The sequence below is a fragment of the Haliotis rufescens genome, unplaced genomic scaffold (assembly GCF_023055435.1).
Source record: "Haliotis rufescens isolate VD_foot unplaced genomic scaffold, xgHalRufe1.0.p SCAF_1, whole genome shotgun sequence".
In the NCBI taxonomy this organism is placed as follows: domain Eukaryota; kingdom Metazoa; phylum Mollusca; class Gastropoda; order Lepetellida; family Haliotidae; genus Haliotis; species Haliotis rufescens.
In genome coordinates this window covers 53,733,699-53,877,877 of record NW_025963779.1, presented here as the reverse complement: position 1 = coordinate 53,877,877, position 144,179 = coordinate 53,733,699, and the positions used below count along the sequence as shown (strand labels likewise).

Genomic DNA, 144,179 nt, shown 5'->3' with positions numbered 1-144,179 from the left:
AGGAAAATTGAAAAAAAACTTAGCTAAAGAAAACTGTAATTTCAAAATTAAAAAAAATCAATGCATATTTCTTCTGTTGTAAATTGATTCCAATTCTATTTGAAAAAGCAGCTTTATTCTATTCCAAATATATAATCTTATTGAAAATGTACCTGTGACGTTTTCACATTAAAAGTTCCAAACAGTAATTACAACAGATCTCTATCGGGATGAAAAGTAAAAACACAGTGTGCAAGATATGTACTTGTACACGACATTTTATGTGTTATCAATTACCAGTGCCTTAAAAATGTTGTTTTCGACATTGAGGTTCAAAAGAGCTACATATATTATTCAACACCTGCGAGGGATGTTCTGCGGACCTCATTAAGAAGAGTACTTCCTTCACTGTTTCTGTGTGATCCCCCAGGAAACAATGACGAGGAACAGTAGCCTGTTTGTCCAGAGTGAGTGAGTGATGTAGGGTTGAACACTAATAGTATTTCACTCACATCATGGCAGGTCAGCTTTTTGTGTGAGAAAAGCCCCGCTTTGAGATGACACGAGTGAGTGAGTGAGTGAGTGAGTGAGTGAGTGAGTGAGTGAGTGAGTGCATAGGCAGGCAGAGGGGGTATTAGGTGAGTGAAGGGGTAATGGCTTGCTTAGAGCTGAGTGAGTTTGACGGGATACCTGTGATATTAAAGAATAAAACTATATCTCTGTTGAGAATATTCTTAATCTGCAGCAAGATAAATGAACGCTTCACCCACTAGCCTACCCTAAATGCCCCTGACCACATGGTATTTACATCCCAACACATCATCATAGCCTCTTCGAAAAACTGTACCTGCTCTCAAAACTCATCTTAACAATTGTATTATTTCTCAATATCCACCACCTTTAAAAAACCCACAAACAACCAACCACAATTCATTGCAGTTTTATAAAGATGACATACAGGTGTCTAATGACACTCCTCATCAAAAGTGAACTTCAACGAATACATTAACATGTGAACGTCCTGTTACCTTGTACTTGATCCTGAGTGTGTCGTGCAGCGCCCCCTGGTTGCAACCACTTGGATAAGGGTGCACGTTCAATGTGCTCGGTACACACGACATATTAAACTCACAACACAGCACATGAAGGTATGCACGTTGAGCAGATTACACATTCCCATGCAGGTAAAGACACAGGTGTACTGCAAGGTAGACACTTTGTGACTATCATCTTTATATTCAGTGCATGTTTTGGAAGTGGAAATGACAACAAGCTCATACAGAGTGCCGTCATCATTTGACCACGTGTTTACTTACATAAACATGGGAATGTTTATTATGTAAACATTGTCATATTTCGGTGACAAAGGTACAAGAGGAACAAAACATTTATTTATTGTCCAGAGACAAAGCTGATGGATATATAGGTCTTGGGCAATAATAATTAGGACACAATTCATTATTAGATTTTCAAACAAAATTTGTAAAATGTGAAGTGGGAGGCATTAAATTTTGCTTTTTTTAAAACATATGTATACATGAACTGTCAATGGATGTGATTCATGACAAGCATGATGGAATGTTTGCTAGGACTACACAAATGCATTTCATCAAATAAGGGAGAGAAAGAATGCAACACCCATATCAATTTTCTTTGTCAGTGGGCACTTGGGACAAAAAACCATGTGAGGCAGGGTGTTGGTAGTGAGGCGTGCAGGAATGAAAATGGCATGGTAAATTGAGTGAGTAAGTGTTATTTTATGCCACAGTCAGCAATTTTCAGCTACAAAAGGCATGTAAATAATCAAGTCTGGGCCAGGCACAACAGTGGTTGATAACATAAGCAGTGATCCAGGCCATCGGGCTATAACAACACAATACCAGACAGGTCACACATGAGCCCACCTAATCCTCATTTTAATCATGTCTTATGACAGGCATGAGGCTCTGGGAATATATCCGACCCGGAATCCCAACAGAGCTGAGCAGTGAAAGAGGTGTTGACAGGCCAAGAATCACACTCTTTGATCTAAACTGCGGATCCTTGCATCTAAGGGAAACTACTCTCCGGTGTCCTCGACTACTAAGTTTCAAATGTCCTCATACCAGCATAAACCATTATTACCACCAGTACCAGATATTGTCAGTTCAAAAATAATAAGCATAAGGAAAAAAATAATTAGGGTGATTTATGAAAGTAGATTATTCAAAATTTGATCTGAAAAAATATAAATGAGATTACATATAATTACACAAAAAAATAAAATATAGAGACCTGTGATTTGACAAAAAAACAACATTAGAAAACTGTTTATTTAAGTGATTCAAACACGTCTGCAATGTCATTCTTTCAAAAATAAAATTGCCATATTTTTTCAACATATTTTGGACAATTAATAAAGATAACAATCATAACTATCTAATGTTTGGGGTGTTTCAACTAATATTTTTTTACACACATGCCCACCCTAATGTTATTCACCAGATATGATTAAAAAAATATTTTTCAAACATATCTTGAATTCATTTTCACCCTCAGCAAACAGCTATCATTTTCACAACCTTTTCATAAAAATACCTCATATTTTTTTTAAGCCAACAGTATTGACTAACTGTAAACATGGAAACAGTTTGGACACCAATGCACTATCTTTGACAGTGATGTAAGTGTTGAGTTAACCAGTGCAATTGAGAACTGCATATCTACAAGGTTAAAGGTAAACTGTGAGTGGTTTAGCCTTTGTGTCCCTCTTTCACCAACTTTGTGTGTTTATATATAGACTGCTATGTACATGCACTCAAAATACTCTTGGTCCTTTCATAACAGTGCTATTTGTATGTACTCAATATAGGCCTTGACTATTCATGATACCTCTATGACGGCATAAATGCCGAAAAATAGCTGACATTATATTCTTTCAAAGGGATTCCTATTACCCGTTGAATGTTGTAAATCTTTATTGGATTAGAAGGCAATATGAGTTAACTCTATCCAATGAATTCATAAATGAGTGAGTTGGCTTAACAGGGCTTTTATCAGTCTTTTAGTTTTTCACTGCATGTCAGATGAATACGAAAGAAAAGGTGACAAAGGTTGTTGTATGTTTACCTCTTTGGTGATCCACAAATAAAGGATATTGTGCTGACAAACCAAGTTTCATAATCAGGGATAATCCTGGATTTGAACTCATGACCGGTAGATCCTGGTACAGGAAAGGGGAGCAACTATGAACTGTGAATTTTGACACCGAGGTCAGTTGACTCCAATTGCTTCTACAGTGCCTTGGACCAAAAGTGATAAATACCCTTTGTCAGTCACAATGTCTAAAAGACAAACAAATATGAAATAGCGTACCTTTCTTGAATATCGCCTTCACGGTAAAATATCAAAGAAAGTATCCAAGGGTTTTTCTCCATCACTGCAGAATATCAAACTGAGTCAACAACGGGAGTTTTCTGTCAAATGAATATTGACCCAGGCAGCTGTCACACACTAATGTTTTGTCTGTGTCAGTCTTGGCTAAATCTTTTTCTTTCTATGTCAGCATGTGACAGAATATTGATGAAATATTCCAGACTAACTGCTGGGTTTATCGATGTGAGGTGTGGTTGTATCAAAAGTGACAGGTATAGACAGTAATCTTCACGGCTGTCAATCTGCTATCTCAAAGACATGTATCATTCACTTAAAACACAATAAAATGTCAATAACAAAATCCCAGTAACAATTTCAATGGGTGAGGGGCACAACAGGGGTGGACACGCGATCAATGCTTTTGTCCCTGAAGGGAATGCAAGTGTGAAGCATATAAGGTAACTACTTCTTGAGTTGTAGTGACATGCTGACTTGAATAATATTTCAGTTAAAGTGAGCTTGGGTTTAATGCAACTTTGAACTGTGATGTAGAACTTAGACATTTACCAATTGGGTATGGTACATGATTAAGGGAGCCAACACTTGAAAGTGACTGAAACATGAGTGAGTCCGTTGCAACAAGTAGTCATAACAAAGACTAGGACACCAAATGATATCACAATAAGTGTACATGTCAGCTACACCCTGAACCTTACTACACCCCTACCCAGGCCCCAATTCTCTACACCCTGAACACTACTACAACCTTACCCAGGCCCCAAGTCTCTACACCCTGAACCCTACTACACCCCTACCCAGGCCCCAAGTCTCTACACCCTGAACCCTACTACACCCCTACCCAGGCCCCAAGTCTCTACACCCTGAACACTACTACAACCCTACCCAGGCCCCAAGTTTCTACACCCTGAACACAACTACACCCCTACCCAGGCCCCAAGTTTCTACACCCTGAACACTACTACAACCTTACCCAGGCCCCAAGTTTCTACACCCTGAACACAACTACACCCCTACCCAGGCCCCAAGTCTCTACACCCTGAACACTACTACAACCCTATCCAGGCCCCAAGTCTCTACACCCTGAACACTACTACAACCCTACCCAGGCCCCAAGTTTCTACACCCTGAACACAACTACACCCCTACCCAGGCCCCAAGTTTCTACACCCTGAACACTACTACAACCCTACCCAGGCCCCAAGTCTCTACACCCTGAACAATACTACACCCCTACCCAGATCCCAAGTCTCTACACCCTGAACAATACTACACCCCTACCCAGGCCCCAAGTCTCTACACCCTGAACACAACTACACCCCTACACAGGTCCCAAGTCTCTACACCCTGAACCCTACTACACCCCTACCCAGATCCCAAGTCTCTACACCCTGAACAATACTACACCCCTACCCAGGCCCCAAGTCTCTACACCCTGAACCCTACTACACCCCTACCCAGATCCCAAGTCTCTACACCCTGAACAATACTACACCCCTACCCAGGCCCCAAGTCTCTACACCCTGAACACAACTACACCCCTACACAGGTCCCAAGTCTCTATACCCTGAACAATACTACACCCCTACCCAGGCCCCAAGTCTCTACACCCTGAACACTACTACACCCCTACCCAGATCCCAAGTCTCTACACCCTGAACAATACTACACCCCTACCCAGGCCCCAAGTCTCTACACCCTGAACCCTACTACACCCCTACCCAGATCCCAAGTCTCTACACCCTGAACAGTACTACACCCCTACCCAGGCCCCAAGTCTCTACACCCTGAACAATACTACACCCCTACCCAGGCCCCAAGTCTCTACACCCTGAAACCTACTACACCCCTACCCAGGCCCCAAGTCTCTACACCCTGAACACAACTACACCCCTACCCACGCCCCAAGTCTCTACACCCTGAAACCTACTATACCCCTTCCCAGGCCCCAAGTCTCACTGCCCCAAGTCTCTACAACTGACCTCAAATAATTTAACTGTCCTCCATCCTACCCCCCACCCCTATTGCACCCGTACCTCTACAAGAAACAGTATCACCCCCACCCCACCAGCCACTGTACAAACGCCCACTCCTCTCCTGCTGCCATACAAACTGATCCGCCTATGTAGGTTCACCATACGGACCCTCCAGTCTTGAATATTTACCTTTCTGTTGTCATATGTCACGTCAATATTACACCAGTGATACAAATTTCTTCAATGTTGCATATATGTAAAGCCAGAAACCAGAATTTAATTTCCATTCAGCCGAGTTTGATGAGTGTAGCTGATACAGTAAGTGGCTGCATGGCTGAAGGGTTGTGTAAAGAAGGACTGAAGGTGGCCCATTACACTGTATCAAAGGTTGCAGTTACACATAGAAATGTCAAGATTTGCTTGTATTTAGACTGGAATGTGCCACAGAAATGTTATCTGTCACAGCGTAATTTCACAGTTTGGACATTCTAAAAATGATTCAGTAAGGCCGGCAACCTTAAATTCTTTTATTATGAACAAGTCTATTTCAGATTTTGCATACGTTTACCATAAAAAAATAAGAAAATGATAATTAGATATCTTTTTTAAACATCTTATTGTTTGTGTTTTTGTATATCTTATTTTTCTTAGTATATTGTCAAATCAACATGACACAATATATTTATATCGTTGGGCAGACCAATTTAACTACTTTAACAGATTTTTTAAGCCCAAAATACCAGTTGGTAGAATAAAAAAAGAAAAAAAAAAGAATTTACCACTGCCTATATAATGCTTTCCCTTACAGGTAAAGTCTTCAAGATTACTTAACAAGATTTTTTTCCATTATAAATTTGTTTGTTTTTGAAAATGGCTAAAAAGTTACAGTCTGTAAACATGTTATTAAATTGATGTTTGTATATTTGCCCCTGGGATTTTAACCAAGTAAATCTGTGCAAGAAGAAAACAAAATGGTCTTGCCCAAGGTAGCCAATAAATCACTTCAAGGAATGTCATTCACGTGAAAATATCTGTGGCTTTGAGTAAGTGTACGTTGATGTTATCATGAACCTGCAGAGGAAGCCACCATATCAAGATGATCAACAATATCATGAAAAATGAAATAAACATTATATGGTGTCAAGTTAAAGATCCTAAAGCTGTTTTGCAATTAAATGAGAAGGAGAACCATGTTGTTGACAGTTGTCGTGTGATTATAGTGCATATCTAAACTCTTTTACATCATCGCGGTATGACGATAAAATATGAAAAATTGGTTTTAAAAATGAAACATTATGTAAAACATACATGATCTCATTCAAACAAAGACAACTTCAAAGTTATTTAAATCAAGTGGAAAGGGATAAGGTTTTGAAACATGTTAATGTCGTAAATATGTGAGGCACGGAATAGTTGGCACACATCGTTACATCATGAACCGAGGATGTGAATATGATGCAGATGACAAAATGGGTTAAAAAGAATCATTATTGGGTGAAAAAATGCTTCCCCTCCTGGGAAAGAACAAGTGTGGAGAACACTTACCCCAGAAACCTTTGCAATGTAAAGACGAAGTTCGCTGTGAACAGTGGCAAACAAACATCCAGGTTCATTCATCATTGCTGGGTCTCCACATAAACTCAGTTATCTCATACAGTGCAACCTCCCCCTGTGGTTTCCACATCGTTACCTTAAACCCTTGAGTAAGCGCTGGAGTGTATGTATTCCAAATGGTCCATAGACCCAGTGCTTTTTCGAATCTGGTGTCTGTTTTTCGACTGAGGTGTTTGTGGTTTTCTTTCCTTTTCGTTCAATTGTTTCAAAGTTGCACATGTTTGAAGGGAAAAGATCAAAAGTTCAATTGCAGGATAAAAAAAGAGTTCCTTTCATTCATATATTCCCCTCTCCTCTTTACAACTTAATAGAGGAACTATTGTCGTCTCTTTCAAATGATACCTTTGACATACTCACAGTCTAACACTGTTGTGTCTAACTTTGATCAGTCAAACTTACAGTTATCTCGAAGTAAAGGTGGTGAGGTGAAATGGGGTTGAACGTCGCGCTAAAAATGATTGAAATCTATACATATGCACGCGCGTGCGTCTGCTTGTACTATTCTGGACTAATGCCGATTTTTTTATGGTGCTGGCCCACTCTGAGCTGACCAGTCCTTGTTTTAGACCCTTAATGCTGAGCGCCAGGCAGGGTTACAACAAGTACCATCTTTTAACATCCTTTGGTATGACCCGGCCAGGGGTTGTACTCTGAACCTGACACTCTACCTCTAGATCAGAGGTGGTCTCTCGAAGTAAAAGCTTCATCCCTGCGTATTCCTTCTTCAGTCATTATTTTTGGTTTTGTCGAACCTCGCATAACTCGAAGTATTTACGTAGTCCTCTTCAACATTGACACAACAGCGTTTGTATTTCTTTAGCCCTCTTTAAAGATTTGATAAATAACAATAAGCAACATAAGAAGAATTGTTTTTCTGAGAAACAAACTTCATATTTTCCAGTTTCATAAAAGAATTCTGATGACAAAAGTTTTCCGAATTCATAGCCCCACCCCTTCCCCTCCAAACCCCATCCAGACTTAAGGGAGTGTTATGTTGCCTTTTTGCCTCCATCTAAACACTTGACCAAGCTCTTATTTAAATCAGCTTTTCATTCCTTTCTATGCATTGTTGACCAACTTTTATTGAAGGCAGTATTTATTCAAGGATTAACGGTATATCTGTGTCTTCAGGTGAATGTTTTAGGTAATGGTTACACCATCACAATCTTGACTGGATGACCTGAGTTTTATCTCGTGGCATAAACCTTTTATCACATACCCTTGGCCATGTACAGGCTTTAATCCCCCAGTATATCCTTGGTTAAGTTTTTTATCAACAGCAATGTGGTTTTCATGGGGCAGAGCACACACTACTGAAGTACAGTGTAGAGGATACACAGGCAGACATAAACACAAGAGAGGCAGACATACACACAAGAGAGGCAGACATACACACAGGAAAGGCAGACATATACACAGGAAAGGCAGACATATACACAGGGGAAGAAGTCATACACACAAGAGAGGCAGTCATACACACATGAAAGGCAGACATACACACAGGAGAAGCAGACATATACACAGGAAAGGCAGACATACACACAAGAGAGGCAGACATACACACAGGAAAGGCAGACATACACACAAGAGAGGCAGACATACACACAGGAAAGGCAGACATACACACAGGGGAAGAAGACATACACACAAGAGAGGCAGACATACACACAAGAGAGGCAGACATACACACAAGAGAGGCAGTCATACACACAAGAGAGGCAGACATACACACAAGAGAGGCAGACATACACACAAGAGAGGCAGTCATACACACATGAAAGGCAGACATACACACAGGAGAAGCAGACATATACACAGGAAAGGCAGACATACACACAAGAGAGGCAGACATACACACAGGAGAAGCAGACATACACACAAGAGAGGCAGTCATACACACAAGAGAGGCAGACATACACACAAGAGAGGCAGACATACACACAAGAGAGGCAGACATACACACAAGAGAGGCAGTCATACACACATGAAAGGCAGACATACACACAGGAGAAGCAGACATATACACAGGAAAGGCAGACATACACACAAGAGAGGCAGACATACACACAGGAGAAGCAGACATACACACAGGAAATGCAGACATACACACAAGAGAGGCAGACATACACACAGGGGAAGAAGACATACACACATGAAAGGCAGACATACACACAGGAAAGGCAGACATACACACAGGAGAGGCAGACATACACACAGGAAAGGCAGATATACACACAGGGGAAGAAGACATACACACAAGAGAGGCAGACATACACACATGAAAGGCAGACATACACACAGGAGAAGCAGACATATACACAGGAAAGGCAGACATACACACAAGAGAGGCAGACATACACACAGGAAAGGCAGACATACACACAAGAGAGGCAGACATACACACAGGAAAGGCAGACATACACACAGGGGAAGAAGACATACACACAAGAGAGGCAGACATACACACAAGAGAGGCACACATACACACAGGAGAGGCAGACATACACACTAGAGAGGCACACATACACACAGGAGAAGCAGACATATACACAGGGGAAGAAGACATACACACAAGAGAGGCAGACATACACACAAGAGAGGCAGATATACACACACAAGAGGCAGACATACACACAGGAGGAGAAGACATACACACAAGAGAGGCACACACACACAGGAGAGGCAGATATACACACACGAGAGGCAGACATACACACATGATAAGCATACACACACGAGGCAGACATACACACATGAGAGACAACCTGTCTTGGTCTGGCTGTATTTGTGTCTAATCACACTCCATTGATTGATATTCATCATTATAGGTTGTGAAACGCATTTATTTGATTGGCTAATTTTCATCTTGTTGGTGTTTGTCGTTTAATGCCACACTCTGCAATATTCAAGCTGCATTATGGCGGTCTGTAAATAATTAAGTTTGGATCATACAATCCAGTGATTGACATTAAGAGCATCGGTTTGCAGTTGAGATACGATGAAATGCATCAGTAACATCAGCGAGTCTGACCATGAATGAATGAAGACCAGTTCTAACCAGGATCTTCATGGGGTAGTTATCATCTTGTTATGAATCTTGTTATTTGATTGGCTAGTTCTCATCTTTGAGAAACACCTTCACATCTAACACCAGTCTATACAGCCATATTGATGTCATAACCATTGAAGCAATATCATTTCTCACCTCTCAGTGCTACAAGACACTTTTCTTACTTCTGAAAATAGCACACAAACAATTACTTCATTACACACAACAAATTATTTTCATAACATCCAACACGTCCAACAGACTTTTTGTGAGACTTTTTCAGCATTTGCAGGAACATTTATTTTTTTCTCAAATCAATACCACATCCTCCGCCAGAATATCAAACATTAGAACCCATTATACAAAAAGTATTTCCTCAAGACAATCATCAAATCCAACTCACTCACTAAATATTCAGAATGTTTGATGTTGCGTTAACAAAGCAGGCGGAAATGGCAGGGTAAGCAAACTTTTGTAAAAAATGTAAAACTCACTCACTCAAAAGTGATTGAACAACAATTGGACAACCTCAGAAACTCAAATACTTTATCTGAATGCACCAATTGAAACAGTACAATATGAAAGCTACAAAGGTAAGTATTCCATATATTCCTGCCCTTTGTATTTGTCCCTAAGCATTATGCTGAAACTTGACAAAAATATTCCTCTAAATCCCTAAATTGTCAAACTAGTGAAGTCAAGAGGCCGTATATCTGTTGTATGTCCGATTCAGTTTGTGTGGGGAAGATTATATCTTGGACCAGGATTCAAGTGAGAATCTCACCTGTCCACAATAATTTGTAGCCCTTCAGGACAATTGTTTACCCAAGACTTGCTGGGGATCATCGTATCACAGTGTAAACATTGTTGTATAAGCACTGAAAAGATACAAAATTAGCTGTGGAAACATTTGTGGGACCTGATCCCTTGTCGTATGGGTCAGGACTTTGAACATGGGACAGAGATTGCTCCTCCAGGGATCCTCTCCCTTTGAAACTCATACAGGGGTCTGACCCTTATTGGCTACAACAAAGGGATCAGGAGTAAGGTGTGAAACAGAGAAAGGGAAAATCTGGTTTGGTATTTCGTCAATTAGGATTGTCGATTATCTACAGGTACCGCACATGTTGACAATTCAGACATGCACTTAACATTGTTTGAAGATGTGACAGGCACAATGTCCAGACAGATTTTGTCGTGGACCAGATGTTGTATTTTTGTTTGATGGGGATTGTTTTCAGAGATTTGCTTCAAAGTTTGCTCAGATGATGGGATCAGACATGCATGTATGTCTGACACAGATGTGAGAAAGTAACACCTTTGCATTGTCATGCTGAGATACCTCTGCCTGAGATGTTAAGTGGGTAGGTGAGTGAGTGGGTGGGTGAAAGAATAGGGTATTCAGTGGTCAATCCAGAGGGTTCAGGGGGTTCCCCCACCTCACTTTTGAAACTCTCACCTGGACAATGATATGAACCCAAAAATATCACCTTTGTAGTTTTGAAATACAGAAAAATTCATCACCTTGGAATTTTGTCTGATTTGACCCCACCCACTGAAGCTAAAAATATAAAAGGTGAACACACCGCACACACGCACGCACGCATGCAATTGTAGTATTGTACATAAGAGTGAGTGAGTGAGTTGGGTTTAACGCCGCTTTTAACAGTATTCCAGTTATATCACAGCGTGTCAGCTTAATGTTGGAGGAAAGCCCAAAGTGATGCAGGTCTCAGACGTTTACCACTTTGGTGAAACCCACAAGCACGGGTATGGTGCGGACAAACCTAGAAACATAATCGTGGCGAACCGGATTCGAACCCACAATCATAGGTTTCTGGCGTGTCCAAGGGACACAACTCTGCACAGCGAATCACGGCGCTTTAGACGACTGGGCCACCCGTGCCCCCTATTGTACATAAGAACCTGAATCACACCCCCTGTTCCAACCCCAACACCAAGTTAAGATGTAAAAATTTTACGTAACCCCCACCCTCGACTTTACAGAATCTTGCATCCACCTCTGGTTTTGCTTTGACACAACTACAGCAATATCGCAGTGGGTAAGGGGTGCTCGGGTAGCTCATGGTCAAAGCAACTCCTCCTCATGCCACATGCCTAGGTTCCATTCCCCACATAGATACAGATCCATTCTAGGCATCCCCAATTATCATACTGTCGACTGATAAACAAGATGACATGGATACCACTTGTTTATTGTTGTGCAAAACATTCACAGCTACTTAGTTTTTTGTTATTTGTTAACCAGCATTTTGGCCAAAATAAATGCATCCTCATTGATGACAAGCATGTAGATGACTGCCCAGAGTAACAGCTACCAGTCAATGTAATGAAGCCGCCTGTGAAATAGACTGGTTCTTGTCAGTCTTTGCACTGAGTCACCATTGTGTTAAGTTTCTGCTGAAGCTATGTCAGACAGGCAACCAAGCAATAAAATTTCCTTTTGTATAGATCATAATCAATTAACCTTTAGAATTCCATCCCTGCCAAACTCACAACTATATAGTCACCCTCTCAAACATTCATGTGAATCACAAGGTTCAACAAAGATGCCTTGAACAATTTGAATGAAATAAATAAAATATGAAAGATAAAATTCCTCCCGCATCACACATGCTTAAAAAATTTGGATGAAAATGTGATGATTAATAATTTATTGTGGCCTTGAGACTAAAAATGTTTGCACAGTGCAGTGTCATATTTTGATGTTTTTGTTCCAGGTAAATTACAACTCTCATTTTAAGAATTGTTGGCTTACTCGTACTTCAAAATCCGATTTTGCACTTTTAACCAAGGGCTATCCAATGGGGGAAAAAAGCACAAAGTAGGTCCACTAGCTAGATGGTTACATGGATACGAATACAGAAAACCTTAAACCTGATTAATGTTAGGATACATATAGCTTTGACCCAACTATGAAGGATGTACAATACACCTTTAACAGTTTCCATGTATTAAGTACAATACGTTCCTTGTTTACAGGCAGCATTTGAACCAAATACACAACCAGGCAGCATATTTCTGCAGTATCAAAGGACAAGGTATTCTCTGTTGATGAAAATGGACACAACTAGATAAAGCTGTCATCAAGTATCTCCAACTGAAAGTGTTAACTCTAACACCATCCATGCAGACATGGTGTCAACTTGAAGGAAAATGCTCCTTCCTTTGCCACTGTTAAAGTGTGTGAGTTAGTATGGTTTTACACCACTTTTAGCAATATTCCAGCGGGGGACACCAGAAATGGGCTTCACACATTGTACCCATGCTGGGAATCGAACCCGGGTCTTCGGCGTGGCGAGTGAACGCTTTAACCACTAGGCTACCCGACCGCCCCTACACTGTTAAAAGTTGGACAGCAGAGTTCAAGAGGGGAATAGAGAGACAACTGCATGAGAATATCAAAGCTAAACCTTGTTGAAAACTCACTAAATGTGTGTTCCAGGCACTTCAGCATCATTGGCAGAAGTGGGGGGGCCTCAGAGGGGATTATATTGACAATGACAACTAATTAGCAACCAACTCCATCAATGCTGTCCATCAGTTAGGCTCACAACTTTTCATCCACCCTTCGAATTTCATATTTCTGGTGGCCCACTTTCAGCAATAACCACAACAGTCACTTCTGACATGATAGATGACAGAGGCAAAACATGATATACCTTTTAGCAAACCTTTTCGCCAAATGCAGGATATTGATATAAATGTTTCAGCATCCTCAACACTTCTCCAACGTTTCCTTCCAGTCAAGACACAAATATGTACTATATCCATGAATGGAGCACGGCTGCACATGTACCCAGAAAACATGAACCTGCCATCACTTTATATCTCTACTAAAGGCTAAATGTAACAGAAAAGTTTTTTATGGCCACCACAATCTATGAATATTTGGATTTGTTAAAGTTGGTGTCTCGTCAATCAGAATGTCTCGCCAGTTAGCCAGTTACGCTGCTGGGAAAATCCCCTTTAACACACAGTAAGAACGTTTCAGTTCCTTGTCAATGTGGCCTTTCATTCATGGCTCTTATCTAGGTCATCAAAGACATTGCTTAACCATGTTCAACCCAAATCTAGAGCTATCTGTACAAAACGGCAGGTCTTACACCAGTAAGTACTTCCACCACACACCACACACCACACACCACACACCGCACACCACACAGGAGAGAACTTGGTCCTCCCAGTCAGAAGGATTTCTGGTCTACCTACCATAGTTATTCTAAAAAAACTGGCAAAATAGTTATTTTTGTTGTTGATACATTAGGTATCAATGAGTGAGTGAGTTAAAGTTAACGTCGGTGGATGTGTATTTCAGTATTTCAGTATTTCAGCCATAGAGTGACAATTAGGTATTATGAACAGAGCTGAGGTGAAATTGGGTTGAAAGTTGTGTCCAAGATTAAAGCACTTATATAGTGACGTGCATGCACGTACGTGTGTGTGCGTGCGTGTTGCTGCTTGTACTAGTCCGGACTGATGCCGAATTACAGTGCTAGCTCACTGAGATACCATGCCGCAGTTTAACATGCATACCCCACTCAGACACAGTATACTGACTCCGAGCCGACAAGTCCTTGTTTTAGCCCCTAAAAGCCGAGCGCCAGACAAGGTAGCAACAAGTACCATCTTTTAACGTCTTTTGGTATGACGCGGCCGGGGATTGAACCCCGGACCTTCTGCTCTCCAGGCGGCCGCTCTACCACTAGACCACGGAGACGGTCCATTATGAACAGAGTGGAGCCACTGTGGAGATTCCAGGACAGAGTGTCCCCAGTACCTCATGCTTGTTATAAAAGCTGGATCAAAAATGGAATGGGTGGCTTGTGTTTTGCTGCTTTGTGTGTCATTGTACCATGATGGGAGGTGTTTGTTGCTGATGTTGTCAACCACTTGTTTGCCTGATACAGACATAACGGACAACTTAGTTGGGTGGGGGGGGGTGTCATGCTGTGGAGGTCAGGTGAGCTACTGGGGACCTATTCTGCCTAGAATCCCTATAGGGAGACAAGCATGAGGCACTGTGGACCTATTCTGCCTAGAATCCCTATAGGGAGACAAGCATGAGGTACTGTGGACCTATACTGCCTAGAATCCCTATAGGGAGACAAGCATGAGGCACTGTGGACCTATACTGCCTAGAATCCCTATAGGGAGACAAGCATGAGCTACTGGGGACCTATTCTGCCTAGAATCCCTATAGGGAGACAAGCATGAGGTACTGGGGATGTAATCTCACCTAGAATCCCTATAGGGAGACAAGTATGAGGCACTGTGGACCTATACTGCCTAGAATCCCTATAGGGAGACAAGCATGAGCTACTGGGGACCTATACTGCCTAGAATCCCTATAGGGAGACAAGCATGAGCTACTGGGGACCTATTCTGCCTAGAATCCCTATAGGGAGACAAGCATGAGCTACTGGGGACCTATACTGCCTAGAATCCCTATAGGGAGACAAGCATGAGCTACTGTGGACCTATACTGCCTAGAATCCCTATAGGGAGACAAGCATGAGGCACTGTGGACCTATACTGCCTAGAATCCCTATAGGGAGACAAGCATGAGGTACTGGGGATGTAATCTCACCTAGAATCCCTATAGGGAGACAAGCATGAGGCACTGTGGACCTATACTGCCTAGAATCCCTATAGGGAGACAAGCATGAGCTACTGGGGACCTATACTGCCTAGAATCCCTATAGGGAGACAAGCATGAGCTACTGGGGACCTATTCTGCCTAGAATCCCTATAGGGAGACAAGCATGAGCTACTGGGGACCTATACTGCCTAGAATCCCTATAGGGAGACAAGCATGAGCTACTGTGGACCTATACTGCCTAGAATCCCTATAGGGAGACAAGCATGAGCTACTGGGGACCTATACTGCCTAGAATCCCTATAGGGAGACAAGCATGAGCTACTGGGGACCTATTCTGCCTAGAATCCCTATAGGGAGACAAGCATGAGGTACTGGGGATGTAATCTCACCTAGAATCCCTATAGGGAGACAAGCATGAGGTACTGGGGACCTATACTGCCTAGAATCCCTATAGGGAGACAAGTATGAGGTACTGGGGACCTATACTGCCTAGAATCCCTATAGGGAGACAAGCATGAGGCACTGGGGACCTATACTGCCTAGAATCCCTATAGGGAGACAAGCATGAGGCACTGGGGACCTATACTGCCTAGAATCCCTATAGGGAGACAAGCATGAGCTACTGGGGACCTATTCTGCCTAGAATACCTATAGGGAGACAAGCATGAGGTACTCGGGGCTACTCTCACCTGGAATCCCATGGGGAGACAAGCATGAGGTACTCGGGGCTACTCTCACCTGGAATCCCATGGGGAGACAAGCATGAGGTACTGGGGATGTAATCTCACCTGGAACCCCCACATTTTAACACTGAGTTAAACATGTAGGATGGAACATTGAATGGCAATGACACATCAAGGCCAGTGTTAACAAAATATGGATACCCCATATAAACCCCAAATAAATAACACAAAGTCTATTTTAAAAACATAAAACACTATGCCATACAATAATCCAATGTGTTGTGTGCTCTTTAATACAAATTAACTGAAAGGAAACAAAATATATTCTAAATTTTTTTAATGTGAATGTTGCAGTGTTTATGATTTAAGTGTTCACAGCATTAGAATACTTACAGCATACAACCCAGCACCAGTGAAGCATAGCACTAAGAGACGGCCTCCTTGATGATGGAGCAAGTCTTTCACACTTGAGAACCACTTCACATAAGTAGGTATAACACTCAGTGTGGTTTCATCATCCTTAACCATGACCCACACTATTTGAGGCATGGGGACAGACAGATGTTGGTACTTCATTCAGAGACCCTGGAGTCCTGCCAGGCTATTTCATGATCTCACTGAGGTCACTGAGAGACTAATCTTCACTGAAAACAAACATGATATGGATCTATGAGAGAAGGCTTGCAGAGAGTGTTTTTAGCACTATGAACACAAATTAGAGTGGGTGATTGAGAAGTACAATATTACAGATATCAAGTAGAGTCGGTGAGTTGTGTTCTTGAGCCGTTTGCACAATATTCCAGCAATATCACCAAGGAAACACCATAAGTGGGCTTCACACATTGTACCCATTTGAGGAATTAAACCCAGGCCTTAGGTGTGACAAGCAAATGCTTTAACCACTAGGCTACCCCACCACCGCCATAATAGTCAAGGGAGACAGTGCTGGTGTGGAGAATTCACCCTGAGACAATGTCTTTAACCTACAGGCGACCTGACAGGCGACCTGACAAGCATCTTCAATGTTATAACACCATTATGGTTATAGTATACCCTATCTTTGAACAGTCAAATTAATGGTACCGGGTATTCCATACCCTGGGAGTACAGGAGTACAATTAGCGGCACCCCATCCATTGCAACCACTGTTCCCATTTCAGTCAATGCTTACATGTATAGCTGGGCTTCTAGCCTGTACTGAAAGAACTTTGATGACAAGAGAATTTTTCCTTGTTTATAATATTTCTTTTGTTTATAGACAACAGAATTTGCCCTTGATATCATTTACAGCTTAATAAACAAGTGACAGACTTTCACTGTAAACATACTTTGTGAACACAACAAAACAGTATCTATATATACTACTCAAAACAAGTTAAAGAACACCTGATTCTTCATATTACTATAGTTAATCTCTCAAGATACAAGATACCTACTTTTATGTACACAGGAGTATGTGTGGATTATTTTGGGATCATGAGAATATGCTAATAGACAGCTATGTTACTGTGATGGCTGAGGGAGCTCCAGATCTTCAGGTTTACTGAGGAAGAAAGTTTCCCCAAAGTTCAAACAGCTACCTCTACCTCTGCTTGAGTTCAATGACCACAGATGGCAAGAGGTCAATTTGAAGCTGAAGAATAAATGGCCTGTATGTATCCAAGCATCACCTCTGACACAAAAAGCTCTATTTTGGACACCAGATTCTAAGAGCCAGTCAGTAATGTCCACTCAGACAGTGAGATGGGAGAGTTAGTCTGTCACAATGAGTCCAAAATACTTCAGCCTCTCTGTGGAGGTCCTTGAGGTGGTCCTTCAGATGGTCCTTGAGATGCTTCTTGACATCTTAGCAATCTATCCTTTGATGTTGATCAACTTTGTCAGGGCTGGGACAAATGGTGGTGCTATTACATCCATTTCCATTAAGGAAGATGAAATGGTTTACTGCCAAGTTAATGGACATCTTACTACTTTGTTGTTTAAAACTCCGGGCGGGCAAATGTATAGCAGGACTGACATTATAACCAGCGAATTGAAGGGGCCATGAAATGTGAATCTGTGTCACATTTTAGGATACACTTCACACATGCTATTTTCAGAATACTTTTACTTATTTTATTTATCTTCAGAATTAAATACACTTACCAGTTTCAAGGAATGGTCACCATTTTATTCAAAGGAGTGGAGTTCTGTCGTGAAAACTTCCAACATATTTTATCTTTATGTGATTCTTGAATTTCTAAATCTGATAACTGAGAAAATTATTCAAAACTTGCTCACAAACTAAAAAGGGAGACACTGATGAGATAAGACATTAATGTTACAACAACATATCTACATAGTAATTAAGATATCATTATCAGCATTGATAAAAGAATCACAGAAAAGTCAAGGGGATAAATTGCTATATCTTACTAATAGTGAATACTGTAGACTTCATGATAAGTGGATGATAACATTCCATCTCTCCGTATCAATAGAACGTTGTGGCACAAAGACTGGACAAGTAATGGATGAAGATGTATATGCCAAAAGCCAAGGCCATAGAAACATCAAACTTTACCAATTTGAATGAGTCAAAATTTCATGTCAGATTAGCAGTATCTCTGCCATGAAGTGACGAGAACAAGTTCACACAAGTCTGTAAAGTGGAACAGCACAGTAAACATCTCAGATTCAATACAAAATAAGCTGGAGAGACAAAAAAGTCAAATGTATCAGACGAAATAACTAAAATATTGAATGAGTGAGTTAATGTTGTATTGCTGGGCCAGGCAGACCAGTGGTTGATAGCATGAACACCGATCCATACAACCAGGATGCACGACACACAATCAGCTCGATCAGCCTTGTACCCACCAAATCCTCATTAGTTCATCATACAACAAGCATACAAGCATGAACACTGATCCACACTACCAGGATGCATGACACACAATCAGCTCGATCAGCCTTGTACCCAACCAGTCCTCATTAGTTCATCATACAACAAGCATACAAGCATGAACACTGATCCACACTACCAGGATGCATGACACACAATCAGCTCGATCAGCCTTGTACCCAACCAGTCCTCATTAGTTCATCATACAACAAGCATACAAGCATGAACACTGATCCACACTACCAGGATGCATGACACTCAATCAGCTCGATCAGCCTTGTACCCACCAAATCCTCATTAGTTCATCATACAACAAGCATACAAGCATGAACACTGATCCACACTACCAGGATGCATGACACACAATCAGCTCGATCAGCCTTGTACCCACCAAATCCTCATTAGTTCATCATACAACAAGCATACAAGCATGAACACTGATCCACACTACCAGGATGCATGACACACAATCAGCTCGATCAGCCTTGTACCCAACCAGTCCTCATTAGTTCATCATACAACAAGCATACAAGCATGAACACTGATCCACACTACCAGGATGCATGACACACAATCAGCTCGATCAGCCTTGTACCCACCAAATCCTCATTAGTTCATCATACAACAAGCATACAAGCATGAACACTGATCCACACTACCAGGATGCATGACACACAATCAGCTCGATCAGCCTTGTACCCACCAAATCCTCATTAGTTCATCATACAACAAGCATACAAGCATGAACACTGATCCACACTACCAGGGTACAAATCAGCCTTACAACAAGCATGAACACTGATCCACACTACCAGGGTACAAATCAGCCTTACAACAAGCATGGGATACAGCGGACCTATCCTGAATCACCATGGGGGACTTCTACAAATATGAGGAGTTGAAACTAAATGCCAGCATGCACAACTGTATGTCTGTAACACCTGGTGTTTCATCCAAGAATATTTTTTCACTGTCAGCATGATGGTGACACTATATTTCAAGTGTTTACTCCAACTGCAGCACATTAATCAAAATAGTACCTTCTCTCTCACACAAGTGTAAATTGCTCAACAGTGCCTCCAATCACATTAAAGTATACTAGATACTGTAAATATTCTAAAATGATATGAAAATTTACACGAAAACAAACTTTGACAGTAATAACTTTCCCACCTAAAACTGTGATCAGAGTATTTTGAATAGACTTAACTATCATAGCATTCTTTTGCAAAAAGATAAAATTATTGATACCATAATTCTTTTTATTAGAAACAAGATTATAAAAAAATGCTTCTGATAGATCATGTTCATAAGTTACCGGTACTTTGTCTATGAACAATCTACAGGTTTCAGAGTGTTGATGATCTATATATAACTTAACTTCAAAGTCTTTCTTGGTCAGTAAAACCCAAACCTGTTGAAAATATTTTCAAACAAAAATACAAAGAAAATGATATAAAAAAACAGCACATTTTCAATTTAAGAAAATGTTTGATCATTTTTGTGTTAACAAAAGTAAGATACACCTAACACTAATCTGCAATAACAACAGCTGACAATGATCTTCTTTCTACAGCTTTAATTGGCTTGCAAGCCTTTATGGTACCTAAATCTCAAAGCTTCAGCTGCAAATTAAAATACTGCTCACAGCAAGATAACTACTGTCTGTTGGTCTCTCTAAACAAAAGTTAAATCCAACTGAAATCGATTGCTGTCCAAACAGAGAACTCCAATAAACAAACATTCCAAAGCATGTGTTCACCTAGAAAAACATACTTTACCTAGGGTAGACATTTACCCTTCCTAGGAAACCATGGGTATTGTTCCGGGCAAACAAACAACACAATCAAGGCAAATCTCTGAAATCAACTTCTAACCTTACGATCCAGGCAGAAAGGGACACAACTTTGCTCATGTGAGTGAGTTGCGTAAGACATAGCTTTTAAAAGCATAACAGTTATATCAAAGTGTGTTAGCTAGGTGCAACGCCCCAAGTGATGCAGGTCTCAGACTTTTACCACTTTGGTGAAACCCACGAGCATATAGGTATAGTGCTGACAAACCAAGAAACATAATCGAGGTTAACCGGGGCTCAAAGAATTACTGTGCCTTAGATAACTGGAGCATCTGTGACTTGTGGAGTGATAGATGGCATGGGTAGAGTGGATGGATGGTTGGGCATGACGAATGGATGGTTGGGCATGATGGATGGTTGGGCATGACGGGTGGATGCATGGTTGGGCATGACGAATGGATGGTTGTGCATGATGGATGGTTGGGCATGACGGTTGGATGGATGGTTGGGCATGACGGGTTGATGGATGGTTTGGCATGACGGGTGGATGGATGGTTTGGCATGACGGGTGGATGGATGGTTGGGCATGACGGGTTGATGGATGGTTTGGCATGACGGATGGATGGATGGTTGGGCGGGCATGATGGATGGATGGTTGGTTGGGCATGACGGGTTGATGGATGGTTGGGCATGACGGGTAGATGGATCAGCTAGCAGAGAGGGTACGTGGATGGTTGGGCATGACGGGTGGATGGATGGTTGGGCATGACAGGTGGATGCATGGTTGGGCATGACGGGTTGATGGATGGTTGGGCATGACGGGTAGACGGATCAGCTAGCCGAGAGGGTGGGTGGATAGATGGTGTCTGGTAGGATGGATGTCTGGGAGGGTGGGTGAGTGCTCTGTTCCGTTATTGGAGTTTGTGGATGGATGGTTGTGCATGACCGGTGGATGGATGGTTGGGCATGACGGGTGGATGGATGGTTGGGCATGACCGGTGAATGGATGGTTGGGCATGATGGATGGTTGGGCATGATGGGTGGATGGATGGTTGGGCATGATGGGTGGATGGATGGTTGGGCATGATGGGTGAATGGATGGTTGGGCATGACGGGTGGATGGATGGTTGGGCATGACGGGTGGATGCATGGTTGGGCATGACGGGTTGATGGATGGTTGGGCATGATGGATGGTTGGGCATGACTGGTGAATGGATGGTTGGGCATGACGGGTGGATGCATGGTTGGGCATGACGGGTGGATGCAGGGTTGGGCATGACGGGTGGATGGATGGTTGGGCATGACGGGTGGATGCATGGTTGGGCATGATGGATGGTTGGGCATGACGGGTGGATGCTTGGTTGGGCATGACGAATGGATGGTTGGGCATGACGGGTTGATGGATGGTTTGGCATGACCGGTGGATGGATGGTTTGGCATGACGGGTGGATGGATGGTTGGGCATGACGGGTGGATGGATGGTTGGGCATGACGGGTGGATGGATGGTTGGGCATGACCGGTGAATGCATGGTTGGGCATGACAGGTGGATGGATGGTGGGGCATGACGGGTGGATGGATGGATGGTTGGGCATGACGGGTGGATGGATGGATGGTTGGGCATGACGGGTGGATGGATGGTTGGGCATGACAGGTGGATAGATGGTTGGGCATGACCGGTGAATGGATGGTTGGGCATGACGGGTGGATGGATGGTTGGGCATGACGGGTGGATGGATGGTTGGGCATGACCGGTGGATGGATGGATGGCTGGGCATGACGGGTGGATGGATGGTTGGGCATGATGGGTGAATGGATGGTTGGGGATGAAGGGTGGATGGATGGTTGGGCATGACGGGTGGATGGATGGTTGGGCATGACCGGTGAATGGATGGTTGGGCATGACGGGTGGATGGATGGTTGTGCATGACCGGTGGATGGATGGTTGGGCATGACCGGTGGATGGATGGTTGGGCATGACGGGTGGATGGATGGTTGGGCATGACCGGTGAATGGATGGTTGGGCATGACGGGTGGATGGTTGGGCATGACGGGTGGATGGATGGTTGGGCATGACGGGTGGATGCATGGTTGGGCATGACGGGTGGATGCATGGTTGGGCATGATGGATGGTTGGGCATGACGGGTGAATGGATGGTTGGGCATGACGGGTGAATGGATGGTTGGGCATGACGAGTGGATGGATGGTTGGGCGGGCATGACGGATGGATGGTTGGTTGGGCATGACGGGTTGATCGATGGTTGGGCATGACGGGTGGATGGTTGGGCATGACGGGTGGATGGATGGTTGGGCATGACGGGTGGATGGATGGTTGGGCATGACGGGTGAATGGATGGTTGGGCATGACGGGTTGATGGATGGTTGGGCATGACGGGTGGATGGATGGATGGTTGGGCATGACGGGTGGATGGATGGTGGGGCATGACGGGTGGATGGATGGTTGGGCATGACGGGTTGATGGATGGTTGGGCATGACGGGTGGATGGATGGTTGGGCATGACGGGTGGATGGATGGTGGGGCATGACGGGTGGATGGATGGTTGGGTGGGCATGATGGATGGATGGTTGGTTGGGCATGACGGGTTGATGGATGGTTGGGCATGACGGGTAGATGGATCAGCTAGCAGAGAGGGTACGTTGATGGTTGGGCATGACGGGTGGATGGATGGTTGGGCATGACAGGTGGATGCATGGTTGGGCATGACGGGTTGATGGATGGTTGGGCATGACGGGTAGACGGATCAGCTAGCCGAGAGGGTGGGTGGATAGATGGTGTCTGGTAGGATGGATGTCTGGGAGGGTGGGTGAGTGCTCTGTTCCGTTATTGGAGTTTGTGTTTGAAACTGCTTCAACAGTATTTCAGTTATATCACATCAGCTTAAAGGGGCACTGATCTAACGCAATTCCACGGGACTGGTTGTTGCCTTTGTTATTGTTTTTCCCCAGTGAGTACCCGGATGTATAGCAGAAATATAGACTAGTTCGCGACCTCTGCTGCGCAATTCGTAAGCGCCTCAGTCACTTTTATGGGTAGTAATAAGGGCGTATGGTCACATTGATCAACAAAATGAAATACAGTTTTCGAGATAATAGGGAAATGTAGGTATCTTTGTGGGTAGCATCGGTAATGGTGACGAAGTTTTGATAAGTCACTTGCTTGGTAATTTTGCGATTTTCGTTTACACTATTTTGACTTGCAACACAAAGTAAATATTTCACCTGAGCATTGCTTTTTTTATAGTGTGTATATTTTTTTACTGTCAAAATGTGTAACATTTTCAAATTAATTTTAAAGTCTAAATATTGAGTTATTTTACAAAGTGACTGAAAAACATTTCCATCTGTATTATTATGATAACGAATTCCAAACATTTTGATGTTTAATGTCATCACCAAGAGACTGAAAATGTTACGTTGAAAAGTACATGTCTATGTTGTGTGGCTTCTAATCCTACATAATAATCTGTTGTGATGTTTGTAGGCCCTTTTGATCATCTTACACAATCTGGACAGATTGTTTAGTCAAAATGACTGAAATATTTACACATTTTATAGATTGCCTGAGAGAATCACATTTTACAAATTGACGGTAATATATACACGCTTAAAAAGGAAAAGACCTGTGAAAACAACGTCTATCGCGCATTGAAGAATTTCCCAACCAAGACGTAGAGAAACAAGACCGAATCGGTTCAAATGAAGGAAAACAAAATGCAGATACCGTAATTGCAACCTACCAAATTTATGTGTATAAATTTTAGGAGCTTCCTTGTTCGAGGAATGCATCCGTGAATATCAACACAAATGAAAAATATCCCACTTGTCTGCAGCTGTACAAAGAAACTTATTTGATGTCACGTGTCTCTGTAACAATCAAATATTTTAAAAGATATATATCGTTTCGGGATATTATAACACGTGTTCGTTTCTCAACTGATCACTCGGATTGTTTCAGGTGTTTCACATAGGTGTCAAGTCTCAAGGGTCGGCTGAGAAAGCCTACGAGACAACTATTTTCATAACGCCCACGCTTCCTAAAAATCCATTGAGTGATAGATAACAATGAGCAATCACTCAACGAATTATCAGTTAACCCTTTGAACAAAGTATGTTGTTTTTACATCGGCACTTCACGCCATGATATGAGTGTATTCCCTTTGTTTTAGTAAATCTAGACATGTAAACACTCACTTTTGACATATCCACTGTGCAAGATAACAGTGATTAATCAATCAACGTATTTTCTGTTAATCCTTTGATGACTAGGAACGATCTGTTGATTTACAACAAAAAGGAAAAAACTGATCATTCACCTCTTGCTGGTCTGCAACGTGCATATTACATAACACACATTTCACCTCACTTCAAACCTGGATTTAGATTGAATAATTACCCCAAGCACAATAAATGCCAAATGGGAACCTTTGTCAGGTAATCTAAGTGGTGCTACCAATAATTGTACCTGTAATAAATTCATTAACTGAGCATCAAGTGAATGACGACAAATACACAAGTGTAGGGTTATACGAGAAAACGTGGATGACAACAAGGGATTGGTAATCGTATTATCGACGCAATCCGACTATAACTATAACTATAACCATCTGGGGTATTTCCAAATGAGGACATCCGATGAGCTCCGCCGTTCTTTTTGTCTGTTTAGGGTGAAGAAATTAATTAACATGCGCCCTTTGTCGAAATCTTTATAGATCACAGTTAACCAATCAGTGTTTATGCAAAAATTCGTAAAACAAATATTGCCTCAAACCTCCAAGTTTATTTAGCTGTCCTTGCAGACGGTAGCCCAGTCTCCGGTCACGCTCTGTTGCGTTGCGTATCATCCGGGTACTCACTGGGAACAAACAATAACAAAGGCAACAACCAGTCCCGGGGAATTGCGTTAGATCAGTGCCCCTTTAATGTCAGCATCGATTCCAGAATTCAAGCCTATGAGCAGTGGCTGATACAAGCTGACTACCTGTATGTCTGTGAGTGGCGGTGCTGGATATCAAAAGCCAGGCTACCTGTATCACCAACATTTGGGATGGTTACACTGAAAATTCTGATGAATCCATGTGCATTGAATAACCCAAGTGAGTCTGGTTGAATTTTCACAAAGTCTTTCAAACACTATACAAGAGCAGGATGAGGGCATCCTGCTGTCACAATAGTTATGTTCATAGCTCACAGTTTGAAAGGCACACTTAAGATGTTTAATGAGTAAAATGAGCTCCCAACACGTCAGATGTGGTAATCCTGTGAAATCCTTATGTCAGACCTTCACTGTTACTTCCTGGTTTACTAAAATCCTTAAGTTTTTGAATGGCATTTAGAAGTGATACACAAAATCCCATTCACTGGGCAGATAGGTTCCCTGGTCACGGTTCATGACTGGCTGGGGTCTCCTGATGTCAATGGTTTCTTGTAGTTTTCTTTGTCACCAGCTATTTTTGTTTTTGGTAGACTGGACTTTGGTGGCTTCCCACATGATGTTATGGTTTGGTTCTTGAGGATGTGTTCGGAAATAGTGGATTTCAGGTCTAGTTTGTTGACAGGGGTCTGATGTTCTTTGAGTCTCCTGCAGGTATTGCCGCCAGCCATGAACCGGGACCAGGGAACCTATCTGCCTAGTGCTTGGGTCTTATTGCTTTGGTGATTGTCTGTGCTAATTATCCAGCTGGCTTCCATCTGCTCATTGCCATTTCCATGCATTTCCATTGCTATTACATGTAATAACCCACTGCCTCCCTTTTCCCATTGTCCATTTCCTAATACCAATCAGTGATAATTTAAGTCCTGGCTTCCAGTTGTCCATTGTTATCACCTATCAGCGCTATTTAACTGTTAGCTTCCCTTGTTACGTTTCCACCTTTGTTATCTTGTCACTTTTGTTGTTCTTACAGGTACATATATATGTTCTCTGCTTCATAGCATATTTAATTAATTTTTTTAAAAAGATTACAAAATTCCAAATTTCCGATAAAATTAATTAAGCGACTGTAAGGCCCTCCAGGTTGCCTTACCTTTCTGACATACCCTTCTCGACCACATCACTAAATGGCCTTGCGGGCCTGTGCACGAAATATGTATATGTCGGAAAGCGCACGTTAAAACCCAAACTAAGTAAGAAAGTAAGTATAGCATTATGCACCTGATGAAGTAGGAAGTATATATACCGGTACTCCAAAATGTTTTGTTCCTCATAAAAAAAGTTGACATCCAGACATTCTCTTCCTTAAAATCCTTATGATTATGCCATGTTAATAAACACAGTAATATATCAAACACACATGCTTAAGAAGATTAAGCTGGATATGTGTCAAGTTTTTGGCTAAATTGGTGATTTTATCAAGGCTGTAATTACCATTACACTCTTTGAACAGGCAGAGTGGGATGAAAACCCAGATAATAATCAGTATGACTTCCAATCTATAGATTAATGAACACTGACAGCTTCTCTTCTTATGGTTCTGAGGCTCATTCAATATGACCACTCTATTTATATGGCTGTTGTCTCGACCAGGGAGTTGGCCTTATATATATGCATGCACAAAACTCTGCTGTTAAAAGGATAGATTGTTGAAACCGAAGGCAAAAATATGTCCATTTTTCACCTCTGATCATGGTTCACACAACATATTATTTTTATAAAACATCATTTGCAATATACAATTGTATGACTGTTAAAGTTTTCAGAAAATGTTATCAACAAGTTGTGTTTTTTGTGTACATATATTCCAAACTGAGCTAGCCGATAAAGGTGAGGGTGACAAGCAGAAAGAAAACAAATCAGGCCCTGATAATTCTAGTCATTTACGCTTCCTGTAGCAGCCTGTAGCAGACATAATGACAACATTCAGTATCAATATTTAATCTACCAGATAGAAGTTTAGCGGAGAGAAATTATCATAAACTGGATACTGTTTTGCAATAATGAAAATAGAGTCAGTGGTGTTTGTACAATGCTGTAGCTCACCTGAAATTTGAAATTGAGATTCTCATGACATATCATGACCATGTCAAATGAGGATCCTAAATCACAATTTCCAAAATTAAGCCTTAAATATAATACACATAGCAAATATATTACTCGTTGATACATGAATAAGTTCTGAGCAGGGAGGGGAAATAATGTTTATTTGACTTTTAAACATTTCAATGACACACTGTGTTGTCAACTATGTAGTATCACTAGATTCAAGGGCATACAGAAGGTAATATCAGGTCAGAATAAAATAACAAAAATCACATAATAATTAGATGAAAAATATGTTTTACACTATAGATAATATTTAGGAACTAAACGACAAGTGGGAGTTGTTTATGATACAATAAACTCTGCAGGGAGAATAAACTATCAGGGGTGCAGCCCTGAATGGTTTATGTAAAATATTAGGTTTTGTTTGATAAATTCTGATGGTAAACAGAAGTCGTTCATGTAATGTTATCAGTGGTTCGGAAAACGTTGTTACGTAACGCACGTGCAATGCGTGCTCGGGCTTGGCTACCGATTGTCACTTGTTGTCTGATGAATAAACGAAGTGGGAAGTTGGTAGGTTGTCTCTTGGTTATTGAAAGAACACTACAATTTATTCTCCTTGCAGTCTTTTATTGTATCATAAACAACATTATGCATGGCATCTTTAAGGATGCTGAAAAAATGTACAAGCTTCAAAATAACTACCCATATTTTAATAATGATGACTCCCTGGATAGAATCCAACCTCTGCAATGTCGAACAAGTCCAATGTCAACGTGTGGGTTAAGTTTGTTATTTCCCGCATATTCTCACAATCCTCGCTTCGATTGTCTGAACCTTTTCTCCAAATACAATAAACTACGATTATAACAAACTCAAAGGGACTACTAATTTAGTTCATTATATCAGTCCATCGTTATACGCATTTCGACCGTCATACATCTTATATCAAGTCATGTGACATCAAGTGTGCACTGTACATGTACAGAATATATCCACTTCAATCACTGTGTTACTATTGTTAATTGAGGGTGTAATTTGAGGATAAGGTGTCAGTGCTTAAGAGTAAATCAATTGCCTCCAGTTGTTTCGACGCTTTGAACAATCGTGCTTGGCCGCGGATGTTTTGACAGGCAGATTGGTGACACGTGAGGAGCTCAAATCAGGGATTAACAGTTAGTTATACAGTTAAACATTATCGTTGACAGAGTACACACTTGACCACAAGGTGAGTTCACTATGTCCGTTATTTTGTTATGAGCGTGTTTGTTATATCCATCAACTTTATATGATAAAATATATGGCAAATGGCCGGGACCAAAAGACCAGTTCGTCATATCCGTCAGTTCGTTATAAGCGTGTACGTTATAAACGTAGTCTATAATACCAATTGTCATATCTCTCTGACTTTTGGATGCGATCGTTGGGCTACTGTCTTTATCTGTGTAGCCTAGCTATCATCTGTGGGGAACAGGTCACTTCTTTATTGTTCTTTGCGATATATCTCGTAGCTATCTTATATATACCGATAGTGTATTGAATTACACACTGACGTGTGAACAAAAGGTTCAATAAAGGGCAGCTATGACATATTCAATATGGCTGCCATGGTGGCCATGATAACAATTAGTTAAAATTCTACAAGTATTTTTGAGTGACACATAACATTTCAGTTTAATAAATTCAGGGGTGAACAGATAATAAATCACATCACAAATTCAGATTTCTGTCAGAGCATTTTAATGATGCCATTGCTGTAAACACATATAATAACATTCAAATACAATAATGCAGAAATGCAGAAATCTACCATTGCTAGGGTTAACCATAAAGTTTTAGCCATCTTAGGCCATTTGGACATCCTTTCAGGTGAGCTAAACATTACAAACTATGATTGAATTGAAGCCATTCATCACTGTATTTTCTGTTCATCATCATCATCATCATCATCATCATCCCATATACCAGGGATCCATTTTGTTTTTCTTAAAGTTAAATTATGTACAATTGCAGAAATGGCTCAGTGAGAGGATTTAATGGTGTTTAAGTGACGGAATAGTTCATATGTCACACTTTTAGAAACACCCTTGCTACGATTATCTATGTTCAATACCAGGCGATGCGATGCAAGGCAATGTGACGCGAGGCGAGGCGAAACATCTCGTTCAAGACTACTGCATTGATATAGCAGCATATACATATGTGGGTGGCTGCTTGTACTCGTCCTCGCACTTTGACCAATAACTTTGACTCTGAGACGACCAGTGCTTGTTTTATCCCCCCAATGCCATGCACCAAGCAGGGTAACAACTAGCACCATCTTCTAAAGTCTTTTGGAATGATACGGCCAGGGGATTGAATGACAGACCTTCCCCTATCAGGGCATATGCTCTACCCACGACACCACAGAGGTGGCTGTGCTTTAAGAGATGTCAAAAATATATAAGCTTACAATGACAGAAGCTGTCTTGAAACTTTGTTCAAGTTTAGGCTGTCCAGCCATAACAAATTCTGAAAAGATGTTGCATGAGAACCAATTGGTTTTATTTGTTGAGTTTAAGATTCAATGAATAAATCAAATTATCAATCTGCTGATACGAGATGCTTCCTGTTATGGCCGCCAATATAGGGAAATTGGCAGTGTAATATTCAAAATGGCTATGAATATTCTTTATTATCATTTTCTCTTCATTTCCTGCATAAACTGATAATTAATGGCTAAATATCAATCTTGGAAGCAGCATGCAACTAAATTTCAATCTTCTTATTTTATCTGCATCATAAGGTGCAATATTATATAACTGTGAAGTCATACACAGGTGGCTTCAGCTCTCCAGACCTTGGATTTTCTCACAAAAGAGTCCAGAAAAATAACTAGTTTTTTAAAAGCAATTTTTAACACCAAGGTTTAGTTTTTATGGGCCTTTTTGCTTCTGAGCAAATGTCTTTTTGTCTTCTGAAATGATTTTTATCAATTCCAATAATATTCCCTATCTTCTAAAAGTGATAAATTCCATGTAAAGTTTCTAATTCTAATTTCATGCATATTCAGAAATAGCAAAAAATGTTGTGAACATAGTGTTTCAGAATTGTTCACTGGCCACTATAGCAAGTACACAAATCAAATCACACCACATATACTTACAGCATATCAAAATTGACAAAGAAATGAGGAAATGGCTGATGAATTAGCAAAATGTCATTTTAAATATGGCTGCCCCAGCAACCATGTTTGAAATCAGATGGGAATACCTTGTGTAGATTCTGGCATCATCTTTGCAAAGTTTTACTTTCAGATGTCTAGTGGTTTCAGAGATGCTCAAAATGAAATAGCCTACGACTGACAGACTACTGGTATTTGATAGACAGGCTGTGACAAGCTTACAGGTAAAACGAAAATGCCGAACTTTCAGTTTTGAAATCAAACAATGCAATATTTAGAGAGGATAATGATATGACCCTGGGGAGTTGATACTGTGACATAACATTCATAAACATGCAGAAGCTGACATGGTGAACTAAAATTCAAGAATCACAAGACATCACATGAACATAAAATATCAAAATGATCTATAAAACTTGCCGAGAATGACTGCGTATATGCATAGCTGTTGACCATTAGGTTACTATTAATTACTGCAAATGGACACATAAACCATTAAATGTAACCAAACTGTCTATAACATGCCATCAGAATATCATAACAATGTCGGAAGTATCTAAATCGTTAAATCTAAGTATGATCAGGACATTCTTTGGCACGAAAGGTTGATAACCGTCATCATGTTATGAATACGTCTGTATCATAAAGTGAAACACCTTCACACAGAGTCTACAATCTGAGCCTCTTTCAGCAGCGTGAAGCACTCAAGCAAATAAACACAGAAACATGTCGATAGGACTCCCTAACTCAGATCAAAGAGATTAACTTCTATACCTACAACAACATAACTGAAACTTTCTTCAGAATACTACTTGCTAACTGTACCTGAAATCGTGTCGTCTTCAATATATATGGTATAATCCTGATCTCATATCCAGTAATACATGCTGCTTAGGCCAAATAGCCAAGATTAATAAGATCCTCTTTGTACCTGTCACCTGTTAAGTGCTCTCCAGCAGTGAGTTTGTATGTGGTGTGGGGAGTTTGACTAAGTACACAAAACACGTTTTCTAAGCCTTCTCTTCACATATCATGTCACTGCGAACCTACCTACATGCCATATGTCAGTATATAAAGCAAAAATCAGAATACACAGCTATGTCTGGTATTTTGTGTATCCTAATTTATTCCCAAACATAAGCAAGTCTTACAAAAGCTGACATTTCAAGTTTCAGGTTTATCCCATTTACTGCTGTGTCATCTGAAATCATTTTCATAACAACTGCAATTTGTGACAGCTAAATCTTTCAAGATTAATGATGATAAGAATAATTATGCTTCCACATCTATAGAATAATACATTGGTATTCATAAAGTAATCTATGCCTCCACATCTATAGAATAATACATTGGTACATGTATTCATAAAATAATCTATGCCTCCACATCTATAGAATAATACATTGGTATTCATAAAATAATTGAAACTTGAAGGTTGAACTTGAACAGAAACTATATGATAGCCAACCCATCCTCACATGCCTCTTCGTCATTAAACACCTACCAGGCCATAATATATTACTTATTAGATTTTCAATCTGCCAACCTATTACCCCTCCTTTCATGTTGTTGTCCAAAGAACCTACAGATAAACATAACACATCAATGCCCGAGATAATAAGTCTTGATTATCCGATGAAACAGATTCCATTGAGCATAAAAGGCAAAATAGTTGTGAAAATTATATGAAAGGATCACTGAAAATCAGTGATGACACCAGGTGTTGCCTAAAAGGGAAGTGCTTCCTGCCTTACCAGAAAATAACTTCATGAGCTGCCTTTTTTTCTTTACTTGACATTTACATAATTTGACAGGACATTACCAAGTTTGAAAATTTGCTTTGGGACACTCTGGATGACAGTCAGACCAGTGTCCTGGGTAAGGCACTGATCTGAAACTATTGAATTCTGAACAAACATTCATGGTCCATTGACAGTTAATGTCCACAATGGTATGAAGCAAGTCATGAGTCTGACCATCTGATTCATTTACGGTAGTCACTTTGTAGGACAAGCAGAAGTCTCTGGGCACCAATTCTAACCAGAATCCCAAAGGGGTGTTTTGTGTGTTATGAATGTTTGGTTAAGCCCTGTCCAACTGTATACAAAACATGTATAGGGTTGAGTCATGTAGGAGAAGAAAGGAACCTAGATGCCAGAGATATGGACACACCCAATTCCTAGTCAGTATTACTTATGCCTTTCAAGGAATGGGCAAGTGTTATTCTGTTCACACACCACTCTCACAAATATACACTTCCTCTGTCCCGTTCACCAACCACAGCATTCATCTTGTGTTAGAGAAACAGTGGACAACAGGCAGCTCAATATAGAGTGTAATTATGACCACAAACATAATCTGTCCAGCGAATGTGTGAACACTGTCTATACAAGATGTATGTGGCAAACAATCCCCCGTCCTGGGCCATATACACAGGCAATAACACACGTGTCAATGTCCAACAGAGCTAATACACGCACTGGACGTTCAGTCATCATCCACACAATAGCAACAGTCTGGCAGGCTGGTATTAGCTTCTGAGGATGATATATATCATACACTGACCCTGTTTACCTAGTTTTCCAACAGTATTCTCTGTGTATCATCATTTGAAAGTCTGAAAGATCGGGTGAGGTGAGGTGAAACGGGGTTTAACATCACGTCCAAGATTATTGCACTTATATAGCGATATGTCTATTTTAGAGAGCAAGCCCACTGAGATACCATGAATACCCCACTCAGACACTGTATTCTGACACTGAGCTGTCCAGTACTTGTTTAAGCCCCTTAAAACCGAGTGCCAGGCAGAGTAGCAACAAGTACCATCATTTAACGTCTTTGGGTATGACATGGCTAGGGATAGAGCCCCTGACCTCCCGCTCTCCAGACGAACACTCAACCACTAGACCACGGAGACGGTCTCTGTTTGATCGGGACACTATGTCCATGGTAAAGGCAAGGCATGGAGGTGATCTGTTACCATCTTAAAGCAGCCTTCAGAATTTATGCTAGTCTGCTGGCCTGAGACAACTAAATTGTGCTGAGGACAAGTAAAAAACAAATGATGGTAATCCTCACTGACAAGTGGCATTTAAGGGCCATAATTCTGAAGCAGTTGTCAATGCTTTGATTTTGAAACAAATTGGAGATTTGAATGTAAACATTAGAGGAAATGTAAACATTTTTTTCATGTTCAAGCAGGACTACCTACAAACTCTTGGGTCTAGTGCAATAGGGCTCTAACTAGTCTTCTAAAACTTATCTTTAAAAATATAATTTCTAAGGCTGTTAATGCTTGCCAAACTCAACCCATCTTTCCGAGGCAATCATCAAAACCTTAGTTTCTACACTTGCCATTGCAAACCTTCTTCTCTTGGTACCACCCCCATTTAGAACACGAGTTGTGTCCCTTGTAATGAAAACGCCATATCCAATCAGATCACTGTTCTTATTTCGAATGGCTTTACAAAGAAGACGACCATAATCAGATAACCAACACAATTGACAATTCATCCCTAACAGACAAAACAAACGAGATTACCACAGTAAAGATATTTATTATTACAATAATAGAGGCACACAGACTACACAGTATCATGTAACACTTCACATCGCAGTACCAGGAAATACTCAGCCTAAAAGTAGCAGTTACTGAGGTTTGCACTCAATAAAGTACCTGGGAGAGTTGATTGAAACTGGAACTAATTAGAAAATATTTGTCTTTGCTGAAATATTTTTGCAAACACCAGGTATCATCAGTATTTGATAGTCCTTCATATATACACATGCTCATGATATAGTTTCGGAATCATACAATCAATTCTTTAAGATTCTGGAAAGGGATTGGCTGCTTTTATTTAATAAATTGACTGCAAATGCAACAGGCGATGGCTGTGGCCATAGCAGCGACCACAATTTCGTAAAACGATAATTTTGTAAAACGTTGTCTGATTGGACAAATGATCGATATGTGAGAGAGTACCTCTCATATTTTAACACAGAAAAAGAGGCTTGAAATGGCTAGAGTGGAAACTAGGCTTTGATACAGGCTAGTGGACACTCATGACTTGGGAAAATGGACTCAATCAAAACTTGTTGGATCTCAGTGATGAATGCTTAAATTTGGTAACAGAGAGTGAGTTTGGTCTAAATGGCAAAGTGAGTGAGTGAGTGAGTGAGTGAGTGAGTGAGTGAGTGAGCGAGCGCGTGGGTGAGTGAGTGAGTGAGTGAGTGAGTGAGTGAGTGAGTGAGTGAGTGAGTGAGTGAGTGAGTGAGTGGATATGGTGCTGACAAACCTAGAAACATAATTAGGGAAACCGAGATTTGAACCCATGATCACAGGTTTCCAGCGTGCCCAAGAGACATAAGAGACTGCAAATTCAGTGCCTTCAGAAACTATTTGAAGATATACTAAGAATCACAATAGGTTTCTCATAGCAAATTTTGCAAATTTCCTGCACATTTGTGGCCATAGCCTTGCATCCAAGAGCAGATGTCAAATAGATGCAACTCTTATCTTCACATTCTCAAATGAGTTGTCTGAAGTAAACTGATTGTCACGCCATGAGAAATATGAACACAGTAAAACACCCAATTACAGTGAATGAGGGAATGTTTCTATGCACCTCAACAGCAATTTTCCAGCTACATCGATGCCTCATAATTATCAGATCTGGCAAACCAGGAGATGATAACATTAGAAAAAATACACACAATAAGGGCATGATGACAGCCGATCCTCATTATTTGGCTGTTTCAACTTGCAAGAGATACTGGAGACCGACTCTACCCCTGAATCAGCATGGGCACACAATTAACAGAGGATGTTAAATATGGTAGATATGTATTTAATGACCCCATAAAACTAAATCCCCAAATTCCTAATATTAACAAAGTAGGATTCAGAGACAGAGCTAAATTAGCAGGCAAAGAAACCGCCATGGAAAACAAGTTTTTCCCCACAAGATTGCAAGATTGACGACAAATCGTTTACATGTTGAAGAGCAGGAAGTGCTGACATTGTGAGCCAAGCATGAACAAATACCTATCAATCTCGTGGAACAGCACTACACCTGAACAAAGACTTCCACCTCTGAAATCACATTTTCTTCCAACCCACATTGTTTTGTACTGTAACAATGCTGGCTGAAAAGGTGTCACCTCAGATTTATCAACATGCTTTTAAGCCTGGGACTACTGAACTAAATGTGTTTTAGCTCACAAAAGCTGGTTATTTATTTCCGTGAACACAACTAATACAATCTATTAACAGCTGATCACATTGTCTATTTCAGGGCAAATTGGCGGTTGAATGTCGTAAATAACTATGTGGTGGTCACTTGTTTTGCAGAACACGTCTGTTTTGGTTAAACCAGTTTTAATTCCTGAAGTGATTTATACACCAGCCTTTAAATGTATTGGGGAATGTGTCAGTAGTTTAGGTGTAAGGCAAGAAGGAGATGTATAGTCTTGTCACATTAAAGCACACATTATGACAGTTATGGTGTCAGTTTTATAATGTATGATGCATGAGGGGTAACTTGGAGGACATCTATCAATCCCATAATTGAAGCACATCTTTGTTTCTTTAGATTTGGGTTACATCCCTAGATTGTTAGTTGTCATGGTGGATGTAAGTGCTCAGTAGTGCCACCGGACCAATGGGTTCCTCACTCACTCACAAATGAACGAACCAATGAACAAACGAGTGAATTGGGTTTAATGCTGCCTTGAACAGTATTCCAGTTACAGCTTAATGTTGGAAGAAGTCCTGAAGTGATGAGGCTGCAGACGTTTACCACCTTGGTGGAACCCATGTGTCTGGTGGCATGGCGTGTCAGCTGGATATAGGAGAAAATTCTGAAAGTCATAAACCCTTACCTACAAGGAGGAGTATGGTGCTGACAAATCAAGAATCTTCTTGAGGGCGACCCGAACCCTGATTATAGGATTGTGGCACACCTAAGGGGACACTCCACAGCACGCTTCAGTGCTTTAGATGACTGGCAACATGGCAAGACATTAGAAATTAAAGAGAGATGTAAGGTGTTATGGTAAAGTTAACTGTGACTGAGTAAGAGAATGTTGTTGCTGAACTCAGCAATATTTCATCCACAGCAATTTCTACATGCCGATTTTATAGTGCTTGCCCAATAAAGTACCATGCCTCAGACTAACATGAATACCTTACTCAGACTAAGTATACGGACTCATTGGTCTAGTGGTAGAGCGTCCACCCAGGGAGCGGAAGGTTGGGGGTTTGATCCCTAGCCACATCATACAAAAACATGTCAAATGGCAATTAACAAATTCAGGCAAACCAGTGGTTGACAGCTTGAGAAACAATCCACAGGGTGTCATGGTGCCCAATCAACCAGATAAAATATTGTATCTGTCCAATTCTCATAATCCAGACAGCACAACAAGCATGGGGTTGTTGGCACCAATCTAGTCCTGGAATCCCTATGGTGAACAAAACACAAGACACTACATGATAGGAACATGGGTACAGCCAGGGCTACACGGGAACAGAGCACAATTAGTTTGTTGCAGGGGTTAAGGTGAAGCACACATGAACATAGAACTGAAAGACTGAACTTTCCAATGTCAGGTCTATCTTCAAAATCATGCATTTTCCTGGAAACCTGAAGAAACATAATCTCATTAGAATGGGATATTTTCCTCCGAAGCGATACCTTTCTGCGTTAAGATGTGACTTAGGGGGTGAGTCAGGTGAGCCCTGAGCTGACTTTGACTGCACAACCTAAATGAAGGAAGCCAGTCAGATGCCAGCTATCTAAAATGATTGTTCTTCATTTCTTTACCAGTGTGATTTGTAAAATTAGACTTATACTAAAGAAAACGCAGACTGAACTCAAATAGTCCTTTGAAAGTGCTCAGCTTTGGGTTTAGATGCCGTAGCATTCAGAAACACCGGGTGCATAAAATATCCACAACAATATAAGGGCACTTGATTATCTACGTGTTGAGCTGGTTTTTTAATCCATTTTCACAATACAGAAATCAAGTTTGCTGGTAGGAATACTTTCCTCACGCATACCGACAATTTAGAAGCCTCATAGCGGATTAGAAAGTTCACCTGACACAGCCTTCAATGGAGGGGTCCTCAGATGTGGAGGGATATTGTATCAGAGTAAAGATCTCATTTTAATGAGATTGAAAGAAATATAACATTTTCAACACAAAATAATAGGAAGTTGAAGACCTGATGAAAGGGCAAGATGTAAAATGTAATTAAAATCAGACTTTTTACTCTGATTTGATGCATCTCTGTCAAGATAAGGGCAAGATGTCAGCAACCATAAGCTCCCTCCCCTGTAGAATGAGGGAATCTTGTTGCATTCTGATCCTAGCAATATACCACCTGTACCATTGTCTAAATATATTTGTTGGTCTCAAATTCATTTCTGTTAGGTATGAAAAAGATTTAAACTATTATTACTGAGAACACTAAAATATACTTTCATGTAAGGGTTTGATAGAAACCACAATACCAAAAGGTCTGAAAATATTGTAAAAATTGTGATTTTTTTTCAGATATACACACGCTCACACAAATTATTCAGCCTGTGCTTATTGTTAAATCCTTTAAGACATATGTACATTTCATCGTCAAGTAGTTATTTCAAGAATTTGATGACAACTTAAGCGTGAATGATATTTTCTCTCCCTAGGGAAGGTTCCGCCATGCATGACCACCCCCCACAGAGAGTTGCTCTAACATTTTATACACTGTGCAAACAAGTTTTCCTACTGAATGAAGTTTTTCATAATCACTTATTTCCCATTTAAAAGGCATATTCTCCAATTTATATAATACAATATTGTTCACAAGTGGGTGATTCCCAAGAATCTTTTCTCTGCAACAAATCCTAACAACCATCCAGGGTCCTTTGGGCTGTGCAAATAGTCCAAAAAAACTTTGTATAGAAAAGATATTATGATGGACTTTGTTGTCACTGAGACCGACATTTTATCGTTTAGTTGTCATCGTGTAAGATTCATGGCGATCTTACACCTTACAGCAACCGTGTCACGTCACACGGAACATCGCCTATACTTCTAGTCAGAGACAGTTGTAGACATTCAATGAATAATTCAACAGCGTGTCCTTGGTTTCACAATAATACAAAGTTAAGCCGGTATCTGTAAGATGACAATACCTATCTCAGCCATGGAGGTAGTAAGCTGAGCCTGTCTTATAAAACATTTAGTGGTACAAACAGCACATAAGCATATAAATGACACACAACCTAAAGAGCCCTCCTGTCTGTAGAACAAGCCTTCATCTTCTGAAGATTATGGGTAATGTAGGTCTCAGAAACATAATTCGCCAGGCATATCTCTAGGTTTATGTAGACAAGTATAGTATTAAGGTCTCAGATCTGGCTCCATAATACATAAGAACTACTTTTGTAGTCTTAACAGTAAACTTTGGTAACTTTTTATTCATGTTGAGTTCTTTGTGACTGAGAAAATCCAGCATTAGAATGAGATACAGGAAAGATGGGTCTGGTGTCAGTTTTACCAGTGTGGCTAGATTAAACTCTAACATCACCATTCTAGTGTAGTTGGTGTTGCATGCAACCATGTATCAACACTCTGTACCAGTACCATCATTCCCCTTATTACAGGACCCGTGAACATCTGAGCTAGAATAGGTCTTCAGCAACCCATGCGTGCCATAAACGTTGACTATGCTTGTCGTAAAAGGTGACTAATGGGACCGGGTGGTCAGACTCGCTGACTTGGTTGATGCATATCATTGATCCCAATTGCATACATCGATGCTCATGATATTAATCACTGGATTGTCTGGTCCAGACTCGATTATTTACAGACCACCGTCATATAGCTGGAATATTGCTGAGTGCGGCGTTAAACAACCAGCCAACTCTTATGATAGGGAGTCGAGTGGATCAATTCAACACCACAGCTTCATTTTGAGGCCAATTTGAAATGTGCGACACTACAAATACCCATCCAATCAAATGACACACCTGAACAAGTACAATCTGTGCAAAGTTACAGACTGGAGCAATGAAGATGGTGACGACTGTATGGCAGTGAAAAATGAGTGAGTATGTATGGTTTTACGCAGCTTTTAGCAATATTCCAGCAATATCACGGCGGGGGACACCAGAAATGGGCTTCACACAATGTGCCCATTTCGGGAATCGAACGCGGGTCTTCGGCGTGAAGAGCGAACGCTTTAACCACTAGGCTACCCGACCGCCCCTGCAGTGAAAGGGTCCATGACAGAGTTTGTTTGTTGTTTAACACAGTCTCAGCAGTATTCCAGCTGTGTGATGAGGGCCTGTAAATAATCAAATGAGGACTTGACCATCCAGTGATTGATAGTGTGAGCAATGATCCATGCTGTCGGGGTACAATGACACGCTGTCAACCAAGTCACTGAGGCAGACGACCCGATGCATCAAACCACCTCATACGACCAGCATCAGTTGCTGGGGACCTGGTCTAACCCGAAATCCCCATAGGGATGGGGAGCATGACAGTGTAGGGGTTCATCACAGGGTAATGTATAGAACTGCAGACAAGCCAATATCATAGTTACCGGGTAAGCCGTGGTAGGTTATTTGGATGAAGACCAGACTAAGAAATGTTCTTGTTTCAGAGGTTTTCTTGGTCAAGATGCCATTAGGCCGTGGACTGAATAAAATTAAAATGCTGTCAACTGTTGGCAGTAGGTCATTTGAAATTTAGAGTTTAAAGGAACAAGGACAATTGCTCAATTTTCCATCAAAGAAATCTTAATTCTTTTTTGTTTTGCAGGTAATTTGGTCTGACATTTTATACAACAAACTGTACATAAACAATCTAACCAAAAAACAAAAATCATTGAATCTTGATCTCTGACATCATTTTAAACCCTAATTTCTCAATCAATGACTGCTATTGTGTAACAGTTATCAGAACCAAACTCATACAAAACAAAGAATCAAGCCATTTTTATACGATACTGAAACAATAGCACTTTGGTCTGTTTTTACTCCAAAATGTTCAGCATGTTCAGTGTGTGCATGGTTGCTTGTACTAGTCCAGACTAATGCCGGTTTTAGAGTGCTAGCCCACTGAGATACCATACCACAGTTTTTGAGCACCAAGCAGGGTAACAACAAGTACCATCTTTTGGTATTACGTGGGCGGGTATCAAACCACAGACCTTCCATTCTCCGGGCAGATGCCCTATCCACATGACCAGGGAGGGGGTTTCGAGGAACTATAGGTTAAACACAAGCTCTGGATGTCTTCAACTTTAAATATTTTTATTCAATTCATCCTTCCTTTGGGTTATCAAGTTTCCATTCTTTTCACTAAAAGTCTATGTCAGTTCAATAGCCGACCAACTTGACATGGCGGACTCTTTGCAACACCACACACTAGCCAAAGTAAGGAGTTCCACATGAGAAGGAAACCTGCCTATTACAGTCCCTCGTCCATCACAAGCTTACAGGTAAAAACCCCTACACCACTTCAGGTAATCCAAACACCAGACATAGAACCCCAAACCCCTGACAGGATAATTACTACTTGAGACTTTTTATGCTTCCAAACCTCGTCAGCTGATACAGAAGGTGGGGGTTCATTTTCATGATGGAAATTTAATCGTCAAAGTTCAAAAGAAGGGGACGTATGGGTATATCTGCCAGTAAACTACAGCTAATGGTCCTCAGGGTCCAAGGATAAAAGGACTGTTGGCATAAATGTATATTTGAGGGGACAGGATTTTATGAGGATCATGGGTGACCATTACACTGTCATGGTTTCTCTCATTACCAGCTAATATGTCTTTGTCACGAGCCTCTGACCACTGCCTTGCTGGGAGGACATTGGTCAAGCAGGACGTCCTATTGTGATGGTCATTGTGATATATTTGATGACAGGGTATTGGATGAAACATATTTCATTCTGGGAATTTTCATTTTGATAATGGTGTGTGGTCTGAAACATATGTCTCTGCTTGAGTGCACAAAAAGCATATTTTCATCACTTTGTTTTATGGTCCCCCCACTTTTGATCATTTAAACAATTCATCAGTTTATAGTTGAGAACACATCAACAGGATGGGGAAACACAGTAACTTACACATATATCAAAGAGATTTAAAGTGCTCATTTTATTGTACTTTAAAGATTACTCTCATAAAACTGTTTACAGCATTGTTTGCATTGATGTAGGTTCCTGATACAATACAGCTTGCTTTCATGCTTCTACTGACAACTATTAATTTCATCACGACAATTCATGTTCTTATGCCCCGTTCTACTTCAGGGAGAGAATGAAAGATCATAATCGTCCATCTGTGCGCCTTGCTATATTTCCTAGACAAATAGTGACACTAAAATGCTTTGGTAGAATTCCATCTCATATCAATAGTACAGTTGGTGCCACTGTCCATGAAGTCTGTCGCCAGATTTCTGTATGAATGAAACTGGAGGCCAAGAAGTGACCAAACCACTGACCCTTAGGCATCAGCACTCTCTTAATTCATTTCTCAAACAACCCAACTCAAGCATTGTCTTCAGTTCATCCGTATTCAACATTTTAATGACTTAGCCCCTCTTAACCATTGACAAGCAATGAGGCACAGTGTAATTCATCTTGACCAGGAGGAACACAGGAGACCCCTGGCATTGTCCATTGTTAAGAGGTCCTAAAGATGGAAATCTGTACATTCCGTGAATAAACTCCGTGCTTGTTATCACTCTTTATTGAATGACATAATACTTCAATAGCTGGAAAGAACCCTCAAGGCATTGAGGTCATCAATAATAATGCCCATTCTTCTTGACCATCAGAGAATTGTGGGTGTCCCTTTTGTCCACAATTCATGACCTCTTAATAATTTGATTTCTTTGATTAATCAAGCTATCTTAATCCATTTAAGTCAGCTGCTTGTGAGCTTTGATGAGGTTTTGTGATAGTCTACCAAGGGAATTGGATGCAAGCCGGCCGAGTGGGAACAAGGATATGTTCGCTCAAAGGAGAATCATGTGCAGGATTTAGGATTAAGAAACATTAAGATCACTGTAAGACCCGAGAAGATCATTCTTCTGTTCTTGCATAATTCCATTTTTTGCTGATTTAAAGGCAAATCCCAACGATTCAAACACATTTTTTTTTTAAATCTTTATATGATAAATATTTTTTTAACAAATTTGATCATACTGAAAGTTAAAAACATACTTTAATAAACAAGATTATAGATCAATTCATTGGATAATCCTTATACTTTCCAGCAATATGGACAAGCTTAAATGGGCAATTTCCTCACATTTTCTCTCTTTCAGCACTTAGATCCTGTCCCCATAAATCGTGAGAATGAACATCCCACAGCACATAACAATCGCCATGTTTTTGTGTTGGGGGATAATGGCTGATTGAGACACATCTTGCAACCCGAGTAGCATAATTACTCCATAAAACACCAACAATACAACCACAATAAGCACATCCAAATCACCCTTATCAATCATCTTGGATCAACTTCATACACCTCAGTCCCACAATGCCTGTTTCCTGCTGACCAAGCATGCACAAAAACACCCTGAGCACTTTTTTCAGGTTGGTGGTTCTCCTGTTGTTATTGATGGCTAGCTGACAAGCTTATCAGTCATGGTCAGTCTGCACACTGGACACAGACTATTGGCCAGATGGAGTGGACAGCTGTTCAGGGTGTCCATTCAAGTATCATCTCAAGTCCTTCCTCCTGATGTCAATGGTGAAAAGAGACTATATTAAGTCAAACCTATGAAAAGGAATTAAAGAAAGTTTTTGCTTCATCAAGTCAATAGAAAGATCAATATTTTTGTATTTGGGGCAAACATGGCTGTTAATCAAAGGCTGAGAAGGACTACATGCCAATAGAAATATGGGAAACCAAGGACAGCAACAAGGGTGTGTTGACATAGGTAGATTCTTGCTGGCCTTTGTAAAACCCATCTTTGATATGTTAATTATTAATTTATCTTATTTTTAAACGATAATTCACTTAGAAATAAATCACAAATGGTATGTGCGTAACCCGAATACCAGTGTTCTGAATACCAGTGTTCCGAATACCAGTGTTCCGAATACCAGTGTTCCAAATACCAGTGTTCTGAATACCAGTGTTCCGAATACCAGTGTTCTGAATACCAGTGTTCTGAATACCAGTGGTACTTTTGAATGAGTTTGGTTCAACACTGTTTTCAACAGCTCTTCAGTTATATCACAGCATGTCTGCTTTATTTGGGACAAAAGCTCAAAGTGAGACAAGACTAAGATACTTACCACTTTGGCGAAACTCACCAGCAGGGTAAAGGGTAGTGTTTGGAATAATATATGATGTTAACTAAGAGCTAGGTTGCACCTGATTTATTATCTGCTATATGATCAAGCTAACAGATCCATCTATAGAGAGAGAGAGCTGTAGTTCATTTATCGTGTTGCATAACGTTATGATACCAGACTGCAATGTGATTACTCCTTGTATACTTATACAAATACTGTAAATCTCATTATGCATATATCACTGATGTAGACTGAGACTTGAAAACATAATTATGCCAATTAGATGGCATTTATAGGCTTCAGAGAATAATTTTAAGTAATAATCTTATGATCGTAATCATGATATGTTAGCATTCTCCATAATGTAATCATAATATTTGCAAAATGGTTTTTCATCTAAAGTACGTACAGAGGCATTTTCCACCATGTGTACTAATTATTTGGAACATTATTTGACTTGTTTAATTTCTGTGACTGTAGGTGCATAGCCATAGAGGCTTTACACTGACTGTTTTGCACCATTCTGATACAATAGATGCTCCCTTGAGTATTTGTTTTACTGCGAGCGAGCGAGTGACCCGCGATGGTCAGAGAGTTTGATATGTGCGGAAATTCAACTGTTGAGATGTGTTACATGGCCGAGATCCACTCTTCAGGTACAGAAAACATGAATATGAGAAAATATTAAGATTTATGGGCATTTCATAAGCTGTTGTCAGTCAATTTCTCACATTTAATGGAAAGTTGACATATTTAGCCACGTGCGACAGTGTATCCTATTTTCGTTGTAGAGGTGCACGCTATTGCAGGAAAATCTTCATATATACCAAGTTTTATGTCATAAAACCAGTGTTATTGGGATTATTAATTGTTTTAGAAACAACATACTGCCCACATGGTCAGTGTTAATGCTTTATTTTCATATTTTTGTGTAAACATGACATTTTCAAAGTTGCACGTAGCAAGGGAGCAGTATTACAGTGTAAGGTATCATGCTATTGCGGTGTTGCAATTATATTATAAAAGAGTACTTCAGCATGTTTAATTACATGTATTGTCATGACAGTGAATGATTGATACATTCAATTACATTGTATCATTCTGTAATTTTCAGAACCCTTGAAAAGTAAATTCCGTGTTAGAAGAAATCTCGGCTTTGTGATCTCTGTATGATTCTTTCTAATAATTCCTACCAGGTAGTCTGTGTCCCAGACCCTTGAGAACAAATTAAATGATGATGATGTTTGTTGTTTAATGCCGGACTCAGCAATATTCCAGCTATATGACAGTGGTCTGAAAATAATCAAGTCTGGACCAGACAATCCAGTGATTGACATCATGAGCATCGGTCCACACAATTGGGATACGATGACATGCATCAACCAAGTCAGCGAGCCTGACCACCCAATCCCGTAAGTCGCCTCTTACGACAAGCATAGTCACCTTTTACAGCAAGCATGGGTTGCTGAAGAACTTTTCTAACCCTGATCTTCATGGGTCAAGAACAAATTAAAACTGAATCCAACTTAAGTCTAGAATGATTTGGCAAGTCTAGATTGCCTCAGCTGTAGGAAATTTATCATTGTTCGGGGCTCCACTTGGATTTTACTTTTTATTTCGTAGATGCATATTTTCATATAACATAACGATATTTCTGGGACTGAATGCTAGACCAGGCATGGTGTTGGCAACATAGAAACATAATCAGGGCGAACCTTCATGCAAACCCACTATCACAGGTTTCTGGGCATGCCTTGTACTTTTGTGAAGGTGACATTTATGTTCCAGCAATTTCAGTTTGAAAGAAATAACTCAGACAATTGCGTGGTTTTATTGTCAATCCTTGAATCAGAGATTTTCAATGACACATCATAATATGGTTGAACTACTGACGACAAGACTTTAATTTTTGACTCGCTCACTCACTCTCACTCTAAATAATATCTGTACAGCATAGCAGTAATAAATAGGTTTATTTCAAGCAGCCATGCCACAATGATGACTATTTTAAAATCACAATATAGTCCTCAAAAAATGAAAAAGAAAAACTTGATTTTTGGATCAATAATTGACTTTGCTTGATACCCATGATGTGAACATGTTTTGCCAACCCTAAATAACTTCAATTATGACTGTGTCTTCCTGGGTTGAACAAAAAATCAAAATCATGTGAAATATGGCTGCCAAAGAGTCCTGCTGAACACTCAAACCTAATTTTCCCCCTGTTATTTATCATACAGAAAAAAGTATACATTGCTTAGAAAAATTATGAAAGCCATGGTAATGTACAGTGTTCTTTTGAAAAAATCAGAAAATTCAACTTCCGATCATGAAGTCAGAGTTAAAATGGTATTTTCAGACGTATAAATCAGACAAGTCTGTATTTTGTGACATGAATGGCAAAAAAGCACTCACGTTCATGGAGGGTAAAATAAACTGAGTGTGTTAAAACACGAGAGAAAAGTCATTTGCCTCAAACAAAAAAGCCAGGGCCCACTCTGAAAATGAAATGGTTGGTGCCTTGTGCAATCCAGTTGATGCCAATAAAAAAATCACTTATCTTTTTAACTCCAATTTCAGATTCTTCAAAATACAGAACATCAAAACCAAATTGGACATCACTTGATGTTGTCATAATTAAAACTTGAACTATGTTTGCATAATTCTCATTAACTGTGGAAATACAAGGAATTCTGGTCAAGGAATTGACCTTTTGTAGCCTAGGGTGTATTCAAGGGAGATAATTTGACAAGGGTAAATGTAGTTGGAGGCTAGTTGTCAGTCCATGTTACAGATCCATCGTCAGACGAAGAGTTGATTACTGTCGTTATCACAATGACTCAGGACGCCCATCTTTAGATTGTGTTAGAATGGTTCAATTGTGTAATACTACAGGCAAAGAAGGAGAGACTTATTGATTGGAAACACTATGCAGGTTACCTTACTTCGCCATTTCACAGTTTTCAAATTTCTCATGGAAGCAAAAAAAAGTTGAATTTTATGTATTTATTTTGGAAAGGATTGCAGATATCATATTCAGAATTTGACTTACATGACTTTATATGATTACAATGATGTTTTAATGTTCAGAGATATAGAAATATCATATTCAGAATTTTTGAAACTTCAAATGATTTATGATTTTTTAATGTTGAGAAATATACAGTATATCATATTCAGAATTATACTTACATAGCTTCAAATGATCATTTTTAATGCGAAGAGATACATAATACATCATTCAAAATGTTACTCATGAGACTTAAAAAATATTAAAATATATGAATAAATTACCCCACCATATATATTGACACTCTCTGAAAATCCATATTCGAATTTTTGTCATTTTTGGCAAAATGGCCACAAAAATCAAATGAGGTTGTTCTGTGTATTTGGGCATGAGCTAATCAAACATTACAATGTTGCATCCAGGTTCGAATCTCATTCGATGCATGTCAAGATGGTCTTGAGCACAAAAACACATCATGTCTGATGCATGTTAAAATGTTAGGGTAGATTGTGTGTTTTCCATGTGTCAGTATAGTTGAATATGACATATCATTATGAAAATCTGTCTTAATTAATATTTCTTCATGAATAATTCTGCCACTTGACTTCCGATTCATCAAGCCTCTCAACGGCTATTCTGGCCACACCATTCATACCGAAGATAACAAATGGACCAATCCACTCCACATGAAGATGTTAATACACAGTGGTTGGCCAGGAGTCCCGGAGTTAATTTCCCCATCTAATATCAACCCTGCAGCTCTCCAGTCTCCTTGACGTTCCTGGAATATCCTCTGTCAAGTGGATCTGTCTTTTGACCACTTGAAACAGTCCTTTGGGACTTCATTTGAAACACAGTTGAGAACGGGTCAACAATTGTGACCACTGAATTGGCAAGGTCATGGAGGCCAGACAACGCCCTGTAGGGGGCAGATAACACGGCTATGACACCTTGAAGGTTAAAACTTGCAAAGTAAAGTGAAACATTGTCAACTCCTTTAACTTGAAATACTGCTTAGGATTATGAAACATAATGGTCCTGGCAGAATCCTAATTGACACTTTGGTCTAATATTGACATTTGTGTTCTGCTTGTCTCTAACTACCAGTACAGAAAAGGGGCCTACAATTTGAATTTTGAGGAGTGGGGAATTATTTTTTATTTAATCCAGAAATTATTGAAAGGTTTTTCAAAATAAAAAAAATACTGGATATTGTTATCATGCTGATAAATAGTATTGATTAGTTCCTCATGTCAAAGAAGCAGTATCCCAAAAGACATTTTGTCTTACAAACATCGCAGGCCTCCAGTGAATATTCTCCAGAGAATAGTAAAAGGTTGGACCCTATCTCAATACAGTTCAAATGGCTTTGATCCTTTCAGAAAACAATTATGTATACTAGTGTTTATTTATGACTTGTCATGAAACTGAAAATGCATCAGTTCCTTGGCATTATCAAATACTATGGGACAATAGATCATTTTCACCCACCTGGACACAGAATATGCCTAGAAAAACAGAGCAGCATATCTTTAAAATATGACAACAGGAGAGAGAGTGAGTGAATATTGTTGTTCATTAGTTCACTGGTTACCATGGTGGCTTTCACACTATTTTTACTGCCCACGTAAAAGTTACCCGAGTTTCTTCAAAGGTATCAACTAACTGCTAGAATAGATATCCAAAGACATGCATGCAGTCTAAAGGTAGTCAGCCTATTGGTTTTGCCTTTCTCCCAGCATTGATGATGGACATTATCAGCAACCCATTAGCATCCAACTGTAGGTTTAAAAATACTACACAGACTATTCAATACAGATCAGTTGGGCCAGTGACTACGCTGAATCCGAGACACAGTGAAACATTATAATCAACCTTGACTGGCCTAAAGCCAAGTCTAATGACTAAGCCAACAGAATTTCTGAATCCTCTTCTACAAAAATGCAAAATCAGAAAAAAACATACATTAGGCCTAAAGCAGATTACCATTTAGATTGATGTGGTATTAAAGTAAAGTTTAATGATTTATTATAATCAATTGTTAAAAGGAAAATCTCCATTTTGTCAGAAAGTGCTCAAAGGGCAACACTGGGATCTCTTAAGGGTTTCGTTTCATGTTCTCCGCTTGACCCCAGATACCAAACAGGGCCCCTAAAGGAGCACAGCTGGGTTTCAATATTAGAAGTGTCCACTTGAAAAGAGACCATATTTATTCAGAGAGACCCAGCTTTGACTTTCATGTGCTCTTTGATGGAGAACAGGACAATGAGGACATGCATGCGCATGCCGTCACACAAAGTGACAATCAGGAGCTGGATTTCACCATGCTCCAAAAGCAACAATTAACATGTGCTTCGGCACTTGTGCGCGTTCTGCAGATTAGTGACACGCTCATATTGGGCCCTTTTCATAATTATTGTCATCAAGATCTTGTGAAATTATAGCCTGCTCGTATCAGTTCATATTTGTTGCAATGACAGATAATTTGGTCCCCGAAGCTATCATCAAAATTATTGCATATTTTCACGAGATAGGGAATTAATCCAAATTGAAAGGTGAGGGCTTGTTGCATTATGGCCATCTAGTGTGATTCATACGCAAATTGAATTTGCCAACATTCCAATTTCTAAAAATCCTGACAATCAAGTTTGGAGACTGATGGAAATGCAAAATGCTACTTAGCATTCTTCAGCCGAATCTAAATGACACCAATCATAATATTTTGCCCAAATCCTTTTGGAAAAAAGCCTTTTGGGAGAAATCCAACATTAAAGAAATGATTATTTATTTTTAATTCTTACCTGAAAAGCCTTAATCCTCCCTTCTTTTTTGACAGCATGCACATGAACTGGAAAAGAAAGAGGATCAACTCACTTTTCCATTAGACAACAGCCTTTCTCTATTTCACCTTTCTTCCATGCAGGAGAAAGTATTCTCCCTGTAAAGTAAGTCTATATGCAGAGGTGTACTCATTGTATAATGACACCCTTAATACTTGTGTTCACATTTTCCATACAACATACAGTTATTTGAACTGTGCCCTGTAATATACTGCCTAGCATGGTTGAGACTGGGTCCAAAGAAGTAAATCATATAACTCATGCAACACTTGATTCTCCATGACAAGCCTCCCTTCAAAGCATGCAGATCCAAAATATTTCAAAAACATTTTAAAAAGCAAATTTGTCATCCGTAACATCAAGGGCAGCAGCTGCTGAATGATCCAAGTTTGTCCTGCTGTTTAGAAAATTACGAAAAAATACCTGCCTTTTGTAAGCAGTCGTAAAACTTATTTTCTTCATACATGACTGCTTTTTGCTGATAACCAAATTCATAAAGATTTAGAGCTTGAATTTCCATCAAAATCGCTTTATTCAATCAGGTTATACACTAGTATGGAAAAATCTACAAGATTATCATTGGCATTCAAACTGGTTCAGTTGTTTTCTTATGTCTGGCATACTGGGAGGAAGTAGACTGTGGAAGGTGTTTTGTTGTTACTCATACCTGTAGCTTAATCCAGCCGTAAAAGTCATGAACAGATTATAACGATAAATGGCTCTCAAAGCATTGATAGAAGGCTCCATTAAATATGTGTTTATCAGTTAGTAATGGCCCAATTATCTTAAGTGAGTGAGTGAGTGAGTATGGTCTTACGTCGCTTTTGGCAATATTCCAGCAATATCACGTCGGGGAACACCAGAAAAGGGTTTCACACATTGTACCCATGTGGGGATTGAACCCGGGTCTTCTGCGTGACGAGCCCACGCTTTAACCACTAGGCAATCCCACCGCCCCATTATCTTTAGCTTTTAGTATGAATATGATTTTGTTTGTATCTTGTATAATGCCATACTCGGCAACATTCTAGCAATATGACAGCAGTCTGTAATTAATAGTCTGGACCAGATAATCCAGTGACTGACATCCTGAGCATCGATCAGTTGAGATATGACGACATGCAATCAACCAAGTCACAGAGTCTGACCGCCTGATCCATTTCGTCGCCTCAAAGATCAGGATAGATTGCTTTGGACCTATATTCTTACCTGGATTCCCCATGGGGTACATGAAAAAGACAGGTGAGTAAGTAAGTGAATGTTTGTTGCCAGGAAAATAATGGAGCCTGGATGTGTTTGATAGCATCAGAAAGTACCATGTGGGTAGGATGTCAGTAGGTCACACACCCAATAATTCTTTTAGATGGCTCTTAAGACAAGCATGAAGTCCAGAGCGCTCAGATAGAGCAGATAACTGTCCTGTAGTCGTGGTGTTTGGATGCAGCGTATATTTGAACAGTATTTCAGTTATAGAACTGATGTCAGCTTATTGTGGAGGAAAGCCAAAATTAGTACAAGCTGGATCAGGTAAACCAGAGATTGGTAGCTTGAGCAGCACCACTTACTAGAGGTACAGGATGGCACATCAGACAGGCATCGGTCACCACAAAATACTCACTGGGACCAGCTTCAGTACTGATGACCTATTCTGCCTCTGAAACCCATGGGTGTACAACATACTGGGATGAATACCTTTGGAGACAATGCCTTTAATCCTTGAGTCTTAAATCCGATAAAGGTGGAAGACTTGAAAAATAGAAGACTTTCCCACTTTAAAGTAAATGTGCCATGGACCAAGAGGCAAGGAAATTTTGAGTTGATGTCTTTACCATCTACTGACATTAATGTGAGTACTGCTATTGTTGTCGTAAGTAGAGTCATTAACATATCTACTTTTGCACTAATGGAGAGATGACAAGCAGATGAGATGATGCTATCTTATGTTTATCAGGAAATCTACACCTTCTCAAACCTCTTCCAGGAGGATGTCGGTGTGTGCAGACTCCACACTACTCCCATACAAGACCTCTGTGTGCAAGTGGGCCATCTTGTTTAACCAAGGTTGAAAACTTCCATTTATAAATTGTCTTCACCTAGATCTTGATTATCTAGGTCAATAACAATAGGAGTGAGTGAGTGAGTGAGTGAGTGGGTGAGTGAGTGAGTGAGTGAGTGAGCGAATGTGAGCAACTATCCACAATGTCGGCGTGCAAAGACACAATCGAGTTGGCACTCACAAAAGATATGGGATGCCTATTTTGACCCTGAATTCACACAGGGTCAAGAAGTATGGGTGTTTATTCTGGCCCAAAATCCTCACAGGGTCAGGAAGTAGGGGTGCATATTCTGGCCCAGAATCCCCACAGGGTCAGGATGTAGGGGTGCATATTCTGGCCTAGAATCCCCACAGGGTCAGGAAGTAGGGGTGCATATTCTGGCCCAGAATCCCCACAGGGTCAGGAAGTAGGGGTGCATATTCTGGCCTAGAATCCCCACAGGGTCAGGAAGTAGGGGTGCATATTCTGGCCCAGAATCCCCACAGGGTCAGGAAGTAGGGGTGCATATTCTGGCCCAGAATCCCCATAGGGTCAGGAAGTAGGGGTGCATATTCTGTCTCAGAGTGAGTGAGTGTTAGCAACTATCCACAATGTTGGAGTGCAAAGACACAATCGAGTCGGCTCTCACAAAAAATATGGGATGCCTATTTTGACCCAGAATTCACACAGGGTCAGGAAGTAGGAGTGCATATTCTGGCCCAGAATCCCCATAGGGTCAGGAAGTAGGGGTGTTTAATTCTGCCCCATAATCTATCTATCATAATCATAAGTCTATCTACACTTTGAGTTAACATATTTTGTATGATGAGCAACGGGAAATAAGATGAATATCCCACACAAGTAATTCACCTGCAATACATCCATGCTGAGAATAATGACAAATATGTTACGTGTTTCCAGCAGGGTATACTCGATCTTGAGCTGGACACACACCTCTTAGTCTTGACCCTTCGTCCCCAATGGGAACACCTGGATAGAAGGTATTACTAAAATTGAGAGTTTTGCTGCATTTCACAGACTGTTGCAGAAATCTGAATGGTTGAATAAACCTCATTGACAGGACTTAAATAATAACATTCCCTTGGTTCTGATGTCCAGCCATTGTGACGTCACATCACTGATGCCTGAAAGCGTCAAATATCAAGGAGTATTATCAGAATCAAGTCCTGCAAACAATATTGCTCTAGCCCTATCATAAGCCTTGTTAAGGCATGGAACATCCATCCCTGGAGTGTTGGTTGCATAGTAGCCCAGGGTTTGCTAACCATCCATTGCTGGAGTGTTGGTTGTATAGTAGCCCAGGGTTTGCTAACCATCCATTGCTGGAGTGTTGGTTGCATAGTAGCCCAGGGTTTGCTAACCATCCATTGCTGGAGTGTTGGTTGCATAGTAGCCCAGGGTTTGCTAACCATCCATTGCTGGAGTGTTGGTTGCATAGTAGCCCCGGGTTTGCTAACCATCCATTGCTGGAGTTTTGGTTGCATAGTAGCCCAGGGTTTGCTAACCATCCATTGCTGGAGTGTTGGTTGCATAGTAGCCCAGGGTTTGCTAACCATCCATTGCTGGAGTGTTGGTTGCATAGTAGCCCAGGGTTTGCTAACCATCCATCGCTGGAGTGTTGGTTGCATAGTAGCCCAGGGTTTGCTAACCATCCATTGCTGGAGTGTTGGTTGCATAGTAGCCCAGGGTTTGCTAACCATCCATTGCTGGAGTGTTGGTTGCATAGTAGCCCCGGGTTTGCTAACCATCCATTGCTGGAGTGTTGGTTGCATAGTAGCCCAGGGTTTGCTAACCATCCATTGCTGGAGTGTTGGTTGCATAGTAGCCCCGGGTTTGCTAACCATCCATTGCTGGAGTTTTGGTTGCATAGTAGCCCAGGGTTTGCTAACCATCTATCGCTGGAGTGTTGGTTGCATAGTAGCCCAGGGTTTGCTAACCATCCATTGCTGGAGTGTTGGTTGCATAGTAGCCCAGGGTTTGCTAACCATCCATTGCTGGAGTGTTGGATGCATAGTAGCCCAGGGTTTGCTAACCATCCATTGCTGGAGTGTTGGTTGCATAGTAGCCCAGGGTTTGCTAACCATCCATTGCTGGAGTGTTGGTTGCATAGTAGCCCCGGGTTTGCTAACCATCCATTGCTGGAGTTTTGGTTGCATAGTAGCCCAGGGTTTGCTAACCATCCATTGCTGAAAAGTTGGTTGCATAGTAGCCCAGGGTTTGCTAACCATCCATTGCGAGCTTAAAGGTCTTGTACACCCCAAGACTGAAGATCACCTCTTAAACTCCAGAACACATTACTAAATGACAAATGAATGAAATTCACAATGACTTATATATATGTTCAATGAAATATTGAGTGAGAAGTATCTTTTGGCCCCACAGGAGAAAGTACATCAGAGTTGGACCAGGGCTATTGCAGCATGGTAAATAGTGAGAGAGTTTAAGGTGGGAGGCTAACCTAAAGTGATGCAGGTCTTAGATGTTCACCACTTTGCTGAAACCAACATGTATAGGTTTAGTGCATACAGAGCAGATCCAATTAGGCCAAATCAGGGATCAAACCCAGGATCAGAGGATACTGCAATGGCTGAGTGACCCATCTCTGCTCAGACAATGCTGGCAGCTTGGGGCCTGAAAGTTTCTAGGGTGAGCAAGTGAGTTAGGTAAAAGGCCGCTTTAACAGTATTCAAGTTATATCAGGGAGTGTCAGTTTCATGTGGGAGGAAAGCCTGAAGTGATGCAGATCTCAGACTTTTACCAGTTTGGTGGAAACACACAAGCACGGGTATGTGCTGACAAACCTAAAGGCATATTCAGGGAAAACCGGGATTCGAACCCGGAACAGCAAATTGCAGTGCCTATGACGACTGTGCCACCCATGCCCTGACAAGTTTCTAGAGCTTCGGTCCTACCCACACTGAACCTCAAATGGTGTCTCCTTGCATAAGTAACTTTGTTCGAATTGTGCCATTGTTCACCCAGCAGTGAATGGGTTACCAGTAGGATGAGATGGCAATGTGACTGCTAACCTAATGCCTCACAGGCAGCTTGGGTTGTATACTCCTGAGGGAGCCGAGCATGAAAAATCAGGTGAACACTGATCCACTGACCGGGGTAATAATAATTCAGCCATTTGAGCATACACTGCACATGAAGATATGCACTTTACATATAAGCAGACTTATTATTATCATTTTTTAAGAATGTGGTTTCAAGGTCAATACAACTGGTTGTTCAACAGTAATTCTTATTTTAGAAAAAATAAAATGCACATATAAGACAAAACTACTTTTAAACTCAGTCTTGATAACCTTCAAAACCAACCCAAAACTTGTCTGTCATAGAGACCCTGAAACAAATACATCCATTTTAGCCCATCCAAGTCTATAATATTTGGCAAGTCTAGATTACTGTAGTTTCTGAAAATAAATAAATAAAGTTTAATGGCTCCTTTTCTATAATATATTTTATAACTATAATTTAACAACTGTTTTTCCTGTGGAATAGTTTATTTCAGAGACTAGATGTCAGTTATTTAGTTAAAATTTAACATCGCATCGGCATTATTTCAGCCATAAAGGCGTTAGTCTAACCACGAACCTCTCCACTTTGAAAAAGGCAGTCTCACTGTGGAAGAGTTTCATCCTGGCAGACACATATTAATTGAAAGCATCAAGGAGAAGAGGAGAGGGATATTAGAGTGTCAAGAACACAAAACAGGGCAGCTGAATCTTCCTTCTTAAAAACCAAGAGCAAATCAACGAGATCAAATTCTTGTCTGAAGAAAACCGTGAAGGTTAAATGTCATACCCCATAGTGGGCTAAACAATGTGGCATAACAAAGGTGAATGCCGTCTTAAATCATGTTTTAAGGTGCTCCCTACAATACAGAGACTACTCCATGTGAACACTGTCTCTCCACACAAAGCATGGAGTCAAGGGGAAGCAGTTCTTCGGGCTTCATTAAATCTTCCAAATACATATGAAAATATCTTTATGGTGCTGTCGGAATAAATTGTCCTATGTAATGGTTGAGTCTCACACTGAATTACGGTTGTCGTGGCCTTGAATAATACAGTGATCTAATGGTAGCCGTTTCACAAATAATGTTACTGAAATTTGCACTGGTGTAAATTAGGTTATTAGAAAAGTTTCCAAGTCGGTGAATGATTTGAGTTCTTCTGGCAGTGGGATGTCAACACCTTATTGAATTTGTCTGGGTCTGAAGTACTTGCAATTGACGATTGATCAGGTACAAAACTGCTGGAAAGAATGTTAAGGTCAATGCATACAGTGTTGTACAAAATTAACATGACAACACCATCCACCTTACTACAGGCTAGATATTGTAAATGCAGAATTGTGTCCATGCATGTCTCATGAAGTTACAATTCTAAAGGTTTACAAGAACCAGAACATTCAAAAACAAAGACATAAAAACACCTGTTTCCTAACAACTCAAACCATAGTGTTACACCTGTAAATGATCTACCAACATCAATAGTTTTTCTGTTTATAGTTTTAAGCATGTGGTCCTGTGGATCTGTTAAGACAAGCATATGGTCCTGCGGATCTGTCAGGAAAGCAAGTGGTCCTGTGGATCCGTTAAGACAAGCAGGTGGTACTGGATCTGTTAAGACAAGCATGTGGTCCTGCAGATCTGTCAGGAAAGCAAGTGGTCCTGTGGATCCGTTAAGACAAGCATGTGGTCCTGCAGATCTGTCAGGAAAGCAAGTGGTCCTGTGGATCCGTTATAACAAGCAGGTGGTACTGGATCTGTTAAGACAAGCATGTGATCCTGCGGATCTGTCAGGAAAGCAAGTGGTACTGGATCTGTTAAGACAAGCAAATGGTCCTGTGGATCTGTTAAGACAAGCATGTGGTCCTGTGGATCTGTCAGGAAAGCAAGTGGTACTGGATCTGTTAAGACAAGCAAATGGTCCTGTGGATCTGTCAGGACAAACATGTGTTCCCCCCTGTGGATCTGTTAAGACAAGCATGTGGTACTGTGGATCTGTTAAGACAAGCAGGTGGTACTGTGGATCTGTTAAGACAAGCATGTGGTCCTGTGGATCTGAGGACAAGCATGTGGTACTGTGGATCTGTTAAGACAAGCATGTGGTCCTGTGGATCTGAGGACAAGCAAGTGGTACTGTGGATCTGTTAAGATAAGCAGGTGGTCCTGTTGATCTGTCAGGACAAGTAGGTGGTCCTGTGGATCTGTTAGAAAAAGCATGTGGTCCCCCATGGATCTGTCAGGACAAGCATGTGGTCTTTTGGATCTGTCAGGACAAGCATGTGGTACTGTGGATCTGAGGACAAGCATGTGGTCCCTTAGGAACTGCTAAGACAAGCAAATGGTCTTGTGGATCTGTCAGAACAAGCAGGTGATCCTACGGATCGGTCAGAACAAGCATGTAGTCCTGTGGATCTGTCAGGACAAGCAGGTGGTCCCTTGTGGATCTGAGGACAAGCAAGTGGTCCTGTGGATTTGTTAAACAAGCAGGTGATCCTGTGGATCTGTTAGAACAAGTATGTGGTCCCCCATGGATCTGTTAGAACAAGCATGTGGTCCCCCGTGGATCCGTCAGGAGAAGCATGTGGTCATGTTGATCTGTTAGAACAAGCATGTGGTACTGTGGATCTGAGGACAAGCAGCTGGTCCTATGGATCTGTTAAGACAAGCATGTGGTCCTGTGGATCTGTCTGGACAAGCATGTGGTTCTGTGGATTCTCAAATAGAAGGATATAAGTCAAAGAGAAGAAAATGAAATTCCTTCAGTCGATTACCCACTCTGGGTCAGGTGATAGATATTGAAAAAAGAGAAATACAAAAATGTAGCCTTCTTTGCAAAAATGAAATATATAGAATGAAGTGGAGCAATTACCAGTTCAAGTCGTGCATGGAATTTCCTGAAGAATACCACTTGTAAATCAACATACCATTCCTCTAAAGCAGCATTTGATTACACAGGATTACGTACATCATGTCAAAAATATGTTAAAAATACACACACACACACACACACACACACACACACACACACACATACATACACACACACACACACACACACACACACACACACACACACACACACACACACACACACACACACATATTGTCATGTTTATTTTCACATTTATTTCAACTTGTACCCAGTGATAAATTGGTAAAAATCCACAAGGCATAAAATCAAACCTCTGTGGCCTCTGTACCACCAATAAAACCACTGAAATACTTTCATGTCAGCCACTGACACAATCTAACTTTGCACAACTCAAATCAGCTGCCCAGAAAATGAATATGTTGACATATTTTGTGTTTTATGGTGGATTCCAGTTTGAGGAATCCCAGAACTTTGTTTTCTAAACTTATATTTAGGACTGTCTGCCTTTCAGACCAGCAATATAACAATTAAACCTCAGCCACTCATTCTGTCTCAAGTGTTTGATTTGGAAACTGTATCAATCAAGGAAAAATTGCCACTTCAAAATCATTTTATGTTCGATGACAATCTATTGAACATTTCTCACTTTATTCATAACTTATCTATTTGGCCATGTAATAGTTCTTGGGCACCAAGTCGCCATCAATTCAACCCTCCTGTAGCCTACGGTGATTTCAGTCGCGGTTTTATGCCCTAGCTAAAAAGGAAATCTACCAAGTCTGATCATTGTTGATTTAGCCTGTTGATGAATTTTCCTTCTTGAATAAGTGTTCAATGCTACATTTAGTGTCAAGTTAAGGTCTGGGACTTGGTTTGGGGTAGTTTGTTAACAAATATCGCCTGTCCTTCCTCTCAAAACACATTTCTATGTCGACATTACACATCATGATCACGATTTATCTGCAGGAGGAATATAACAGATTTTGACTTCTATTAAAGCGGTCTGCGTCTGGGAACTGGATAGAACAGAAAATATTAGTAGGTAGGGAGAAAAACCTACACAACCTTCTGCTACACCACTGCATCATCCTCAATTATCCAGGGTATTATCTGCATGTACCGTTCAAAAGAAGTTAAAGAACACATGCTTCTTCCATATCTCTATAGGTAATCTGTCATGTTTGTTTGTTTGTTTGTTGATTAACGCCACACTCAGCAATATTCCAGCTATATGAAGGCGGTCTGTAAATAAATATAAGTCTGGACCAGACAATCCAGTGATTGATAGCATGAGCATCGATCCATGCAATTGGGATCGATGACATGCTTCAACCAAGACCACCCGATCCCATTAGTCCCCTACAATCAAAGTCGCCTTTTACGGCAAGCATGGGTTGCTGAAGAGCAATCTGTCATGGCATCACATGGTAATCACGACTCACAAAAGATCGTAGGGACAATGAGCATGCTGAAGATCCAAGTTTGTTTTAAGTGGTTCAATGTGTGATGCCAAGCTTGTATGTCCCCGAGATGTTTAGTTCTGGAATATTAGAAAAGAATCATACTCTCATGGGTGAATGGTGTTCACATCATAGTCAACCTCAATTGAAGTCCACCTTATTACAGGTACATCATGACAGTATGTGATCAGGTCTGGACAAGACAAACCATGGGTTGATAATGTGAGCATCAAGCTGCTGGACTCACTTAGTTCCAGCTGGGGTGGTGGCTACATCACCTTTACGTGTGACAGATATTGAGCATTCTGTCAGTGAACCTCTTGGAGGCTGTTTGGATCTCATTTACTTTACCCAAACATTCCATTTCAATGATAAAGTGATTGTAAAGATGATATTAATGTGGGCGAACAGCCATGGCACTACAGTTTGTGAAACAGGGTTTTGTTAATGTTCTGGATGTCTTTCAGTGTCTCTGCCAAACAGCCATATTAAATGTCACAACTTAATCTTGCAAAACAAACAAGTTTTTAACCATTTAATTTTAACTTAAAATCATTCAAATATTTTGGCATGAACTTAGTTAAGAACAAACATTCACTCATTTACTCATCAATGCTGTCACTATGTTTATCTTCTATAGGCCATGCTGTCACAAAATCAAACTCTGGCAACTGTCTAAATTGACAAGCTCAACAGAGACTCGAAAGTAATTGTGAGTGACAAAAACATCCTCTTCAGCTTCATATGTCAAGCCATTTCAGAAATATAAAATGAAATATTCTGTATGGCCTTCACAGAGTCTAAGCAGTATTTTTTCAGTTGTTTTTTTCTTCAAATCGACAATGTTATTATCAATATGGCCACCAAGCTGCTACATTGCTAATCTACAGCAAGGTAACCGGTGTGAAATGAAGGCAGTGCCTCCAGTTTCCATAGTTTTTCAGAATGCAGATGTCAAAAATGTTTTCCAACACTAAGACATTTATGTCAAACACATCTTATTTCTTTTGGAGTTTTAGAAGAAGCTAAACTATTACCTTCAAAATAACTACATCATTTACATGATGGATGTTTTCCATTTATCAGAGGCCTGCCCTGTGAAGTAACGAGCATGGTCTCTGGCAGTCTGGATACAAATACAAATACAATGCATGATTTGGAGGTGATCTGAAATAGGGATTAACACTGCGACCAAGTTTACTGCACTAATATAGCAGTGTGCATGCACATGCATGTGTGTCTGCTTGTACTAGTCCAGACTAATGCCTATTTTATAGTAAGATTCCATGTCACAGTTTAACATGAATACCCCCCTCACACAGTATACTGAAGCTGAGTCGACCAGTCCTTGTTTAGCCCCTTAACGACGAGTGCCAGGCAGGGTAACAACAAGTACCATATATTACCGTCTTTTGGTATGACAAAGCCAGGATTGAACCCCTGGGACCCCCACTTTTTAACATTGGCTCCTACAGAAGAAGGCTTTGAGTCTCTGGGACACTCACTTTTTAACATTAGCTCCTACAGAAGAAGGCTTTGAGTCCCTGGGACCCCCACTTTTTAACATTGGCTCCTACAGAAGAAGGCTTCGAGTCCCTGGGACCCCCACTTTTTAACATTGGCTCCTACAGAAGAAGGCTTCGAGTCCCTGGGACCCCCACTTTTTAACATTGGCTCCTACAGAAGAAGGCTGGGACCCCCACTTTTTAACATTGGCCCCAACAGTTGAAGGCTTCGATTCCCTGGGACCCATACTTTTTAACATTAGCTCCTACAGTTGAAGGCTTCGATTCCCCGGGACCCCTACTTTTTAACATTAGCTCCTACAGTTGAAGGCTTCGATTCCCTGGGACCCCTACTTTTTAACATTGGCCCCAACAGTTGAAGGCTTCAAGTCCCTGGGACCCACACTTTTTAACATTGGCTCCTACAGAAGAAGGCTGGGACCCCACTTTTTAACATTAGCTCCTACAGTTGAAGGCTTCGATTCCCTGGGACCCATACTTTTTAACATTGGCCCCAACAGTTGAAGGCTTTGATTCTCTGGGACCCCCACTTTTTAACATTGGCTCCTACAGTTGAAGGCTTCAAGTCCCTGGGACCCCAAAAATGAATAACCCAGGTAAAACCCTTGCCGTACATGAGTGGACCAGTGAAGATTAGCTCCTACAGTTGAAGGCTTCGATTCCCTGGGACCCATACTTTTTAACATTGGCCCCAACAGTTGAAGGCTTTGATTCTCTGGGACCCCCACTTTTTAACATTGGCTCCTACAGTTGAAGGCTTCAAGTCCCTGGGACCCCAAAAATTAATAACCCAGGTAAAACCCTTGCCGTACATGAGTGGACCGGTGAAGATAGGCAACTATGCTTGTCATAAGAGGCGACTTACGGGATCGGGTGGTCAGGCTTGCTGACTTGGTTGAAGCATGTCATCGATCCCAATTGCGTGGATCAATGCTCATGATGTCAATCACTGGATTGTTTGGTCCAGACTCGATTATTTACAGACCGCCGTCATATAGCTGGACTATTGCTGAGTGCGACGTAAAACAACCAACCAACCAACCGTACATGAGTGTAATGTTATTGGATGTCTGTTTCTGGTGTTGAACCAGAAGCTGGGGAGTGAATGAGTATTCACCATAACAGAATTGAGATATAATACTCAGCAAAATCAAGCATGAAGCAGTCTGCACATGGTGAACCAGTCCAGTTGAGGTTGACTATCAAATCATATATCCAAAACCTATGAGGAATTTTATGCTTTCCTAGTACAGCTTTACCTGCAATTTCAAACAGAACTACTATGTATTACTTCCCACTAAACCGACAGGCCCAACTTTATACCAAATAAAATAGAAACAAATATATGAGACAAACTAAAAGTGTGGCTTTACTTCTTACTAGAGTAATGGCACTGAAATGAAGTTGACAATGGATGGATAGAAGATGACGGTCATCATTTGGGATGAATCACTTATTCAGGCAAGCTACAAAGTATTCTGGTGGCCAAGCATCTTAGCACATAATCAAAATGAAACAGTTGTCTTTATCATGACCATTTCAGCCCAACAAGGAAAGGTTGTCACCGAGTGTTACAAGAGTTATCTACCTTGACATCAGGAAATGATTTTACATGCACTTCTAATAATGAAGAACGTCTGAAACAGTACCATTGCACTAAACAATAACATACTCAAACCAAAGTAAATTATTACTTGTTAGGTTATACTTGAAACAATTTCTATGTCACCAAATTTATGTGACTGTCTTATTTTCCCCCAAGAATATTTTGATTTTGAATAGGATCAGGTGTCAGGCCTGATATCATATACACAATCATACAGCTTCATCAACCAAGAGGTTTATGAGGACATGTCCTTAACATTTGTGAAAAATCAAAGCAGAATTGCTTAACTTTTTGTAGTAAAAAAAACCACAAACATACATTTCATTTGGTATTCTACATACCACATACTAACTGCATATGAAATTTTAGAGGTTGATGAAAATGACCTAAAACTAGAAAAACAGTTTGGGCTATGAAAAGGTCAATGGTTGAAGCTGTATCCAATCTCACAATGTGCAACAAAGCAAACTTACTGCATATGACAAATCATAATACATGAAGAAACGGCAGAGAATGGACTAACACTAGATTTCCAATATGGCTGCCATTTTTAAGATCCGATCACATTTCTGTGATACAATTAGTACCATCATCCAAACAAGCCTTCAGCTTCACATTGGCCTTGTGATTGCAGAGATGGTAAAACATTACAGCCAACAACTACCAGATATATGGAAGGATAAAGGACTAAGTGCCATGCCGAAAGAGTACAGTTCAGGTGAGCCTAAAGGCTATTCAGTAAAGAAATGTTCGGACATTAGGAGTGGAAAAGTGTTTTATTAATCTTTGTGGGTAAAACAGCAGTTTGGTGGTTGTTAAGGTTTTGTCATAGTTTCCATGGGGGATGGAATGGAAAGAATCAGAGGAACCATGTCTACAATCAGCCATAATACACAACAGGTGAAGGTGAAAGTCATGTAGAAAACGGACAGCAATAGTAAGAATATTGGTAACATTTTTGGTTTTATTAATAAATATGCCAACTGTATCATGTCTATTATGACTGTTCTTGTCTGTAATTACTACTAGTTTCATTTTTAAAGGTGCTTGTCATAAGAGGCGACTATCGGGATCATGAGGTCAGAATTGCTGACTTGGTTGATCAATGCATGTCATCGTATCCAACTGCGAGGATCGATGCTCATGATGTCAATCACTTGTCAATTGTTAAAATGTTTTTGTTTGTTGTTTAACTCCGCACTCAGCAATGTTCCAGCTATATGACGGCGGTCTGTAAATAATCAAGTCTGGACCAGACAATCCAGTGATTGACATCATGAGCATCGATCCACACAATTGGGATTGATGACATGCATCAACCAAGTCAGCTAGTCTGATCACTCGATCCTGTAAGTCGCCTTTTACGACAAGTATAGTCACTTTTTAAGGCAAGTATGGGTTGCTGAAGACGTATTCTACTCGGATGTTTACAGGTCACCCAGGTATTAAATTTGTACCAATCCCAGCCCTAGTGTGTTATCTTCTTTCAACTTATTTTTCATGATTGAAAAAAACCATATGCCCATTTCAGTCCTACCAATTAAAAAGGCATGCTTCATGTGAATCACATCTGTCTGAGAGTTTTATAAAAACAAAATACCTCATGCCTCACATTTAAAAAAAAAAATGATTAAATTTAAAATCTAATAATTAATTTGTGGCCTTAATGAATTTGAATTATTACTGGTATTAAAATGATGTTAATTTTAAATTACAAAACTAAAGTTTTAAACTGATATTGCTCCAATACAAAATAATCCCCATTTGTCACTATGATTATCTCTGCAGCAGAAAATCAATAAGCTGGTTCTCACAAATCACTGGCCAACTTACACTCATTTCCTTATCATGAATGCAATTTGCTTACGTTGTCAGGCACCTCAGCAAAATCGTTAATCTATACTAATATACAGCTCTATCAAATGCAATACACGATCTGAGCGCCACGCGGCGGTACAATACAAAAGTACAGCCGATAGTACCAGTAACCAGTTGTAATTGAGACATGACTAGCGCTTGCGAATTTCTACTTCTCACTCCTCCTGGTCGCAGCAATCTCTGACCGAGCAGGTGCGTGTCGGACCTTCTCACGACCCTGCAACTACTCGAAGAAATATAGTCCCATTGGAAGTCACACTGCGTCGCGTTACGATTTTAGTACAAGGTGTATTCTTTTATGGAATGCATTAAATGTGTTTCAAATGAACGTTTTGTGTACATGTCAAGGCTTTTGCAGATCGGTAACTATTTCCTACGCGACGTTGCTATTTGTATATTCATCCGCTAAAATAGAAGGAAGGACTAATACCATCAGTCTATCCATCGTAAAAATGTAAGTCTCGGTCATTTGGTGTGGGTTTTCTGGTCAAATGTAGAACTCAAATACTGTTGTCGACGTATGTGAAGCAAATAATTCTACAATAGGTGTTGTTATTTCATAAGTAGCGCAGAACGCGACAAAATATGTTTTCTTCCTTGAGTACTGCTCAACGCATATCTAGGCCACATCGTTTCCCTGTCTCGATTTCCACCTCGTATAATGCTTGGCAATCTCCCTTCACAACGCCCCATGTACGAGCGAGTTGTGAATGTTTGGACCCCCTGTCGCGTTTATTGTACAACGTCGTGATATTGATACGTGTTCGACCGAAGTGAAACTATAACCATTCGTCCTTTAGCATTGTTTCTTCTTTCCATCCGCCATGTTTTCTTATTGCTCTGAAGGGGGCGTGGCAAGTTGTGCATTGTATTAATAGCAGATCTATTTTTATTAATTTGTCAGTATAAAATGCAACATATACATGATATATAAGCATAAACAAAGTTAGTTTCAATTAATGTTAAAAATAATGTGTTAGATATGTCAAGCATATGCCCATTGATCACAAAAGAAGAAGGCGACTATGCTTGTCGTAAAAGGCGACTAACGGGATCGTTGGGTCAGGCTTACTGATTTGGTTGATGCATGTCATCGTTTCCCAATTGCATGGATCAATGCTCATGATGTCAATCTCTGGATTGTCTGGTCCAGACTCAATTATTTACAGACCGCCATCATATAGCTGAATATTGCTGAGTGCGGCGTTAAACAAAAAACAAAAGAAAATCATAAATTTACAATTGTTTGACAATGAGTCTAAGGAGTTCAACATTTGGAAAAAAATTAGATAGATAGAAAGATAGATAGATAGATAGATAGATAGATAGATAGATAAAATTTATACTTTTATACTGAAGTCAAAGTGAACTCTAACATAGTATGATGTTGTAGTGCAATCTAAGAGGGTCCTGATGGGTTTTAATGCTTAACGTAAAACACCCTTCAAACACTATCGTAAACGTAAAATTCATCTTTTTTTATCGTAAATGCTTATCGTAAAATACCCAAAAATAACTGCTTAACGTAAATAAATAATTTACTGCTTATCGTAAAATTATTAAAATGGTCAAAAACAGTCTGTCTTCAAGACCCAAATGCTTCGCCACAGAAAGCAGGCTGCACAACTGACGCAGGGGACTAGTCTAGAATGTTTAGTGATTTGAGATTTTACCCGGTATTAAAAATATGAATTGTCAGGATGAAACCAAAAGCAGAATTAACAGTCCCATGTCCGGCCATGGCTGATTTAGGAATTTTTCCCGACGATTTTATTGAAAAAGAAGAAAAATTACTGCTTAATGAAAAAGTACCTTAAATTTTACTGCTTACTGCTTATGGGACCCATCCATCAGGACCCTCATCTCACATTGTGACGTCACAGTAAGACGCATAACATTGTGTGGGGCAGGCATACAACACAAATAGAAATACAGGAATAAGTATTGTAATGGCAGGAAAATGTGCAATAATTGTATAAAATATCTCAATTATTTGAGGCCATTTAGTTTTGGTTTGAAAGTATGAATAAAATAACTTCCTTAGATTAAATTAAGAAATTAAATTATTAGACTGTGAGATTGCTAAAGCTGGTGTTACAGTCTTGAATTAATATTGAAATGATACTTTTTGAAAAGAAAATTAGGCAGACAATTATTCCTTTTGCTAAAAATGAGGGCAAAGTTAATTTATATAGTCGTTTCTAGTGCTAATTATGCAAGTTTAAGGACAATGTAAACATTTCCAGGTATTTGTACTTTTCAGAATATGATGTTTGTTTCTAATACCTGTTTAGGAATTTTGTAAATATTGTCAGCACTGCTTCAATAAATAGGTTTTTTTTAAATGAGGTGTTGTAGATGTAGAAAGATAAACAGGAAAAATCAAAACACACACAATATATAATCATGATAATAATATACAATACCAATTACATTTATCAGTAATAGAATCTCTCTATTTCTATTCTCGTTTTTGTTTAATGGGAAGCCTTTTGGGAATGTTAAACCACTCAAATATATTGGAATTTCGGGATGTTGATCATGTTTGTGAGGCTGCAATTTTGACCATGTTGACAAAGTGACCCGTTTTATATAATCATACTCCAGAGTAAACCCACACAAAATATATTGTGTAGAAATGTATAGTATCAGTTATAAGTAATTTCCTACCAAAAATATCAAACAAAAACTTGAAAACTTTAAAGTGTAGAGAGTTTAGGATCAAGTTTCCAGCTAACATTAATCAGTAACTTGAATGGTAAAATTAAGAAGTGTAGGCATTTCCAATCTCATTAAAACCAAAATCGTAGTTCCTGCTACAAAGCGGTAGTTGTGTATATATATCACAAAGAAAAGTGGATTGAGTGAAAATTAATCAACAGGTGTGGTGAGTTTTAAAGTAAATGTGGAACAAATTGGCAATCAGTACTTGAATAAAAAAATGTATATTCTTCACCTGTAGTTGGAATCTGGTAGGAAATGAAATCATGCTGTAGCCATAGATTCAACGACAACAACATTTGAACTTACATGACATATTGAAAATTCTGACCTTTCTTGTGAAATATGGTAGCCTTTAGTTTATTTCAGTATATGTCTTTGTAAAGCTGACTCATATATGTGATAACCTCATATAAATTATAAATTGCTTTAATAATTGAAATAAGTTTGTTTTTATGCAGGATCAAAATGGATGCACCCTAGCAATGGAAAATATACCTTCTGCTTTCTCCTATGGGTCTGAAGAAGTAGGCAGCATGGAATTCCCCAACTCCCAGCCAGTCAGTGTGGATCCATCGGTCCATGGGACCCCAAACCTGATTGCTGGTGTGCAGTACACATCCATGGGACCTGGAGTCCAGAGGGATACTATATGCGCCACACAAGGAAATATGGCATTACAGAGGGCAAATGCATTTGATCTGCCCCATTTGCAGCTTCAATACCACCAAGCAATGTCCATGCCAGCTTTCCCCAACTTCCCAGGAGGAACATTTAACCAGATAGTTTCTCCAAGACCTCAAATGACTCCCACCAATCTCCCAGCAATGGCTGGCTTTACAGATCCAGCCCAATTCATTCCACAAGCAGTTCTTACACAACAGCGGTCAGGGCCCCTGCCAGATAAGATGGACACACTTCCAAGCTTTAGTTCAATAGTGTCCTCAGCAGCCACCAGTCTGTCCACCATGAACATGCACCCACAGCTGATGAGCAGCAACAAAGAAGCACCTCTGACTGCTGCTCACATGTTTGCTGCTCAAAGCAAGATGCCTGTTACCACATCTCATTCCTCCCAACCCTTGTCAGATCCAGCAGATTCTCAGGTACAACAAGTATTCTTTACATGTCCACAACCAAATACTCAGCTTTCACTCAATCAGCAGCAACGGCAGCAGAAACCTGCAGAGTTTCTGCCCCGAGGTCAATCACCAGCTGTACAGCATGATATAAGCTCCTCCACATCTGCACAGTCGGCGGGTTCCCAGTATCGGCCAACACAAGCTTGTTTCGATGCATCTCCTGATACTGATGCAGCGAACACTGGCTTCTTTATCCAGTCTGAATCTGCAGCAGGGCAAGTTCACAGTGTTCCCCCCAAACCAGCAGTCTCATCCTTGCCAAATAGTAGAGGGACCCTGTCCTTCACAGCTGCTGGACTGGTTCCTGTTAATCGGTCTGCTTTTGAACAAGCAGCCAACTCGGAGCATTCAAACGCTAGTTCTGTTCTCCAAGACACCAGTTGCAGCAATGGCCATGATAGATCACCTTTGCCAACTGATGATGAAACTGATGGAGAGAAGTATTCAGAAACAGCCATGTTTACGGAGTCATTGACTCCCCATTCCTCAAATGATACTCAAGGTAAAATTCATATATCCAAACCCTCACTCAAACATACCATTAAAAAGTGTCCCTCCAGAGTCTCACGGGAGAGAGCAGCTGTTTGTAAACCTAAATCCATTCCTGATACCCCTTCGCCCCATACAGTTCGATTCTTTTTGCTAGGCAGATTTGGTGATCAGTCACCATGGGCACATCAGACAGAATGCAATGTGTATGATACCAGTGACAATATTGACTTTGATGATTGTTTAAATTTTGGTAACATGACTGAGCTTCAAGATGACAACCGCAATACTACAGGTGAAGCCAAAGAAACATTACAGTGTGATGGAAGACAACATTCTGGCTTGACTGAGGATACGGAAGCAAGGCAGGAGACACCACCTTACAGGAACAGAGTGTCTCAGAACAAAGTTGGCATTCCATCAACGTCTGAAACGATCTCTGCTAGCCAGGAAGGCAGCCTTCTCTCACCAACTGGTAGCTCTGGTTCTGATGGCATGCCAGATGAAGACGCTCCCTCAGCTGATGTGTCTGCAGGTGAAAGTGCTGACAGAGGAAAACCACAGGAGTCCGAGACTGATGAGGAGGATAATGGCCCTGTGTTTCCGGGGATGGAGAAGTGTTCATCAGGTGCCATCAATCCAAGAGCGTTCTTTCAGGTTCAGCCCGACCTTGAAGACATTCCATACTTCGATTATGTTGACAAGGAAGCAGAAATGAAGCGTAAAATGTGGCAAGCCAAGAAAGAGCAACTTGAAATGGAAAGGATGGATGTGCATGTGAAGATTGACGACTCCCAGTGTATCACTGTTGGTGATCAAAAACGGTGGCAGTGTCACAAATGTCCCAAGAACTATACGACCAAACATAATCTTGTTACTCATATCCTTGATCACAGGGGTATTAAACCCCATCTGTGCATGGTGTGTGGCAAATATTTCAAACAGCTGAGCCACCTCAATACTCACATGTTGACTCATGACAACATCAAACCTCACGTGTGCTCACTCTGTGGCAAGGGCTTCACCCAGGTGAGCCATCTGAAGAGACATCAAGCTGTCCACTTGGACAACAAACCCTACATCTGTGATATCTGCAATCGCGGCTTCGCTTACCCCAGTGAGCTGCGGGTCCATAAGGAGAAGCACATCCCGGGGAGGGACAAGTGTGTGGACTGTGGGGAGGACTTCTCCAGCCCCAAGCTGCTCAAGCAGCACCAGGCCACCCACGAGCAGAGGGAAGAACTCACTTGTTCACAGTGCAATCGGATGTTTCGCTATCCTAGTCAGCTGAGGGACCACATGGTTACTCATTCCGGGACACGCCCCTACATCTGCACCGAGTGTGGCATGGACTTCATGAAGGTTGGTAACTTCACACGAATCAGTGCCTTGGTACTTTAGTGATTCTTTACAGCCCTGTTGTCTTAATGTAAGTTGATCATGTTGATGCAGTTTGTATTCTTACCTGTATCAAAAATATTTGTTAAGTATACTCAGCTAAGACCTTGTCCAAGTGAAATATAAGATCAATCTGCTCATTACATTTTGAAAGTTCTGTAATGGAGAAATCACTTGAATCAGGTGATTCTGGATTTAGAATCAACGAGTCTCAAGGGGCCAAGTTGATTCTGCTTCATGAGTCAACAGATTCAAGTGATTTCTTAAACCGGGGGCACAGGGTTGCGTCCATTGGGCAGGCCAGAAACCTATGTTTGTGGGCTCGCTCACTCACTCCAGCTTAAACCATGTTATGGTCGATATATGATTCTCTATAATTTTGCATGATGACCTGCAGTTGCGTCTACTTGTTTAAACTTTGTTCACAATGGTCAGTGAATTGCTGGCTCAGAATCAACTGCAACAACAACAGCATGACGTGATGGTTTGGGTTTATTATTCAGTGATTTACACTCTTATCCCTACACTTGTAGAGAAAGGAGTATCAAGCCGTTGCCAGCTTCTGGGGCTGCACACCCAGTTCCATTTTGTCAAGAGAATTTCACTGAGCAAGCTTAGAGCATAATCATAGGAACTTTATATGATTAGTGTATTCATTTATTTGAACATTTAAATATGTTATTATAGATTTCAATGTGCTCCCTGTATGTCAGTGGCCCTACCACCTCAAGATCGGTATGTTCACCCAGTAAAATGGTTGTCCTACCATCTCAAGGTCAGTACATTCACCCCTGTGAAATGTTTCCTCAGGACCGCCACCTCAAGGTCGGTATGTTCACCCAGTAAAATGGTTGTCCTACCATCTCAAGGTCAGTACATTCACCCCTGTGAAATGTTTCCTCAGGACCGCCACCTCAAGGTCGGTATGTTCACCCAGTAAAATGGTTGTCCTACCATCTCAAGGTCAGTACATTCACCCCTGTGAAATGTTTCCTCAGGACCGCCACCTCAAGGTCGGTATGTTCACCCAGTAAAATGGTTGTCCTACCATCTCAAGGTCAGTACATTCACCCCTGTGAAATGTTTCCTCAGGACCACCACCTCAAGGCCCACATGTTCACACACACGGGGCTGCGGCCCTACAGCTGCCAGGAGTGTGGGCGAGCCTTCAACCAGAAGGCCAACCTCCAGCGCCACATGCTGATCCACAGCTCGGAGCGGGCCTACAAGTGTGAGCAGTGCGACAAGACCTTCACCCAGCCACAGACTCTCAAGGCACACATGGTGGTACATGCTGAAAAGAAACCCTTCTGGTGCAGTATTTGTGGTGAGTCGTCATGAAGTCTATTTTAAGGATAGGAACACAAAGATCTGATTTAGATGAACTATTATGTGATTTGAAATATGAAGCTCATGAAGGACACATCTAGTTGTCCTTATGATCCTTCTTTCAACCAGGTAGGGTGAAGTTGCCTGACGATGTTGTGTCATGAGGGACTAGTTGTCCTAAAGATCCTTGTTTCAACTAGGTAGGGTCGTGTTGCCTTGCAAATTTTGCGTCATGAGGGACATCTAGTGGTCCCTCTGATCTTTGTTTCAGCCAGGTAGGGTTGTGTTGCCTGACGATGTTGTGTCATGAGGCGCATCTAGTTTTCCTTATAATCCTTGTTGTTTCCTTGGTTACTGATTGATTATTTTCTAGGTAAGGAGTTCGGCCGCCTGCACAACCTCCAAGGTCACATGCACATGCATAACAACTCCAAGCCCTATGTGTGTTTCTGTGGGAGCTCATTCACACTCAAAGGTACATAGTTCTCTTGTTAGTAAAATAACAACAAGAAAATACTTGACAATGATCACTATACTTTAAACTATCTTAGAGACCAGCACTTTGTGAACCAGAGGGGGATCATTGGAGCATCCTAGAAAAAGTACCAGGAATGTTCGCAAAAATACAAACATCTTTAATGAGGAGACCCATGAAATCCACGGACATCGGAGGCCATGAATAAACAAGAAATAGATACACAAGCATTTTGTTTTTAAAATGTTAATAACATTTGTTTGCTATAAGCATTTTGCTGTTTAAATTATTTGTTAGATTTTCATTGTAGCAAACTACTTTTGAGTCATAGAGATGGTCCTGAATTTCTTTACAATTATTTATCGTGGGTCACAATAAAAACTGTCAGACATGAGATTTCATCTGTGATAGGAATATACTCATGGCTGAAAAATGTCCGTCCAAACCACTAAATATAATTAATTGACTATTTCTCTATGAGCAAGAAGAGTAGTGGAAGACTTACAATTGATACATAACTCCTATAAGAACATAAGACATCTGCCTAGAATGTGTTATTTTAATCCAAATTTAGATAAATTTAGAATGCTTCTGAATTCTTTGTAACGTGAAGGTTACAAAGAAACATATGTAAATATGTATGTCAAAGATATGAGACAAAGTCTTGCAAATACTGGAATGATTTCACATACCATTGTAATATGTATAAACTTTTCACATACCATTGTAATATGTGTAAACTTTTCATATACCATTGTAATATGTATAAACTTTTCACATACCATTGTAATATGTATAAACTTTTCACATACCATTGTAATATGTGTAAACTTTTCATATACCATTGTAATATGTATAAACTTTTCACATACCATTGTAATATGTATAAACTTTTCACATACCATTGTAATATGTATAAACTGTATGCACTTTATTTGTATAGGGACCAGTGGCCTTCATACGAATAAAAGACTTGACTTGACAGTGCAGTCATAAACTCATATCATTGCGTCACTTTCAAGAAAAAATATTTGCATATTGCACATTCTAAAAAGACGGTTCCTTGATGCTTTATGGTGATTCTTGGAACTGTTATCTCTACATTAGATCCTGACTTCACTGTGTACATCGAATCGTTGCATTAGTTGTTTAAGAATACCTAACTGTATGGTCCTGACCAGTGGTTACTGGTAGTTTGGTTTCATATTGGTTCTCTGTTTAACATGAACAAGAGGCAACTTGACATACTTGATGACCCACAGGATTGAGCAAAGTTATATTATTGTTGAACTCTTTGTCTGTCTCAGGAAACTTGAATCGCCACAAGAAGGTGAAGCATGGCCTCAACGAGAGCACGGAAAGCATGGAGGAGGAAGCTGTGAACTTCCTCAGCCTCATGTCCGAGCGAGTCAGGGAGGAACGAACACAGGACGACGAGGATGCAGAGCAACAGGATGCACAAGAAATGTTGGACAGCCCACCTCTTGACCAATCAGGTGACCTCAAATCTCACAGGAGAGAGAGGAAGTCAACTCCAAGGAAGATTCCAAGACAGAGGAAGTCCATGGACAATGATGATAGTTCCTCTAGAGATCAGTGTGATGATGAAGAGGAACTGTCACAGTACTTCAGGCCACTGAGTGGCATCAACAGTCAGACTAGACCCTCCAGACGCAGTCTCAAGAGAGAGTTTTCATCGGATGAGGAAGATGACACAAGGGCACTTAAAAAACGAAGAGGTCACAGATCAGTTCAAGTTGAAGAGGTCAAGGTCAAAGAAGAAGTTGCGGAGGAGTCTCTCAGTGATGGTGAGGTGCGAGAAGAAGGTGATGATGATGATTGGAGTCCCAGCCAGAAACGGCCACGTTTACAGCGTGGTGCAAAACTTGACTCTATCATAGCAAAGAAATTTCAAAGTGCATAATTTATTTATGTCTGAGTGCAGTGGTATATCTTCATGGTTATTCAGTTTTCTCTTTAATTGTACATTTGACACTGAAATAGCCAAGGTTATGATAAGACTCTGAATGTTCATTGGAATTATCAAGTACAAGGAGAACTAAATATTGACGTGGTGTCCATGACATGGATTAGCCCATATTCTAACATCCATGATCATCCCCTGTATCTCCATTCTGTGATGATGTATACTCTGAATCCTTTCATCACTTTAGCTTTGTTTGACACCGGTCTGAAAGAAATTAACATCCAATTATATTACCCTTTTCTTTCATGATTGACAAAAGCAGCATTACCATCAGGACTTTAACTTGATCTTTGTGTGCCATTGCAAACACAGCCAGGATATCTTGTGATTTATTTAAGTACATTGAGGGCTCGTTCAGATGGCTTGCTCAGTTTTGAATCTAGATCTCTGCTGAACACATGTTCAGAAGAGGCATTTTAATTGGTTGTTGATTTCAAGCTCATGATCGAGAGAATTCTGTGTGAAGTGAAGAGTGATGAGAAAGATGGTGCTGGCAACGTCACTTCTAAAACGAAGCTGAGTTGGTGAATGCATCCAGGTATATATCGTCATCGAATGGAGATGCGATACTCTGGATAATGAAGGATAATAATTTAAACTATACAAAGCACAGCCACTAGTAGTTTAATTCACCATTTCAAAATGTAGACAATCCAGATTTATGCTGTCAGCAAGGACATGTTCAGAATTTGAAACTTTACACACAGAAATCCAGTGAGAATTTGGTGTACAACATGTTAATGGGCTTTGATGATACACTTTGTTGCCATATGACTGTAAGGTCACCATACAATACATGATATGATTCATCAAACCTCAATACCATCTTCCCGAGCAAGGGAGTCAACTGACTTTAAAAGTGCAGGCTCGATCGTAGCACCACCAGTGGCTATTAAGAGTTATGTCCCTGCTGTGTCCCTCGTACTGATCAATCAGATTCAACCACTCGTAACACTTGCAATTGGTTCAAACAAAATGGCGGCGCCAATACAAGACGATCTGATCGATAATTAAAGTCTAATTTGTGATAAAACGGGTCTAACTTCGCAAAGTGCATCAAATCACGTGAGCACCTTGATTTAAAACATGAAAAGATTTGGAAAATATCTGTTGACACCGTGTTGGTGGTACACAATCCTGCAATTAGATAAAATCTGCACAGCAGTTTACATATTGGATGTCCATTCTGTTACACGATTTTGATTGGAATATGCTCGTTGTCCAGCCAAAAAATAACTCCATAATTCCAGCCTATAGTCAGTTAACTCGCTTGCCTCTGGGAGATGCCTCAACACTTGCCATTTGTCATATTCAGCCCTCAAGAAAAATGACTGATGGCCTGACTAAAACATATTTGATAAATCTGTCAGTCAAGTCAGTTCAAAACTTGGGAACTTGTACACATTCCATCAGAAAATAGTATTTTATAATTCACTTTCATACAAGTCAACATGTCACATACACATGTACCATTTGGTATTGATACACAACCTCGGGATACTTGCAAAACTTGTCAGGTATCACGATACTTGCAATACTTGTCAGGTATCACAGTACTTGTCAGGTATCACAATACTTGCAATACATGTCAGGTATCACAATACTTGCAATACTTGTCAGGTATCACGATACTTGCAATACTGTTAGGTATCACAATACTTGTCAGGTATCACAATACTTGCAATACTTGTCAGGTATCACAATATTTGTCAGGTATCACGATACTTGCTATACTTGTCAGGTATCACGATATTTGCAATACTGTTAGGTATCACAATACTTGTCAGGTATCACAATACTTGTCAGGTATCAAAATACTTGTCAGATATCACAATACTTGCAATACTTGTCAGGTATCACGATACTTGCAATACTTGTCAGGTATCACAATACTTGCAATACTTGTCAAGTATCACAATACTTGCAATACTGTTAGGTACACTGAATCTTTAAAGCCCAAACATGTTGTACATGCTTTAACTGGCTTCACTAAAAAGTACTCACAATTTAAGATTCCACAGTGTATCAAGGAAAAGCATTTTGGTCATACATCATTTTGGAATTACGGTATTTTGTCAGTGGAAAACAAATATTGAAGAGTTTTAAGGTTTTGTCAAATGTACCTTGTAATATCTTACTGTAATTCTGATGAAATCCTACAATGTCTGTATATTGTTTTGTTCATATTGAAAATATGTTCAACTTGAAATGTGAATATTTTTATACTTCAAAGCAATTTGATCACTGTGTTATTTAAGACAAGGTGTTATATTATTATTGCTATGTGCCATGCTAGACAATAACAAAAGACTGGAGAGGTGAAGGATTGACTGTCGGTCTTGTATTAAGTTTTACATTTTAAAAATCTCCTGTGAAACCTGTAGAACTATTATGTCTGATATATATTCCTATAGCCTGCTCATCATTGGTGTCATGCCATGGCTGGAACGAGTCCAAATTCACTACCCGGGTACCCACCCCACTATTACCCGACCCTACCTAGGTACCCACTGTAGGTCTCAGGAGATGTCTCTAAATGTCCGATTGGGAACCCTGGCAAAACGTAGTTAGATACATGTATTAAACAGTCTGGTCATTCACTGAAGTTGAATTAAGTTATAACTTTATTCAACCATATGAAAAATCAGAAGGAATGGATGCATAGTTAGAAAGAAATGCGAACATTAGTGACTTGTAGTGTAACCATAGAGTTCCAGATACTTTTGTCATTAAACAATATATCACATGACTAACCACGGGTCCGGGTAGTCCTGTGGGTACCCGGGTCCTACTCAGTACCCACCCGACCCGGATACCAGAGTTACCCATCCCAGCCCTATGTCATGCATAAGAATTTTGAGATGAGTTCATTTATTTCATCAACATAGCCAGTCCTATTGAACATTTTTGTTTTGGTCTGCAGTTAATTGTTTCTCCAATTTGTGTATTCATTGACTTGAAGTAAGATGTCCACAGATGTGCAGTTTCTTTGCATGTTTTTTCAAACTTATTTTTGATATTTGTATTTAGTTTTTCTCTTTTGATCCCATTATTTTTTATCCCATATATTATATTTGCAAATCTTTGAAATATTAAGGTGAGCTTCAGAGCCCTATGGCTCTTCAAGTGAAAAAACAAGAAAGCAGAACAGGAGAACCCAAACAACTTTTAACTTAGGTAACCATGGTAACCAGTCATGTCTTCATACAACTGCTCATCAAAATAAAGTCAATGTGACCGGATCTTCATAAATTAAAAAAATGAGCAAATTAGAATTGTTATGAAATTATCAGATGAATGAGAATGACATTTGTTTCTTGTCCAGACTTGCATATTTTGGACTGATAACATCACTCAATTGTAGAGGTAAGGTAAGGCTAAATGGGTACAAAGAAAGGCTAAGTTTTCGAATATGCATTTTGTATAAATTTAACTTGAGCAAATCTTTGACCCAAGCTGATTTTCTCAGGAGAAATAGGTCACAACAGAAAAAGGTACTTTATCATGCGAAGCATGTAAATACCAAAACACTAGTTGTCAGTCATAACAGATTTCAAAACGATGTTTTACAGTTTCCTGTAACTTAAACTTTGACATTTTTGGCCTTTTTTATTCTACCTCATTGTTTGATAGTGATGACACAAGAACAACCCAAAAGGTTAAACTAGCCCACAGAACACATTAAGCAGCCTGGTACCGACCAGTTTGTGTTATGTTCTGTTCCTTGCTAGCCCTGGCACCCGTTCCACTGAGCGATCTTATCTCCCATGTTTTAATATAGGCTCCAGACAGGCGTATTGTCAGGGTCACATTGTGGAAGGGGGCCTGGTATTGTGGCCTCCAGGACTGACTACCCAAGGTGCCAGCTATATCTTGCTGGCCCTGCCCCCCGTTCCACTGAGCGATCTTAGCACTAAGATCACCGTAACTCCCATGTTCTAACATAGGCTCCCAACAGGCGTATTGTCAGGATCGCTTTGTGGAAGGGGGCCTGGTATTGCGACCTCCAGAACTGACTACCAAAGGTGCCAGCTATACCCTTAATCCCATTTCATTCAAACCCAGTCTTACTGAAATATAATATCAGTGTTGCTACTGTAACACATATTTTCTACTGCGGTAGCGAGCACTAAGATTTGAAGTTACTTCTACACATTTTATTACAAGGCTAATGTTTCTGGGGTAAATATCTGGTGTGCTGCATTAACAAACAATCTGTGGTTTTCTTTGAGATACATATGAAATATTGTTCCTTTCACACGCTTTGTTTGCAAGCTGTTCCGAATTTATTTCTGTCAGTATTTTGTGCATAAGTGACTGAAGCCACAGTAAAATCCTGTAAAGACTGAGTAAGATTATGCCATACATTGATGTCTATTCTATTTTAATTTTATATGCAAGGGGGCTGTTAGGTAGACTAGTAGTTTAAGCGTTCGCTCGTCACGCCGAAGACCTGGGTTCAATTCCCATATGTGTACACTGTGTGAAGCCCATTTCTGGTGTCCCCTGCTGTGATATTGCCATCTTCCCGAGGCAAGGGCGTTAACTGACTATGAAAGTTCAGTTTCCACCCTTGCCGAACTAGGTGGGAATTCCGGAGTTACATAGTCCAATATATTTTGGAAATATATACATAGTCCAATAAAAATGGCGTAACGAACAAGACATCCGGTTTGTAAACAACATGGATTTCAACATGCAGATTTCAGTCAACAGCAAGATTTGCAAAGCATATGTACTGCCAACTGGGCGTCAACAGATATTTTGCAAATCTTTTCATGTTTTTAATCAAGGTGCTCAAGTGATTTGATGCATTTCGCGTGGTAAGACTCATTTAATTACAATGTAGATCTTGATTATCTATCAGATGGTCTTGAGTGGGCACCACCATTTTGTTTGAAGCAAATGCTAGTGATATGAGAGTTGGAATCTGATTGGTCAATAGGAGGGACATAGAAGGGATATAACTCGCAATAGCCACTGGTGGCGCTACGATCGAGTCTGGAAATTCCAGCCTTGTGGAGGCAAGGGTGGAAACTTGGTTTTTATCGTCAGTTTACGCCCTTGTCTTGGGAAGATGTGATTTTGCTGGAATGTTGCTAAAAAGTACAAAACCTCACTTACTCATTTATACCCAAGAACTTGGAAACACTTGATCACATGCACAATGGTTTGTTTGTAGTTAGACTATTTGTTGGTAACATTGAAATTATTCTATAAGTTATCAGCATGCTCTAAACATGTGCTTGATGTTTAGCTTTTTGTCTAGTGGCAGGTACAGTTTCTCTTTAGAAAGTTATATCAAACAATCTGCATAGCAACTTAAAGAGGATGGAATCTCAGGGTCTATGTTGTACTGAACAAATGGAAAAGACTTATTGTAAATCAGTACTGTCATTGAAGTTGTAAGTCATTGGGAAATTATGTTCATTGTATCTGTTTGATAAAACACAGTGTTGGCTGCAATTCATGTACTATGTATAGGTTTCCTCCATCACAGGAATTAATTCTCACAATATCACTAAGCTTAGATCATTTCATGTCAGTCTGAAAGAATATCTTCTTCAATATATCAAGTGTCAGGAGTCAAAAAGAAAAAAATACAAATTGTCATCAGTGTTGCTATGAGATATATTTTGGAATTTTTTTAAAAATATTAAGCTTTAACAAAATTACCGACAAAACAATGTTTAAAATAAACCCAGCCTTCATGCTACTTCTAATCTGTCATTTAAAAAAATATATGTTACGGTAGACTTGCCTGTAAAACAGTTTTTGAAAACAGCAGATCAAGACACCAAGGAAAGTTTCTGAACTAACAATATCTTTCCTTGTATTTCATCCCTCCCTCTCCCTCCTCCAAAATTAAGAAGTTAAGATTTTATTCGACACCGATCTTCTTTACCACTCCCTTTCAGACTTAAATATCTAGATCAGTTAATTTACTGATATACAGTAAGGGGCAGACAATTTGATATTTGAGGGGAGGGGGCCTGGGATAAATTGTCCCCAAAAATTCTTTAAAGAAATAATCATGCATAATATTTTGGGTAAAAAAACCTTGTCTGCCACAAAAACTTTTTTTGCAAGAAACAATAATTTGAATCATGGTTTAAATTACAAAGATTTCTGGTTTTGCAGCTGTAGCTGAAAAATATCTGGTGTCAACACAAAATCCCAGCCCCTCCCCCACTACCACCCTCCACCACCCCCAGAATATCAAATGGTCGGTCCCTAACCATTACCTGAACTTGCTGATACACATGGAGATGCATGTATATAATTATGTTGTCCTTACCATATTTATCTTTGCTTACCAAGTGTTAAAATTCCCATTCATATTTAGTTTGTTTTGTGATAAAATATGTGATGATTTTTGACAATTTCAAAGATGTCTGTGATGTCTTGTGTTGAGTTTGATTGTTACAACTTCCAAGAAGGCAGGTTATGATGTACTGATGGTTTCATGTTTGTCATATTTTATTATATTCATATTTGTTCCTAACATTCCCGCTTAATGATATGAAGCTGTTGAGTTAATGACAGCAGCTTGATTTGTGTTAAATGATCAGAATTTCATGTTGATGAAACTACTGGTTGAAAGAGAAAGACCTAACTTTAATGCACTAGCACTCTGGAAACAGCATCCTCGGTTATCCAGTGTATTAAATATCCACTCTATTATGATACATTTCATTGTAGGATGGAGATATGATAGTCTGGATAACTGAGGGATAAGGAGGAGAATAACTGTGGAAACAGATACAGAGAAGTCAATGGGTTTCAGAAATAGAAGCATTGGAAAGTTTTTCTCCACTGAAACTATTCCACTTCCTGCATTTCCATTTTGTGGGGGTGGGGGTGGGGGGGCACGGGTGGCCAAGTTGTCTAAGGCGCCGCAATTCGCTGTGCAGAGTTGCATCCCTTGGGCACGCCAGACACCTATGATTGTGGGTACAATTCCCGGTTCGCCCCGATTATGTTTCTAGGTTTGCCGTGCTCGTGGGTTTCATCGTAATGGTAAACGTCTGAGACCTGCATCACTTCGGGCTTTCCTCCCACATTAAGCTGACACGCCGTGATATAACTGGAATACTGTTAAAAGTGGCATTAAACCCAACTCACTCACTCACCCATTTCGTAGGTCTTGAAGTTGTCAATTAGAGACCTATTTTCTATAATTTCATATCAAAAGGTCAGAGGTTTTGGAAAGCTATTGGTTGAGATCCTCCGACCCTAAATAAATTTGAAGTGGAGAAAAATCTGAAATGCTATTTGGTATTTATTCCGCCAAATGCAAACTAAGATGTTGTTCAGAATAGACTTGTAAGTGATAATGATGTACTACAGACTTAGGAAATCCATTCAGTCTGCATCTTGATTGTTCAATACTATTTTAAACAACACAGTGTTGGGATATTACAGATGGGGATGGAAAAGACTGCTCGGTCATATTTATTAACTGCGCTTGTGTTGTTAATTTCGATTATTTTACACATTTACTGTACAGTTTTAATTTCTGACACCCATTTTACTAAACTAACACATTTTATTTTCACAACCTCCTCACAATCAGCTTTGTCATTTTGGTTTTCTAAGTTTACACGGACAAAACAGTAGGTCTCATCTGTGATTTAGGATTTATTTCTTATCAGTTTATTTTGTGGTTTGATACCCATTAATAGATTTGATACTTTGAGAATGGTATGTATAAACATATTTCTTCATCGTGATTCATGGAGTTTTCTCTAACTATGTTGTTTCAGTCTTGAAGATATCACTAACTTATTTGTTGACTAAAACTGTACTTTATACAGTTACACTGCAAGTATAATTACCAACTTGATCATGTAAATCATGAAGAACCGATTATCTTTACTGGTATTTCTTAACAGTATTAGATATATATTTTTCCTTCATACATAGGGCATATTTCAATATGAACTGTGGAAAAACACATAGTTATTTATTTGAATAAAAGACTTTCAAATGATTGTTTTTTCCATCTTATTTTCAGGGTTCAGTATATCAACTTGCATTGTGCTTATGCATTTCAGCATATTTAACTGAACAAATAGATTTATTATTTAAAGTAATCTTATTAAAATAACCGTTACGTTTCATGATTACTTTTGGTTGTGTTAATTAGAAAAACGTAATTGTAAAAAAATAAAAACATTTTAAAAAAATGTTTAAAGAAGAAATCTGTCTGGCAGTTTCTAATTTCCGTCTATATTCATCAGTGGTAAATCATATACATGATAATAAAATACTAATTCAAAATTATTTCAACGTGATACATTCCGTAGAACGTTATTGCATGCACAAACAACATTTTGAGCGACGAATAAATACATTTTTAGTGGTTTTCCATGCACCCACCACGAGATGACCTCTCTTGATGTATGCGCAACAAGCTCCTTCTCAGCGCGTGACACCTACACTCTCGGTCTATATATAGAGAGCTCCGCGAACGGGCTATCGCTGTGAGGAGCTTGATGCGACAACTCGAAGTGCAAAGTTCAACACTATTAGCACAAAGTTTGAACTTGTGAATTAATATTTTACTTCCAGCAGTTGGCAGAATTGACAGCTGGGATTCTATTTAGGTATGCGAAGACGACGTATGGGCTATTTCTTTTGCTTTCTTTAATTAAACTCCTATCGTCTTGTAAATCTTATCACAGTCAAAGAAGACGAGACTCACACCGAGTCCACAGGCCCTTGAAGCAAGATAGTGATATTACTGAAACCCATTTATGTAAATCAGAGACCATATAGATCTGCCGATCGGTATATATGGTCTCTGTGTAAGTAGACAAGACTATTGATATATATATGGGTCCGGTGTTTCAGTAACATCACTATCCTGCTTCAGGGGCCTGTGACAGCTCGACTCTACGTTGAAATTTCACATTCACCCCATTAGAAACCAGACTGGTCTGTTTATATAAAAAACACCCAAAGACGATTACCAAGGTTTTATTTACTTCAGGTCCAATAAAAGGAAAAGGAAATTAAGGAAAGTCAAATTTTTTTTACAAGATTTCTATGGTATATATTTTGTACAACTGGAATTACTTTTAAAAGACCGTGAATCTTTGGAATCAAGACTACAATTCAATTAATATCTTGGGTACTTGACCATCAAAATTATGACAGGCATTGGCACAATTTATAACAGGCAGCTAAGTTTCTTTTCATGAAATAGTGTAAGTTTCAAAGTTGAGGTATATGCCCTGCCACATTTAAAACATGTTTTCTTTTTAAAACAACTTTAGTTATATGCCAAAAGTCTTGCCTCTTTTGAGATAAGGGGGCATCTGTGGCCTTGTAGCATTTCAAACTCACACTCACACACACACATTTCACTATTGGACCTTTGTGGCAGTTTCTTGTACTTTATAATATGGGAAATAAAATCCCTACATTTACAGTGATATAGCAGACTTATGGTTAACAGCTGGTGTTTACGAGAATTTTGCATTGGATGATTAAAAGTAGCTGTTGCTCAACCTAAAAAGCTGCTAATATCCATGATGTAGTCACATGATTGTTACCAAATGGTGTATCCAATATTTCAGGTTGCTCAATTAACTGGTACCTCAGCCTAAATGCCCAGGCACATATTTAGGCTACCGATATCAGTAGACAGAAACCGGTTTAGGTGTGAGGATGTTTCTGACATTAAGGTATGTTGTGAAGCAGCCATTGATGAGACTGACTTGGAAGACACGCAGACATGATGCTGGAAGGTCAGCAGTGCATGTTTCCAGAATTGGCTGTTATTCAACATGTGGTCAAAGTGTTAAAACTACAAGAGTGTCTAAGCATCTGTTGTTGAAAGAGCTGGAATCAAACTCGGTAACTTCCGATTGGAACACAGAGAAAACAGATAAACCCTTGGTTCTGTTATTTGACTGGTTGTATGCCAAGCCCAACCAGCTCAGAAAGTACTCCGCTTTGTATCATAACATTGGCCTAGATGTGTTGACAGTTACAGGCAGACTGTCAAACTTCCTGTGGCCACCAGTGGGCTACAAGTTAGCTGAAGAAATATTCAACTATCTCTTTGTGGAACGCAAAACCAAGGATGAGTTGTTAATTCATGCCTTCTCAATAGGTGCTTTCAACTATACTATCTGTCTGACTTTAGCTGACCGCCATCCAGAGCTGTATGGCATGTTCAGAGACCGGGTTATAGGACAGGTGTTTGATAGTATTGTTATAGGTTCATATGACAATATGACAGAAGGGATGGTCACTCTTTTTCCTAATATGGTCTTCAAGAAGGCTGTTTACCCTGTGGTGGATATGTATTACAGAGCAACAAGCAAGAACACAAAAGATGAATATGATCGGTTAGTGGCTCTGTTTAAAGAAAAAACAATTCAAGTTCCAACGATATTCTTTTATTCTGAGAATGACCCCATGTGCCATGTCCCTACTATGGAGTCCATGCTGAGGAACTGGAGGGAGAATGTACCCGAGTTCCAGGTTGAAGCCAAGAGCTGGGAAGTGTCCCAGCACACCGCACATCTCAAGCACCATCCAGAGGAGTACTTACAAGTGTGGAAAAAACTGGTGGACAAAGTTCTGTGAATATACATGTGATGAACTTATTATCTTGTAGAATTAGTATTACTGTAAATGTGATTCATATTGTAAGAGTGGCTTGAGAAGATTGGCCATTGTTGACAGATTGTTTTTGTGTGAAAATTATTCATGGCAGTTAGTGTTTTTGTTCATGTGGGTTATTTTCCAGGCTCGATCATAGCGCCACCAGTGGCTATTATGAGTTATGTCCCTTCTATGCCTCTTCTATGGACCAATCAGATTCCTCCTCTCATATGGCTTGCATTTGCCTCAAACAAAATGGCGGCGCCCAGTCAAGACAATCTGATCGATAATCAAGATCTATATTGTGATAAAATGGGTTTTACATCTCGAAGCGCATCACATCATGTGAGCACCTTGATTAGAAACATGAAAAGATTTGAAAAATATCTGTTGACACCAAGTTGGTGGTGCACATGCTTGCAAATCCTGCAATCGACTGAAATAGCTGCCCACTTTTGACTGCCAAATATTAACCTTCAAATCCATCTAACTGTTTGAGCAGTGATATTTTCTTTAATTTGGGGTACCTTGTTTCCCCCATGTTTTGGGATAAAGGTCATAATATCAGGGTATGAAACTCCAAAAACAAATAGCCAGACCACAGGACTGGCTAGCTGAAATACTTGCCAGCCCTGACCAAAACCTGCCTGCCCACTATATGAAGTAATGCAAGAAAAGAAATAGCAAACACTTTTTAGGTTAGATTTGTATTTAATATCCTAGAATACATCATGTAAATAATGCTTATCATCCAGAAATATTTAGAATATTTTTACATATGAAATATAACCCGACCGTCGGGACGGGGGATTTGAAAATCTGGCAGCCCGAATTGAAATCAACCCGTGTCGGATGGTCGGGCAGGCAAGTATTTCGAACACTGATAATATCTAGCCTTACTTTATCTGGTATACCTTTACAAGTGAATTCAAAGCATAATGTTTGTAGATATTCAGTGGTATCACATGTTGGTTTGATGTAGTCAACAGTAGGGATTTCAATACTGTATTTCTTCCAAGAGATGTGAGTGTTCCAACCTGCTACACATTCATTTCTTTTTGTATCATATTTATTTTTTGTCCTCATAGTTTTTTCCACCATATTATCTAGGTCGATATTAAAATGTAACCCTAACAGTAACCCAAACAGTGTAAATTCTGCTTGTGCCCACACGAAATTCTACTCTACATAGTTTGTGTCTTGATGTATTTCTTGAGCCTATCCATTGCTCATTGATTTCCTATCTGTGGATCCTGGGACAGAATGGGTTCCATAACATCTACCTGTGGGGATTCTTTGTTGGAATTCGTCCCCAGCATTGTATGCTTACCACATGGATTGAAGCTCATACTATCAATCACTGAATTGATCTGGTTCAGATCAATTATTTATGGCTGTTGGAACATTGCTGAGTGCAGCATTAAACAACACACACGCACACGCGACCTGTGAAGATCTGAGATAGAAGTGGTCTTCAGCAACCCATGCTTGCCATAACAGGCGACTATGCTTGTAAGAGGCGACAAAAGGGATTGGGTGGTCAGGCTTGCTGACTTGATTGATGCATGTCATCATATCCAAATTGCGTAGATTGATGCTCATTATGTCAATCACTGGATTGTCTGGTCCAAACTCTTATTATTTACAGACCGCTGAAGGTGATATATAGCTGGAATATTGCAGAGAGTGGCACGCACGCACCATAAAATCCAATTCTATCCATGAGGGCAGTTTAAACTGAGAATTACATTTTGTGACCAATCTGATTGGTTGTATAAAGGGACCGACCCTTTTATATAGTAGGGAGCCTAAATATGCTCTTCTAAAAGTTACCTTACAGCAATGTAATTTTTGTGACAACTTCATATTTTCTTCAAAAGCATAAAATATTAAAGTGGCCCATTAATTAATAGTTTTCAAGAATTTTTGGGCCACTTTAATATTTTCAATAAAATCCCATCCGCAACCCCTCAAGAATATCAAATGGTTGGTCTCTAACTGTACTACAAAGGAATGGATTGGTGCTCATGCTGTCAAACCACTGGCCTGTGATATTATTTAATTATTGCTGACTCGGTCACAATATGTTTTCTCAGTTATATTTATATATTATTCATTGATAATAACATGATAAATATATCAGTATTTATTATTTATTAACAGGATATTTATGCAATATAAAAAATCATGACAAATATGTAGTGTTGTTCTGATACATTCTCATCGTCATGTGATCCTTAATATTGGTGACACTCTGTTCTGCTTATTTGAAGTAACATTACATGTGATGTGTTCATGCTTATAAGGGACGGGGTGATAGACTAAACCGTCCTCTCTAGCTCACTTCATGCTTACAGAATAGCAACTGGTCTGTCACCAAAACGATCTGATCTGGTTTTGCCAAGCACCAGTAGTCGCATTGAAAGATCAGTATAAATGAACAAAACTGACAGAGTAATAGCCACAAGCTCACTTGACTCAGGAGAACTAATAACTAAACATGAGAAAATGTAAACATGGTACACACCCAGTGCCTGGTTCCAACAGGATATCACCATTAGTCTCATCTAGTTTGTTCCATTTTGTCAGCAATAGTTGCCATATAGACTGACTCCGCCACTATTTCATGAAACTATACAAATTATATCTGCAGTATCTATGTGGTATGAACAAATATATTTTATAACAAAGCGGAGGTTGTCGTTCTGTATCCTGCTTGTACTAAGGTTACTGCTCAATGTCTTCTACAACTGAAGATTCTGTGCAGATGAAATGGTCCGTGGATGATTGTTAGGAGAGAGGAGAGTGCATGTGTGAATATTCAAATACCCCTAAATACAGAGGTGACAGAGATCAATAAAGCTTTAAGCTTTCATCTTTTCTTTTGATGGGCATGGCCTCGATTGAATCATGTTTATTGCTTTTATTTTGTGACCTACAGCCAGTCTTGCCAGGACGACTAATTGGTTGATTCTAAAAAAAAAGCCCCTCTTTAACAAATATTCGCACCAAGGGTAACTATTTACAGGCAACAATAAACTGTTACTCCAGAGAAAGCATCGCTAATAATGTTACCAGGAAGGATTAGTGTACTGGGCACACTGCTCGGGTACAGTGTATATCTCAGCATAAGGGTTGGTGGGCCTACTAGCCCCTAGAGGAGTATACGCGTTCTCATCCAACGTTTTGTCCAGTGGACCGATATCTGTGTACACTTCTCCTTCTTCTTTAACCTTAGGCCTTCGGCGTTTCCTGTTAATAAAGTGAATGGTACCATGAACACATCAGACAAACAGAATAGTGTAAACCCACCTACAACCAGTTTAGCCATGTACCATATGTTTACGATTGCATGTTAACCCACCTACAACCGGTTTAGCCCTGTACCACACGTTCACGACTGCATGTTAACCCACCTACAACGGTATAACCCTGTACCACACGTTCGCGACTGCATGTTAACCCACCTACAACCGGTTTAGCCCTGTACCACACGTTCACGACTGCATGTGAACCCACCTACAACCGGTTTAGCCCTGTACCTCACGTTCACGATTGCATGTGAACCCACCTACAACCGGTTTAGCCCTGTACCACACGTTCGTGACTGCATGTGAACCCACCTACAACCGGTTTAGCCCTGTACCACACGTTCACGATTGCATGTGAACCCACCTACAACCGGTTTAGCCCTGTACCGCACGTTCACGACTGCATGTGAACCCACCTACAACCGGTTTAGCCCTGTACCACACGTTCACGACTGCATGTGAACCCACCTACAACCGGTTTAACCCTGTACCATACGTTCACCATTGCATGTGAACCCAACCCCACTATCGTAAGACCTAGTACTCCGACACCATACATCTCTGCAATCCGAGGACACCTCCACAGGAAGACGCACCAGCTGAACCATGAGCGAACTTGGACGCCCCAATGTGCATGAAGGATGCGCGGTGTTTTTGTGGCAGTCACTTGTCTAAAACAATTGGGCGACATTTGTGTACCACCTCGATTCGGAAAGTTCGGTCTTCGCAAAAGAAAAACGCCACAGAACACAAATACCCTCGATTGTAAACACTGTTGGCGCAAAAACGACAGGACATTTAAGATATCCACAACACTGTATAAGCGTGGTTTTATTGTTTGGAACTGTGAACAATCCGATTATTATCATTTTCGAGATAGAGAAATCACATATGATTGAAAGTTCCTATGGATGTATCGTCAGATTTTCACGCAAAATGGTATTGAAGAGATATAAGGTATAAGGTAAGGTATAAAAATAACTGAATGACAACAGGATTTTAAAGAACTGTCGCCCACCTTTATATATGAAATAAGTACCGTTCCACAAAGCTATTTTGACGATACACAACCTTGTGGAGCGCCATGACCTTTGGTATCGGTCCTTTCCCATTCCACTGAGCGATTTTTATGCTAAGTTTATTCTACAAAATACACAAATACACCCACTCGTCTGGCATTGACGTCTGATATATTTTACATTTGAGGTATAGTTTTGCATTCATTGGCAATGAACCTAACACTGGCACAAAATCAGTTATCATTCCTTCAGTCGCATACGTACTTGACAACACACACAGCAACGACTACGACCACGATGACCACGACCAGAGCTCCTCCAGCAGCGATTCCGATGATTAGGCCTGAAATATGATCAGCATATGATAAATATTGTAGACATATATCTGTTGGATCATTGCTTATCGGTGTTTAACAAACACACCGCTCAAGTTTTAAAACGGGAAACAATCATGAACAAGAAGATCCATCATATAAGTAATCGGTGTAGCGAGAAATATCCCTGTCTCCACCTCAGCTAAATTATCATGGAAGATGTTTATGGGGTTTACTGTTACACTGTTAAGATGTAAATGGAGTTTAACGACACATTGATTGATGCACTTACATATCGCGCGCGCGTGTGTACTAGTACGGACTAATGTCGATTTTATAGTGCTAGCCCACTGAGATACCATGCCGCAGGTTTAACATGAATACTCCATTCAGACAGTATACTGACTCCGAGCCGACCAGTCCATGTTTTAGCCCCTTAATGCCGAGCGCCAGGCAGGTTAACAACAAGTGCTATGTTTTAACGTCTTTTGGAATGACACCGACAACCTTTCGCTCTCCGGGTGGATGCTCTAGACCATGGAGGAGGTTAAATTACTTTCTTTTAAGTCGTTTAACACCTCGGTTACTTCGGTGAATACCATATTTCAAACAAAATATAATTTGAATGACTTGCATATTTAAATGATGCTGATAAATGTATTATAAGGTATGTAATAAGTGAATATATAGAATGCACTAAGTGAATATAAGGTGTGAACTATGTGGATACAAGGTGTTAACTAAGTGACTATAAGGTGTGAACTATGTGGATACAAGGTGTGAACTAAGTGAATATAAGGTGTGAACTAAGTGAATGAAAGGTGTGAACTAAGTGAATATAAGGTGTGGACTGAGTGAATGAAAGGTGTGAACTAAGTGAACGTAAGGTGTTAACTAAGTGAATATAAGGTATGAACTAAGTGAATGAAAGGTGTGAACTAAGAACATATAAGGTATGAACTAAGTGAATGAAAGGTGTGAACTAAGTGAATATAAGGTATGAACTAAGTGAATGTAAGGTGTGAACTAAGTGAATGTAAGGTGTGAATGTAAGGTGTGAATATGAGGTGTGAACTAAGTGAATGTAAGGTGTGAATATGAGGCGTGAATGTAAGGTATGAACTAAGTGAATGTAAGGTGTGAACTAAGTGAATATGAGGTGTGAATGTAAGGTGTGAACTAAGTGAATGTAAGGTGTGAACTAAGTGAATGTAAGGTGTGAACTGAGTGAATGTAAGGTATGAACTAAGTGAATGTAAGGTGTGAACTAAGTGAATGTAAGGTGTGAACTAAGTGAATGTAAGGTATGAACTAAGTGAATTTAAGATGAACTAAGTGAATGTAAGGTGTGAACTAAGTGAATATGAGGTGTGAACTAAGTGAATGTAAGGTATGAACTAAGTGAATGTAAGGTGTGAACTGAGTGAATGTAAGGTGTGAACTAAGTGAATGTAAGGTGTGAACTAAGTGAATGTAAGGTATGAACTTAGTGAATGTAAGGTGTGAACTAAGTGAATGTAAGGTGTGAACTAAGTGAATATGAGGTGTGAACTAAGTGAATGTAAGGTATGAACTAAGTGAATGTAAGGTGTGAACTGAGTGAATGTAAGGTGTGAACTAAGTGAATGTAAGGTAGAACTAAGTGAATGTAAGGTGTGAACTAAGTGAATGTAAGGTAGAACTAAGCGAATGTAAGGTATGAACTAAGTGAATGTAAGGTGTGAACTAAGTGAATGTAAGGTATGAACTAAGTGAATGTTAGGTATGAACTAAGTGAATGTAAGGTATGAACTAAGTGAATGTAAGGTGTGAACTAAGTGAATGTAAGGTATGAACTAAGTGAATGTAAGGTGTGAACTAAGTGAATGTAAGGTGTGAACTGAGTGCATACAAAGTGTGAAGAAAGTGAATAGAAGTTGTTAACAAAGTGAATATGAGGTGTGAAAGCGAACATAAGGTATGAACTAAGTGAGTGTAGGGTATGCCCTAGGAACCGACTATTTGATGTTCTTGTACTGTACTGAGGGGGATGTTTGTTCAAGGACAAAATACTGAAAAAGGGTAATTTTGACTCAACTTTAAAGAAAACCCAATGTTATCTGGACATGGCCAGGGAAATATGTGTTGTGAAAACAAATAATATTATTCTGCCCAAGAGAATATATAATGGTCGGCCCCTGTGCAGTTTACCCGTTGTAAGAAATGATGTACCCATTGAAAGGCCCCCTTCATGTCCAGATTCTGATTCTGAAAACAGACAACACAGAGGCACATTCAGCATCTGCCTGACCCGTTCCAGGGTTAAAGTTGAACAAGTCTTATTGCAAATTTCGTGGCAAATAGTGTGTTTATAGCTACTTACATTTTGGAAAAACAGCAACCTGGTAAGTCATAGATTTTTCATTTAACAAGCTCTTTAAGTTACATAATTAATTACTAATATAAGAAAAATTAAATATGAAGACAACACTATCACTGAATGACTTGAATGAAATATACTGGAACCATTAAGCGCAAGAATCCAACGTTCTGATTAAAGTAATGAAATGTGTCTTTTTTACGGTGTCCCCTTCCCTCTACAGTAATACATGTAATTATTTTAACTGACACTTCCGACTTGAAACAAATATATATACATGTAGATCTCGTCAGTGTTTCTCACTGTGACATTTGACACAAGTTTTACGTCACATCTCTATCGTCTTACCAACATTACATAAGTCTCCTTCCCATCCGGTCTGACATCCATCCGGGCACTTGCCAGTCACGTGGTCACACGAAGTTCCGGTCCGGCACTTGGAACAAGGTGATTTGCAGTTTTCACCAAAGAAGCCAGGGTCGCACTCTGCAATATAAACAATGTACTGTTACGTGGAATGGACATAAGATATGCTTTACTGATGCTGAACAACATTTGGGTTCAGAATTGAAACATTCTGGGTAGGGTACATATTGATTGGCTGTGGGTGTTTCTGAGAACGGTTGTCAGTATTGATGCCTGGAGGGTATTCCTGGTTAGAATAGTCCCCGAGCAACCAAGGTTGTCACAAGAGGCGACTAAATTGATCTGATAGTCAGGCTCCATGCCTTGATTGATTCAGTGTCAATGTACCCCGACGGACGTTGATCATAATGTCATAAAGTTGAGATAGTTGATTCGTATGATTGCACCCCGGCGGTATGGGGCATTGCTCATTAAATCAATCACTGATTGGTCTTGTCAAGACTCGATTGTTTACAAGCCGACGTACAACAGCTGGAATATTTTACTTTAAACAACAAACCGTTTGTTTATTTGTTGTTTAACGCCGCACTCAGCAATATTCCAGCTATATGACGGCGGTCTGTAAATAATCGAGGCTGGACTCGACAATCCAGTTATTGACACCATGAGCATCGATCCACGCAATTGGGTCGACGACATGCATCAACCAAGTCAGCGAGCCTAACCACCCGATCCCTTTGTCGCCTCTTATGACAAGCATAGTCGGCATTTACGGCAAAACAAAGAAACTAAATCAGATTATATAAAACACGTTGTATTATCTCATCGCGCTTGTTGATGTCACCATGAAAGAATGAACCTTAAAACACCAGATAAATATTTGCTTTTGTACTTGCACAGACTTGTATTAAGCCTGACCTTGTGAACACGTTCGTGGCTTATAACCAGCCGCACAGCCTACAAAACACTGGCCAATGGTCTTCTCACAGATCTCCCCCTTTGAACATTGTCCACACTCCGTGCATGCTGGTCCATACCGACCATCCGGACAAGTTGCTGTAAAACAGGTTGCAAGTGTAGAAAGAAAACTCAAGTACCGTTTAAATGCATACATTTTGCTGGAACATCAAAGTCAAAACTGAGTTTGGTTTGGCAGTTTTACACTAACTAACCCCACCAAACATTCATTAACTTCACAACCACCATCCACCATATAACATCTAGCATATATACTCTGTGCAGGGCTTTTGATTGCCTAGTTCAACAACCTGCCAAGATTAACAGAAGTGCAAAGAAACAACGTCATAGGCCGCTTGCAGGCAGGAGAATCCCGATCAGCTGTCGCCAGGGTCTTCAATGTAGCGCCAAGCTACGGTTTCAACAGCATGGGTCAACACGTGATCGGCCAAGGTCGGGACGACCTAGAGTAACCACCCCGGCCCAAGATCGCTACATCCGACTGCGCCACCTACGTGAAAGGACGACCACAGCCACCTCAACCTCATCCCAAATACCCGGACTGCGCAGAATCTCCGACCAGACCGTACGGAACCGTTTAAGAGCAGCAGGTCTACGAGCAGAACGTCTTGTTCGACGCGTCATATTGAGTCGACAACATCGTCAACAACGACTGCACTGGTGTCGTCAACACAGGGTATGGCCTCAACGATGCGATGGAGAGATGTCTGGTTAAGCGACGAATCAAGATTTCTCCTTTGTCGAGGGGATGGGCAATATCCAGGGCAATCTTACGGCTCAATGATATATCAACGAAATTCTCCAACCACACGTCCTCCCAATTTCAGCCAACAACAACAGTGTATTCCAGCAGGACAATGCTCGATCGCATGCGACACGGATCACAAGAGCCTGTCTACACAATAACAACGTTCTCCCCTTGCCCTCCAGATCCCCGGATTTGAACCCGATAGAGCACCCGTGGGATAAAATGGATAGACGGCTACGCCGACGTCAACCACAACCCCAGACGTTTCAGCAGTTGGCCTTTGCGTTGCAGGCCGAGTGGACTAACATTCCCCAGGATGTGATTCGCATACTCGTTTCTTCCATGGGCAGGAGATGTCAGGCCGCTATCGATTCCAACGGGGGACATACGCGTTATTGATGGTAGCTGACCTTCACCTTGGACATTTCCTTTGTACCGATAACCGAGATGACTACAATCACCAAGTGTTCTCTCCACAACATGTTGGCTCAATACCTTGTACCGACTACGGTTCCTCGTATAAATGTATTTTCCAACCTCACACAAATCTGGCTTAGCGTTTCTTTTTTCGAAGATTATATTTATCACTTAACAGCCACCATTTATCACCAATCATCCACTTTCAATCAGTAATCGTACACCACCGAGAACCCCATCACCTACCATCCACTTATCACCACCACCTAGCATCTACCACCCACTAATCACCACCACCCAATATCTACCATCCACTACTCACCACCCAGTATCTACCATCCACTACTCACCACCCAGCATCTACCATCCACTACTCACCACCACCCAGCATCTACCATCCACTACTCACCACCACCCAGCATCTACCATCCACTACTCACCACCACCCAGCATCTACCACCCACCACTCACCACCACCCAGTATCAACTATCTGCTTCTCTTATCACCCAGCATCTACCATCCACTACTCACCAGCCAGCATCTACCATCCACTACTCACTACCACCCAGCATCTACCATCCACTACTCACCACCACCCAGCATCTACCATCCACCACTCACCACCACCCAGCATCTACCATCCACTACTCACCACCACCCAGCATCTACCATCCACCACTCACCACCACCCAGCATCTACCATCCACTACTCACCACCACCCAGCATCTACCATCCACCACTCACCACCACCCAGCATCTACCATCCACTACTCACCACCACCCAGCATCTACCATCCACTACTCACCACCACCCAGTATCTACCATCCACTACTCACCACCACCCAGCATCTACCATCCACCACTCACCACCACCCAGCATCTACCATCCACCACTCACCACCACCCAGCATCTACCATCCACTACTCACCACCACCCAGCATCTACCATCCACTACTCACCACCACCCAGTATCTACCATCCACTACTCACCACCACCCAGCATCTACCACCCACCACTCACCACCACCAATCATCTACCATCCACTACTCACCACCACCCAGCATCTACCATCCACTACTCACCACCACCCAGCATCTACCACCCACCACTCACCACCACCCAGTATCAACTATCTGCTTCTCTTATCACCCAGCATCTACCATCCACCACTCACCACCACCCAGCATCTACCATCCACTACTCACCACCCAGTATCTACCATCCACTACTCTTATCACCCAGCATCTACCATCCACCACTCACCACCACCCAGTATCAACTATCTGCTTCTCTTATCACCCAGCATCTACCATCCACCACTCACCACCACCCAGCATCTACCATCCACTACTCACCACCCAGTATCTACCATCCACTACTCTTATCACCCAGCATCTACCATCCACCACTCACTACCACCCAGCATCTACCATCCACTACTCACCACCACCCAGCATCTACCATCCACCACTCACCACCACCCAGCATCTACCATCCACTACTCACCACCACCCAGCATCTACCATCCACTACTCACCACCACCCAGTATCTACCATCCACTACTCACCACCACCCAGCATCTACCATCCACCACTCACCACCACCCAGCATCTACCATCCACCACTCACCACCACCCAGCATCTACCATCCACTACTCACCACCACCCAGCATCTACCATCCACTACTCACCACCACCCAGTATCTACCATCCACTACTCACCACCACCCAGCATCTACCACCCACCACTCACCACCACCAATCATCTACCATCCACTACTCACCACCACCCAGCATCTACCATCCACTACTCACCACCACCCAGCATCTACCACCCACCACTCACCACCACCCAGTATCAACTATCTGCTTCTCTTATCACCCAGCATCTACCATCCACCACTCACCACCACCCAGCATCTACCATCCACTACTCACCACCCAGTATCTACCATCCACTACTCTTATCACCCAGCATCTACCATCCACCACTCACCACCACCCAGTATCAACTATCTGCTTCTCTTATCACCCAGCATCTACCATCCACCACTCACCACCACCCAGCATCTACCATCCACTACTCACCACCCAGTATCTACCATCCACTACTCTTATCACCCAGCATCTACCATCCACCACTCACTACCACCCAGCATCTACCATCCACTACTCACCAGCACCCAGCATCTACCATCCGCTTTTCACTATCACCCAGCAATTCTTCACCACAACCCAGCATTTCACCACTACTCGGGTGATCAAGCTTGCTCACTTGGTTGAAGCATGTCATCGATGCAAATTGCGTGATGACAAACACTGGATTGTCTGGTCCAGACTCGATTATTTACAGACCGTCGTCATATGGCTGAAATATTGCTGAGTGCGGCGTTAAACAACAAACCAACCAATCACCACAACCCTTTTCAGCTGTGGAGAGTTGAGTGACTTCTATTTAGGAATACAATGTGTACCTAGTTCTGTTGCATTCACGTTCGGGGAATACACGTGGATACCTAGCGGTAGGTAGACTCCTGACGCTGTGAGCTTGATGTTCATATACAACCCATCTTCGTGTAGCTGGAAGAATGACCTGCAACCAAAATATATATATATATATATATATATCTATATTTAATTTCTATTAATCCTAATTATTTGCTTTACATAGCCATACCCTGCGTTATTATATGCAAGAGATATACCCGCTGTGTTTTCAATCTTTATAATTGAATAATATATACTTTTGTTACCTTTCCTTCCTCACGGTGTAATATAGGAAGCCATTGAAATGGGAAATATAGAAGAACAGTCGTCCTGATTCGCTTCTGAGTCTCTTCCTCTGCGTGCCATTCGTAAACATGGACTCGATGTAACCGGCTGAGTCTGTCCAGAACAGGCGGCCACCTACAATATACATGTTACCCAGCTGCCTGGGATCAGTACAGGTGACCAACGACACATCCAGGATATAAAAGATAGTCATCGAGTCATACCAAAAGACCGAAAGTAACACGTGGTCAAAATAAGTCACATTCTGCAATATCTTGACTGAACTTATCTCGCAAACGAAGAATTTATCTGGTAACACCGAAGTGCCCCTGCTCTTGTTACACAAGCTACTCTGAAGCCGTGTGTGAAATGGAAGTTCGATAGCTACCTTTACGAGTGAATGTTTTTAACGCCGCAGCATGGAACCACAAATAGCTTGTAGCACCGCGCCTGTCTCAACTCTAATATGTTAACATAAACTAGCCACGGTGGCTGTCGCTTTGTGAATCAAGGCAAAGAAGTCCTGGCCCGTGTAGAGTCTCAGCAACGCTCAATGTCGCCATGGATCGATGACACACAATGTGCCACCCGATCCCCCTTTTAACCTTAGCTTCCGACTAAATATGAGGTATCAAAATGTTCATTTATTGTGGATCTAACGTTGTGATAATAGTGGTGACAAGTCTCACCCTTTTGGTCAATGGTGATACCGTTGGGTTGTGCAAGTCCAGACGAAACCAAAGTTGCCCTTGCGGCTCCATTGTAATCAGATGTCTCGATCTTTGGCGAGTTTCCTCTGTTCACCCAGTAGAGCTTCCTGAAACACATGAATACCTGGCCTACACCTGTCATAAAGCTTTTGCTGACGTCCCATACCTGGGGCATTATCTGACACCTATCAGATCAGCGTCCCCATTCTTTGTAACACGCAAGCATCTTACATACATACACTTGACATACAGCAGGCATACAGCTGGTATAGGCTTCACATACACCTGGTATACACCTAACATACACCTGGCTTACACCTGACACACACCTGACACACACCTGACACACATCTATGAGATCAGCGTCCCCATTCTCTGTAACACACAAGCATCTTACATACATACACTTGACATACAGCAGGCATACAGCTGGTATAGGCTTCACATACACCTGGTCAACACCTAACATACACCTGGCTTACACCTGACACACACCGGACACACACCTGACACACACCTGACACACATCTATGAGATCAGGGTCCTCATTCTTGAACACACAAGCATCTTACATACATACATTTGACACACACCTGACACGCACCTATGAGATCAGGGTCCCCATTCTCTGTAACACACAAGCATCTTACATACATACACTTGACATACAGCAGGCATACAGCTGGTATAGGCTTCACATACACCTGGTCAACACCTAACATACACCTGGCTTACACCTGGCTTACACCTGGCTTACACCGGACACACACCTGACACACATCTATGAGATCAGGGTCCCAATTCTCTGTAACACATTGACAAATAAACCTGACCTACACCTGACACACACCTTGTAGTAACACATTGACAAATAAACCTGACATACACCAGGCATACACCAATCAGATCGGCATTACCATTCTCTGTAACACATTTTCACTGACATATACCGGATATTTAATGACCTAATAATCTCTTGTTGCGGTCTTACTTGTAGTTCGTGTCGGCAACAATCCCCATTGGTTTATCGAGGCCGGTGCTTACGATGACGGTCGACTGTAAACTGTCCATCTCGATGCGGGCGACGATGTCGGCTCCAGCGTCCGTGTAGAACACCTGCCGGGTCTGGCTGTCCAGTGTTATCCCCTCTGGGTTCGATGCTGCTAATGGCATGTCACTTCATTAACGACAGCCAAAGGATTACATTAACAGTGAAAAGCATGAAAATATTAATTGCAGTATACTGCAATACAAATTAAGGGACCAGCTGTTCAGGGGTGTGTGTGGCTTCACAAGATAGAGTTGTTTTCTCTGTAGGGATGAGCCAAAAATGTTTTTTTCGCATTTGTTGTATGTAAAATCTAAGAACAACCTTTTCTTTCCAGCCTAATGGGGCTCAGATTATTCTTTTTCACAAAAATCATGCATATAGTATCGGATAGGATCACGCAACACGAGTCACAGCGTGAATCATACCAAGATCAAATTTACATACAGTAGTTTATTCAGTTAATTATGTGGTAAAAATACAGACAGTAATTCCCGATGGATCAAAAGTTTTAAATTTCCAAAATATGAATCTGTTCACTTGATAAACCACAGAGGACATTGTGCTAAGAACGTTCGATTTAAAAGAGTGTGTAAATAACACAAAACTACTTTGATTTGAAAAAGATGAAATACAGCAATGTCATGGTTTTTATCTTTTTTTAAAGATCATACAGTGATGCTAACTATTGCAAACAGTTTTGCGACAAAACATTACACATTAAGCTCACATTGTTGATGTCAGGGTGATCCGGTTACGAAAAACAGAGCACCAATTGTGTAGTTTACATATAGAATAAATGCAACAAACATATTTACATGTGTTTAACGAGGCCATCAGCTGATTATTTCCTCCGTCTAAGTCTGCTCGTCGTATTTGATAGGTTCTGACATCAGTCCAGTAGACGTGATGGCGTGTCCTGTCGACATCTATAGCCGTGGGCCGCAGCATGTTTGCGATGTTGAGGGCGCCAGTGTCCCAATCATGCAGGTTGATCTTGTGAAGAAACCCAAGTTCTCCCGTCTTACCCAGATCGGTCAGCAGGACCACGAGCTGCGGAGACTCAGCTGAGGACACGCATATGAATATTGTTAGGGCCCGACCATTTGTCCTCATCCCCGCACGCACATAGACAGACGCGTGCGCACGCACGCACGCACGCACACGCACATAGACGCACAAACAGACACAGACAGGAGCGCACGCACGCACGCACGCACGCACGCACACACACACACACGAACACACACACACACACACACGAACACGCACACACACGAACACTCATACATACACAAATACACACTTTTGAGAGCGACCAAGACATGGAGGACAGTGTTTTTATGGTCAAAATGCAAGAAAATTGGAATTATTTTCATGATAGATATAAATAGACAAGCAGTTTGAGAGTCATAAAAGTAAGGACTCATTTTCATTTACTTTTGACAGTCCTTGGCATAATGAGTTGCTGCGTCAGGTCGTTAAAAAAGGATAAACTGCGCGTGGACTTTATAAGTTCACCTCGATTTAAAGGGTTCAAACTTAAGAAAAAAGCATATCACGTGTTTGCGCAGTTGGAATTTTCAATATAACACACACACAAAACAATACCCAAATTTATATACTAGTAGATCATATAAATCATATACTGATTACAGATGACACAATTAAATATGAGTGAGTGGGTTAGTTGGGTTAACGCCGCTTTTAACAGTATTCCAGTTATATCACGGCGTGTCAGCTTAATGTGGAAGGAAAGCCCGAAGTGATGCAGGTCTCGGACGTTTGCCACTTCGGTGAAACCCACGAGCACGGGTATGGTGCTGACAAACCTAGAAACATAATCTGGGCGAACCGGGATTCGAACCCACAATCATAGGTTTCTGGCGTGCCCAGGGGACGCAACTCTACACAGCGAATCGCGGCACCTTAGACGACTGGGCCACATTAACAGATGAAGATGTAGAATAAGCAGAGGCTGATCCAGAAGGGGAGGGTGGATCAAAAACATGTATCTGCCTTGAATATGAACGATGCAGTTTGAATTATAAGAATCTATTTGGCAATGGTATTATCATCAAACCGTACATATACATTGGGTCTTTTTTGGATTACAGTTTACTTGCGTGCCATGTTGTTTTGTTTGTTTGTTTAATGCCTCACTCAGCAATAGTTTAGCTATATGACGGCGGTCTGTAAATAATCAAGACTGGACCAGACAATCCAGTGATTGATATTATGAACATCGATCCATGCAAATGGGAATCGATGACATGCATCACGAGCCTGACCACCCGATCCCGTTAGTCGCCTGTTACGGCAAGCATGGGTTGCTGAAGACCTATTCTAACCCGGATGCATGGCCTGTGGTAAAAAACCCAAACCTCTTAAAGCAGATTTACAGTGAACTATAAATATGAGATTAAATAATTAATAAAGCATATCAAACAGTTTATTAAGTATAATATTATATTTTGAAGGAAAAAATTCAAAAAGCAACATTTGCGACAAAAACAACTTTACAACCTAATCGTATTCCGGAAACTACCGAAAGTGAATGAGCAGAGTTGTCATCACGTGACGTGGCGTCATAGTGGAGAGTTGACTTGCAGAGACTCCCTGTTTGTGTGTAGTGTTTGGTACTTGGTAGATTACTAGGGTTCTCCATGGCACCACCTGACATTGCCATCTATGAAAATGTTGAATTTTCGCTCAGTGACCTTACACGTATTCGCCCATATCGATAAGATCCAGTGTTTAGTCGAAACAGAGGACAACATGTAACATGAGACATTCTAAGACATCGCTATCTGAGATAGCACATTGTGTTCGGAGTTGATTACTAAGCTCATTTACATGTACTACACATACTATCCTGGACAATAGACATGGTAGACATATTTTGTTTCGCAGTGATGAAAAGTCAAATCTTCATATTCGTATGAAAGTACACCGTTTTAAAGAATATAGACTTTATCTCAACACAAAGCTCTATTAATCTAGTCGCTTTCACTACATACTTTTCTCCATTGTAAATTCAAGAAGCATATCACATGTCCAAATTCGTCTGAGTAAAATAAAAAAATAAAGTACTTTTCACAAACGTACTCAGATGATAGAGACATGTGATAGTTTCAATTTCAGTTCAACTATAGTAGGAATGGAGATCATTTTGTCTCACAAAACAAACACGATCTCACAATAATAATGTCCAGCGTCACACAGTTTATCACGCTTCCAAACGTTTTACCAATTGTAGGAAGAAATATATACCAAACTCATCTGTAGATGGAAGGAAAATTGACTTGATTTTTTCAACCCCTTTATTATGTAAGATTTGAATAGAAAATGCTGTATGTTCACAGAGGCTCTTTCTTTTCAGCTGCATTCCCCTTTAGTTCATTTCTCCAATAAAAGTAATCATAAAAAATCTCTGCTAAGAGAAGACTCGATTTACGATTCCGATATCATAAGCATGTGTTTATGAATCACATTTATTCATTCATGAAACCTGCTCCGTTGATGTCACCCGTCAAAAACACATACAAAGGCGAGTCAAGTTTTCAATTAAACAAACACGTTAACATAGTCAAAATAGGTAATAGATTCAGGCAAATTTGGAAATGTCCACATGTCTATCATAAAACCTTTTAAAGCTTTACTAAGGTCTTCAATGCTGTAACCCTTTTGAGGAAAACTCGAAAGACGCTCTTCGAAATTTTCGTCGAAAGAGCATGTTCGATGTACCGCAAAAGTTACAGTGAAAAAGTGAAATGTAGACACCAAAGTCTTGAGCTGCATCATCTTGTGGATAGTTTTTTTTGCCAATCTGAATATTTATGCATCTTTAATTTCTATTTCAGGTGAATAAATCAGAAGCAGGGAATATTTTATGTGTCATTTTATATTTGTTGCATTTCATATCGTTTTTACAAACAGAAAAAACAGTGACTTCCATGTCACAAAAAGAGTTTTTATGGCATGAATACCAAAAACAAGCCTTTATCACAAAGGTTACATGTAACAATATTGTCTACATTTACAATTTTGAATAATCTACTGTTAGTTATATTGAAACCACTGGAGCTTAGTATCCTCAGTGCACCAAAAGGATACGTCATTATAACGACCTAAGGCCCAGTTTAGATTCCCCTATGGCTATTGTTTCATTCTGGATATATTTACTTTTGACCCTATGCAAATTAGCTGTGTCTTATCAATATTTACTTTCGGTCAAAAAAGACCCTTGAAAAATGGGTACTTGAAGTACTGCGTTCAGACCCGTCTAATATACATCTTGTATTGTCTGCAAACTGTTGTTTGAGGAATTCGATCTTACCCAAATTAATGCCATTTATAACTGTATTATTTCCAATAGATTTTATCAATGAGAAAGTCCAACATTTTTGACAGATTATCCTGATCCTGTGTAGATATATAACTTATCATATAATGGGTAGGTTTCTCGGCAGGATAAAGCCAACGGATAAAAACGATATCCGTTGGGGTCATATGCGGAGAGATGCAAATACCAAAGGTCAAGTAGGACTACTTTCACTGTTTATAAACAAACATGGCGTCGCCCTCGTCATTCGGCGATCGAGTCAGAATTAACCATCGTGAATCTGGATAAACTACAGGGATAATTGCTATCATTATCAAACGAACAGTCTAATATACTGAAAATCAGTGTCTAACCGTGACGTAGCTAAGGCATTTTATATGTTTTGGCAACTTTCGAGATATAAATTTCGAAACAATTTTGCGAGGGCACGAGGCCTAGCCAAGCGGGATCAGTAGCCATATCTGTGCTTGTAGATCTCTGTGGCTTAAAACCTTCTCCACAAATCAAAATGGTTGGATTCGGCCGAAATATGTTTGAACTGTTACCTTGTTTCGATTTGTCGCTGTGTGTACATCTGACTACACTTCTTAACGTTATGAAAGGACAGACCGACTGTCAACAACGTCTGACCGTGGCCGTGACTCATAGACTAGGGTTAGAGTAGCTTCCCTTTGACAAAGGGCAGTTACTCTAGCGGACAGACCGATGGATTGCCACGAAAGGCAATTAAAAACAACTGTTGTTTTGCGTATAAGTTGCTTCGCCACTGTATATGAAACAGATTTCAGTTGGAACTATATTGGCTACTGTCACAGTCCTACTGACACATCACTTACCCTGTGACGTAATAAATATTAATGCGCGCATTCCAGGAAAACTCGCAATGTTTCGGTAATGTTTGTGAGAGAGGGAAAGCGATTTTAAAGCACAGAATTAAAGAATGACATTATATGATAAAGAGGTTATCACGCTTGTGTGTTTGGGGATGATAAATATCCTGTATTAGGAATAAACACTATGTATTTAGCTCGCCAAGGCTCGCTAAATACAATGTTTATTCCTAATGCAGGATATTTACCATCCCCAAACACACTCGCGTGATAACCTCTATATATCTATGGGCAGAGAGAGAGAACTACTATTTACTGGTTGTATAAAATTAACCCACGTTCCATATCAAGTACTCAAGTGCATGGTTGACAAGGTTGACGAGATTCAACCCAAGTTAACCAGTGTTTAATCAATTATAACTTTGGCCAGTACACGAAATAAACCACATAAAATGCAACATTAGATGTTATACAAAATGGCTGCCAAGAGAAGGAGAAACACAACAGCCATGTATATTGCTATAACACACATCTATGAAAGGTAAACAAGTGTTTGATTGCTCATCACTATCGCTTTTCTATGTAATGCATGTAAAACGACCAAAACGTTCAAAATATAGTGTAGAACATCAAACTGACATGCATTTATGTCAACAAACGACAGCTGAATTTTCCTGACGCATATAATGATACATATATACTATCAATACCTAGTTAATTATATGCATCAAGATGTTTTTATTCGTGATTGAATCAATAAATGAAACCAAATAGCTTTAACGAGATCGTTACTTGGAGGCTCACTGAGAGTACTGCACCCCAAGGAGCCACTTAGGTCAACAGTCGTATGACGCAGATCAGTTACTAATGTGCTAAAACTGATCAACCAAAGTAAACTTGGGTTATGCCTTGGTCAAGGCAGTTTCTTGTTATGAAAACGTATCCAAAAACACATGTTTACCATGCTTTTGTCTGACTCTTCTAAATATGTCAAATTCTAGGTAATATCAGTTACATCGGTAAATGCTATAAACTGTGTGCATGCAAATGGGAACATCACGTGACATTATCATGCAGTAGTTCTTAAACATATCTGTGCAAAATATTTCATTACTTTATGATTATTTTTCTCACCACGGGTGAAAGGAATGCAATTCGTAAATAAATTATGGCAGCCTCCTTCTTAAGTCCGATACATTTGATGCTCAATTTGGGACAAAGTGTGCAGTGAAAAAGTCATATTACCTTGACCAGTGGCTATCCAGGGTAACAAACCACACACAACAATCATGTACTGTAAAATCATGGCTCTTGATTGTTTCAGTGTTGCATCAAACCATGGCTTGATATCTGACATGCAAAACAACAGAACACTCAAAACCCTGGATGTGCATTTTACTTCCTTGTCAATCCTTATTGGTTAATTTCTTGTCACCATCTACCCAGCGTGTCTCAGCGTAATGTTTAAGAGGGAACTAGAGCGTTTCGCTCGTAAGGTCAAGCACATGTCACCCCCTGCAATATGAGTAACAATTGTGTATACCCGTTTGGATATCCGTTCACATACCCGTAATGCATTCAGGCGTTTATCTATTTGTCACACCCCGAGAAGATCCTGGGTAAAATAGATCTTCAGTAACCCATACTTGCCATAAAAGGCGACACTGCTTGTCGTAACAGGCGACTGACGGGATCGGGTGGTCAGGCTCGCTGACTTGGTTGATGCATGTCATCGATCCCAATTGCGTGGATCGATGCTCATGATGTCAATCACTGGATTGTGTGGACCAGACTCGATTATATTTACAGACCGCCGTCATATAGCTGGAATATTGCTGAGTGCGGCGTTTAACAACAAACAAACAAACAAATCTATTTGTCACACAGTATCTGTCTCGAAACACTATTGCTCCCTTTCAGGAGTCCATTTCAGCTCTGCAACTGCCGTAAGTCAACGTTACAGTACAGGTGTTGCGATAATCGTAGAACTAGGATCGCTTTGTGAAACGGGCCCTGAATAACCGTGTTATCTTCAATCGAAAAACTATAATTATAATATATATTATAATAACTGTCTAGTGCCCATTTCCTGTGTCATTATGATGTCAGTAGTATCAAGAGTCCCAATAAGACAATCGATAGATTGGATTATAGAATAAAAATGATTGAGTTGGTTTAACGCCGCTTTGAACAGTTTTTCAGTTATATAGGGCGTGTCAGCTTGATGTGGGAGGAAAGCCAGAAGTGACGAAGGCGTTAGAAATTTACCCCTTTGGTGAAACCCACGAGAATGGTACGGTGCTGATAAACCTAGAAACATGATCAGGGCGAACTGGGATTCGAGCCCACGATCACAGGTTTCCGGCATGCCCAAGGGACGACCATGCCACCCCCACCCCCCTACATACAAGTGAGTTACCCGGGAAATAAACTGGATTTTGAAACTAAACCATACTTGCAAGGAATGCACGTACGCTCTAGACAAGACCCCTTCGCTTTTCACCTGATCGGTTCTATCCAGCTGTGTGTGAATACCACTTGTCCGTATTTACATGGCGCATATTTCTTAGCAATACAATCACTCACGCATGTGCACATACATGTATACATAGAGTTATACAACTCGATATCGACTCCGTGGACATTTTACGGGTTGGAATACGTTCCCAGCAAACTATGATTGTCGTACGAGACGACTACCGGTACATATGAATCGAGTGGTCAGACTAAGTGTCTTGGTGAGTGAGTGAGTGAGTGTGGTTTTACGCCGCTTTTAGCAATATTCCAGCAATATCACGACGGGGGACACTAGAAATCGGCTTCACACATTGTACCAATGTCGGGAATCGAACCCGGGTCTTCGGCGTGGCGAGTTAACGCTTTAACCTCTAAGCTACCCAACCGCCCCTTTTGTTCATGGACGACGGCGGGGTTCGTTGCACATAAAATCATTAACTAGTTTATCTGGTACAGACTCCATTATTTATAGACGCTCGCCATATTCTGTTGCGGTAAACAACAAAGAAACATTACGATATATGTGAGAATGCACGCCACTCAGAACAGCCAGCAATGGTTTAGACACCTTCCACTGAGAAACATGTACATGTGTCGCACACATACTGCATGATGTTTGTTTCTTTGTTTAATGCCGAACTCAGCAATATTCCAGCTATATGACGATGGTCTTTAAATAATCGAGTCTGGACCAGAAAATCCAGTGATTGACATCATGAGCATCGATCAGCGCAATTGGGATACGATGACACGCATCAACCAAGTCAGCGCGCCTGACCACCCGATCCCATTAGTCGCATCTTACAAGCATAGTCGCCTTTTACGGCAAGCATGGGTTGCTGAAGACCTATTCTAACCCGGATCTTCACGGGTCTATTGCATGATGAGTTGAGGTTGGTATAACATGAGGTTAAACGTCCCCTTCAAGATTGTCACGTGTGTTTGTGCGTGCGTGCGTGTGTGTGTCTACTTTTATGTGTAGTTTAATGTGGGTACCTTACTCAGACACAGTATACTGAACTCCGAGCCGACCAGGCCTTGTGTCATCCACGTATTGCCGAGCACCATGCAGGGTAACAACAAATACCATTTATCGTCTTTTCGTGTGACGGGATAAAACTATCGACTTTTCCCTCTCTGGTTAAGAGCTCCTTCCACAGACCACGGCGGCGATATGTTGCTTCATAAACATTATAATGGAAAGTGGCACCTTTACGTCAAACGATTACCTTATATGATATTGGTATAACCCTCCCGTTGCGCTCCACCAGGGAGTCAATTAGGAGATAAACCTACTGTGTTCTGAAATTTGAGGTTGGAACTGTCCAAGGCATCCTCATCCTTAATGAGTGAGCGTTTATGGTTTTACGCCGCCTTTTGCAATAGTCCAGCAATATCACGGCGGGGTCACCAAAGATTTTCTTCAAACATTGTACCCATGTGGAGAATCGAACCCGGGCCTTCCGGCGTCACGGCAGAATCCTTTAACCACTAGGCTACCTCACCGCCTCCTCAGGATGAGGATCAACCAGGATGTGGATCTAGAGACTACACTGCGTGAGTCCCATATAACCTATGTAGGTAATGGAATAGGCCGAGTGTAGCGGAATGCTGGGACAATTTGTGAAAAGCAGTGACTAGGCATTGAAAAGCCCATACAATTTCATTTATAATGTGATTGCATACTTGAGAACGCCTGAAGAACGTTTTATCCTTTAATGCCCTACCTTACCAGTGTTTACAATTTTCAAATAAATAACAATAACACAATAACACATATCTAATGACTACATACAACGAACCCCTGTTAATCCGGAAACTACAACTTCAGGGCGATTATTGTTTAGAACGTTTGCATATGTGACATACCGTATACCCATGATTCTATAATCTTATTCCGGGAGATTAAACTCGGAAGAGTACCGTCCGGATTAACGAGATTTAACTTTCAATAAACAAAATTTATACGTTCGAAATTTGTATTCAACTTGACTAGCGAGATACAGACAGCTAGACAGAGATAATGCGTTTCCCAGGGAACATTACTGACAAGGACGTTATAAGCCACATCGCACTAGTTATTAGACAAGGTTTGTCGCTGTGTATCTCCCCCTGATATGATTACATTCACTGGATGTGAAAAGAAAAAAGGTCATATTCAACCCGGAGAGGGAAAATATGCTAAAATACTGATAGAAGTCCATTGAAAAACCTTATTAGATAAACAGAGCAGTGTTGTGAAATGTATTTACAATGCCGTCACTGAATCTATTCACGTTACACCCATTGTCCGGCACTGCAATAACGCGGAATGAATGACAAACGTGCATGGAAACATAGAACTTACTATCCTGTATATTTCTGTTTATTGCTAAAGAGGTCATTGACAAAATGAAAAAAAAGCAAGCAATGACTATGTGTATCGATCTTCCAGTGACGGATTCGAAATCAAATTTCCATCGTCCTATCAAGTGTTGAGCAATATATATATATAAACACAATGCAACACATTTCCTGCCAGTACTATCCACGTGTACAAGATGATGTCATGAGACCCTGGAACACGGAAGTGAGAAACTCAACGTACAAGGAAAACATGAGGTACAGCTGAACATCCAGGTGGCGCCACGTAGCTGTTTGATTTGAAGAAGTCGGAATATGTAAACTGTTCCTCTGTCATTGTCTCATTTTCACCACGAAACTGTTGTCGGAATATACGTAACTACAGTGTACATGTAAGTTACCCATTGAAGGTTATTCTGTATTATGTGCATAATGCGCGAACACACACACGCACGCACGCACGCGCACACGCACACGCACACGCACACGCACACACACACACACACAGAAGACGAACTGAGGTTGACATGTCCTTTTTACAACCATGGACATCGAGTCATATACTTTTTCTCCCGTCTGTTCCAGGTAGCACCATGGACGTCATCATCAAGAAGTATGACCTCAAGAAGGGCACCGAGGCCCTTCATGACAAGATGGAGGAGGAACTCAGTGACTGGACATCCGAGAATCTTGATAATAGGGATTCAGATGACAAGCAGGATGAACCGATATCTAAGAAAGTAAAGACGCCGGTAGACAAGATGATGGTCCTGAACGCCCTGAAAGTCCTGCAGGGGAAGGTGTGTGTGGAGGACTTCCCAACAGTGGACTCGCCCGCAGGATCCATGGCCAAGACTGCCTTCGACATCATCTCCCGTTGTATAGAGTGAGCATATTTCATCTGTATATCTGACGTGTTCTAACATTAAAGAGAGAACAAGAGGAGGTAAAAAGGGTGTCGTTGCAAATTGTTCATTCAAGTTCCTCTTTGTTTGACCGTAAACTCTGATATAATTGTGCATGTCAATTCAGCAGCTAATGATTGCCTTAATTTCACAATGGCGACATCTCTGTTTGACGCCTTTATAATAAGTAGGGCCAATGCAGCATAGTCACTCCCAATACGAGTATACGGGGTATCTTCAACTTTAACATCGCTTCGCCATTGATGATTGTCTTTTCACTTGCCTTTCAATAGTCACTTAATCACTGAGGAGAATGCGGCACGCGAGGACTTTCACGAACCTCTCCTGGATTTCCTTCTGGGTCTCATCAGCTCTGGGCCTGGCACTACACACCTTGATCTGATACCGAGAGTCTTCCAGGACTCAAATGTCGACTTCAGGGAATATTTTCACGTGAGTTGAAAAATAATCCAGCAGCTATCACTAGGGCAGTTCTCAAATAGTGTTGTTAAGGACAGATTGGAGTTATTTATCAAATGTGGTGTAATAGATAACGGATTCTTATGTTTGTCAGACACTGGAAGGCACACTGCTGCAGAAAGTCCTGGCTGTGTGTAGACGGGAGTATAAAACGTTGGAGGAAAACACAGAAGACTATTCCAGACTGGTCACGAGTAACATGTGGTACATCATAGATAACGGAGTAACGTAAGTCCTAGAACGAATGTCTTTGTGTGTACAACCAGAGGACCTGGAACGAATGTCTTTGTGTGTACAACCAGAGGACCTGGAACGAATGTCTTTGTGTGTACAACCAGAGGACCTGGAACGAATGTCTTTGTGTGTACAACTAGAGGACCTGGAACGAATGTCTTTGTGTGTACAACCAGAGGACATGGAACGAATGTCTTTGTGTGTACAACCAGAGGACCTGGAACGAATGTCTTTGTGTGTACAACCAGAGGACATGGAACGAATGTCTTTGTGTGTACAACCAGAGGACCTAGAACGAATGTCTTTGTGTGTACAACCAGAGGACCTGGAACGAATGTCTTTGTGTGTACAACCAGAGGACCTGGAACGAATGTCTTTGTGTGTACAACCAGAGGACCTGGAACGATTGTCTTTGTGTGTACAACCAGAGGACCTGGAACGAATGTCTTTGTGTGTACAACCAGAGGACATGGAACGAATGTCTTTGTGTGTCCAACCAGAGGACATCGAACGAATGTCTTTGTGTGTACAACCAGAGGACCTGGAACGAATGTCTTTGTGTGTACAACCAGAGGACCTGGAACTAATGACTTTGTGTGTACAACTAGAGGACCTAGAACGAATGTCTTTGTGTGTGCAACCAGAGGACCTCGAACGAATGTCTTTGTGTGTACAACCAGAGGACCTGGAACGAATGTCTTTGTGTGTACAACCAGAGGACATGGAACGAATGTCTTTGTGTGTACAACCAGAGGACCTGGAACGAATGTCTTTGTGTGTACAACCAGAGGACCTGGAACGAATGTCTTTGTGTGTACAACCAGAGGACCAATAATGTGTTCCGGTATTGTCTGCAGATTATTTTGTTCAAAACAGTGTAACGTTGCACTTTCAGTGACGAGCAGTGTGTGGCCAACAGGGCGGAGTTTCTGGACCTGTACATGTACTTCCAATATGGCTTCCAAGACCGGGTAGAGGAACGTGACATGATGAGCACAATGGCTGACTGGATATACAGACATCTTGACAGCAATCCATTGCAGGTGGGTAGATGACAGGATGTGGGATATTGACTGACTGGATATACAGACATCTTGACAGCAATCCATTGCAGGTGGGTAGATGACAGGATGTCGGATATTGACTGACTGGATATACAGACATCTTGACAGCAATCCATTGCGGGTGGGTAGATGACAGGATGTGGGATATTGACTGACTGGATATACAGACATCTTGACAGCAATCCATTGCAGGTGGGTAGATGATAGGATGTGGGATATTGACTGACTGGATATACAGACATCTTGACAGCAATCCATTGCAGGTGGGTAGATGACAGGATGTGGGATCTTTACTGACTAGATATACAGACATCTTGACAGCAATCCATTGCAGGTGGGTAGATGATAGGATGTGGGATATTGACTGACTGAATATACAGACATCTTGACAGCAATCCGTTGCAGGTGGGTAGATGACAGGATGTGGGATATTGACTGACTGGATATACATACATCTTGACAGCAATCCATTGCAGGTGGGAAGATGACAGGATGTGGGATATTGACTGACTAGATATACAGACATCTTGACAGCAATCCATTGCAGGTGGGTAGATGACAGGATGTGGGATATTGACTGACTGGATATACAGACATCTTGACAGCAATCCATTGCAGGTGGGTAGATGACAGGATGTGGGATATTTACTGACTAGATATACAGACATCTTGACAGCAGTCCATTGCAGGTGGGTTGATGACAGGATGTGGGATATTGACTGACTGAATATACAGACATCTTGACAGCAATCCATTGCAGGTGGGTAGATGACAGGATGTGGGATATTGACTGACTTGATATACAGACATCTTGACAGCAATCCATTGCAGTTGGGTAGATGACAGGATGTGGGATATTGACTGACTGGATATACAGACATCTTGACAGCAATCCATTGCAGGTGGGTAGATGACAGGATGTGGGATATTGACTGACTGGATATACAGACATCTTGACAGCAATCCATTGCGGGTGGGTAGATGACAGGATGTGGGATATTTACTGACTAGATATACAGACATCTTGACAGGAATCCATTGCGGGTGGGAAGATGACAGGATGTGGGATATTGACTGACTGGATATATCGACATCTTGACAGGAATCCATTGCGGGTGGGAAGATGACAGGATGTGGGATATTGACTGACTGGATATATCGACATCTTGACAGGAATCGGTTGCAAGGTAATAGATAACAGGATGTGGGATATTGACTGGATATATACATATCACTTTGACATGAATCGGTTGCGGGTGGGTAGATGACAGGATGTGGGATATTGACTGACTGGATATACAGACATCTTGACAGGAATCGGTTGCAAGGGAATAGATAACAGGATGTGGGATTTTGACTGACTGGATATATCGACATCTTCAGGTAAATGCCTATGTTATACAGGCTGCATCAATATCAAGGAATAGATCGAAGATGTGAAACCTTCCTTACCCATTCTGTTCCAGGGAATCACAGACAGGACAGTGTACGTTACTTTTCTAAATCGTCTTAGAGAGTTGTTGTTGGCGGAGGGCTTTCCACAGAGCAGGGATGACGCCAGTCGGATTGAGGAGGGATTCAAGATATTGTTTGGTGGCATACGGTAAGACTTATTTTAAACTCAATAACCCATGTAAAATCTTCATCAGTATCATTTTTATCAACTGTTTAGAATATCATATCTTTGTTACATTAGTGTTTGACGTTTATTTCAGTAATACATAGTTTCATGACATCTAAGTGTGCAGGCACTATACAACCGACATTCGTTCGAATTAGTTCAATAACGCGCTACACGACTCTATGTAAGTGCAATAATCTTGAACAAAACCTCATTTTAACTTCACCTTTGCTTTGAGATTTAATATAAGAAGGAAAATGCATATGTAGGTTAAAACAGATTGTCTACTCTCCACATGTTGTTAAAACTTTATAAGTTTCTACAGTGTTTTGTTTTCCTTAATGCCCAAATGGCATCACAAATATGGAATTAACAGATGTACACCCTTGGCATAATTTCTTATCATCGCATGATGATTATTCCTTCTCACAGTCAATTCTATTTGCACAAATTATATGAATATGGTGTAAAATATACATAAATTTGAAAAGAAAAATATTTTGTCGAGCTATTGGTTATTATTATCTACGCAAAACTACTTTTTACACATTCATTTTGATTCAGTTGTTATATCTCAGGACCGCCTCCGTGGTCGAGTGGTAAAGCGTCCGCACAGAGAGCGCAGTGTCCGGAGATCTATCCCCGACCGCGTCATACCAAAAGACGTTAAAGATGGTACTTGTTGTTACCCTGCCTGGCGATCGGCATTAAGGGGATTGGTCGGCTCGGAGTCATTATACTATGTCTGAGTGGGGTATTCCTGTTAAACTGCGGCATGGTATCTCTGTTGGCTAGCATTATAAAGACGGCATAAGTCCGGACCAGTACAAGCAGACACACACATGTATGTGCATGCACGTCGTTATATAAGTGCAATAATCTTGGACGGGACGCTAAACCCCATTTCGCATCACCTTGGTTATATCTCAGTTATTGGTCTCAAACTCAGAGAGTGGGTGACATACAAAGTATTCTTTCAGTCATAGCAAATCTGGCAAATCTTTTCTCTTGATTTGTTTATAGCAATGCCGAAATCTTCAACGAGGTTTGCGATGAGCTCATGGACTGTGCTGTTGCGATATTTGACAAGAAGGCAGGCAAGCTGGTACACTTGTTGGTTGAAGCCTTCGGGGACTTGTTCAGGGACGTAAAGAAGAAGCAGCTGACGGTGAGGTCACGTGGGTTGTTAACCCTTATACTACAAGTATTTAACATTGAGTTTATCTAACACCACTTCAACAGTATTGTAGTTATATCGCTACTTGTGGTTTAATGTTGGAAGAAATGGTTGGCATTTACCATTATTGAGAAAGCCAGCATACGGCAGTAACGACAGACCAATGATCTAATAGGTCTTTTTTGTTTTTTGTTTCAACGCAACTAATGCTTTTGCAATATTCTAGCTAAATGGCGTCAGTCTGGGTAAGACAATCCAGTGATTGACATTATGAGCATCGATGAACGCAATTGAGATACGATGACATCAAGTCAGGGATCCTAACCACCCGATCCATTTGTCAGCGCTTACGATAAACATTGGTTGATGGGGGGCTACATTCTAACCCAGAATCCCAAACGGTGTTATTGGTGTGCATCTTTGTAATTCAGAGAGTCGGAAGGCCATACAGCACTGTGAGTACCGCTCTGGTTGAAATAATGGAGGGTTGTTGGGTACATACACGTCGTAAGCTATATAACAGATAATGTGGTCCTGCTGGACATCTTGCAGGGAAACGGGAAGATGTTTGAGAGCACATGTCAGAAGTTTGTCCACATTGTCGAAACAGTGAAGGACCACAGTCTGCTGGGGGTCTCGTTTGTGGCTGGTGTTGTGTCCAACATTCTCGTCAATACAGCGGACAGGTGAGTTCTACTCTCACTGGGGCACCTTGCGACGTCAGGCAACAAACGCGTTTTACTTCTAATGACACTTGTTTGAGTGGCGAGTGATATAAGTAGAGCAGGACATGCTTATCCTTTCAGCGAACAACCGGTGTCATCACTAATTGTCAGTGATTCCTGCATATACTTTTCATCACTCTTTTGCCTTTTACGCCTAATGGGGTTTGTTAGGCAGATCCGAGATATTCTCTGGTATCGACGTTTTGAAATTGTGTAAGAAAATTCCATTTACATTGATGCCCGATTTTTACTGTTCCCAATGAAATCGCATAATACACGGTGAACAAATTGCCGAAAATAGATACGTCGTATATATCAAAATAGGAAAATACCTCCTCTGTGTGTTCGATTTCATATTAAATTTGGCAGAGTCAAATCCACGAGTAAGCTCGACACAGTGTGTTTCCATCTTAATTAATTTACATGGACGTTCCTGTAATCACCCTGATGCGTGACCCCGGACTGACCAGTTTCGGATTAACCGTATCTCACTGTACTATCAAATACGTACTGTAACTGTCACTTACTATGCCTTGACATGTTGCTGTGTGCGAACACGAGACGTCTGTTTACGATTCTTAGCAACAGTTCTATATCCAGGTCGCCAGGTCACGGAGTATTGTTGCTGAACCTCATTAGTGTCCTCGTGCGGGTGCCCCTGAAACAGACAGTGAGGGCAGCTGATGTTGCTGTCCGCAAGAATGGGAAAACTATTCCATGGAAGGTAGAATGTTCGGAACAGTTGGTTGACATGACCACATCACTGTGACAGTGTCTTATCGGTACCATTTCGCGTTTTAAATATCAAGACGGTTCTTCGGGTCACATTCCAACTAAGCCAGAGAAGTAAGTAAGGGTAGGATATATGGATGAACAACTTCTATATTGTAATTAAGAGCGACGTTTCTGTGTAGGTTCTAACATCGTTATCCATCAAGTAATGTACATAGTATCGTTGACAAACATATATACAGGTATGAGGCTGTGTTTATACAGTTGAGTAAATGCAATGTCCTCCTAACTGTAATAAAGAAGTTGTTCACCCATATATTTTATCCCTACTTAGTACCAGAACTTCTAAATGCCTCTCAAAGACTTTAATCTAGAGAATTCATCCTCTCGGTGCCATTTCTCCAATAGAAATACAGAGTATGTAAGGATTAGATTGGGGTTTTGTGTGGAGATGGGTGTGTTGATTCGGGTTGAGATACTTTGTGCTTATTTGGGTTGTGGTGTTTTGTGCTGATTTGGGTTGGGATGTTTGTGCTGATTTGGGTTGGAGTGTCTGGGCTGATTTGGGTTGTGATGTTTGGGCTGATTTGGGTTAGAGCGTTTGTGCTGATTTGGGTTGGAGTGTTTTGTGCTGATTTGGGTTGGGATGTTTGTGCTGATTTGGGTTGGCGTGTTTGTGCCGATTTGGGTTGGAGTGTTTGTGCTGATTTGGGTAGGATTGTTTGTGCTGATTTGGGTTGGGATGTTTGTGCTGATTTGGGTTGGCGTGTTTGTGCTGATTTGGGTTGGAGTGTTTGTGCTGATTTGGGTTTGTGTGTTTGTGCTGATTTGGGTTGGGAAGTTTGGTGCTGATCTGGGTTGTGGTGTTTTGTGCTGATTTGGATTGGGGTGTTTTGTGCTGATTTGGGTTGGAGTGTTTTGTGCTGATTTGGGTTGATGTGTTTGTGCTGATTTGGGTTGGTGTGTTTGTGCTGATTTGGATTAGGATGTTTTGTGCTGATTTGGGTTGGGGCGTTGTGTGCTGATGAATGTGCTGATTGGGGTTGAGGTTTTCTTGTGCTGATAGGTGCTGAGATGTTGTGAGGTTTGTGCCGATTTGGGATTGAGGTTGTGGTGACTGGGGTAGAGGGTGTATTGTTTTTGAGAAGACACACTCACTTGGTAACACTTTTGTGATTTAGGAACACAGCGATGCAGCCATGGAGATCTTTGACATCGTGATGTTGAACATGGCCAGTACGGAATGCAAGGCAGTGGTAAAAGAGTACGCAGATTTTGCTGTAACGTTCCTGAACCAAATCAAGTAGGTTTAATCATTGCACACTTCTACACAATCGATGTTTATTTGAATATATTATTTAACCATATCCAATAGTCCTGTTTGATACAAAACACTGACATTTACAGGAAGTTTCGTTTTCACGTGGTAAACGGGAAGATTGTGTGCTTTGTGCTTGATGTCCTAAAGTCGAAGAAACGTAAACAGCGCGGACTAGCTCGAGAAATGACACAAAGTATAGAGTTTGATCCAAAGGTGAGGAACATCACTGTTTAATAGTTGAGTGAGTGTGTGAGTTTGGATTAACGCCGCTTTGAACAGTATTCCAGTTATATCTCGGCGTGTGAGCTTAATGTGGAAGGAAAGCCCGATGTGATGCAGGTCTCAGACGTTTAGCACTTTGTTGAAACCCACGAGCCTGGTGCTGACAAACCTAGAACCATAATCGTGGCGAACCGGGATTCGAACCCACGATCATAGGTTGCCTACGTGTCCAAGGAACGCAACTCTGCATAGCGAATTGCAGCGTTCTAGACAACTGGGCCACCCGTGACCCCCTTTAATGATTCGGCATTTAACCTTTTTGTCTCCCTCTTTTGTTTGGATGGCGAGTTTCGAAGTTAGAACATTAGTTCAGCTGAGTATAGACGTGTCAGCTGTATTTGAGAGGAAAGCCTTAATAAATTTTTGTAGTGGCGCTTACTATTTCAAAATGAACAAACTGGTACGGGAAATCTAGCTCCCAGGCCAATGAAAATAATCGTAGACCAACGGATCCAAGGAATTAAATCTTTGGCGTAACTTTGTATAGTGTTTCGGCGATTTTGACCTAGCATAATCGACTCGTAGCGATGACGAAATTAACATTGTGTGTTACTCGTAGAAGAAACACATTTCGCCATGGAGGGTTGTCAGAGTTACCGCCCTTATGGGGAAAAAGAAGAAGAGGAACGTGTGGAAGAAAAATAACCCGTCATGAAATGAGAAGACAAAGCTTTGGGGCTGGGGACGGGCTGGTTTGGACAGGGATACTTTACTTCACGTAAATCACTCCATTATCCCTAACTGACATGTGTTATTAATGTTGATAAGCTTGAAGAACCATAACTGTGGTCTTATATTTTTCCAGTTCGAGACTTGCAACCATTTGTCACAGTAATGATCTCATTGACGGCATTTAAAGTATATATGCAACTGATTGTAATTTGCTACCTCCGCCTTTTCATTTCAGAAGGATAAGAGCTTGATCGTGGACGTGTTTCGGGAAATCGACTCGTTACTTGTGGATGAAAATCATCAATGGCTGAGTGATACCTCTGACCTTGTAGAGGATCTGGCAGAGCGTGCAGTTGAAAGTATAAAGTGTGTATAGAAGCATTACTGGCACAACGCTCGAACTGCACATTACAGCATTGTTTGTTTGTTTGTTTGTTGCACTAAGCAATATTCCAGCTTTATGACGGCGGTCTGTAACTATTCGTGTCTGAACCAGACCATCCAGTGATTTATATCATGACCATCGATCTACACAACTAGGATACGATGACATGCATTAACCAAGTCAGCGAGCCTGACCACCCGATCCCGTTAGTGGTTTCTTACGACAAGCATAGTCGCTTTTAACGGCAAGCATGGGTTAATGAAGACCTATTTTACCCCGGATCTTCACGGGTCCCTTACAGCATTGAATAATTAGAGGTTATCTGATAAGTATTTAACTTATTCGCTAAAATGAATGGATTTATCACAACACGTCCCGCAAGTGATCATGCAAAGTGTGGGCCACTGCATCTTGATAATGCCTTCATTTTGCCTGACGGCTGGTTAACACATCCCGTTGCCTTCTGACGTCACATCATTATCATTTGTAGAAACAAATGATTTTTCGGACTGTTCAACTGCCTTCGTCGGGTAGTCGGGCTTCTGCAAATGATAATGCCTTCAGAAATAGCGCTACCCTGACCTTGGTTAGCTTATGTCAGTGAGTGAACACTCGCGTCGAGACAAAACACTGGTTGACAGCCCGACTAACGACTCACGTCGTCTGGGTACAATGACACACAGTTATACTTTGCGCCAACACGATCATCCAATTAATCGGTTTTACGAGGCTCTGGTGTATGGCAAGCCGTGTTCACATATATTACGGAATAACAGATATCTTCAATTGGTTTGAAGATATCGGTATTTTATTTAAAGATAATGTTTTAAGATATCAAAAAAATAATTGAAGATATCTTAAATTCATTTCTGATATCCATAATACAATTACTGATATCTTAAAATGTCACGGTGATATCAACAAATTAGTTTGTGATATCTCTAAATGTATTTAAGATATCATTAAACAATTACCACCCTACTGTACATAAATATATTAGAAATAAATTCAAGATATCTTAAATTCAATGCAAGATATCTTGAAATAAGTTATACATATCTTCAAATGCATTACAGATATCATTCATTCGTTTTAGATATCTTTCATTCAATTAGAGATATCTTTAATTCGATTCAAGATATAATTAATTCTGACCATCCAATTAAAGATATCATTAATAATTTTGATGATATCTTTTTTGCAATTATTGATATCAGTTATCTAATTTAAGTAACATTATTAATGTAACGTTAATAATGGCAACAATTAAAGATATCAATAATTAATTATTGATATCTGTATTTAGTTTCAAGATATCAGGAATTGAATTACTGACATCATAACAAAACATGACATTTTGATATCTTTAAATCATATTTTGATATCAATAATCGAATTTAAGATATCACATTTATTACGAAATTACAGATATCTTCAATTCTTTTCAAGATATCAGTAATACGCTTCACCATATCCTTAATTCATTTCGTGACATCTTAAATTTTATTGCAGATATCTACAATTATCTGTATTTAAGATATCTTCAATTCCATTCACGATATCTTCAATACAATTGACGATATCTTCAGGATATCTTAAAAAGAATTGAAGATATCTGTAATTTCGTAATAAATGTGAAAACGGCTTGCCATACTGGTGACCTTTTCTGCCCTGGCCTACAAATATGGTCAAATACTTGTGGTGATTTTCATCATCATCCAAAAACTGGCTGCCACAGGAGCGATATCACTGCAGCAAATTGCATCACAATGCTTTGCAGACCATTGTGACGTCATCGGTTGTCTTTGAAGCTGGAATACTGCACAGTTTAAACCTAAGACAGTGTTTATTACTGTTTTACGAACTGAAAAGTTGGATGAATGACTTTGGATGATAAATGCAATCTCACCCTCGTGTGCTTTGAATAGATATATCAACACTCGTCCATAAAAGTCCAAAACTCATCTGCATGCCTTGAAGTTTTAAACTTTTATTGACACGTGTTGATAAATTTGATATCACAAAATATTCCTGCGAAATTCTCTGTCTGTACATTTTTCACAAACATTGTCAACGTTCAATTTCAATTTCAAGTTGAAGCCTGTTGCCCTTTGCACGCTGGAAGAATGTCTTCAATATATGAAGCTGTCAATTTTGTTTCACGAATACCCATTGATTAGCTCTTGTGAGGGCAATGGTGGCTCAGTCGTGAATTCGCTGTGCAGAGTTGCGTCCCTTGGACACACCAGAAACCTATGATCGTGGATTCGTATCCAGGTTCGCCCCGATTATGTTTCTAGGTTTGTCAGCACCATACTGTGCTCGTGGGTGTCACCGAAGTGGTAAATGTTTAGGACCTGCATCACTTCGGGCTTTCCTCCCACATCAAGCTGACACGCTGTGAAATAACTGGAATACTGTTCATAGCGGCTTGAAACCTAACTCACTCACTCACTCACCAAATCATTTAGCTTTTGTAACAGGAATGATGTTAGGTCCTTGTTACAGACACGGCAGCTCCCTAGAAGAGGCAGACTATAAGGTCGTCATTTCTATCATCCAGAAGGCCTTAAGCAATCAACATGCAACACCTGGGACTGACGATGTACCAACTAGTGTATACTTTACGCTATATTGTAAACTAACACCACCTGTTCTCAAGATGGTGAGTAGCTACAGAATCTCAAATTATACTCACTAGCCAGATTGAAGACTCAACTAGATTCGGATCACTATGTTGCAACACAATCTACTATGCTATAAATTATGTCATGACATATTTAAACATATTTTTCTATTCAATAAGAAACAAAACAAATTATTTTTACTAGTTGACATTCCTTTCTCAACTGATTCGACCCATATATATGTTTTTTGTTTATGGGTGAGACTGAAACAATGCTGTTCGATTGATCGCATTTTTTGTCAAACAATGTAGGTTTTTAGAAGAAAAAAAATAATTTCACACCCGAAGACATGTACGTACTTTAAATTTTTTATCATACTCACAAAGAAAATTGTGTAAAATAATGTCGAAATCTACGTATAAATATGGACAAAACAATTTACCATTCTTTTGCTAAAGGGATTATTTTTCTGGAATATCTGACTGAAGAAAGATTGTCGCTTCCTGATCCACATCCAACTCTAATGATTTGTAACGTAGTATCTGGTGTCCAGTGTGAGTCAGACGTGGAGACTTGTTTCAGCTTGACGACATTCACCATTCAGACTGGGCACTACCAATCCTTGGTGGAACTATCGACCTCTTGACCAGTGACTCGGAACTTGTCCGGATGCTTGCAGGAGCACAGCTGATGACCGTGTGTGGACAATCTGCGACTCTACTGGTGCCACTGATGGATCAACTTGTCAGTGCATTCTTCAACATGGAGTCATTTCAATTGAGTTGTATGTTGTTTTCTCTTCCTCATAAACATGGGACGTAACTGAGTTAGACTTTATGATGATAATTTACCATGTTAATTGCTGATTTAACTTAATGAAGAGATATTATTAAATATCTTGATGTAAAGTTTCTTGTCACGGTTGCTATATATAAACTAAAAGCGACACAACCCTTTCCATAATGATAAGTCCGACTATATCATGAGCATTTGTTTATGAATTACTATAAGGTAGTAATGATAGCAGGCGTGCCCTTCTCCACCAGTGGGATGCGTCACAAACACATGCAAAGTCAAGTAAATTTTCTTTTGTGACACAACACAGGAACATAAGGCATAAGTCAAAAAAGAGAATTGCCCGTGTGACAAACCAAGGATCATAGTGGGACGAATTTGGAAGTCGAACAGGCTTTAAACAGATGCTGACACAACTAAGGGAAGCAGCTCAGAAAAGCAATATAAGACGCCTTTGATCACTTGGTAATATTGTTATTCACGTTAACTTAACCTATTAATTATTCAAAATTAATATTAAATTATTTTTATTTTGCTATTATATGATAATTATTCTTGGGTAGTGGGTAGGTCACTACACCTTGTGTTATGTCTTCAGATGTCATCATGACGGTATACCCTCACAACCCAGGACCTGTTAACGACCATTTCCAGCAATTCATGGAGTACCACGATACAGCAGATCCAACGAGCAAACTCTATCTCCTGATGCTGTTCAAGGACGTGGCCAAGCTGCACCCCGAGGTAGGCATAGTGAAATGTCTTAAAACGTAATCGATTACTTCTTTGGCATGTGTAGTTCATCAAACATCTTGCGTATTATGGGCTATGACCTTTTTATTGAATAAACTGTCTGTCTGTCAGTCTGCATGGTGAAATACATAGAAGTTCATGAATGCCCGAGATGCACGTGCACGTTCCGGGTCATCCTGGGTATTCAGGACAAAGTGTTTGTACATGTGATCATCATGCATGATTCTGAAACATCCATGTCAATTATATTTTAATGTGATTATTTATGGTGCACAACATTTTTTCCCACTTGTATATACAAGGTTTAGACATTCTATAACATCAAAAATGCCTGATAAAGTAAACGAAAATGACCACGTTTGGAAGTATTTGCCTATGGTTGGTTGGTTGGTTTGTTGTTTAACGCCGCACTCAGCAATATTTCAGCTATGACGGCGGTCTGTAAAATAATTGAGTCTGGACCAGACAATCCAGTGATTAATATCATGAGCATCGATCCACGCAATTGGGATCGATGACATGCATCAACCAAGTCAGCGAGCCTGACCACCCGATCTCGTTAGTCGCCTTTTACGACAAGCATATTGTCCTATGGTCGCTGTACAAAAGCAAAAACGAAGATTTATTCAGATGGCACACATTGTTCACTCCAAACATTTCCAAAACCACCATGAGACAACAGTTGTTATGGGTTACCCAGTCATTTCTTCCGTTTGAATCATATGACATCATCTTGTTGTAACATTGTCCTTCATATCTCGATCAAGGTATTGTAAGGAGTTGCAACCAGTACTGACTTACATCAAGGTGTGGTTATATACATATTAGAAATCTACCACATTTCCCATTAGACATTGTACAAGATCTGTTCATTGTAACTTATATCACCAAACATCTGTATGCTAATTCGTTTATGAAAAATATAGAGGATAAAAATGGACTAATGGATATACATGATGGTAATTAGACTTAATAGAAACTGGCATTTCCTCGTCACCGATATCGTTACTTATGATCTTAACACGAAAAATAGAATTCACTACATGTTTAGTTTGTTTGTTTGTTGTTTAACGTCGCACTCAGCAATATTCCAGCTATATGACGGCGGTCTGTAAATAATCAAGTCTGGACCAGGCAATTCAGTGAATGACAACATGAGCATCGATCCACACAATTGGGATGCGATGACATGCATCAATCAAGTCAGCGAGCCTGACCACCCGATCCCGTTAGTCGCCTCTTACAACAAGCATATTCGCCTTTTATGGCAAGCACGGGTTGCTGAAGACCTATTCTACCCCGGATCTATCTTCACGGGTCTCATTGCATTTGTTCAGACATTTTACATACAAACTGTTCAAACGTTCCCCCTTTAACATACAACATCAACGCCAAAGAACAATCACAGTCTCGATCTTCCTAAGGCAGATTCCATTTGGCGTAAAAGGCAAATGAGCGATGAGCGATGAAAATTAGATGAAAGGATCAATGAAAATCAGTGACGACACCAGGTGTTCACTAAAAGGGTAAGCATGCCCTGCCCTGGCGGTAGCACCAGTCATGATTTCCATGATTATGTTATGTTGTTGTCGATATACACTTGAAGGTCTACTGTTGTTGAAGTTGTTTACAGAAGATAACCTGGCAGTCCTCCTCGCTGACGCCAAGGCTGATGTGAACAAGGCAACAACTATAATCCCGGTGTTGGAGGAAGTGGCCAAGAAACATCCCGGCAAGCTGGGCGACCTCCTGCCCCAGCTGATGGAGGATGGCTATGTGGAGTACGCTAAACCATTGCTGATGAATGTTCTCAAGCAGATCGGAGTTAGGTCCACGGTGTGTAGAAACCGTTATTTTATTATACATAATGCGACCTGTGCCGTACACAGATGGCGAACACTTTATCAAGAAATATCAGATAGCTACGCCATAAATCGCAAATAGCAATAAAGAACGAATAGTAGTTTAACATTGTTCGATTATGACGTCATTTCTGGAAATTCGAACGTGCGCTCGCAAATTGATGACGCTGTAAATAGGACGAATATATTTCTGAGCTCGAAGTGTCCAGCGAGTTGTTCCCCTCAGATGTAGCTTGGTAACGCAGATAAACGCAATGGCCAAACGATTGCATTCAAAAGTGGAAGTGATATCAAAATCGGTATTGGGATATAAGGTACAAATAATGTTATTTGTATTCCTTGTAAACCTTTGAGGACTGTTTTCCAGAAATATGCTGAGCCTATCATGGACTACTATGCCAGGGTCCTTGATGGTCCCGAGGAACAGATGTTGTTTTTGTGTGTCATGGACGGTATGCGGAACGTGGGTGGCGCGCACGTCTGTCTGTTAGTCAAACACACGGCCTTGCTGAGGAGGGTGCAGGACAGAACCCAGATTCAGGATGTCAAGATGGGAATAACGGGACTCATAGATATCGCAGAGGGAAGGAGGTACACTATTCCCATTTCAGTCAAGTATAACCTGTGAAGTGTAAGAACAATAAGTTGCATGAGGGAAATACTTATTCATGTGTCCAAACTATGAAAGAGTGCATTGAAGACATTCATGGGGGAGAAAGACTATACTTAGGAAAATATACAATATTTTTTTTCATTCTTCTACACTCGTATTTTCCAGTTTAACAACGTTATCTGCCGATATCAAAGACACCCAAGGTGAAGTGCAAGACCTTGATGTCAAGGTCATCAATGCTCAGGAGGAGGTGAAGGTCGTGTCACAGGAAGTGGACAAACAAAAGGAGCAGCTAGAGACGGTAAAGACAGACATGGAATGTCAGGGCAAGAGGGTAGACGACCTCGAAGTAACTGTAGACGAGACTGTGGCCAAGGTCGAGGTGATCGATGGAAAGGTCAGATCATATTCCTAATATTTGATTCCAATCGATGTTTTTAAGAAGTTTTCCAATGTAAAAACAATGTATAAGAATTATTTTAAGATGTAGCAAAACACTCCCGTTGCACTAATATGAAGCAGGTTGACAGCTCCTTCCGTGGACATACCTATGATACTCTCTTCTGATATTGTCATAGGATCTAATAGAATCCTGGACATTGGTAGTGTTAGGGTTTTGCATGATCAGGACCACTGAATTCTAGGGGCAATACATACACCATACTCCCTCCAGTGCCTGTGTTGTCTATCATGGTTAGTCGCGTGAACACCATTCCAGCCATACACTATTCATTGCTTACAATGTTTGCTCATAGCATTGCAATAATTTAGAATGATTCAAGGTAATCTTTTGATATTTCCAGGGCGTGGTTGAGGCTAGGAATATCATGGTACGCTTGATTACACGTTAGATGAATCAATTCTTCAAAATCATTTGTAAAACATTTAATTTAGATATTCCGAAAGCCAAAGACATGATTTCTTATTGTATGGGGTTTTGTTATTCATTTAATATATACATGCTAATGTTCGTTGGCTATTGTTTAGACCCTGAGTCATGCTCCCTTCTGGTCCAGAGATGTCTCCAAGCTTCTCAACCCCAAGGGGGACCACGACTGGAGGTTGCTGTCAACTCGCCTGGGTTACAACAACGACGACACCCGAGGCTGGGCCCAGCAACATGATCCCTGTATGGCCCTGTTGAATGAGTGGTACGCCACACGTAAAACCAGCGAGGCTTCCTATGCTGTGTTGACGGCTCTACAAGAGATGAACCGGATGGATGCCGCCTCTATTGTGGAGAATGCCATGAAGATGGCAGGTATGTGTATGATTTTTTCACACTGTAAGACTATCTATGATATCCGAGGCCCGAAGGATGAACCCAGATCAATAGAAAATAATTAATTTTATTCCATTTAAAACTATAATCATTATATTGCTATGGTATTTACTGCAATTATGTCAATGGGTCATTTATCATCAAACTATGAAGATCCGTCTTTTAACAGAGACTGTGGTCGAGGATCAACATTCATTTATTCACCTGCCAGCTTCTTTAATTTTTAATGTATATGCATACTGTCAATTCACAGAGACTGTAGTCGAGGATGAGCCGTTCGAGTATGCCTCCCCTCCAGCCGTCTTCATCAGCTACCAGTGGGGAATCCAGAACGAGGTTAAGCTGCTGAAGCGCCATCTGGAGATGGCGGGCTACGAATGCTGGATGGACATTGGTCAGATGGGAGGAGGAGACAAGCTGTTTGAGAAGATTGACCAGGGAATCAGGGGATCCAAAGTTATCATCAGCTGTGTGACGCCGAAATATGCAAAGTCGACCAACTGTAACAGGGAGGTAAGAAACATCAAATATAGCGTGTTAAAAAGATATCAATTAGACTTAACTCAACCATTTTGATCCACAGTGGTAAGATGTTGGCAATCCAAGTACACAAATAATCACACGTTTTTTATTTTCCTCAGGTAAATTTGTCAGTGAGTATGGGTCGCCCCATCCTCCCCCTCCTGATGGAGAAACAGACATGGCCACCAGCTGGCTCCATGGGCCCCATCTTCAGCGAGTACCTGTTCATTCGCTTCTTCACTCGGCCAGGAGAGGAGACTGGGGATGACAGATACTGGTCGGCGGCCAAGTTCCAGGAGCTTCTCATGCAGCTCAACTACAACGGCATCGTGCCAGATGAGGCCAAGGTCATGAAAGGTGTGTTACTTTAGCGGATCAAAACACCTAGTCTCTGATATTTTTCGAATATACGGATTGGACAACATATCAACATCTTTTTTCAGAATATAAAAAGTGGTGGGTCCCTGTTGTTGAAGATATCAAGATAGACAAGAAAAAGGCAGGCAGCAAAGGGGAGAAATCTCAAACTACAGAGACAACAGAGGTGATATACCTGGCTTTATATTTCTAGATATTTAGAAAATAAATCGTTTTCCTGTGTAGACTTAGTCAAATGATGAATTTGCAAGTACATATTGTTTCATATAATGTGTCCGATGTCTGTTTACAGTCCTATGTTCAAACTGCTTTGTCATTTCATCATAGGTGGCTCCCGTGTCCCCTGACGTGTTCATCTCCTACCAGTGGGGCAAACAGAAGCAGATCATGCTCCTCTACCGACGTCTTACCAGCCTCGGCTTCTCCTGTTGGATGGACATTCACCAGATGGGAGGAGGGGACTCCCTCTATGACAAGATCGACCGGGGAGTGCGAGGCTGCAAGATCATACTTTGCTGTATAACCACCAAGTATGCCCTGTCTGCCAACTGCCGGAGGGAGGTCAGTCTTGCTGATGCCCTGAAGAAGCCAATAGTTCCTCTGTTACTGGAGAAGATAACATGGCCTCCTTCCGGTCCCATGAGCATGGTGTTCACTCAGCTTCTCTACATCAACTTCTCCAAGGACGAAAGTGTACAAGAGAAATGGACAGGCAAGGAGTTCGATGAAATGGTTGGCAAGATATATGACTATGTTCCGGCTATGATTTCAACTGATCAATGTGATGATTCATCTGGCGCGAAATGCGAATTTTCAGATACCGTTTCAGATCTGAAGAAAAAGCCCTTGAATGATGGAGATGGCCATGCCTCTAATGTCAACGGTCATGGTAACGATGAAGAAAAGAATAAGCCCGAGACTGTTGACGAAATGTTGAACAAAACAGTCTCAACGATGGATTCCCTGGTGGATCATAATGACTTTATTGCAAGTCCTGAAGGCGATTCCAACAAGGCAAATACGGAGGTGAATACCACTCCCCCAACACTATCACTGGAATCTAGATCGAGATCATTTCCACAGAGGCTTCGTGGGATCCAAAGACCTAAATTTCTAAAATCGTGTACAATATTGTAATGTTTTATATACTTCAGTGAAGTATTGGGAGTTATATTTTCTTACAAGAGTTACCTCCCCGCAAATTATCCCCCTTAATCGTAAGTGTCTTCTGCTGGAAAACAGCATCTTTTCGAGGCTCACTCAGTTTCCACTGGATTTTATAGTCAGTTAACTCCCCTGCCTCGGGAAGATGGAAAAACAGAAGATATTCGATTTTCTATTTCGTTCCACGCTGACCAGACCAAATAATGACAGATGGTCATTTATATTGAGTTAATATCGGTACTTACCGTTTGTTATTTTCATGAAAAGGTTTTGTTATTAACTGTAATTATCGCATTTAACGCGTCATTCAAGGCATATTGTTTCACACAGCGTCGTTTTGTTACTTGACCAGCATGTATTCATTCGCAGATTTCAAGAATATTTTTTGTTGAAGATGATTTTATATATAATCATATTAAAATGTATGATAAAGACTTTCGTTGAACTCAAATATTTTTTCGTACATTTATTTATATTTTAATAAAAACCAGACAAACATAGAAACATAATCGGAGCGAACCTGGATTCCAACCAACGATCATAGGTTTCTGCGTGGCCAAAGGAATTAAGGCGCCAGTTAACTTGGCCACCCGTGTCCCCATCCAGCATCGAACACGTACAGACGTGACTACAGTAGTGTACTGACCGAAACAGCGATAACTCGAACTCACTCCCTACTTCTTGAACACCGCTGTGTCCCTCTCAACACCGCGAACAACACTGTGTGGCCACCCGGCATCATAACAAAGCACATCACAACACTATACCTCTTTATGGATTATTAGGGGCGGTCGGGTAGCCCTTGTGGTTAAAGCGTTCGCTCGTCACGCTGAAGACCCGGGTTCGATTCCCGACATGGGTACAATGTGTGAAGCCAATTTCTGGTGTCCCCCGCCGTGTTGTTGCTGGAATATTGCTTAAAGCGGCGTAAAACCATACTCACTCACTCTTTATGGATTATTGCTGAGGTGACATGTTTTGCGTCCTGTGCAGTGACACTGGCCAGGCATGGGCACTGTGTAAAAAGTGTGAAATGACGCCACAGAGCTATACAGACATGACTGTATGCACCAGGATTGTGTGATACTGTTGCTGATTGGTGATCGTTACATCAATACTCCGGTACAGCTTTGTTTCTGGAGACTCTTCAAAAGTATTGACTGACGTGTTCATTGGCTGAATACCATCACCGTCCTGCAGTGCCATAATGGTTGCTAGGATACTAGTCACTAAGATTGTTGTCTATTATGGCATTGACTTACTTACATAAATGCCGGGGGTTGCAGTGTTACCAAATGGTTATATAAGGAAAGCGAATCAGTTGGTGAATAAGGAAAGAGTAATAATCCAAAGATATAAACTAATATCATAAAGGGAGAATGACATAATGCGCCTTCAAAACAAGTTCCTGAACGTTTAATTAAGAATACGAGAAATATGTATGAGTGTCAAGTTATCGTAACATACTGGTACGAACGGGATAATGTGTGTGTGTGTGTGTGCGTGCGTGCGTGCGTGCGTGCGTGCGTGCGCGCGTGCGCGTGTGTGTGCATGCGCAGGTCGTAGGGTACCCCCTGCTCTTCTTCAGCTGCAGGTACCCAATGCAGATTCTGACAATATGTGATCTTGGTGATTGTGTGAAATCGTTACCCGACGGTATGGACCGTTGCTCATTACCAGGCTGTCTCAGGACGTTTTTGGTGATGTAACATTAACTACAAGGGGCGATTCATCGTGTTCGCCCATTCATGCTGGCTTGAAACCCCCGTTGTGATGAGACAGTTGCAGCTGCAGGTCACCATCAGTATGCTTGTTTCAATGCCATGCAGCCAAAACATATTTATCTCACCAATCTGGTCCCTTCCCTCACATATATCGCAGTGTCAATGCAACTGTCCATTCATACCATTCATTGCAAGTGCGGTTGCCTCCCTGTGATTACCGCAACACACATTTTCCTTGTACAATGTTGTGAGTGATATTGTCGAACAGTAACAAAACAACAATGAGTAGCATTTACACCGGACGAAATACGTGTAGGTCACTTTGAAAAAATGTCTTTGTCCTGTTTTCAATATGTGTGTTTACATACATGGATACACACTTGGCATGATCTTTGGCCTCGGGTGATATTGTGTTATCAAAGGAAATGTTGCCCATGGGAACACGACCAGCACACTCTTCCTGAAATTAATCGGCTGTGATATGAGCACACAATACATAAGGATACAGTTGTTGCATGTATGTGTCAGGACATTTTTAGTTTTCCTCTACAATGCAATTTATTCCCGTGACTAGACGCTCTGACGAGGGGAAACAATAGTGTATCATACCCGAGCGAAGTGAACAGTTTCTCTAACTCTCACAAAATAAGTTTTGATGGTTGACCCATTTCACAGTTCTTATCGGCAACAAACTGTTCTTGTCATTGGTTAAAGTAAGTTTTAATACATAGAAAATAGTTACAAGTAAGTAATAAAAAGTCAGCAAACATATATTTCACTTAATTACGGTTGTCGGGATGTAAATCAAGGATACATAATACAATGGGGGATCAGTCAGTTTCTGGTTGAAGGAGGTTATTTAGCGCACACTGGCATTACTGCACTGGCATTACTGCGGAGTCTTAGCTCATTCTAAAAAGTAATGCAAATTAGATACGACTTTCAAAATATCTAAAAAAAAATTTTTTTCTAAAATAATAATACTTTAGTCGGCACTATGATAGAAGTACAATATGTTGCAAAGCTGACGGTGACATAGATTGAACACTTCGCTGACACCCAGGAGTACGGCTATGGTCCTGACAAACAAGGAATAAGTTGCTTGGTGTCTATATTTACACTAGCTTCGTTCGCTATAAATCAATTGTATTCTATTGCATCCATCTGTATGTATGTGTTGTGTGTGTGACGTCACAAGCAAATAACATCACGAATCTCTATGCCACTGAAGGTATGTATGTATGTGTGTGCGTGCGTGCGTGCGTGCGTGCGCGCGCGCGCCCGCGCGTGCATGCATATGTGTGGGTATGTATGTATGTGTGTGTGTGTGTGCGCGTGCGTGTGAATGCATATGTGTGCGTGTGTGTGTATGTGTGTGTGTGTTGTGTCTGTATGTGTGGTGTCACAATCAAATGGCATCACGAATATCTCTGCCACTGAAGGTGGAGATGCACTATTTTCACTGACATTGGTTGTTTCTGTTTACAAATTGAAAGGTCGAAAATTTTTTTTGGATGATATGTATTATCTCACTCCGTATCTTCTGAGCTCAAATATATCAAGACTAAATCGGCAAGCCTCGGATATTTGTAACTTTTATTAACTCGTCTTGATATATTTAATCTCGGAACACACTAGGGTGAGATTCTCTCATTAGAATATAGTGACAAATTATTTTCAGTCATGTCTACACAAACACACACACATCAGGAAACTCCTATCTAAACTTTTTGAGAACGTTAGTCAGCAGTGTATTCAGCGCACACACATTGCATCGATGTAAAGAACTTAAAAGAAGCCCATGCTGATCTCATTTTTATATTCATCGGAAAGTGATATGAAGTTATTTCTGACACGTTTGTAACGTCTACAATACTGTCAACTGTAAATAAACCACATTTTATTTTTTTAAATATCTGAATGTAAGAAACATACTTTTAAAACAAACGATTATAAGAGTTTTTTAAAAAGCAAATTAAAACTTCAAAAGAATATTGTTTGGCACATATATCACTTTTCTGGACGGAATAACTATTGAAAACATACCTAACGGAAAATAAGATATACCCGAACGATCATAAATTCGTAATGCGCAAAAGGCATGCACTGAAACAAATATATAGGTGAATAGTGAATGTACGCCGTTTCTTATTCAGTTGAATATCAATGACGAACTGATTGAACTTTTAAAAACAGACACATTTAAAAGTTATCTGAAAAATATCAAATGTCAAGTAATACTGCGCGATAAACTGTAAAGGAATGTATTAATCACATGCAGTTGAAAAACGTAAAATAAATAAAGGAATATCACAGACATAGAGATTCTTTGATATTTTAGCCGTAGGAAATATTCTCGTCAAGGAACTACACTAGCAACATATGGATCAAATGATAGTGCAAGATTTCGATTTTGGGTTTTCTGAGGAAGGGGTTTGTCGTGTAGGCACCCTGTCAGGGGCAGGGACAAGGGCCGTGGGAGCATCCTCATCCCTCTTTCGAGGCTGATAAGGACCTGCCTTTGCATTGCTTCTATTGTCAGCAGTTGAGGACTTCCTAGTTGATGAAGATGCGTTTCTGTCAGTTTCTACCAAAGCTGGCATATGGTTGTTAATTTCCTTGCCTGTCCATTTCTCTTGTACACTTTCGTCCTTGGAGAAGTTGATGTAGAGAAGCTGAGTGAACACCATGCTCATGGGACCGGAAGGAGGCCATGTTATCTTCTCCAGTTACAGAGGAACTATGGGCTTCTTCAGGGCATCAGCCAGACTGACCTCCCTCCGGCAGTTGGCAGACAGGGCATACTTGGTGGTTATAAAGCTGAGTATGATCTTGCAGCCTCGCACTCCCCGGTCGATCTTGTCATAGAGGGAATCCCCTCCTCCCATCTGGTGAATGTCCATCCAACAGGAGAAGCCGAGGCTGGTAAGACGTCGGTAGAGGAGCATGATCTGCTTCTGTTTGCCCCACTGGTAGGAGATGAACACGTCAGGGGACACTGCAGACACCTATGATGTAAACAAGGAGAGTGAAGCTGACATTCCACTGCTCAATCATATTATGAATTTCGCGAATGTTTAGTCATCGTTTGGGAAGCAAGAAAGAATCAAATGTTGAATATTATTACCTCTGCTGAGTCTGAAGACTTGAGTTGAGCTGTGTGTCCTTTGCTGTCGCCCTTTGTATTGTCTATCTTTATATCTTCAACAAATGGGACCCACCACTTCTTTTATGCTACAAGAAAAAGAAAGGTATGATCATTTGTCACCTAAAGTTTATGTGGTTTTACGATCATATGTGAAGTTTACACGACATACGGATTTTCCATTGGAAGAGAGGCCGGTCACATGACCGCGAAACTGACGTTCATAAGTTTCTGATCATTTAGACCCTTTAATCTTGAACTCAGCGTCCAATCCTAGTTAACAAAACGTAGAAATGCTCATCCATCGAATCGATCCGTGTCTAGACTGATAGTTACAGTCTACAGCAATCTATGAATAAACCTTAGTATCTATTTGACACGTCCTTATAATCACCTTTCAATGATCGGCCAACTGTTCAATGATGACTAACACATGTAACTGCCACAGGTTCAGTAACAACTTCGGAAATCTTTCCCGTCACGTTTATCGTGTCGGCCATTTGACGTTGAGGTACAAACATGGTATGTACGGCGGAGTTTGCGACGCAAGCAATAATTCAGCAATATCTCTGCGGGGGACGCCAGAAATAGGCTTCACACCTTGCACCAAGCTTGTCGTCAAACCAGGCTCTCGGCGTGACGGGCGACAGCGTTAACCGTCAGGTGTTCTCGCCGTCCTGTCAGATTTTTTGTTCCTTGAAATTCCACAGAAGCAGAATGGAGAAATGAGAATAAATTCTATACTGCAAAAGAACAATTAAGCTTCAAATATTACTCCTTTTATTACACAACAATGGATATGATGAAAAATGGAATTCACACCCTTTGTAAGCTTTTTAGGACCATTGGTACATGGCTGAATGAGTGGTGGAACTGAGTGTAATGTCTTTCTAAAAAGGTTTCAGTCATATGTGGGAACGTGTTAGCTTAATGAGCAGTTCCAAAGAAGCCTAAGGCACACTGGTCGTAGACGTTTACCACTTTGGTGAAATCAAAGAACACAGAAGATACTGACACAGGAATCAGGGCGAATCTGAGATTAAGCTGACGTCCAAGGGATTCACATCTGCATAACGAATTTCTGCGACTTAGACGGCGAGCTTTAAATCAAATACGAATCTTTTTTAAACTACAGATACCTTTCATGACCTTGGTTTCATCTGGCACGATGCTGATGTAGTTGAGCTGCATGAGAAGCTTCTGGAACTTGGCCGCCGACCAGTATCTGTCATCCCCAGTCTCCTCTCCTGGCCGAGTGAAGAAGCGGATGAACAGGTACTCGCTGAAGATGGGGCCCATGGAACCAGCTGGTGGCCATGTCTGTTTCTCCATCAGGAGGGGGATGATGGGGCGACCCATACTCACTGACAAATTTACCTGAGGAAAATAAGAAACGTGTTTAATCTCTTACTTGTGCTCCCCACACCTTACTAAAGCAATACCATAAATCACCAACTTGTTTCATTAATTCGTGTGAATGTTTCACTGAATGATTTTACATGGCTCACCTCCCTGTTACAGTTGGGTGACTTTGCATATTTGATGATAACTTTGGATCCCCTGATTCCCTGGTCAATCTTCTCAAACAGCTTGTCTCCTCCTCCCATCTGACCAATGTCCATCCAACATTCGTAGCCCGCCATCTCCAGATGGCGCTTCAGTAGCTTAACCTCGTTCTGGATTCCCCACTGGTAGCTGATGAAGACGGCTGGAGGGGAGGCATACTCGAACGGCTCATCCTCGACTACAGTCTCTGTGAAGTAACAGTATGCATATACATTAAAAAATAAAGAAGCTGGCAGGTGAATAAATGAACGTTTAACGTTGCAGTCATTTGATTCTACATTAGTTCTTGTGGCTTAGAAATAATCCATTCCAGTAACCAGTAACATCATCGGGAAATGATGACATGCAATAAGTTTAGCCACTGATCCCACTCCTAGCTTAAACGTATTCGCTTTTCACGTTCAACAGTTCAGTTTTAGGTAACTGTTTGCCGTTCAGGGCCTAATGCTGTTATTAACAATTGCATACAATCATTTTTTGTTTCTTCAGTCTTATACAAAATCCAGGATTCTTAGGTATCATTTAATGCAGGAAATGAAATTTCTTTCGCATTGTTATGTCCTTCAAACTGAACAAGAATTCCTTATTTATCAAGAAATGCGTTTTTATATGCAATGATTATTTAAAAAGCGAACCTGCCATCTTCATAGCATTCTCCACAATAGAGGCGGCATCCATCCGGTTCATCTCTTGTAGAGCCGTCAACACAGCATAGGAAGCCTCGCTGGTTTTACGTGTGGCGTACCACTCATTCAACAGGGCCATACAGGGATCATGTTGCTGGGCCCAGCCTCGGATGTCATCGTTGTTGTAACCCAATCGAGTTGACAGCAACCTCCAGTCGTGGTCCCCCTTGGGGTTGAGAAGCTTGGAGACATCTCTGGACCAGAAGGGAGCATGACTCAGGGTCTGAACAACATCCAACAAACATTATTAGTTGATAAACTAAACATTGCGACAAGAACACTTTTGGAACATCTTCATCAAATGTTTTACCCGTGAGTTAGGTGTTTGGTATTATCTTACCTGTTGTCAAGAATAACATGAGATTACATGCTCTATCAAAGATCGTTCTCAAATATATAGAGAGTTGTTTGCAAACCCTCACCTTGCCATCTATTTCTTCCACCTTGGCCACAGTTTCGTCCACCGTTTCCTCCAGAGCAACAATCTTCTTTCCCTGGGTTTTCACATCCTTCTTCACTGTCTTTATCTCCTTCTTTTGCGTGTCGACCTCCTTTCTGACGACCTTGACATTTTTCTGAGTATCAGTGACCTTGGTGTCGAGTTCCTTTACATCATCCTGCGTCTCCTTGATATCACCAGATAAGGCTGCCAGACTGAAGTATATGATAATTATTCTATATCTACTCTTATGGTACTACCTTCCTGTATCCTCAAATGATTTTTCACATTTTGTTGAAAGGATACTAATGAAACTAGGCTAGCTTTATCAAAGAGAGACCATACAGTAGCAATCTAAATAAATCATATCAGATACAACATGGTGCCATCATTACTTGTTACTTTTCTTCACAAACGAGTTAATTGTTGGTACCTCCTTCCCTCTATGATGTCTAACAAAGCAGTGACTCCATCTTTGGTGTATTGTATTTCTGCCCTGGCCTGCACCTTTTCCAAGAAGGCTCTGTGTTTGGCCAGAAGGGGAACATGTTTCCCTCCAACAGTCCGCATGCCGTCCAGCACACAAAGGAACAGCAGTTGTTCTTCGGGGCGTTCTAGTATCTTCACGAAATGAGTTATAACTGTCTCGGCATATTTCTGGAAAGATCACGTTTTGTAAAAGATAAGGCAACTGAGGAATATTTTATATTAATACAATGTTCAAATTATAGGAATTGTGAAAGTGCAAATCAAATCGCATTCGTCACACACCTATTCATCCTTGCACTCCAAGCTTGTCGTTAGAGCAGACTAAAATGAGGATGTCCCCCCCCCCCCCCCCCCCCCCCCCCCCGCTGAGAAATTCATTTTCCCCCAAGGCGGGATACATTAGTATTTCATCAGGGGTTAGCGAAAGGTGTAAGCATGTCCTGCTCAACCGATAGCCACTCACACGACTTGCATATAACAAAGTAAGTGTGTGTGTTGCTTAACGCCGCACAGCTATTCACTTGTCATACGACTATAGCCTCTAAACAACGATCCAGTCTCTATCTACACCCTGCTCTCTTGATTTTGCCTTAATAGTAGAAGTGTTAACAAAGATTTACGAATACTTTGTTTTACATTCAGAGCCACAAAATATTTAGCACAAATATTTTGTGAGGAGTTAAGAAGAAACATTAAAGACACGAGGTTACTTTAATGCATACATATAGTTATGGCTTGATTATTGACTAGATCATACTTTATTCCTTTAAAACACATAGAGAGTCCACTCTCAAGTTTGTCCACACTATCTATGTTCTTTGGGAAGGCCTCGTCTGTGATGATCTTCTTTAGACAATCCAGAACGAAGACAAATACAGCATTGTCCTTCACTCCCTATAATAAGAGAAATCCGAAGACAATGATACAGTGTTACCACATGTTCCCGTGTTTCTTTTTTCAGGTGAACAATTGACTTGCCTCTGCATGTGTTTGTGACGGGTGCCACAGGTGGGGCAGGATACGCTCACCTTTTCGCAAACACATGCTATCACCACTCTCTGATGCTGATTCATAAACACATGCTCATGATAAAGTCGGAATTGTATTATCGACTGTTTTTGTCAAGTTGCAATGTCAAGTTAATCTCATAAATATAAAACGTCAGCGCCACAATATTAGGAGTAAAAAAGAATCACATAAGAGTGAGTATGGAGCGGTATGATTTTGGAACTGCACGTTTTTGTGTGTCTTTATGTCTTTTCGGTGTGTCCTGGACTGGGGACCATTCAAAGTGTAAATGTAATCAGTCAGTCATGACAACAAAACTCCACCTGGTCACCTGAAATAGATGCCAGTCAGGAGGTTGATGGCGACATGAGTCAAAGTACACGTGTAATCAGTCAGTCATGACCACACAAATCCACCTGGTCACCTGCAATGGATGCCAGTCAGGAGGTTGATGGCGACATGAGTCAAAGTACACTAGTTATCAGTCAGTCGTGACAACACAAATCCACCTGGTCACCTGCAATGGATGCCAATCAGGAAGTTGAGGGCGACATGAGTCAAAGTACACGTGTAATAAGTCAGTCATGACCACATCAATCAAAATGTCTTTTCAAGCAATCGGTCATGATCAGTTCAGTCCAGCACCTCACCTCCAATGGCCGCCAATCAAGATGGATGAAGATCCAGCGAGCCATTGTGCTCATCATGTCACGTTCCTCATCCCGGGCGAGAAGCCAAACTCGAAGGCGATGTACAGGTCCAGAAACTCAGTCCTGTGGGCCTCGCACTGCCGGTCTCTGGAAGAACCAATCCAAAGTTGGTAAAGATCTATCACGTGATCAAAACATGTATTGTCTCTGGAAGATTATTAATCTTATTTCCTTAATTAACACATGATCTTTTAATATCATGAATTTAAGTTTGTGTACTATGATTCCTTTTCCAGGTAACAATTACATACTAGGTAAACCGTATATGTGTGGGACAAACATCTCAGTCTGATTTTAGTGTGGTATGAAATTAACCATTTGCCATTAAGGTCCTTAAGGCGTGCCATATTACTGGAAACTGTAAATAGCGGCATTAAACCTCTCACTCACTCACTCACTCACTCACCCACTCACTCACTCACTCACTCACTCACTCACTCACTCACTCACTCACTCACTCACTACTGCTACGCACGTGAATCCATCCTGCAGGATGTGCAACATGTTAGTTGTGACATGTTCGGTATAGTCCTTGTAATCCATCTTCTCCTTCGTCATGTACTCTCTCTTACACGCCCTCAAAATCGCCTTCATGGGTTCGCCTTTCAGCGTCTATTAGTCACATTACAGTACGAAAGGTCAGGGCCGATGGCAAAGGAAAAGGAAATGGCGGCAACGAAAACAAGAACCTGCACCCAAAATAAGGTTGGTTGCTTGCTTTGTTGTTAAACGCCGAACTCAGCAATATTCCAGCTATATGACGGCGGTCTGTAAATAATCGAGTCTGGACCAGACAATCCAGTGATTAATATCATGAGCATCGATCCACGCAATTGGGATCGATGACATGCATCAACCAAGTCAGCGAGCCTGACCACCCGATCCCGTTAGTCGCCTTTTACGACAGGCATAGTCAACTTTTACAACAAGTATGGGTTGCTGAAGACCTAATCTACCCCGGAATCTTCACGGGTTCCAAAAGGAGTTATAGTGATAACACCAGGTGTAAACTGGCTTCTCCTATCGGTGGCACTCATCCTAAATGAGGTTCAAAGTCAAAGTGAAATAGGTATCTTTCGTTATGACGTTTTGAGATAATTGTTTATCAGATTGTTGTGTACTTGGGTCGTCTGTGATAGAAAGTAGTTCATACGAGTATCCAGTGAATATATCTAGGAAGGCAATAGTGGATGGATAAATAGATACTGCTTGTACGCACTACATTCTAATCACTCTCATCACTCTCGAGACTGCCGTCATATAGCTGGAATATTGCTGAGTGCGGCGTTAAACAATAAACAACAAACACTCTCGAGACTAGCAGTATAGGCAAAAAACAGATAACATAAAATCAAAACTTCAACGGCAGTGAAAACACCAGTCTCGATTATCAACCGAAATAGATTCAATTGGAAGTAAAAGGCAAAATAGTGATAGGTGATGACAATTGTATGAATGGGTCACTGAAAATATGGGATGAAAAGTGAAGCATATCCTACTCTGACAATGGCATCCGTCACACAATTTTCATCAAAAAGTAAGTGTTTGTGGGTGAGTGAATGGGGATGGATTAATGTCACTTTTAGCAATATTCTAGCAATATCACGACGAGGACAACCAGGCATGGACTTCACACATTGTAGCCTTGATGGAAATCGAACCCGGGCCTTCGGCGTGACGAGCGACCGCTTTAACCACTAGGTTATTCCACTGCCCCTAAATGCTAGTGGTTATGATATGGGATAACATCGCGCAACATGTTGACGATGTGTCATATTTAGTAAATTACATTTAAACTGAAATCGTGGACATCTTCTTCACAGCAGCACTATAGAACATAATAACTCTATATAAAATCGCGATAAACTCACGTGGATGTAGTCCACGAAATCGTTGACCAAATACATCTCCCTGATCAGAGTAAGGTGCGTGGTGCCGGGGCCACAGCTGATCAGTTTCAGGACAAAGCTGAGCAATGGATCGAAGAATTCTTTTGGGTCTGCGTTCCCATCATAGAGCACAAAGCTGGAGAGGAACGTAAAGAATCAATAAAACCACATGGGATGAAATTATTCTTTTAATTGAAAGAATGACTGTGCATTGTCGGTTTATTGAAGTATGAGTCGAAAAAACGATCTTGAAACTTTTGTAAGAACCCGCTTCCACGTGGATTCTTACAAAAGTTTGCACATCGGTTAATCGTTATAAATTTTACAACAACATATGTTTACAATAGTTTAATGATAGAAACATCATAGGAATCACAACAGCTACATATGATGAGATCGATAAACATACTTGGCGTAGGAACACATTTTGTGGCGTGACGTGAATCAGATGATTGTTTAACTTATTGACATTACCTGTCACTTCTCAAACAAAATTCACAGAGCCTGTTAAGGCTGGATCTTAATAATTTACAATGATTGTAGCAATAAGGTCATTTTGTACAAGTGGGCCAAGTAAGAAGCCGCCATGGGAATTCCCTCAAATTGTATTGGGATTCCCCAACATTCCATTGTGTCGAAAGTAGTCCGTCTTCGTGGTCCTGGCTTATTTTTCACATTTATTGGAAAATTATTTATGAATTCTCAAGTAATGGACCCTTTCGACTAATCACATTGACACACACAGACGAATATATGTGTGGAAACTTCCTTGAAATTAATATATTGTTAAAAAAGAATTAAGTTTTTAAAGACATCAGCCAGCTACTCACGCTACACAAGTGCTGATGTTGTCGAAGGTAGTCTTGGCCATGGATCCTGCGGGCGAGTCCTCTGTGGGGAAGTCCTCCACACACACCTTCCCCTGCAGGACGGTCAGGGCGTTTAGGACCATCATCTTGTCTATTGCTCCTTCCAGATTCTCGGAACTCCATTCTTCCAGTTCATCTTCAAACTTCTCCTGCAGGGCCTGGGTGCCCTTCTTCATGTCATACTTCTTGAAGATGACGGCCATGGTGCTATCTGGAACAAAGAGAAATATGTGTGCTGAAACCTTTTCCGATATTACTGAATTCATATTCAACTTGGGAAGAAGTTAATTGGTGGAGAGTAAAATATCTGTGACAGACCCCAATTGCTATGTCACATGACTTTCATTGACTCGGAAAAAGCGTGCGACTCTTTGCTTCGAAGCAGGGTATAAGGAATTTATTCTGCCTCTTAGAAAACCACGTGCAGCCTGTCTTGTTCGTGGCGGGGTATACGAGATTTATTCTCCCACTGAGAAATGTATTTCCCTCCAAGGCGGGATACGTAGTATTTTATAAAGATCACGCGGTCCACCATTCTGGCATGGAGGTGTGATAAAGATCCTAAAACCATTGTCAAGCAAGAGTGCCGAAACGTCGCATCATAATATAATAAAGAAGATGTCCTCCATATAATACATTTTCTTTACAGTTACTAACAAAATTCTTAAAATGCCAATCAAACAGTTTAAATCCAAAGGAAAATATATTTTCTTGAAACGTTTTGTGAAGAAACTGCATGACCATATTACAAGACTAAAGTCGTAGTATTTAGAAATGGTGGACTATTTAGAAATTAAGAACAATGACTTTATAAGTGAAAATATATATGTTGGTATCATTACAGATACCTTTATTTAATGTGTACACCTTATCGTGGAGTGAAAAAAACTGTTGAGCATCACAAGAAAGGAAGCAATACTGTGTATATACCAGTATCGTCGCACATTTGGAATTCTCAGAATGATATGGTCAAGTTATATGATTGTATGGTGGTCCCGAGCTTGCGCTACGTTGGTGAAGCGTGGGGAACATCACACTGCTGAATAATAGAAACTGTGTACGCTCTCTTCTGTAAGGGATTTCGATACCTCGCAAAGAACACCCCGTCTACTATGCTTTTAGAAGAATACGGTATGAGTGAGTGAGTGAGTTTGGTTTAACGCCGCTTTTAACAGTATTCCAGTTATATCAAGGCGTGTCAGCTTAATGTGGGAGGAAAGCCCGAAGTGATGCAGGTCTCAGACGCTTACCACTTCGGTGAAACCCACGAACACGGGTATGGTGCTGACAAACCTAGAAACATAATTGGGGCGACCCGGGATTCGAACCCACAATCATAGGTTTCTGGCGTGCCCAGGGGACGCAACTCTGCACAGCGAATCGCGGCGCCTTAGACGACTGGGCCACCCGTGCCCCCACAATACGGTATGACCCATATACAACTTGTATATACAACAAAAGCGATCAAATATTGTTTTAGAGTCAGTCATATGGTTACAACAAGACTACCACATCAAGCTTTCGGGATGCTAGAATCTACCTCCGACGCTGGACGACGATCTTGTACTACAGGGATACAAAATATAGAGTTTAAACTTGGTTTTTGAATAGCATGGATGCAACAAGATTTGGGGAACATCGACTTCTCTTTTTCATAATTCAAGCAAAGACTTAAGATACCCTTCTTCAGGCCGGACAATCATAAATGATTCAAATCCTTGCTTGTTAAAGTAGACACAGTTTATGAATAACAACTTCTAGTGTAGCCACGTTTCGGCATAGATCCTTACACCGTTCTCAAGCAAGACTGTATAAGTTATAAGGATCTCTAGCGAAACGTCGCTCTAAAAGTTTAGTAGACCATACAAAGAATTTGTTATCCATGAATACTATGCTATTCGTCAACTGTTAAGAAATGCCTTTAAAAAGTCCTTGCTTGACGTCGACAAATATCTAACTCTGGACTACTTTAATCTATTGATTGAATCTAGTCGACATTATACTGTTCCACGCCAAGAAAGACTCTGTAAGTTTTGCATGAGAAATAATAGTACTGCGATTGCGGACGAACACCCCTACTTCTCTGTTGTCAAAGCTACAGTCTACTCCGGAGGAACTGTGTTAAACCATTTTATATGAAATTCCAATAATGGACAAATTCTAAAAGCTGCTACAGACAAAAGAAAAAGAAATAATATTTATCATACACAGTGTAACTTTATTTATTTCTAAAGTTCAAATGTTGAGGAAAGCTAAACAGGTTAAATTAAATGCATTTGATCACAGCATATAGTAAATATATTATCAAACAAAGGTTTGTACGTTGGGCCAAAGGCCCTATACAGAAACATTATGTTAGTCTGCCTGTCTATCTGTCTCTCTATATACTGTCCAATATATCAATCCAAGTTAAAATACGTTCATGTAGTTGTGTTTCTAAATGCCATATAAACATAAAACGTCAATGCCAGAGAATAACCAGTCGCGATTACCTGCTGAAACAGATTCCGCTGGGCGTGAAAGGCAAAATAGTGGTGAAAATTATATGAATGGGTCACTAAAATCAGTGATGACACCAGGTGTTCGCGAAAAGGATAAGCATGCCCTGCTCTACCATTAGGGCCCGCCACTCATGCAATTTACATAAAAAGTAAGTGTTTTCTGACTAAAATACAACTTGAAATAATAAACTGTATGACGCATTGTGTATATGACCCATCTCTGTGACCTTAGTCCTTATATACCACCCAATACATATCTATCCTTGTTAAAATGCTTCCACCTATTTACTTCCTTCCTAGTCGAATGACTTATATTACTTTGATATAAAATTTCACACAACATGTATATCGCACCTTTTATTGTCACATTACATATCATATCTAAAATGTTCATGCAAGACACACATGGAGACACTTGAGCAGTCATTACGATAATACAACATTGACGGTACTTTACCAGTTGTCTGTGTTAACCATCCATTCATAAAGGAACGAGAGATTGAATTCGATTTTATGCCGTTTTTAGCAATATTCAAGCAATATCACGGCGGAGGGGATGTGGGCTTAACACATTGAACCTATGTGGCGAATG

General features: G+C 40.7%; 4 protein-coding genes, 1 long non-coding RNA gene and 1 pseudogene across 8 annotated transcripts; 4 read left to right on the top strand and 2 right to left on the bottom strand.

Annotated features, from left to right (window-relative positions):
* The first annotated feature begins 65,128 nt into the window (after positions 1–65,128).
* LOC124131308 (protein suppressor of hairy wing-like) lies at positions 65,129–76,849 on the top strand. 2 transcript variants are annotated; one of them, XR_007221764.1, is made up of 6 exons: positions 65,129–65,177; positions 67,906–70,437; positions 71,566–71,800; positions 72,176–72,277; positions 73,585–75,958; positions 76,006–76,849. XR_007221764.1 is itself a non-coding variant. In XM_046494500.2 (5 exons), exons 2-5 carry the CDS (start codon positions 67,930–67,932, stop codon positions 74,199–74,201), a joined length of 3,462 nt encoding a protein of 1,153 aa, XP_046350456.2. In that variant the 5' UTR covers positions 65,129–65,177; positions 67,906–67,929; the 3' UTR covers positions 74,202–76,849. The 2 variants fall into 2 exon arrangements, 1 of the variants encoding a protein (XP_046350456.2); XM_046494500.2 differs by having other exon boundaries at positions 73,585–76,849.
* A 5,837-nt stretch (positions 76,850–82,686) lies between these two features.
* Positions 82,687–85,128, top strand: LOC124131434 (transmembrane protein 53-B-like). Its single transcript, XM_046494719.2, has 2 exons — positions 82,687–82,873; positions 83,849–85,128. The coding sequence occupies exon 2, from the start codon at positions 83,940–83,942 to the stop codon at positions 84,864–84,866; it is 927 nt and encodes a 308-aa protein (XP_046350675.2). The 5' UTR covers positions 82,687–82,873; positions 83,849–83,939; the 3' UTR covers positions 84,867–85,128.
* Positions 85,129–87,023: 1,895 nt separating this feature from the next.
* On the bottom strand, positions 87,024–105,518 carry LOC124131309 (low-density lipoprotein receptor-related protein 4-like). Of its 3 annotated transcripts, none has more exons than XM_046494501.2 (11): positions 105,353–105,518; positions 99,751–99,999; positions 98,876–99,047; positions 97,864–97,991; positions 97,156–97,309; positions 96,877–96,995; positions 93,172–93,309; positions 92,236–92,373; positions 91,719–91,775; positions 89,479–89,557; positions 87,024–88,136 (listed from the first exon to the last, which is right to left on the bottom strand). In XM_046494501.2, the coding sequence occupies exons 1-11, from the start codon at positions 105,462–105,464 to the stop codon at positions 87,956–87,958; spliced, it is 1,527 nt and encodes a 508-aa protein (XP_046350457.2). In that variant the 5' UTR covers positions 105,465–105,518; the 3' UTR covers positions 87,024–87,955. The 3 variants fall into 3 exon arrangements, with proteins under 3 accessions (XP_046350457.2, XP_046350459.2, XP_046350458.2); XM_046494503.2 differs by having other exon boundaries at positions 91,740–91,775; positions 105,353–105,516; XM_046494502.2 differs by having other exon boundaries at positions 98,876–99,044; positions 105,353–105,516.
* On the top strand, positions 90,532–90,744 carry LOC124131310. Its single transcript, XR_006860638.2, has 3 exons — positions 90,532–90,569; positions 90,644–90,687; positions 90,723–90,744. It is a non-coding gene; the product is annotated as an uncharacterized LOC124131310 (long non-coding RNA).
* A 3,573-nt stretch (positions 105,519–109,091) lies between the features above and the next one.
* LOC124131311 lies at positions 109,092–128,949 on the top strand. The gene is made up of 23 exons (XM_048397832.1): positions 109,092–109,359; positions 109,553–109,853; positions 110,166–110,325; positions 110,447–110,580; positions 111,482–111,629; positions 113,117–113,253; positions 114,295–114,439; positions 115,001–115,134; positions 115,774–115,897; positions 117,087–117,208; positions 117,313–117,439; positions 118,416–118,546; positions 121,074–121,230; positions 121,775–121,976; positions 122,586–122,731; positions 124,364–124,576; positions 124,970–125,193; positions 125,381–125,612; positions 126,203–126,476; positions 126,751–127,010; positions 127,139–127,376; positions 127,463–127,563; positions 127,725–128,949. The coding sequence occupies exons 2-23, from the start codon at positions 109,561–109,563 to the stop codon at positions 128,532–128,534; spliced, it is 4,512 nt and encodes a 1,503-aa protein (XP_048253789.1). The 5' UTR covers positions 109,092–109,359; positions 109,553–109,560; the 3' UTR covers positions 128,535–128,949.
* A 3,287-nt stretch (positions 128,950–132,236) lies between these two features.
* LOC124131433 lies at positions 132,237–138,313 on the bottom strand (annotated as a pseudogene).
* Between the last annotated feature and the right edge of the window lie 5,866 nt (positions 138,314–144,179).

Bases quoted from the DNA above. Each gene is read 5' to 3' on its own strand.
- LOC124131434 (XM_046494719.2), top strand. From the start codon at position 83,940: ATGTTTCTGACATTAAGGTATGTTGTGAAGCAGCCATTGATGAGACTG.
- LOC124131311 (XM_048397832.1), top strand. From the start codon at position 109,561: ATGGACGTCATCATCAAGAAGTATGACCTCAAGAAGGGCACCGAGGCC. The intron at 124,577-124,969 runs GTGTGTAGAAAC...ACTGTTTTCCAG, and splicing joins AGATCGGAGTTAGGTCCACG to AAATATGCTGAGCCTATCAT. The intron at 127,011-127,138 runs GTAAGAAACATC...TATTTTCCTCAG, and splicing joins CGACCAACTGTAACAGGGAG to GTAAATTTGTCAGTGAGTAT.
- LOC124131308 (XM_046494500.2), top strand. From the start codon at position 67,930: ATGGAAAATATACCTTCTGCTTTCTCCTATGGGTCTGAAGAAGTAGGC. The intron at 71,801-72,175 runs GTGAGTCGTCAT...ATTATTTTCTAG, and splicing joins CTTCTGGTGCAGTATTTGTG to GTAAGGAGTTCGGCCGCCTG. The intron at 72,278-73,584 runs GTACATAGTTCT...TGTCTGTCTCAG, and splicing joins GAGCTCATTCACACTCAAAG to GAAACTTGAATCGCCACAAG.
- LOC124131309 (XM_046494501.2), bottom strand. From the start codon at position 105,464: ATGTCAGATATCAAGCCATGGTTTGATGCAACACTGAAACAATCAAGA. The intron at 92,374-93,171 runs GTCAGGCTTAAT...TTTATATTGCAG, and splicing joins GCCACGAACGTGTTCACAAG to AGTGCGACCCTGGCTTCTTT. The intron at 91,776-92,235 runs GTAAGACGATAG...GTCTGTTTTCAG, and splicing joins AGGAGACTTATGTAATGTTG to AATCAGAATCTGGACATGAA.